Source organism: Salmo salar, chromosome 29 (assembly GCF_965601325.2).
Source record: "Salmo salar chromosome 29, fSalSal1, whole genome shotgun sequence".
Classification (NCBI taxonomy): Eukaryota; Metazoa; Chordata; class Actinopteri; order Salmoniformes; family Salmonidae; genus Salmo; species Salmo salar.
The window spans coordinates 6805093-6949271 of NC_138319.1; the positions used below are offsets into that span (position 1 = coordinate 6805093).

The window sequence follows — 144179 nt, forward strand, 5'->3', positions numbered from 1 at the left end:
ATTCCTTATGTGTTATTTCATCGTTTGATGTCTCCACTATTATTCTACAATGTAGAAAATAATAAAAAATAAAGAAAAACCCTGGAATGAGTAGGTGTTCTAAAACTTTTGACCAGTAGTGTAGCTAGCTAGCTAAACATTGATCCTAGCTAGGTAAACAATGTTTAAAATCACACACGTCACGGAAAGTTAGCTAACGAGCCAGCCAGCTAACATTAGTTAGTTGAACAACAATGAACAACGTTCCAACAATGCCACAGTGCTTTGAGCTAACCGATCAGGTCCAATGTTAGCTAGCTAACATTTGGCTCTAACTAGAAAATCTAATGGCTCAGGGAAACTGTAACGGGTACTTAGGGCAGGAGGAAGGAGCAGAGTCAAATGGAGGAGATATTGTCCAGTAGCTCGAAGTTTATTCACACCCAAACACTAGGTGATCAAAAAGGCACTGGGAGTGCACAATACCCAAAAGGGGAAACAGGTAATCCACAAAGGGAAAATCACGCACGTGGCGCAGCCCGGCGAGAAAATAAATCCTCCAATAAAAAAAACGATAGAGAAGACACGGCCACAGCGTAAACACGCTGACAAACCAACAATCCAGCACAACACATAACCCCAAAGGAACAGACTAAATACCCCCCCCCCACTAATGACAGAAACGAAAACAGGTGCGGACCTAGACAGACAAAACACAATGAACACAGAAACACAGATCGGCGGCAGCTAGTAGACCGGCGACGACGACCGCCGAGCGCCGCCCGGCCGAGGAGGGGCACAATTTTCTGTGGATACTGTGACAGAAACAAATAATAATGTCAGCTAGGGAGCCAGCCAGCTAACGTTAAATAGCTAGCTTTCTGTCAAAATAATAAATGTGTAATATCTGAAAATGTAGCTAGCTATCTTACCTGTGTACATCTTATGCATGATGGACACGTCTCCCTGTCAGGAATGCCATACCACGGTTGCCCTTAGTTTGAAGATGTAATGCAGAGACAGGTATTTTATCCATCTCTTTAGCTATCATACTCTAATTCCACTGATTTCAAAACTTGATCCTCCAGAAAGTGGAGAGCAACAATTACGCAGCTCCACTATACAATACATTAAAAACAGCAGCGTTTAACAGGATTACCAACACAGACTGACGAGCTCAAATAGACAGAAGCCTTGAATATGGCAGACCAATCCGAACTCCTCTCTCGGCATGTCCAGCCCACTCATTATCTCATCCAATCATGGCTAGTGAGAAGTTTGCCAACTTTTTCTGTGGCTTAACCAACAAGGCTCATAATTTAACAATTTTATTCGTATTTACAGATGGCATACACGTTTGTTACTAAGGCACATGAAAGATAACATGTTTGAGAAGGCTGTTCTGACAAAAAACGCATTATGATAAAAAAATATATATACGTTCAAACGGCTCTCCTGTGAAGTTGTGATTTGCGACATACGCCTAGTTTCCTGAATGTGGTCACAAATGTGGAAAAAGTGAAGGCGTCTGAATACATTCCAAATGCACTGTACATTTACATTTTGGTCATTTAGCAGACACTTTTATCCAGAGTGACGTACAACCGGTGCATTCAAGACAACATATCACAGTCATAGCAAGTGAAACATTTCTGAAACCTTTATTGAGAGTGTTGTTGCTGTTTATGCCGGCTACTTGCAAATGAATTTCTATATTTTAAAATACATGTATTTTAATACATTTCAAAATCATGTATTCTGTAGTTTATTTTTATACATTGATCTTCATGGTATTTTGAAATTGTATTTTGTCCATTTTTGCCTATCCCTGGGTACAGTAGTGGTTGATGCGTGATAAATTGTCCCCTGTATGTATGTATGTATGTATGTATGTATACTGTTTATGATTTAGACATTTTTGTTTTTACCTGTTACAAAGCACCATACAGTTGAACATACTGTAAATGCATGCAATTATTTACCCTCGAGAGCTAGGCCTTCAGTCTCGATAATAATTTTACTATTAATAATAATAATAACTGTATTTGTATAGTACTTTTCAGTAAACAAAGTGCTTCAAATCCTAAAATAATGTATGTATTCTTAATCCAGTTGTACAGTATATGGTTGTGATCCTATCTCAGTTTTTTTGGGGGGGGATTAAGGAAACAAAGCGCTATTAGAGTTTAACCTACTTACATTTGCAAGAACCTTCTTACAGTTATAACTAGGCCTATGGTGCTCCAAAGAGTTAGATTAGAGTTCAAGTTGATGATGCTCAGTATGTTCTCCATGGTGTATCCTGTCTTGGCACAGATTCAGTCTTCAACTTTTTCACACCATAAAATCCAGAAGGTGTCGCGTGGATTGCCGGGGCTGTTTTTCATCAAGACGCTTTGAGTATCTTCATCCTGACTGTGCAAGCCTGGGTCTTAGAAAATTGGCTTAGCTGTGTCATGGGCTTGCTTTTATGAAGTGAAAAAGACTGAAGGCACTGTCAAGTTTAGAGGGGGAGCTGTAGGCCTAACCAATATATATCTGCTTTAGTAGTCTGCTATATCCTAGTCTTAGCAGTGTTGCCAGGGATGTAGCTAATTCAACCTACAGTAGATTCCTTTTCCGCTGAAAAAACAGATGTGGGAACTCCACTCAGGTGTTTTCTTTTACTCCTGCTATGTTAGGTTAGCCATATCCCTAAAATGTGACAGTTTACAAATGGAAAGAATTGAGGACCAACCTCCAAGCTGCAAATAGACAAGTCAAGTTGTTTATTCACAGAAAATTGAAAACCATAGGCAATGTAAAATGCTATGAGGCGAGAATGGACTATCCACCAATCTGATAGCTGATGCCTGTGCCCCATGCTTGCAACAATGTCCCCTTCCTTGTAAACCAAACACTTACTCTTGCAGTGATGGGTCCTTCTAAAAATCAACCATCATCAGAAAAACCCATTACTTAACATTTCCAATGACTAAAACCCCGGCCCCTTTAGGAAATGTATTTTCTTTATTAAAAGATGAGTATTGCGTCTTCTGGGGCCACTGGCTTCCATGATGACTCACTTGATTAATCGTTACCGTCCTGCGCCCAGACGCTTCGCCGGACGCACCGCTTAGCTCCACTCAAGTGTGAGTTCAACCTCTAAACAGGGGACACAGAACTGCGTCCCAAATGACACCATATTCCCTATACAGTGCACTACTTTCTACCAGGGCCCTGGTCAAATGTAGTGCACTAAATACGGAATAGGTGTCATTTGGGATGCATCCACTGTGACAGGAGAGCCATTCCCACTCCTCCAGGACCCCACCATGTCTCAGGTGGTCTGGATTCCCTGCCCCAGCCTGTCACATCCCATCCACATGCCAATACTTCACCTGAATTATTGATCACTATGGCCTAGCAGTCCATGCCTGACTCAGAAAAATTATTCCCTTTTGCCATTTTCAAACCTGATGCATCATAAAAAATATAATGTATTATACAACTTGACATGCAACCCGCTTCTCGCTTCTTCCCGTCTGCTTCACAGGGGGTACAATAACATCCCAAATAAAGAAAGTTTTGGATGTAGTTGCCTTAACGTGCTTGCGGGCAATTATTTACGCTGCATAGAGTAGTGTATGTTCAAACTATGAGAATAAAACAGGGGAGGATCCCATGTGAGGAAGACAGTACTAAGTTATCTTCTATCATATCTGAGAGACCTTTCTCAGAGTTGCTGATGTGACTATTTCAAGACATGAGAGATTTTAAAGTCATAGAGAGTCAATCGATGGGGTGTTACAAAACCGATGTTGTGAAACTATACTCCCAAAACACACACACACACACACACACACTAGTGGATCTAGTGGCACAAAATAATGCTAACATTAGAGACACAATTCTGAACCATTCTGAAGATGGTGACTTGACAAGACATCAGAAGCCACAATGGCCTCGGGCTAGAAAGCAATTTGTTACATCCAAATGCTTGTCACATCTGAGGAAGTTAAAGTGTGGGGAAAAAAAGATCAGCGATTGTCATCTGCCGCTTTGCACTTAAAGTGCACTGTGAGCAGTAGAGCATTTGCTTACCCTGGGAATCCTCTCACCATAATAAGGTATCTGCCATGTATTATTCCATATGACATGCAAACAGGATATACATAACATAAGCACTCACAAGCTGCCACATGTGAGGGAGGGAGGTGGAAGATGTGAGTTCTTTCCCTCTGTGGTGTTTTAATGTGCGTCTGAAACAGCACCCTATCCCCTATGCAGTGGTCAAATCCCCTATGGGCCCTGTTAAAAAGTAGTGCATTATATGAAGAGTATATATCAATACGCTATATCCACAGATTTTTCACATTTGTGTTTTTCATCTGAAATTATTGCTTATGGGTACCTTCATGTGTGGTGTAAAATATTACTGTTCTCAGATTTTTAATTCCTAGGTTTTAGCTGTATGATCTTTTTTGTTTAGCAAAACGCTATTATATCCATTGTTTAGCTGGAATAAAATTGTTATTTCACCTAGCTACTGTATAGTAAGATGAATGTATGAGTCGCTCTGGATAAGAGCATCTGCTAAATGACTAAAATGTAAAATGTAAATGTTTTACATGCAGATCTCATACTACTGTATTGAATAATATTGATGTCACAAATGTATCATTTGTACAGATCTAAATAAAACATGTAGTTGTTTTTTTACATTTGAAGTTGTAAAACCTAGCAGTATTACTTATTTTTCTAAAAGTGGGGCGGATGTATCGCATTTAGACAAAAACATGATTTTTTGTCTCTCTGAAATGAAACCATCAAGTTGTACATTTTAATCTAATACATGTCTGTCATTGAACAACCCCCATACCATGATTGGGGGGTGGCAGATAGCCTAGTGGTTAGAGTGTTGGGCCAGTAACCAAAAGGTTGCTGGATCAAATCCCTGAGCTGACAAGGTAAAACTCTGTCTTTCTGCCCATGAACAAGTCAGTTAACCCACTGTTCCACAGTAGGCCATTGTAAATAAGAATTTGTTATTAACTAGTAAAATAAAGTTTACATTTAAAAAATTTGATAGTGAAAAATACACCAATGTCTTTAATAATTTCTTTAAACAATAAAGGCTAATTTACCAATAATTCTGAAAATGGATATATAGCGTTTTGGAATTAAACTCTTCATATAGGGAATAGGGATCCGTTTGGGACACAGACTTAGCAACTCTAACGTTTCCCACAGTTCAGTGCATCACATGGGTTATTGCTCTCGGATGAGCAAGCCATGTGAACCCAATGCTTGATGCACCATTTATACTCGGATTAAGACTGCATCACAAATGGCATCCAATTCCCTATTTAGTGTACTGTTTTGACCAGCACCCATTTGGGATGCAGATTCAATTATTACCACCTCTCCTTGAGGACATGCTTCTCTTTTTTACTGTGAAAGGTACATTTTAATAATAAGCTATGGTAATTCAAGGTGACAGCCTGTTGTGTCTTTAGTCACTTATCATCCCTATTATCTAGCATAGACATGTCATCAAATAGTGTTGTATTCTTCGCTGTACCCCAGTAGCAAAAATGAACATGGACAAATGCAAGCATTACCAACTCTAAGGCTGGAAATCCATCAAAGACACTTTATAGACAAGGACATTGCACTTAACTTTTGAAGGTAGCTTAATATATGTGCATTTGATTGAATCCCTATTATATATTTTAAAAAAATGTATGTTCATGCTGTTTAGGAAACATATTTATGAAACCTTATGGCTTATTACAGTACATACAGTACCTTTAGAAAGTTCTTGAATTGTGGTGGCATTTGGGTATGGCAAGAAATAAAGAAAAAATGTTTAGCACATTTTTCCTAGATTTTGCCAAATTTAAATGCATCTTCCCATTCTAACTTACCTAATATGGTAGCTGAATGACCTTTTTACCATTATGATAACATTGTGCCACCAGTAGGAGTAGTAACACCAATGATGGTCACATCAATGATACATTTCAGGTAAATTTAGGTTTTTGGAAATAGAGGCCACATATTCTCAAAGCTAAGGTCATTAACCCATTAAACATATATAATTAATCATTTTTCTCACAATGTCATTTCCCTTTATTAACATTGAGTAACACCAAGTGACACTTGGATTTAGAAACCCCAAATGATAAATGGAATCCTAAAATGTATGGCAAACTAAAAGGGTGCAATTAGGCAATAATTGTATTTAATATAGACCCCTCCCCCAGTAACAGTTTGCCACTGGAGGGAATGCTCAAGCTCCTTGTGTATCTTTGTAATGGATGATTTTCAAGGTCGTAACACCAATGACATAAAACTGAGAGACACCTTTTATATTTGTAAAGAAAAAGTAGGTATTTTAAAAGCCTTCTTTGTTTTTTATTGATCTACACTATATATGAAATACTCTTTTACTTTCTAGTGTTCAAAATAATAGATAGATATCTCTAAATCCCCAAAACATGTCACTGCAACTCTACTCAGTCACTACTGGGACAAGACAATTTTAAACAATGCATAATGTTTTGCACTTTAAATTACTGGATTATGTTGTATCAATGATAAACAGTTGAATGTATGATGTATAACTATTTTTCATTTTAAAGTGTTTTTCATGGTTCCTAAGGTGAAGGACTGAAAATGCCTCCGCAATTCAAGAACAACCCATAGGCCTCTATTACGTCAGCATCCAAACGTCATAGACTGGTAAAGTGTAACTTCACTGTGCTGACTAGGCTAGCTGCTACACATAATACTTATAATCAGACTACCTCACTAAATATAATGGAAAATACATTGACCTTAGATATAGGTCTTTCCCACTTCACAGCATTGATATCACACCATAACTAATGTTGCATAGTACTGACGTGGTGCTTGGAATATTAATGCAACATTTTTGGCTACAAACGACATGGACGATTCATAGTGCGCCATATTACCTCCCTTGTGTCCAAAATGGCACCTTATTCCTTTTATAGTACACTACTTTTGACCAGATATAGTACATTATATAGGGAATAGGGTGCCATTTGGGATGCAATCCAAGTCTAAAGGTAATGGCCAGTGACAGTGGCACGTCTTTGCAGTCACCTTGGCTTGTCTCTCTGCCCAAATGCATTATTCAGAAAGGCATACTGTAGTATTGGTCGGGTCTCTCAGTAGAGTCAGGAAGTCCCCCTCTTTGTTCTGAAACTACAGCTCTGATTGTGCTTTTAATCAAATGTCTTGGGTGGCTCCAATAATGACATAATGTTTTTCTACAGATGTAGTATATTCCTGGATAAGGCATCAATTCAATTAAAAAGGAAAGGTAGAATGTTACTTGATTTTTATTCACTGTGGAAAGGGGTGTGATATTTACAGTCAGTCAGTTTGGATAAAATCTGGTAAATGACTGTGTACTATTACTGCCATAGATTCCGACATTGTCCATAGTAGTCAGTGTGTCTATCATAAATAAGACACCATCTTGCTGGAGGAATAGTAATACTATTACTGCTAATACTATTAGTATTAGCATGAGAATGATGAGATGTTAGCTAACCATGGAGACTTCATGAGTAACCATGTTGTATTGCCATAAGGAACGGCACTTCAGAGATAAAACATTATTATATTGTAAAACTAATCATGACCAACCCCACAGCTATACTTCAAAGTTTGGACTGCTGCTTGGATTGCGGCTTGGACTGCGGCTTGGACTGCGGCTTGGACTGCGGCTTGGACTGCGGTTTGTGCGGTAAGTAGATTATATATTTAGTTAAACTCCTGATTTATGTTTGTAAATCTGAGTACTCTGCATTGTCTGTGTCCTCTTAGAAAAAAGGGTGCTATCTAGAACCTAAAAGGGTTATTTGGCTGTCCCCATAGGAGAACAGTTTGAAGAACCCTTTTTGGTTCCATGTAAAACCCTTTCCACAGAGGGTTCTACATGGAACCCGAAAGGGTTCTACCTGGAATCAAAAAGGGTTCTACCATGAACCAAAAAGGGTTCTCCTATGGGGACAGCCAAATAACCCCTTTGGAACCCTTTTTTCAAAGAGTTTACCCACCATGAGGGAATAGGGTGCCATTTTGGGACACAGCCATTTGCTATATTGGATTTGATTCCACTCGTTTCAAAATATGCATACAGCAACATTATCCATAATTGTGCTTGGACTAAACAAGTAGGAAGTTAATGTTGTGTGTAACCTCAGAGGGAAGAGAGAGAAAGATAACTGGAATGTAATAAATTGGATGGGGGGAAAAGAGAACTAATTCAACAAGAGAAAATATGTCCACAAATGGAGAGTCAAGAGCTGTTGATCATCTTATAAAATGCCTCCCTAGCAGAGCCCCACCTGGTTTGAGCCCCACATTGTTAGCAACAACAAAAAATAGCTCTTATAAATTATATATAAAAAAAATGCGTGTCACAATATAAAAATATATATATAATTGAGTTAATAAAGCAGGATGCAAACATGGTCTCTTTTTTTGTTTTCTTGAGTAAGGCAGCTCCAAAATGCAGGTGTTTCAGCCTAGCTCAGTGCTTTCTGTGGTGGTGGGGCAAGCCAACAGAAAATAGGAGCATTGCCCCGTGATTGGCTCAGTGTTCGTCACTCATGGGGACACTACGTCACAAGTCTAAGTCCTTAGTAAGAGTAGACATCAAACATTTAAGCCCTTTGGGTCCTGCCATAGAGTTACATTAGAAGAGTCCTTCCAAGAAGGCTCAAGATCATTGGCAACAGATAAAATGGCGTCAAATCCGTTGAATGTACAGTAGCTTTGATTGGAGATGTAAACATCTTACTTTCAAAATCTTAGCTAGCAGTCATCATCATGAATCAAATCGACAATCTACTGGCAAATCCTTTTTAATCCTTCTCATGGGAAGAGAAATAATAAAGAGAAATTATAGATAAAACGTATCGGTGCTCATCGGCCATTGGACATAAACATTACCCAACAAGTTGGAAATTGCAAATTCAACAATGACTGGTTTGGAAGGAATCAGTTGTCACTGATCCCCCCGGTACTGCTGCTCATTTTGTTCACCATTTCCGGAGGTCGACTTCACCGGCCTTCTAGGCTGCACTGAACTGTCATTACGTACACCTGGTTCCAATTCCTCACTGGTTGTGTTTGTATAAATGTGCCCTTTGTTTCCCCAATTGGGTTGTCAATTATTGTTCCCATGTCCGTTGGTCGTGTGAGTACCTATGCGTTGTCTCAGCCTGTGCTACGTGTTTTGTGCATTGTGTATTACGGGTCTCGTCCCGTGTCATTCTACGAGGTTTACCCTCACTCTTTTGTTTGGGTACATCCCAGTCAATCATGGTTAACTGCAAGGAAACATGTGCCATCATCATTGCTTTGCACAGAAAGGGCTTTACAGGCAAGGATATTACTGCCAGTAAGATTGCACCTAAATCAACCATTTATCGGATCATCAAGAACTTCAAGAAGAGTGGTTCAATTGTTGTGAAGAAGGCTTCAGGGCACCCAAGAAAGTCCAGCAAGCGCCAGGACCGTCTCCTAAAGTTGATTCAGCTGCGGGATTGGGGCACCACCAGTACAGAGCTTGCTCAGGAATGGCAGCAGACAGGTGTGAGTGTATCTGCACGCACAGTGAGGCAAGGACTTTTCGAGGATAGCCTGGTGTCAAGAAGGGCAGCAAAGAAGCCACTTCTCTCCAGGAAAAACATCAGGGACAGACTGATATTCTGCAAAAGGTACAGGGATTGGACTGCTGAGGACTGGGGTAAAGTCATTGTCTCTGATGAATCCCCTTTCCGATTGTTTGGGGCATCTGGAAAAAAGCTTGTCTGGAGAAGACAAGGTGAGCGCTACCATCAGTCCTGTGTCATGCCAAACGTAAAGCATCCTGAGACCATTCATGTGTGGGGTTGCTTCTCAGCCAAGGGAGTGGGCTCACTCACAATTTTGCCTAAGAACACAGCAATGAATAAAGAATGGTACCAACACATCCTCAGAGAGCAACTTCTCCCAACCATCCAGGAACAGTTTGGTGACGAACAATGCCTTTTCCAGCATGATGGAGCACCTTGCCATAAGGCAAAAGTGATAACTAAGTGGCTCGGGGAACAAAACATCGATATTTTGGGTCCATGGCCAGGAAACTCCCCAGACCTTAATCCCATTGAGAACTTGTGGTCAATCCTCACGAGGCGGGTGGACAAACAAAAACCCACAAATTCCGACAAACTCCAAGCATTGATTATGCAAGAATGGGCTGCCATCAGTCAGGATGTGGCCCAGAAGTTAATTGACAGCATGCCATGGCGGATTGCAGAGGTCTTGAAAAAGAAGGGCCAACACTGCAAATGTTGACTCTTTGCATCAACTTCATGTAATTGTCAACAAAAGCATTTGACACTTATGAAATGCTTGTAATTATACTTCAGTATTCCAGAGTAACATCTGACAAAAATATCTAAAGACACTGAAGCAGCAAACTTTGTGGAAATTAATATTTGGGTCATTCTCAAAACTTTTGGCCACGACTGTACAGGTAGTTCACTGTAAGAACGGCCCATGTTCTGAATGCTGTCGCTGTACATTTCAAAAGTGCTGAACAAATAGTTATATTGACCTTGTCCGTCGTCGCACGCTCATTAATGTCTTAATCGAAATTGTCTCTTATCCGCTTGTCGTCCCTTTATGCCATAGTTTGTACATCTCAATTGTCAGTAGAAACCACATTTGTTTAAGCAAGTCAGCCATATCAGCTATGTTTTTTAAAAGGCAGTAAATGAGGATGAATGAACTGTTTCGCTGCCAGACAAGTCTCCGCTTATAGCCAGGTGTAGCAGTTGTAAGGTGTTGGGAGTGCTGTTGGGACTCTGCTGTTGGGACAGCTTTATGTAGGCCCTAACAGTTTGTGGGCACCATTTGTCACCGTTATAGTGCAATTAATGTATTGTTTAGTGCTGTGCTGTGTAGTGGCTTTGCTGGCATGCATCCCACATTATATATTTTTTGCCACACCAAGAGTTACATGCTAAAATCACCACTGGTTGTAGCTCACGTACAGTTTCCTGTAGTTCAGATGTGGCCGTGTAAGATTTACAATATTCATCATCTGCTGAACAGCGATGCTACCAAATTCCACTGATATGATGTATCATTGTATATTTTATATTTTATAGAGGCCAAGGCATGAACTATGCACTTATCTATGGAAAAATAGGGAAAAAGTGAAGTGTTTTTTTATTTATTTTTATTAATAAAATAAGTATAAAAATATAAATATAAAACAATATGACTTGGCATTCAAACAACATGAATTCAGTGTGTAACAGTTACCCTACAACGTATACGTCCTTATTACATTGTACACCTATGATGAAATGGATCCACAGTTTGATGAATAAACCTTATCAACCGTTCACATGAACATTGTTTGTCAAACAAAGATAGTGAATAGGATATAGTATGTCCATCATGGAAAAACAGTTCATACATGTATCTATTTCAAATGTAATTTGCAGGAAAAGCTATTTTTTTTAAACTTTTTTTCATTAATATGTTTTCCCATTAAACATTGATAGTATACAAGACTACTATCTCCTTCCTCATTTACAAAACACATTGTCCACACCATTGTTCACAAAATTTCCTAAAATTCAAAGGCATCTTTTCTGATTATACCAAAAACAGTAAAACTGTGAGAAATGTCACCACCAGTATTGAGTGTAATGTTCAAGTCTTGAAATCTACTTGACCATTCATATGAATCAATGGATGAGTGGCAGGAAAGTGTGTGAGAGAGATTATTGAGACATGACGTTGATGATGAGCTGCTTTCGTATAGGCCTAATTGTGATCTAGGTTTCTCTCACCATGTCCTTCCCTATATACATATCTGCTAGTTTTTTGAACGGGGGTCCCCAGTTGCTGAGGTAATCGTACTCCTGGTCCCCCTCCACACATCCAGACTCCAGGGAGCTGAGGGACTCGGCTAGCGAGCCGCTCCCCTCATAGGCGTAGGTGGCCAGGGAGTCGTAGGGCGGCGCGGTGGGGTCCGAGTCGTTCTCATGGAGCCTCCCATGAATGAATTCTCTGACGTCGGTGTTATCCTTTATAGGTGATGTCCTCTGGAAGGGAAATAGCATCTCTGGGATGATATCCCTGCGCAGCTTGTTAGCGTCCATCACCTCTGGGTTGCGCAGCGTGCCAATATCAAAGGCCTGGGTGTCCTCCTCTCCGCCTCCTTCATCGTTGTAGCTGACGACGTTGTCTCTCACATCCTCTTTGGAGATGATCAGAGGCTCCTTCTTCCTCTGTTGCCTCCTCAGGGCAGCGAACAGCACCACGATCACTATAGACAACAAAGAGTGAGAAGAACTTGAGTATGAGATGGGAGAGGAGTGGGCTTCGATACATGTGTCATGCATTAAGGAGACTCAGAAATGCACAGAAGAGAGAAAGACGTATTTGCTATCAGTGATAAATCCGCTGCACTGCCCGCGGGCACTCACCTCCTTTTATTAAAGATTCAGCAGAAAAGATTTTCTTTCTCTTTTCCACTTAACTTCACATTCACTGTAGAAAAGCTGTAGCACTTGAAAGAGTGCCTCCTTTTTTTCTCTCTCAAGTCAGACTACACTTACACACATGATTAAATGCATCTTACCATATTTTCATTTCTGAGCAGGACTTTTAATCAAAACTTGCCAGCATGAGCAGAAATTTGCATCCAGAGAGTGGCGCTATGAGAGTGTGGGATTTCTGTGGGGTACAGCTCATTATTTTCATGAAAAAGGAGCAAAAATAGCTAAAATAATTCCAGCCAGCCAGTGTTACTCCCTCCTCCTCCTCTTCCTCCTCCTCCTCTTTCCACCTCTCAGCAGGTGCTGTAGTGCTCTACCTGCCTCCCACCTAGGTGTTAATTATAAAGCTCTCTCTGCAGGAGGGGCTCTTTAGGGGCCCTGTGACCAGACCTTTCTGACTGACCCATGCTGTGGTTTTGGGCGGTTTGGGGTGGCGAAGAGGAGGAGAAGCAGGAGGGCAAACCGTTCCAGCTCAGTGCCTACTGCCTGCCTGCCTGTCTGTCGGAGGCATAGTAGAGGTGAATTAGACAGCCTGTTATAGGGGTTCAAGCGAGAACCATTGGATAATGAGCAGATGTCATGATATTTCGCTCAAAAGGCAAGCATGGGGTTCAACCTTCATCACTTCCAATCTGAGTGAGCCAGAAGCCAGAGCTACAGTTGAGCTCTCTTCAGTGTGAGACAGACAAGTGAAGGGAGACTGTGAGGAGGAACAGGCATGCAGTGGAAGAAATGTCAATACTTAATTTGCTAGCGAGGAATCAGTTGCTAGGCGAGGATGCAAACATGATTCTAGTTAAGTGGAGATCATGAAACAGGTGTTTGTGAAAGAAAGATAGCATACACATGAAGAGGTGAACACATCAATAGATGAGCTGGGTCTCTGCAGTATCGCGAGGAGGAAGATTAGCAAACACACTCAGGCACATTAGAACCTGTGTAATATTGTGTATAACACAGGGCTAAGGGCTGTTCTTAGGCACGATGTGAAGTGAAGTACACAAAGAAAACTCAGTGGATATGTATGTTGCCGTTAGGTCACTGTCATGACTTTTAATGGGATAATTGAATTGATCAACATCTTAAATAGGCTCCTCCTATATGATGCTGTTTTGGTGGCACTGGGGTTATGCATGGCCAAGTGCAGTACCAGGTTCAAAGTCAGTTTTTTGGCCATTACTTATTGATATACCCTTGAACATAAGCACTACATATTTTAGCTTTTTGCCTTGGAAAATGACATGCATACTTGCAGTTTTGCACTGTGTGCATTTACAATACCGCATTAGCTCACAAAGGGGGCTGAAGTGGTGCTTTAGGAAGTCAGGAAATAGCATGTGACCTACTTTAGCACGGAAAAACACAAACCTTTTTGTCAAGTGGATATATCCACTAATGAAAGCTTTCATCCCCCTGCACCATTTTCATGAGGAAACACACTGTATTTACACAAGCAGCCAGCAAAGTATGCCTCAGCGAGTGGTCCTACATTCAACTATCTTTAGATGAAGAATGATGATGAAAGGAACACACACAAAGAAGAAGGTGTAGAGTCACAGAAGTAGCACAGTGGATTTAAGTGCTGTCAAAGGACTTTGTGGCTACAGACCTGTTCAGCACAGTGCAGTATAGTTATTTGTGGTAGAGTCCAACACAGCCCATAATAATTGCTTCCACTTTGTAATACGTGAATTGGATAGGTGGGTTATACTTTACCGTGTGTTTAGACTTAAGAAGACTAGTTGAGTGCTCTGACTCTGATTTGGGCATCTCCCAAATGGCACCATATTCCCTATAGTTCACTACATTTGAACAGAGCCTTATGGGCTCTACACAAAGCCGTTGACTGTCTGTACCAGTGTAATTGATAGTAATACTTACTCAAGAGGATAATGACACAGAGCAGGATAGCCACCAGAGCTCCAGTGCTCAGCCCGGCAGACAGCAGAGCCTCAGTGTTGCAGGACTGCATGTTCCCCCGGCTGTCGCAGGCACACACATTCACAGTCAAAGTGCTGGTGCTGCTCTGGATAGGGTAGTCATTGTCCGAGATCACCACGGGCAGTAGGTAGGTATTCATCTCACGCCGGCTGAATCCTGCCCTCCGAGTCAGGATCCTGGCTGTGTTATCTAAGGGGTGGATTGCAGAGGAAAGAAATGGGGGATATGAGAAATGAAAGGTAGTTTGTAATGTTTTGAACAAATGGTCCCCCTAAATCTTGTATCGTTGCAGGTTTCAAAAAAGTATATAATACATCTCACACCATCACTGTAACAAATTGCTGTAAATTTACAGCAACAAATGTACAGTTAGCTACTGTAATTATATATTACGATACAGTACTGTAAAGAGCAATGCATTTTGGGGGCTCAATGGCACTCCGCTACACTGCTGTAAAATGACATGCTGCCAAAACAGGCCTTTCACAATATTTCAAATACAGATTGGAAAGCAAATGGTTCATGCGGAAAAGAGAACACTAATCAGCCTGTAGGCTCAGCAAATAAACTCAACAAAAAAAGAAATGTCCCTTTTTCAGGACCCTGTCTTTCAAAGATAATTCGTAAAAATCCAAATAACTTCAGAGATCTTCATTGTAAAGGGTTTAAACACTGTTTCCCATGCTTGTTCAATGAACCACAAACAATGAATGAACATGCACCTGTGGAACGGTCGTTAAGACATTAACAGCTACAGACGGTAGGCAATTAAGGTCACAGTTATGAAAACAGGACACTAAAGTGGCCTTTCTACTGACTCTGAAAAACACCAAATGAAAGATGCCCAGGGTCCCTGCTCATCTGTGTGAACTTGCCTTAGGCATGCTGCAAGGAGGCATGAGCAATGCAGATGTGGCCAGGGAAATAAATGTCAATGTCTGTACTGTGAGATGCCTAAGACAGCGCTACAGGGAGACAGGACAGACAGCTGATTGTCCTCGCAGTGGCAACCACGTGTAACAACACCTGCACAGGATCGGTACATCCGTACATCACACCTGCGGGACAGGTACAGGATGGCAACAACTGCCTGAGTTACACCAGGAACGCACAATCCCTCCATCAGTGCTCAGACTGTCCGCAGTAGGCTGAAAGAGGCTGAACTGAAGGCTTGTTGTAAGGCATGTCCTCACCAGACATCACCGGCAACAACATCGCCTATGGCCACAAACCCCCCGTCGCTGGACCAGACAGGATTGGCAAAAAGTGCTCTTCACTGACGAGTCGCGGTTTTGTCTCACCTTGGGTGATGGTCAGATTTGCGGTTATCATCGAAGAAATGAGCGTTACACCGAGGCCTGTACTCTGGAGCGGGATCGATTTGGAGGTGGAGGGTATGTCATGGTCTGGGGCAGTGTGTCACAGCATCATCGGACTGAGCTTGTTGTCATTGCAGGCAATCTCAACACTGTGCATTACAGGGAAGACATCCTCCTCCCTCATGTGGTACTCTTCATGCAGGCTCATGCTGATATGACCCTGCAGCATGACAATGCCACCAGCCATACTGCTCATTCTGTGCGTGATTTCCTGCAAGACAGGAATGTCAGTGTTCTGCCATGGTCAGCGAAGAGCCCGGATTTCATTCCCATTGAGCACATCTGGGACCTGTTGGATCGGAGGGTGAGGGCTAGGGCCATTCTCCCCAGAAATGTCCGGGAACTTGCAGGTTCCTTGGTGGAAGAGTGGGGTAACATCTCACAGCAAGAACTGGCAAATCTGGTGCAGTCCACGAGGAGATGCACTGCAGTACTTAATGCAGCTGGTGGCCACACCAGATACTGACTGTTACTTTTGATTTTGATCCCCCTTTGTTCAGGGACACATTATTCCATTTATGTTAGTCACATGTCTGTGGAACTTGTTCAGTTTATGTCTCAGTTGTTGAATCTTATTATGTTCATACAAATTTTTACACATGTTAAGTTTGCTGAAAATAAACGCAGTTGACAGTACGCAAAAGCGATAATAATCCTATTATAAAGGTGATTTTTTCATGCGTTCTGGTACCTCAGGTCACCCTGATATGTGTAGAGGACAGATCGGAGAGGCAGTAAATCTCAAACCTGTAATGGTTGCGTGTTTAACTATGTCCTCTTGATCTGTTTTGCTCTGTAGTCATTGCCAGTTTAGAAGCCTTTGTTAAGGTCTCTACAAGTGCAAGTAATATAAAACACCAAATATGAATTGGTGTGCTGTAATATATACAGTAATTACATATTCAATGTTCGCGATTGTTGTGAATGTATTACAATACAATTTAACAATAAAGTACTGTATTGCTGTTTGTTCTATATTTACTGAAGCATTATGTAAATTATGGTGCATTGTGGAAAGAAATGTGTGGGAGGGGAAAGAATCGCTGGCTTATTATCATATTTTGAGGCGTGCCTTGTAAGTGGCTATATTCACCCGTTAGTGAGAATGCTGTACCAACTGAACTGACATGTGGTAGTTGTGTCTGAGCATTTTAATGTGCATAGAAAACAGATCACAATGGTAACTAGTCTTAAAATGTTACTGATTTGCCAAGATATAGTGGCTTGCAAAAGTATTCACCAACCTGACATTTTTCCTATTTTGTTTCTGTACAACCTGGAATTAAAATAGATTTTTTTGGGGGGGGTTGTATAATTTGACTTACACCACATGTCTACGACTTTTTTTTTTTTCTACGACGATATTTTTCTTGTGAAACAAACAAGAAATAAGACTGAAAACTTGAGAGTGCATAACTATTCCCCCCCAAAGTCATTACTTTGTAGAGACAACTTTTGCAGCAGTTACAGCTGCAGGTCTCTTGGGGTATGTCTCTATAAGCTTGGCACATGTAGCATCTGGGATTTTTGCCCATTCTTCAAGGTAAAACTGCTCCAGCTCCTTCAAGTTGGATGGGTTCCGCTGGTGTACAGCAATCTTTAAGTCATACCACAGATTCTCAATTGGAATGAGGTCTGGGCTTTGACTCGGCCATTCCAAGACATTTAAAAGTTTCCCCTTAAACCACTCGAGTGTTGCTTTAGCAGTATGCTTAGGGTCATTGTCCTGCTGGAAGGTGAACCTCCGTCCCAGTCTCAAATCTCAGGAAGACTGGAACAGGTTTCCCTCAAGAATTTCCCTATATTTACCGTCAACCATCCTTCCTTCAATTCTGACCAGTTTCCCAGTCGCTGCCGATGAAAAACATCCCCACATGATGCTGCAACCACCATGCTTCACTGTGGGGATGGTAATTTCTCAGGGTGATGAGAGGTATTGGGTTTGCGCCAGACATAGTGTTTTCCTTGAAGGCCAAAAAGCTCAATTTTTGTCTCATCTGACCAGAGTACTTTCTTCCATATGTTTGGGAGTCTCCCACATACCTTTTGGTGAACACCAAATGTGTTTGGTTATTTTTTCTGGCCACTCTTCTGTAAAGCCCAGCTCTGTGGAGTGTACGGCTTAAAGTGGTCCTATGGACAGATACTCCAATCTCCGTTGTGGAGCTTTGTTGCTCCTTCAGGGTTATCTTTGGTCTCTTTGTTGCCTCTCTGATTAATGCCCTCCTTGCCTGGTCTGTAAGATTTGGTGGGCAGCCCTCTTGGCAGGTTTGTTGTGGTGCCATTGTCACGCTCTGACCTAGGAGAGCTGTGTTTTGTTGTCTCTAATTGGAGATCATATTTAAGTTGGGGTTTGTCTATGGGGTTTTGTGGGTAGTGGTTTTCCGTTTTATCAAGTGTACCTGACGGAACTGTTGGCTGTCGTTTTGTTGTTTTGGTTAAGTGTTTCATTAAAGAAAAGTATGAGCACTCTACACGCCGCGCCATGGTCCCCTTTATACGACCCTTGTTACAGAACTACCCACCATGATTGGATCAAGCGCCGTGCCCAGGCAAAAATGGACACCTGGTCACACAAGGAGTGGACAGAAAGGAGAAACTGGACTTGGGGCCAAGTAATAGAGAGGTATTGGAGCCTACCGGGGAAGAACGAGAGGCAGCCCCCCAAATTTTATTTTGGGGGGGCACACGGGTAGTTTGGCTGGGCTAGGACTGAGACCTGAGCCAACTCCCCGTGCTTATTGTGGTGAGCATGTGCCTGCCTCTCGCGCTCTCCCTCCAGTGCGACTCTGAAGCCCAGTACGTCCTGTGCCTGCTCCTCGCGCTCTCCCTCCAGTGCGCCTCCATAATCCAGTACGTCCTGTGCCTGCTCCTCGCACTCTCCCTCCAGTTCGCCTCCATAGCCCAGAACGGCCGGTGCCTGCTTTCAGCACTCGGTCCTCAGTGCGTCTTCCTAGTCCGGTGAGACCTGTTTCAGCTCCACGATCTAAGCCTCCAGTGATAAGCGATGGTCCGAAGCCTATAGATATGATCCATGGCACGAAGCCTCTAGTTATGATCCATGGCCCGGAGACTGTAGGGATGTTCCATGGCACGAAGCCTCGAGAGATAATCCATGGCCCGTAGCCTGTAGAAATAATCCTTGGCAAAAAGCCTGAAGGGGTTATAAATGGTCCGGAGCCTGTAGGGATAAACCCTGGCAATGAAGCCTGTAGGAATAATCCATGCCCGGCACCTGCAGAGATCATCCATGGTAAGAAGCCTCCTGTGATGATTCATTGTGCGGAACCTGTAGAGATGATCCATGGCATGGCAGCGGTTACTAGTCCGAAACCTCCAGCGACGCTCCCCAGTCCGGAGCCTCCAGCGACACTCCCCAGTCCGGAGCCTCCAGCGACGCTCCCCAGTCCGGAGCCTCCAGCGACGCTCCCCAGTCCGGAGCCTCCAGCGACGCTCCTCAGTCCGGAGCCTCCAGCGACGCTCTCCAGTCCGGACCCTCCAGCGACGCTCCCCAGTCCGGAGCCTCCAGCGGCGCTCCCCAGTCCGGAGCCTCCAGCGGCGCTCCCCAATCCGGAGCCTCCAGCGGCGCTCCCCAGTCCGGAGCCTCCAGCGGCACTCCCCAGTCCGGAGTCTTCAATGGCGGTCTGCAACCCGGAGTCTTCAACGGCGGTCTGCAGCCCAGAGTCTTCAGTGGCGGCCTTTAGCCCAGAGTCTTCAGCGGCGGTTGGCGGTCCAAAGCCTCCGGCGATGATCCACGGTCTGGTTCCTCCAGACACACAGTACCGGGGAGATCAGTGGGCGGTGGGGGCTCTACGCCCGGAACCAGAGCCGCCGCCAAGTATGGATGCCCACCCGGACCCTCCCCAATAGGTTCAGGTTTGCGGCCGGGATTCCGCACCTTTGGAGGGGGATACTGTCACGCTCTGACCTAGGAGAGCTGTGTTTTTCTGTTTATTTAGGTCAGGAAGTGATATGGGTGGGCAGTCTGTGTTTTTTGTTTCTATGTTTTGTTCTTGTTTTTGTAGTTCTAGGTTGAGTTTTGATGATCTCCAATTAGAGGCAGCTGGTTCGTGTTGTCTCTAATTGGAGATCATATTTAAGTTGGGGTTTGTCTATGGGGTTTTGTGGGTAGTTGTTTTCCGTTTTGTCAAGTGTACCTGACGGAACTGTTGGCTGTCGTTTTGTTTGTATGAGCACTCTACACGCCGCGCCTTGGTCCCCTTTATACGACCCTTGTTACAGCCATATTCTTTCAATTTTTTTATAATGGATTTAATGGTGCTCTGTGGGATGTTCAAAGTTTCAGATATTTTTTTGTAACCCAACCCTGATCTGTACTTCTCCACAACTTTGTCCCTGACCTGTTTGGAGAGCTCCTTGGTCTTCATGGGGCCCCTTGCTTAGTTGTGTTGCAGACTCTGGGGCCTTTCAGAACAGGTGTATACATATTCAGATCATGTGATACTTAGATTGCACACAATTGGATTTTATTTAACAAATTATGTGACTTCTGAAGGTAATTGGTTGCACCATATCATATTTATTGGCAAAGGTGCAAAGGTGGTGAATACATGCACACACCACTTTCCCGTTTCTTATTTTGTATACTTTTTTGAAACATGTCATTTTTTCATTTCACTTCACCAATTTGGACTATTTTGTGTATGTCCATTACATGAAATGCAAATAAAAATCAATTTAAATTACAGGTTGTAACGCCAAGGGTGATGAATACGTTTGCAAGGCACTGTATTTTTGTCTGTTTTGCATTGTACTCATGGCAAGTTTGGAAGCATTTGTTTAGGCCTCTAAAAGCACACGTGATATAAAACAACGAATAATCATACATATACTGTAATATGCAAATATCTAGCAGACAACTTGCTTACACCAATCCCATGTAATTACTGTAAAACACCAATATTATGATTACAGTAGCACTTACTTTCATATAGTAGGCACATTTTACAGTATGTTACTGTAGCATGGCTCTGATATTACATTAACCTCTACGGGATCGGTGTCCCCCCGCGGGACGGTTGAGCTAATGTAGGATAATGTGATTAGCATGAAGTTGTAAGTAACAAAAACAATTCCCAGGACACAGACTTATCTGATATAGGCAGAAAGCTTACATTCATGTTAATCTAACTGCACTGTCCAATTTACAGTAGCTATTATAGTGAAAGAATACTATGCTATTGTTTGAGGAGAGTGCACAAAATGTATTAATAAAACAATTAGGCACATTTTTGCAGTCTTGATACAACATTTTGAACAGATATGCAATGGTTCATTGGATCAGTCTAAAACTTTCCACATACACTGCTACCATCTAGTGGCCAAAATCTAAATTACACCTGGGCTGGAATAATACATTATGGCCTTTTTCTTGCATTTCAAAGATAACGGTACAACAAAAAAAGGTATTTTTTTTGTTTTTCTATTATCTTTTACCAGATCTAATGTGTTATATTCTCCTACATTCCTTACACATTTCCACAAACTTCAAAGTGTTTCCTTTCAATGGAATCAAGGATATGCATATCCTTGCTTCAGGTCCTGAACTACAGGCAGTTAAATTTGGGTATGTAATTTTAGGCGGAAATTGAGAAATGGTGTCAGATCCGTATTAACTTAAAGAACACTGGTGGCAAATTACTGTGAATATTAGAATAACATACTTGTCACTACCTAGAGGTGGGCAAAGATACATCAAAAAGTATCTTGCAAGAAATGCATAGAATCTTGAAGACCAATCTATTATTAACTACTACAGCATTCTCAGTAATGGCTACAGAAATGTTTTACTTGCTATGACTGTGATATGTGTTTATTTATCAACCTTAGTTTAATGCACTGACTGTAAGTCAGTCTGGACAAGAGTGTCTACTGAATGACCAAAATGTAAATGTGAAAATGAAAATTTGCAAAGCACACTGCTGGGTATTATTCTAATGAGTTCCACTCTCAAACTATTTGTATTTTGATAAAATGTGGCCTTATTTGGGGTCAGAGCTCATTAGAATAATACCCAGCAGTGTGCTTTGCAAGTGTTTACATTTTGGTCATTTAGCAGACACTCTTATCCAGAGCAACTTACAATCAGTGCATTAAACTAAGGTAGCTAAAAAGAGCATATGAATGTAATACTGTAGCAAGTAAAAAATTATGTTAACGTTAATGTGTATGTTGTAATTAAACACACTACCTGCAAGTCTATGTTTAAGAGATAGATGGAATAGGCTGAGGAAAACTGAGGGTTGGAATGTGTAATTGGAATTAGAGACAAGTGGGAGTGGAGTTGCTGTGTGGGAGATAGAATGAGGGTCAAAGATAAAAGTAATAAAAAAAGTCAAAATAAAACATAATAAAAAGTACATTTCAATGACACTGAGGGGCAGTGTTCTTACAACTAATGCCGGTTTGCCTGAGGCTGATGCCGTGCAGGTGTGTGTACACATCCATATACACACACTCTCATTCAAATTAACACATACAAGAACACACACATATAATAGTGCCAGACATGCACACAAACATATACAGTTGGCATTGCTGTTATGATTTTAGTAGTCCTTGATGTTCTTTGTTTTAAATGTATTATTTTGTTTTATAATTTTTTTTTTCATTGTTGTTTGCTGTTTTCTTCTGTCTTTTCCCTTTTCTCTTTAGTTCATTCTCTTGGTTGTTGGTGCATTGGGGGGTTGGGGAATGGAATTAATTGTATTTTTTATTTTTCTTCCTGGGGGGGACTGTGGGAGGAGTCTTGAATGGTTGAGGGACAGCTATTGGGGAACTGTGGGGGGATCTTGGAGGGTTCAGGTTCACGTTTTTTAGCCTGGTGGTAGATCTGTCAACGTGCCCTTGAGCAGGGCATTGACCCTGGATGCTTCTGTGTGTCGCTCTGAATGGGAATCTGTTGGATGACTGGTATGATGTAGTTGTTGAGCGGCTTCACTGCAAGTATATTGTATGTTTCGGATATTCAATAAAACATATTTTTTTAAGGTCTATGTTTAAATGTGAAAATACAAGATACATGAGTGAATTCAACTATTTCAAAATAAATTATAGGTACTTTAGGCCATTGATATGCAAATGACAAATACGTCTTGACATATCTATATCAAATAACAGAAATGTGCTGCCAATATTGCACTATAAAAATGACAACACATTTTTTTGCAGTGAACAGTATGAACAGATAATGGCCAGATACAAAGCATCATTCACTACTTGTAAATGCTACTAGTCAATAAAGAATTACAGAATGCTAACGTTTACCTTCATTGTCAACGATAGTGAAGTTTGGATTGGAGGAGCTTATGCTGAAGACAAACTTATGTCCAACAAGGGGCTCATCTGTGTCAACTGCACTTATCGTCTGAATCAGCTGTGGATAGTGAAACAAAAAGGCATTCGAAAACATATGTACTTTTATTCAGGCTTTTCCTCAACATTCTTAGTATTCTTAGTATTCTTAGTCTACTTTACCTGTCCTGATTGGACATTTTCACAGACAAATGTCTCGTAATACATGGCAAATTCAGGTGCATTGTCGTTAACGTCCAGGACCCTGATGAACACTGGGACTCGAGTGGTTTGGCGAGGGTTACCTAAACAAGATGTTTGATGTGTGTTAGCAGGCCCATACAGTAGACCCCTCAAATTTAAATCTGGACCTTGAAGTCAGTTCCGCTGCTTTTAAAAATGTCTTCCCCTCTAATAAGGGACTGATTTTAGACCTGGGACACCAGGTGGGTGGAACATAAGCAGATTTGTTAATTTTTTATTTAACTAGGTATATGTGAACATGTGCAGCTTTTGCATCCCATTTATGTGTCTTTGTCTATTTTCAAACGTGCATAAATGCCTCTAGCATCAACAATTTGTGTAATAACAAAGGCCACAAAATTTAGCGAACATGCACAAGAGTTTTTGCCAAAAAAGTAATAAAAAGAGGATGTTTATCTTACTTATTTCAGTTGCAACAACAGAGATGTTATGCCATTTTGACATCTCCCTGTCGAGGCCTTTCAGTGTTGTAATGGTGCCGTTAACAGAATCAATGTTGAACAGTCTCTCCAGATCGGTATGGCGGTCAATGGAGTATCTGCATAGAGTAATACAAATACATCATGTTTGATTGTGTACAAATGTCCCTAATTTTAATTTACCCATACTAATCGACACATGATTCAAATCAAATTAATCATATGGACATGATGTTTTGCCCCAGACATAAAGCTGCAGTTCTTGTCTCCTGTGATGAATTCCATCAATATCATTCATTATGTTAGAGCATAATAACACAGGAGTCTATTAAAAAATACACTACAAATCACCTAATGTTTGCCCACACAGTATGCATCATTCTTCTCCTTCTATTTCCTTTGTCAGGAAATAATGAATACTTCTATACTGCTGTCTCATTTATCATCGTCAACTTATATATTCTACTGATATTCCTCATTGTGCTGCACTAGCAGAGACTGGCTTGTCTCCATGTTGGAGAGAGAGACAGATGGACGGGCAGGCAGACAGATGGGCAGGTAGATACACAGAGACAACAGACAGACAAATACACAGACAGACAGGCGCCATATGTGTGGAACAGCGCAGTGTGAATCGATAGAGCAAATTAGGCTCTTTCACTTTGACTTTGTGCCGCTACCACACTGGGTTAGCTTACATAATTCTGTGGAAATAAACAGTGTCTATTCTCTTCACAGTGCCATCAACAAGGAGGGACCCATCAATAATTAGCTTTTCTTCCAACCACCCTCTCTCCACACTGGCACTCGGATACACTGATGGATTCGATTTAGCAAAGCGAACCACATTTCCACCCCCAAAAATGTAATGGTTGTTATAGACTTATTACCACACCAGGAATTGTTTATTTCTATTGCTGCCTTTTATTCTTGGTTTCTTACACCATAATAGTCCATTAGGTTATGAAACAATCAAATTACCTAAATTAAAACAGCTTTATTCAGCGAGGGGAATATCTATAAACAATCAGTAAGTCAAATAATTAACCAACTACATGTAGTCAATCAATCAATCAATGAAATCCTGTGGATTATCAGATTTTATAACAAAGATGCTGAGCCAGGTCAGTTCAATGTATGGTCTGAGTCTCATCTGGCACCATATTACCTATATGGTGCACTCTTTTGACCAGTGCCCTGATGGGCCTGGCCAAAAGAAGTGCACTGCATAGGGAATAGGGTGCAATTTGACATGCAGACACAATTACTTACTTGACTGGGTTGTTGTCAGCATCGGGGTCCCTGGCAGACACCACACCAACAAAGCTGCCAGCGGCTGTGTCCTCGTGCACCTCAATGATATAAGGGTTCCTGCTAAACACTGGCGGCTCATCCACATCCTCTATCGTCACCCGCACCATGGCGTCATCTTTGAAAGGAGGGTTTGGACTGTACATGAACCTGGGGTCCAGATAGGTGTTAGTCACCTCCACTTTGAATGAGTACGTCCTTTGCTTTTCATAATCCAGTTGCTATGAAGAAAATGAAAAAGATAAATTATCAATAATTATTCAATAGAATTAATTTACTATCATAACTGAAAGTAAACTGAAAGTTGATGCTTAAGTTGATAAACTTGGTCGATTATTGGTTGAAATAAAAACTAGTGAATGAGTAAAGTAAAGCGGAGCTCCCCTACTTATCTCCTTACAGCTTTATACCTACTGTATCTGAGTTTCTTTATACCTACTGTATTTATTTTTTGCGCACCTTTAGATATAAAGGACTGCTATCAGGGTGTCATTTCTAATCTGAGCCTATGTATACAGTATGTACGCACCGTCCTCTTTTCACTTAGGCTCATCCAATTTGCATAATTGTCCGAGGCTCTGAAAAGTATGGCCCTAGCTAAGAAAAGAAAAGCTAAACCTGGATTTCAAAAGTCTCAAAGACTCTTTATACAAATTCCCAGGAGGAATAAGGGTCTCTTGACAGTGAACAGAATTAAGTACTTTCATGAAGATGATAATAATAGAAGATGGGTTTAGTTTAGAGAGAGGATAACTCTCTATATACACAAAGTGGTATCTTGTGATTTGAAGCAGTTGGGTCATAAGCGTTTAAAACATGAGAGCATTGTACTGGAAGTTTAGGGCCTACCTTTTTTACCCTGATAACGCCCTCCTGTGTGTTTTGGTCGGAGATGATAGTGAACATATCCTGTCCGTTTCGGTCGACGATGCTATAATGCATCTCAGCATTCCGCCCCACGTCCGCATCGTTAGCCTTGATCCGACCTATGGCTGCTCCTACTTCAGCCGACTCCAGAGTGCTCAGACGAAACGTATCTGGGGAGAAGAAGAAAATACGATTTAAAAAAATAGAAACAGAATAAGCACTGGAGTTTTATCCCCATATTCTTTGCACTCTGGGACGATGTGTATTTTTAAATGTTTGTTTATCTACATCTCCTGGGGGAGAAGTATATATAAAAGATACTCCACGTTCAGCTTCAATTAAGTAGCGCATATTTTTTATAGAGTTTGTCTTGTGTGGAAATGTTCCGGTTTGTTATGTCATTAGTTGTGGGACTCCATCAGAAAGGATTATTATGTACAGATTGTTCCCTTTTCGACTCTGATGCCAGTCCTACCCGTAGGCTACGTACATAGCACAATATCTGCCTTTTAACTGACAACGTTTCGGTATAATTGTAGTAAATGGGTTATTAGTTATGTCATAACACATTACTCAAAACCAACTTTTGACAGAGGTCAAACCAACACTGACTTAAGAAAGAACTCACAAGATATCGTCTATGCAAGCCAGATTAACCATTGTCGTCTCAGTTCAAAAAAATTGCACAGTAATATCAAAAAGAAAGCACATGTACACCACTTTTTGTCTCCATGAAAAACAGAATATCAACAAAGATGAGAAGAGAGAAGGTCTCTTACGGTTAGCAAAGCGGGGTGGGCTGTCATTCTCATCAGAGAGGGTAATGCTGACTGTGGTGGTCCCTGATAACCCACCCATCTGGCCAGCCATATCTTTAGCCTGGATCACAACCTGGTAGTTCTCCTTGGTCTCCCTGTCCATGTTAGGCAGGGCTGTTCTAATCGTGCCTGAATGAGAAAATAGACTATTATCAGGATGACTGGTCAGGTTTAACTTGAGATTAAAATAATTTACAAGGACAATATCTACTTAATTTAGAGTAAATACATTTGAATTGCCAGTCCTCAATAGTATATGTGCAATATATCACAAGAATGCTGTAGTTATCAAAAGAAGGTATCAAAAGCCGAACACTACTGTAAAGTGCAATCTATAACCTAAAAGGATTCTTCGGCTCTCCGCATAGGGGAACCTTTTTTGGTTACAAGTAGAACCCACTTGGGTTCTATGCATAACCCTTTCCACAGAGGGTTGTACATGGAACCCAAAAGGGTTCTACCTGACACTGAAAAGGGTTATCCTATGGGGACAGCCGATGAACCCTAAGAGTGTATTTTAACACACCAAGCCATTGAGTTCACAGCAGCCATTGTATTCACCCACTATTAAAATATCCTTTCTTGATGCCATCTGACTAACATAGAGATAGAGAGGAAAACTATGAATAAGCTCAACTCACGTCTCATTCCCTAAACAAACACCCCATACTGAGTGCTGTTGGGTCTCTGTTTGCAGAGTAGAGGAGGAGAGATAATATGCACACATGATCGCTTCTTTCAAGTGTTTGCATGCCCATTGTGGGTGTTGTGATTAGATTACCATTGTCTGAATCCACTGAGAAATATGGTTGACCCTGTAGAATACTGTAAACAAGCTTGGCACTGTTCCCGTATGTTTGATCATCAGCATCTGTTGCGGTGACTTGAATAACTGATGTGCCTGTGGAGGAGAAGATAGAGACCTTACAATACATGGCAAAGTATAGATAATGCACAAATTATATAATTTGGTGGGTGCTTCTATTTGTCCTATTTCACACATGTACAAGTGTGTATTAGTATGCAATTGGAAGTGTGTTTCTTGCATATCCCAACTCTCCCTGAGATACCCTCGGAGAGCAATTAGGGTTAAGTGCCTTGCTCAAGGGTACATCAACATAGTTTTCCCAGCTCGGGGATTCGAAACAGCTACCTTTCAGTTATTCACCCAAAACTCTACCTGCTAGGCTGCCTGCTGCCTATCTCTGCATCCAACATAATGCACATCCACGAAAATGTACATAGCTATACATCCAAGATAATGCACATAGCCATATATCGAATGTAAGTTCCCACAGAGCAATTACTAGGAATGATCTAGCATGCATATAATAAAGTAATTATAAGCACAATAATATTTTACAAAATAACTTGAAATGCGATCCAGCTCAAAGGGAGGTAGAAGTTGTGTGAGGCCTTGCAATTTATGTTGCACAGTACCTAGTTAACCTTGCCTAGGGAAATATGAGCAACACACTGTTCTTGTCATTATAAATATAGCTAAAAATAATAAATCCCCCAAAAACATTTCCACAGAATGCATAATAGTAATCTATGAAAAGGAAGTAAACTGAGCTGAAATGATTCAAGCTCTTCTAAGGGTGAACAATAGAGTACCGTTTTTAATGTTTGTGGCAAAAATGTCATTCTTGTTCTAATACTAAGCCTCTAGGAGCTGGTTTCCCAGATACAGTCCTAGACAAAAACTCATGTTCAACTGATATTCTCCATTGAAAGTGCCACTTAGTCCAAGACTAGTCTTAATCTATGTCTGGGAAATTGGCCCCTAGTGTGTGGGTTCATAGCCCTTTGATGTACTTACATTGTCTAGCCACTGCTCAGATTATGGGAGCATCCCAAGTGGCATCCTACTCCCTATGTAGTGCACTATAGGGAATAGGGTGCCATTTGGAACGCATTTGTCCTTGGCATTCTGGAGACCTCTGTAACGTCCTGGCTAAGTCTGACTGTCTTCAAGCATACTAATGACTGCAGGAACAGCTGTCTGCAATGAGAACATGAAAGGGAGCTAGCTGCTGACTCTTCACAGATGCCTGCTCTGACAAACCAGTTTGCACCCTCTGGGATGCGTCCCTATGGGCTCTGGTCAAAAGAAGAGCACTAGGGAAAGAGTGCCATTTGGGATATAACCATGGGCAGTTTGTTCATCTGTTTAGTGAAGCATTGGTGACCGTGACCAGTCATTTGGTAATGGCTATGCACTTAACACACAAGAAATCCCATGATAAATGCATCACTCTAACATTACCAAGGGTATGTATGAATGAATGAATGAACGTAATAACAAATTTATGAAATAATGAATGAAAGAAATGGATGGATTAAGGAATGAATTAACAAACAAATAGAAACTGGAAGCATCGACCTTTGAGGGAAGTCTGCCTGTTAGTACAAGTGGTTTACAGTGCTTTTACTGTACAACTTTTACTTATACAGTACACCTTTTCACAGTGCACAAACCAGAGCTTGTTGAGACTGATCTTCAATAAATAGTGGTTGGTTACCTCATAGAAAGACATGTGTTCAATGCATATTATCAATCCTGCATTTTTTAACCGCAACATCCACTCTCTGGAGTCAGTCAGCAATTCAATCATTATGTGAACACAATAGAGGACCATTATTTTTCATATTGGCAAGTAAGTTTTAATTCAATGGTGATTACACTTTCTATTAATTTGTAGGCTCATGATTGGAAATTGATGCCAGTTCTCCTGTTTGCATTTTTAAAGCTTTGTTGGTATTCATGCCTACTTGTTAATCTATGTTTTCTGAATTAATTTGAGTGCGATGAAGCAAAACCTTCACTTTAATGATAGCTTCAATTTCAACCTTCCATTATTATTATATTATGGTATGAATGACATGATTTGATTGATATGCAGGTCATTGATTATCTCTGCCTCTATGAACTATATAGGTTTAAGAAAGAATTGTCATTCACATTTCTCCACAGAAATAAAGCATCACAAGAGGACCAACTTACTCACCTACATCAGACATCTCTGGGACACTGGCGAAATAAAGGTCTTTAGAGAACTTTGGCTCATTGTCGTTGATGTCGTGGATCTTGATGTTAAATTCAGTATCAGCCTCCAGTGTCTCATTGGTTCTCTTGTCCACCACCTTAGCATGGAGTGTGTATATGGCCCTCTCCTCCCTGTCCAACCTCTTAGTGGCGTGAATGTCACCTGAGTTCTCGTCTATTAAAAACAAGCTTCCCACCCCGTCTCCAGTGAGAATGTACTTCACGTTACCATCGCCTCTGTCCATATTGGAGTGCAGCTGTGGATAGAGAGAAAAGCTGTGTAAGAGTTGTTATTTGAGATGGAGAGAGCATTCAGTGTTAGTCAGGAAATGTGAAATGTACATGAAACTAAAATAACAAATACAGTTGGCAGGTTTACGTAAAGAACAGATTCAACTTCAAATGTACCATTAAAACTTTACATCTGCCTTGGATTTGTCTCTCTGGACAGATAGCCATACTGAATATAACCAAGCTAGCAATCTTGCAATCATGAGTTTGAGATCTTGAGCTCACAATATTGTCCTTGGATACATTCAATCCACAGATATTTGATTTCAGCTATTTATTTACTGTTGGCTGCCAATCACCATCCCTCAGAATTTCTTTAATTGATCTGTATATTTGAGAAATGGAAAAACAAGAATACTAGCTCAGACTGCTCTAACGAAAATGGTTATTGTTTGTATCTTGTATGGTTCTTGTATGGATCTCATATTCCACCTGTTAAATGACACAAAAATAAAAACATAAACGGTTTCTCAGAGACTGCTCTAAACAAAAATGGTTCATGTTTGGCACAGAACTCTCATCTAGAATCTTGTATTCCAGCTGTTTCTTAGGAACATGAGTGTCTGCTTAAAGTGTGTCCTTCAAAGTGATTGCAATAATTCTTATCCTGATTGTGACTGTCCCCTGAAGTGGCCATTTCTAAAGCAGGATGTCCCTGTCTGATCAAAATAGTTATATTCTGTGGGTAATTTCAAACGGACAACCCTTGAGGTGTCATGTATTTCATGTTACAACACAGACACCAATACTGTAACAAGTACTACCCCTTACTGTAACGGTTATCGTCTGGAATGGAGGACCAAAGCACAGCAGGAATGTGGATGCTCATCTTTTATTTTATTTTCAACCAAGAGAACACCAAAATAACAAATGAAGACCGAACAACAAAACAGTCTTGTCATGCTCACACACGCAAAACAAGAAACAATCTCCCACAAACACTAAACCAAACACATACCCATATATAGGACTCCCAATCAGAAGCAACGAGAAAACACCTGCCTCCAGTTGAGAGTCCAACCCCAATAAACCAGACATAGAAATACAAAAGACCAGAGACCACATAGAAATACAAACATAGAACATTACCCAAAAACCCGGAAATAATAAATCAAACGCCCTACTAAATAAACCAACACCCCGAACCACATAAAACAAATACCCTCTGCCACGTCCTGACCAAACTACAATAACAAATAACCCTTATACTGGTCAGGACGTGACACTTACAAACAAGTCCTACAGGAACCATGCAGGAAAAAAACTACAGGAATCATGCAGGAAGATTTCTTCCTTTCCTGTGGCCAGGTAAAAAAACAAAACAAACATAGGGAATAAATATCCTACAGTATTCTTACAGCAAAATCTTGATTGGAATGATTTTTGCATCAACTTTTCCTTGAAGCATCAACAGTCACAAAGCACAGACCATTCTTATTTTCATAATTCCATAATTGAAGACTTTGGTTGAAGACCAAAAATAGACAGAAGCTCAATCTGATACCATATGCCAAGTAGCATAAAATCATGTCACTTTGACTCTAAATCCATTTAGCTCCCTAATGTCTTCCGTCTGCGACGTTGCCTTCAGGGCAGACCCTAAAAATAAAGATTTCTAAGGAGATTGGATGACAGAATGAGAAGATTTATTTCATATTTGATGGGCTATTTGTTTAGCTGAATGGTTACTTCATTCTTAAAGATACTGGCCTTTGCACTTGCATGTTACCATACTGTGTAGGCCTACAGCATGGATGACCCCCTCCTCCCCCTCTGAGTGAGTTTTCATGAGGTTTCCTCCTTCTAGGAAGTGTTTCCTTGCCACTGTGCTTTCTGCTTGCTTTTTGTGGGTATAGGATGGGCACTGTTAAGCACTTTCTGACAAATGTTGAAGTGAAATGTCAGTGATTGATTGATAGATCTCAAGTGAGAGGAATGGGTTAAATAAATTGAACATTGTAAGCCGGCCCTGTGAGCACCACACCACTACATATATACAATGAAACTTCATAGATAGCCATCAATACTGAACAGTTGATGGTGTGAACTCTACACAACCTCAGCCCATTGTTCTTCAATGGATGCTTGATACCTCCCCAATAACCCTCCACATGATCCAAAACATAATTGGAGCACCTTTCCACAGTGCCAGACATGTTTTAAAAAATGATGATTCTCTCCCACAAAATCCTCCCACGTCTTACACTGTCACCAACACAGCCGCAAAATCTTCATATCGATGGCAATTACAACATGGCATCGTAGGAGGAACATAAGCCTTAACCATGAAGCTAAGTTACCCTCGGACGGATCCTCTGTGGCAGGCAGGGTATCTTTTCCAAATGTCAGCAACATACTCATGCTACCTGCTATGATGATAATGGTGCCGGAGTGGATGGCTGCAGTTTTACGGGCTCCTAACCAACTGTGCTACTTTGTCTGTTTTTTCGCATTGTTTGTAATTCATGTTGTACATAATGTTGCTACTACCGTCTCTTATGACCGAAAACAGCTTCTGGACATCAGAACAGTGATTACTCACCTTGAACTGGAGTCCAACGCAAAGGATATACTGCTTTGTTGAGACAAGGCCCAAATCCCCGTCATCCATTTGAAGAAAATATAGAGAAGAGGGGAAGAGGGTGGGGAGCCTTGTAAGAATTTGCCGACAAGTAGGTAGACCACCACTACCCTCCGTATTATTGGAAAGCGTGCAATCATTGGAAAACAAACTGGATGATATATGATTAAGACTATCCTACCCACGGGACATTAAAAACTGCAATATCTTATGATTCACCGAGACATGGCTAAACGACGACATGGATAATATAGAACTGGTCGGCTTCTCCGTGCATTGGTAGGACAGAGCATCTAAGTCTGGTAAGACGAGGGGCGGGGATGTGTGTCTATTTGTCAATAACTGCTGGTGCACAATGTCAAATAATAAAGAAGTCTTGAGGTATTGCTCGTCTGAGGTAGAAAGCCTCATGATAAGCTGTAGACCCCACTATCTACCAAGAGAGTTCACATCTATATTATTCGTAGCCGTCTATTTACCACCACAAACCGATGCTGGCACTAAGACCACAGTCAACAAGCTGTATAAGGCCATAAGCAAACAAGAAAATGCTCATACAGAAGTGGTGCTCCTAGTGGCCAGGGACTTTAATACAGGCAAACATAAATCCGCTTTACCTAGTTTCTACCAGCATGTCACATGTGCAACCAGAAGAAAATAAACTCTAGACCACTTTTACTCCACACACAGAGCATAGAAAGCATACAGCATACAAAGCTCTCCCTCGCCTTCCATTTGGCAAATTTGACCATAATTCTATCCTCCTGATTCCTGTTACAAGCAAAAACTAAAGCAGGAAGTACCAGTGACTCGCTCAATATGGAAGAGGTCAGATGAAGCAGATTCTACGCTACAGGATTGTTTTTTTGCTTACACAGACTGGCATATGTTCCGGGATTCATCCTCAGTTACCGGCTTCATCAATTAGTGCATTGATGACGTCATCCCCACAGTGACTGTAAGTACATATCCCAACCAGAAGCCATGGATTACAGGCAACATCCACACTGAGCTGAAGGCTAGAGCTGCCGCTTTCAAGGAAAGGGACACTAAACTGTACTCTTATAAGAAATCCCACTATGCCCTCAGACGAACCATCAAACAGGCAAAGCGTAAATACAGGACTAAGATTGAATCCTACAACACCGGCTCTGATGCTCTTCGGATGTGGCAGGGTGTGGAAACTAATACAGACTACAAGGGGAAAGCTGCACGGTGACGGAAGCCTACCAGACGAGCTAAATGCCTTTTATGCTCGCTTCGAGGCAAGCAACACTGAAGCATGCTTGAGAGCACCAGCTGTTCTGGACAACTGTGTGCTCACGCTCTCCATAGCCGACGTGAACAAGACCTTTAAATAGGTCAACATTCACAAAGCCGCGAGGCCAGACGGATTACCAGGATGCATGCGTGGACCAACAGGCAAGTGTCTTCACTGAAATTTTCAACCTCTACCTGACTGAGGCTATAATACCTACATGTTTCAAACAGACCACCATAGTCCCTGTGCCCAAGATAGCGAAGGTAACCTGCCTAAATGATTACAGCCCCGTAGCACCCACGTCGGTAGCCATGAAGTGCTTTGAAAGGCTGCTCATGGCTCACATCAACACCATCGTGCCAGAAACTAAAATTCGCATACCACCCCAACAGATGACACAATCTCTATCGCACTCCACACTGCCCTTTCCCACCTGGACAAAAGGAACACCTATGTGAGAATGCTGTTCATTTACTACAGGTCAGCATTCAACACAATAGTACCCACAAAGCTCATCACTAACATTTTACATTTTTTTACATTTTAGTCATTTAGCAGACACTCTTATCCAGAGCGACTTACAGAAGTGAATACATACATTTCATTTCATGCATTTTCTTTGTACTGGCCACCCGTGGGAATTGAACCCACAACCCTGGTGTTGCACACACCATGCTGGTGTTACAAACAACATGCTCTACCAACTGAGCCACAGAGGGACTAAACACCTCCCTCTGCAACTGTATCCTGGACTTCCTGACAGGCCGCCCCCAAGTGGTAATGGTGGGCAACAAAACATCTGCCACTCTGATCCTCAACACTAGGGCCACTCAGGGGTGCCTGCTTTGTCCCCTCCTGTACTCCATGTTCACCCACGACTGTGTGGCCAAACACGACTCCAACACCATCATTAAGTTTGCTGACGACACAACAGTGGTAGGCCTGATCACCGACAACGATGAGACACCCTATAGGGAGGTCAGAGACCTGGCAGTGTGGTGCCAGGACAACAACCTCTCCCTCAATGTCAGTAAGACAAAGTAGCTGACAGTGGACTATGGGAAAAGGAGGGCCAAACAGGCCCCCATTAACATAGACGGGGCTGAAGTGGAGCGGGTCGAGAGTTTCATGTTCCTTGGTGTCTACATCACCAACAAACTATCATGGTCCAAACACACCAAGACAGTTGTGAAGAGGGCACAACATAATCTTTCCCCCCCCAGATCCTCAAAAGGTTCTACAGCTGCACCATCGAGAACATCCTGACCGTTTGGATCAATGCCTGGTATGGCAACTGCTCGGCATCTGACAATAAGGCGCTACAGAGGGTAGTGCGTACGGCACAGTACATCACTGGGGCCAAGCTTTCTGACATCCAGGACCTATATACTAGGCAGTGTCAGAGGAAGGCCCAACAAATTGTCAGACTCCTGGCACCCAAGTCATAGACTGTTCTCTCTGCTATCGCACGGCAAGCAGTAGAGTGCCAAGTCTAGGACCAAAAGGCTCCTTAACAGCTTCTACCCCCAAGCCATAAGACTGCTGAACAATGAATCAAATGGTCACCTGGACTATTTACATTGACCCCCCATTTGTTTTTACACGGCTGCTGCTCGCTGTTTATTATCTATGCATAGTCACTTTACAAATTACCTAGACTAACCTGTATCCCCGCAACTTGACTCGGTACCGGTATCCCATGTATATAGCCTAGTTATTGTTATGTAATTTTATTGTGTTACTTTAGTTTATTTAGTAAATCTTTTCTTAACTCTATTTCTTGAACTGCATTGTTGGTTAAGGGCTTGTAATTAAGAATTTCACGGTAAGGTCTACACCTGTTGTATTCGGCGCACGTGACAAATAAAATGTGATTTGATTTGATCACTTTTTTCCTCCATGAGGAAAACTCTGAAATATATAGGCATAAATGACCTGAAGCTCCTTTGATAATATCCAACACCTCCGTAACCGATAATGTCAAGGGACAGAATACACAGCACCTATAGGCAGTGGTGTAAAGTACTTAAGTGAAAACACTTTATAGTACTACTTAAGTAGTTTTTTGGGGTATGTGTACTTTACATTACTATTACTATTTTTGAGAAATTTTACTTTCACTTCACTACATTCCGATAGAAAATATTGTACCTTTTACTCCATACATTCCCTGACAACCAAAAGTACTCGTTACATTTTGAATGCTTAGCAGGACAGGAAAATGGTTAAATGCACGCACTTATCAAGAGAACACATGGTCATCCCTAGTGCCTCTGTCCTGGCGGACTCACTAAACACAAATGCATATTTTGTAAATAATGTCTGATTGTTGGAGTGTGGCCCTAGCAATCCATACATTTTAAAAACAAGAAAATTGTTCCGTCTGCTCAATATAAGGAATTTTTAATTATTTATTATTTTACTTTTACTTTTGATACTTAAGTATATTTTAAACCAAATACTTTTAGACTTTTACTCAAGTAGTATTTTACTGGTTGACTTTCACTTTTACTTGAGTAACTTTCTATTAAGGTATCTATCTATGCTTTTACACAAGTATGACAATTGGGTACTTTTTCCACCACTGCCAATACGGAGGATAAAGCCTCTCTGGGAAAGACACCAAGGTTGCATCCCTATAATCTCTCCTTCCTTCTGAATTGTGCACGCTTTCACTACGACTCCCCACACATTTAAAAACATTGGATTGGTGTAGGCATGGGCTAGAAGGTGTTTCCATGTACCAGTCATTACCTTTCAAATCTATGAAGGGAAATGATCAAGTACACACTTCAGGGGGAAAGGAGAGATAATTGGAAAGCAACCAAAGCTGTAAAGAGCCATACTACTAGCATGTACCTCTTCCATGTGCCACAGAGGAAGACCTGTATGGTGTCCATATTAAGAAAGAGGCACATGTACATGGATGTGTGACTCTGTCCTATTTTTGACAACGTGCACCTGCATGTGTCCCTATACCCTACTACCTCAGCAGGGCGTCCACTTAAATCTCATCTGACAATAGACACAAAAATAGCCACCGGATATTGATTTTGATGTTCAATGTAAACCACAATCAATCAATGCAAGCAGCCTACAAGACCCGGAGACATGAAAATGCAATCATTTCATGGAAAGAAATAGGGGCAACAAAGTGCCTCTTTCTGTACTATTCATCGTCTTGAAAGAAAGTAGCATTACCTCAAGCAAGTATGGTGAGTGACTGGCTTGAAGCTCATTACTGCACTGTTGATAATAGTGTAAGAGGCTTATATTTAGCTCTATATCTCTTGGGCCCTCGTATCCTAAATGACAAGCAGTGATGGACACAGCATCAACATCATACTATTCATGAATATTAATATCAACCTACTCAGGGAGAAACTAATTACAGTGCCTTGCAAAAGTATTCATCCCCTTGGTGTTTTTACTATTTTGTTGCATTACAACCTGTAATTTAAATATATTTTTTATTTGGATTTCATGTAATGGACATACACAAAATAGTCCAAATTGGTGAAGTGAAATGAAAAAAAGAACATGTTTAAAAATATTATACAAAAAAGATAACTGGAAAAATGGTGTGTGCATATGTATTCACCCGCTTTGCTACGAAGCCACTAAATAAGAGCTGGTGCAACCAATTACCTTCAGAAGTCACATAATTAGTTAAATAAAGTCCACCTGTGTGCAATCTAAGTGTCACATGATCTCAAAATATATACACCTGCTCTGAAAGTCCCCAGAGTCTGCAACACCACTATGCAAGGGGCATGACCAAGCAAGCGGCACCATGAAGACCAAGGACCTCTCCAAACAGGTCAGGGACAAAGTTGTGGAGAAGTACAGATCAGATTTGAGTTATAAAAAAATATCAGAAACATTGAACATCCCACAGAGCACCATTAGATCCATTATAAAAAATTGAAAGAATATGGCACAACAACAAACCTGCCAAGAGAGGGCCGCCCACCAACACTCATGTCACAGGCAAGGAGGGCATTAATCAGAGAGGCAACAAAGAGACCAAAGATAACCCTGAAGGAGCTGCAAAGCTCCACAGCGGAGATTGGCATATCTGTCCATAGGACCACTTAAAGCCGTCCACTCCACAGAGCTGGGCTTTATGGAAGAGTGGCAGAAAAAAATCCATTGCTTAACACATTTGGTGTTCGACAAAAGGCATTTGGGAGACTCCCCAAACATATGGAAGAAGGTACTCTGGTCAAATGAGACTAAAATTTAGCTTTTTGGCCATTAAAGAAAATGCTATGTCTGACGCAAACCCAACACCTCATATGACCCCAAGAACACCATCCCCACAGTGAAGCATGGTGGTGGCAGCATCATGCTGTGGGGATGTTTTTCATCGGCAGGGACTGGGAAACTGGTCAGAATTGAAGAAATGATGGCACTAAATACTGGGAAATTCTTGAGGGAAACCTGTTTCAGTATCCAGAGATTTGAGACTGGGACGGAGGTTCACCTTCCAGCAGGACAATGACCCTAAGCATACTGCTAAAGCAACACTCAAGTGGTTTAAGAGGAACCATTTAAATGTCTTGGAATGGCCTAGTCATAGCCCAGACCTCAATCCAATTGAGAATCTGTGGTATGACTTAAAGTTTGCTGTACCCCAGCGGAACCCATCGAAGTTGAAGGAGCTGGAGCAGTTTTGCCTTGAAGAATGGGAAAAAATCCCAGTGGCTACATGTTCCAAGCTTATAGAGACATACCCCAAGAGACTTGCAGCTGTAATTGCTGCAAAAAGGGGGGGGGGGGGGTGAATAGTTATGCACGCTCAAATTCTTCTGTTTTTTTGTTATTTCTATTTCTTGTTTTATAGTAAAAAAACACATTTTGCATCTTCAAAGTAGTAGGCATGTTGTGTAAATCAAATTCAAACCCCCCAAAAAACATTTTAATTCCAGGTTGTATGGCAACAAAATAGGAAAAAAGCCAAGGGGGGTGAATACTTTCGCAAGCCACTGTATCTTCTGTAATCTGAAAACTGGGATCAACAACAATGCAACTTGGGGAAGAAATGGATGCACACTGTGACCCAACTATGGTTATGTCTCGAATGGCACCCTATTCCATATTTGGTGCTTGGCCCTGGTCAATATTAATGCACTATATAGGGAATAAGGTGCCATTTGGGATGCTGACTATGAATACAGCTGGGTCGTTCCCTAAAGATATTGTAAGTAGAAATTGTGCACCAATATTGAATTTTAATAGCCTGAAATATTAAAGTAAGTGCCCTTTAATAGAGACCACGTGAAGAATTCAACACCTCTTATTTGTAATATGAATAAAGACTTGCTTCAGTGCCAAAATTCATCATTTTCCCTCAGTGCACATCTGTAACTTCTAGGAAGATTTTAACCCACTTAAAACATTTTACTGCAGTGGGATAAATCAGAGTCACACAGAGTGTTTCTTGGTAGTCTTAAACAAATCTACTTTAAAAAAAAGGTATACACCTCACACACATGGTTATGGATTTACATAAAGAGGACACCTGTACCATGTCAGATATAGAGTTGAAATGTATTCCCTTCTGAGTTTTCATCCCAATATGACACTTGATGTACATCACAGAAGACTGATATATAACAAAACAATTTCACATAGAGACATGGGATAAAGAAAATACAAAATAAAAATAATAATAATTAGGAAATAAAGAACAATGTTAATAACATTCCACCCATGAGGCCTCAAGAGCGTGATTTGGTCATTTGATGGCGGAATGGGCTTCCCCAAAAATGTTCTATGTTTTCACCATCATGTAATTATTTTGTTGTTTTGACAAAGTCATTTCTGAAGATTCTTTTTTTCATGCAGTCACTCATTTACATCTGTCCCTCATTTTAAGGTCAACCCTGTTACTTGAATAAACTCTCGTTTTATGTTGAAACTATTCCAAAATTAGAATTTTTTTAAATATACTGCTCAAAAAAATTAAGGGAACACTTAAACAACACATCCTAGATCTGAATGAAAGAAATAATCTTATTAAATACTTTTTTCTTTACATAGTTGAATGTGCTGACAACAAAATCACACAAAAATAATCCATGGAAATCCAATTTATCAACCCATGGAGGTCTGGATTTGGAGTCACACTCAAAATTAAAGTGGAAAACCACACTACAGGCTGATCCAACTTTGATGTAATGTCCTTAAAACAAGTCAAAATGAGGCTCAGTAGTGTGTGTGGCCTCCACGTGCCTGTATGACCTCCCTACAACGCCTGGGCATGCTCCTGATGAGGTGGCGGATGGTCTCCTGAGGGATCTCCTCCCAGACCTGGACTAAACTCCTGGACAGTCTGTGGTGCAACGTGGCGTTGGTGGATGGAGCGAGACATGATGTCCCAGATGTGCTCAATTGGATTCAGGTCTGGGGAACAGGCGGGCCGGTCCATAGCATCAATGCCTTCCTCTTGCAGGAACTGCTGACACAGTCCAGCCACATGAGGTCTAGCATTGTCTTGCATTAGGAGGAACCCAGGGCCAACCGCACCAGCATATGGTCTCACAAGGGGTCTGAGGATCTCATCTTGGTACCTAATGGCAGTCAGGCTACCTCTGGCGAGCACATGGAGGGCTGTGCGGCCCCCAAAGAAATGCCACCCCACACCATGACTGACCCACCTCCAAACCGGTCATGCTGGAGGATGTTGCAGGCAGCAGAACGTTCTTCACGGCGTCTCCAGACTCTGTCACGTCTGTCACGTGCTCAGTGTGAACCTGCTTTCATTTGTGAAGAGCACAGGGCGCCAGTGGCGAATTTGCCAATCTTGGTGTTCTTTGGCAAATGCCAAACGTCCTGCACGGTGTTGGGCTGTAAGCACAACCCCCACCTGTGGACGTCGGGCCCTCATACCACCCTCATGGAGTCTGTTTCTGACCGTTTGAGCAGACACATGCACATTTGTGGCCTGCTGGAGGTCATTTTGCAGGGCTCTGGCAGTGCTTCTCCTGCTCCTCCTTGCACAAAGGCGGAGGTAGCGGTCCTGCTGCTGGGTTGTTGCCCTCCTACGACCTCCTCCACGTCTCCTGATGTACTGGCCTGTCTCCTGGTAGCGCCTCCATGCTCTGGACACTACGCTGACAGACACAACAAACCTTCTTGCCACAGCTCGCATTGATGTGCCATCCTGGATGAGCTGCACTACCTGAGCCACTTGTGTGGGTTGTAGACTCCGTCTCATGCTACCACTAGATTTTAATGCACCGCCAGCATTCAAAAGTGACCAAAACATCAGCCAGGAAGCATAGGAACTGAGAAGTGGTCTGTGGTCACCCCCTGCAGAACCACTCCTTTATTGGGGGTGTCTTGCTAATTGCCTATAATTTCCACCTGTTGTCTATTCCATTTGCACAACAGCATGTGAATTTTATTGTCAATCAGTGTTGCTTCCTAAGTGGACAGTTTGATTTCACAGAAGTGTGATTGACTTGGAGTTACATTGTGTTGTTTAAGTGTTCCCTTTATTTTTTTGAGCAGTGTACATATATTGAACATCTAATAATCAAATCATAGTGTAAAAGCAGGTGAGTTGGTTCTTCTCTTTTTGGCAATTATCTGGTGTTTTGTGGTGTAAAACTGAGCGGGTAGAGCATAACGTCAACCCTGTTACCAATAGATAGACAATTAAATTAAATTGTAAAGCTTGCATTCAACTGCCACTCCCTATTACACACAGCAACCTTCCATTCATCCTGTCATAAAGGGATTTATGGCTATTTTAAGATGAAAATGTCAACACTGTTACTTTAATTGGCACTTCATAGGCACTTATTATAGTCAATTTCTTTAACCTCTAAATATGGAAAAAAACTGTTGAACATTAGCTCTTTATGACAGAATGTGAGTTGAAATCAATGTTTTTCTTGACAAAGTTACATTTTTCAAAAGGTACAGAATTGTTGGAATGACCCAGCTACAGTCTGTAAATAGTATTACTCATGATGTTCATTGCTGAACATTTAAGAATATGATGAAGTCAATATAATAATTTCAACATAAAATGTACAGCACAGATGTAGGATCTTAATTTGATCACTTTTTGTTGCTGGGAATTTTTTTGTTATTTAGACTTTAAAATGTGAGACTTGATTTGCCTTAACGAAAAATGTATGAACCCCAACAGCAAAAACAATCATAAATTATAATATACTTAATACAGTATATTTCCTGTTACTGCAGGATTGTTTTCTAAATGTATCATTCTGGCTCAAATTAACATCCTACATCTGTAGCTGCTCCTAAAATGCATTCATATTACTAATTTTACCCTGTGTCTTTTCCGTTCACACTGCACATTCCTCTGATGATTCCTGCAGTATGGCTGTGTCCCAAATGGCACCCTGTTTCCTATAGGCCCTGGTCAAAAGTACTGTACTATAGAGGGAATAGGGTACCATTTGGGACATAGTCTATGCTTCTCAGACTCAGTCGTTAATCCCATAAAGAGAGAACTGACAGGAAGAAAACAAAGAGGAGACCATCAAAGGGAGGTGAAGAGGGAACTCCATACTGTGGAGCCATACTGTCAGGTCTGCCAGCTAATTGGAGTTTGACAATCCTCAGACAACACAGGCCTAAGGGATGTACTGTACACAGTCTTGCAATTATTGAATTAAAAAAGTCAGAAAGTACACAACACGCTCCAATGGTAAACACTAAAAGGTAATTATTGGAGGTCCGCTTATGGACAACTTCACAAACCATATGGATATTTGGCATGCTGGCACACTAGTATGGGGTAAACAATATAATCAAATCAAATTTTATTTGTCACATGCGCCGAATACAACAGGTGTAGACCTTACCGTGAAATGCTTACTTACAAGGCCTTCACCAACAATGCAGTTTTAAGAAAATAAAGTAACACAATAAAATAACAATAATGAAGCAATATACAGGGGGTACCGGTACCAAGTCAATGGGTACAGATTAGGGTACAGGTTAGTTGAGGGTACAGGTTAGTTGAGACCCCTTTGGGTACAGGTTAGTTGAGACCCCTGTTCTTCATGGATTCATGCAGTATTATTGAGTCAATTCATGCATCAGTATGGAGTCGATTCATGCAGTGTTTTTAGAGTTGATTCATTAGGTATTATAGAGGTGATTCATGCAGTATTACACAATCCATTCATGAAACAGTATGGTGTCGATTCATGCAGTGATTCATGCAGTATTATGAATTCATGTAGTGGGATAGATTCAATCCATGGATCCATGAGTAAATTAAGTAACATAAACGTATATAACTTGTTATGCTATGCATTACTTATGACCTAATGCCCCGCATAGGCTACTGTATATAGAAAGACTGTAGTTTCTATGATCTTGTTCTTCAGAAATGCAGTATTGTTTAATGAATTTGGTACCAACATAGAATAGTTTTAATTCAATAGCGATGCATTCTTGAGGATTCAAGGTGAGCACAAGTAACTAGGAAACATACGGTATTATAAGTAAGGCTTGGTGGTTCTCTTTTCTAAAGTTCTTGTTGCACAAAATGAGCCTTTGACAGAGGAGCATTTGATGACTTAAATCCCCTTGCACAAGCACAGAGGAATAGCCAGTAAAGTAGAAAAATCATTGGCAATTCTTGTCAGGTCTGTAGTGAGCATTGCTTAGTGCTGCAGAGGGGAGATAGGAAAATAGAGCCCTGAACGGATACAGAATAATTATGCCCCTCCCTCTCTCTCTCTCTCTCTCTCTCTGTCTCTTTCTCTTTCCACTGATGTTGGTTTGAACATCTGTGATAATAAATACTGTAAGTAATGATAACAAGCAGGTTCATAATATGCAACAGTCACTTGCTTATATTAGAAAGGATGACATTCCAATACACATACATCTATTTTTCCATGGATTGTTTACTCATCCAAACATCATCCACCTCAACATACAGTTGAGACAAACGTTTGGGTTTTTCTTTATTTTTACTATGTTCTACATTGTAGAATAATAGTGAAGACATGAAAACTATGAAATAACACATGGAATCATGTAGTAACCAAAGTATTAAACAAATCAAAATACATTTTATATTTGAGATTCTTAATTCAAAAGGCACTCGCACATCTGAGCAATCTTATTGCAGGTGCATGGCAACAGTTTGAGATTCTTCAAAGTAGCCACCCTTTGCCTTGATGACAGCTTCGCACACGCTTTGCATTCTCTCAACCAGCTTCATGAGTTAGTCACCTGGAATGCATTTCAATTAATAGGTGGCCCTTCTTAAAAGTTAAGGAGGCATGTATAAGTAAAAAAGGAACATTTTAGCATGTTTTTCATTACAAAAAAGGTTTGTGATACAAATATATAAACATATTAAACATCCTTCCTCCCAATGAAGTTACTATGTGAGAATTGCCAGAACAATCTGAGATACCCAAAATATTTTCCTCTCACACTGGAGTGCTGGAAAGCCCTTAGTCCTTAACCTATACTGAACAAAAATATAAATGCAACATGTAAAGTGTTAGTCACATTTTTTTATGAGCTGAAATAAAAGATCCCAGAAATGTCCCATACACACAAAGTTAAATTCTTTCAAATGTTATGCTCAAATTTGCTTATATACTGTACCTGTTAGTGAGCATTTCTCATTTGCCAAGATAATCCATCCACATGACAGGTGTGGCATATCAAGAAGCTGATTAAACCTCATGATCTTTACAAAGGTACAACTTGTGCTGGGGACAATAAAATGTCACTCTAAAATGTGCAGTTTTGTCACACAACACAATGCCACAGATGTCTCAAGTTTTAAGGGAGTGTACAATTGGCATGCTGACTGCAGGAATGTCCACAAGAGAATTGAATCTTGATTTTTCTACCGTAAGCCACCTCTAACATTGTTTTAGAGAATTTAGCAGTATGTCCAACCGGCCTCACAACCGCAGACCACGTGTAACCACGCCAGCCCAGGACCTCCACATCCAGCTTCTTCCCTTGCAGGATGATCTGAGACAAGCCACCCAGACAGCTGATGAAACTGTGGGTTTGCACAACCGTAGAATTCTTACACAAACTGTCAGAAATCGTCTCAGGGAAGCTCATCTGTGTGCTCGTTGTACTCACCAGGGTCTTCACCTGATTGCAGTTTGGCATTGTAACCAACTTCAGTGAGTAAATTATAATCTTTGATGGCCACTGACACACTGGAGAAGTGTGCTCTTCAGGAATGAATCCCGGTTTCAACTGTACCGTCGTGTGAGCGGTTTGCTGATGTCAGCGTTGTAAACAAGTGCCCATGGTGGCAGTGGGGTTATGGTATGGGCAGGCATAAGCTACAGGCAACAAACACAAATGCATTTTATCAAAGGCAATTTGAATGCACAGAGATACCGAGACGAGATCCTGAGGCCCATTGTCGTGTCATTCATCCGCCACTTTCACCTCATGTTTTAGCATGTACAGCCCCATGTCGTAAGGATATGTACTCAATTCCTGGACACTGAAAATGTCTCAGTTCTTCAATAGGCTGCATACTCACTAGACATGTCACCCATTGAGCATGTTTGGAATGCTCTGGATCGACCTGTACGACAGCTTGTTCCAGTTCCCGGCAAAATCCAGCAACTTCGCACATCCATTGAAGAGGAGTTGGACAACATTCCACAGTCCACAATCAACAGCCAGATCAACTCTATGCGAAGGAGATGTCACGTTGCATGAGGCAAATGGTGGTCACACCAGATACTGACTGGTTTTCTGATCCACACCCCTATTGTTTATTTTAAGGTATGTGACCAACAGATGCATATCTGTATTGCCAGTCATGTGAAATCCATAGATTATGGCCTAATGAATGTATTTCAGTTGACTGATTTACTTATATGAACTGTAACTCAGTAAAATCTTAGAAATTGTTCCATGTTGCATTTATACTTTTCTTTAGTGTATTATCTTGGACATAAATTCACGTTGATGTACTCGGGGATTATACACATTCAGTAATGTTATTTCAGATTGTTCCTTTTTTTTAATGAACAGCAGAAACTGAATTCGGGAAGACACTGTAGTGGGAACTGAAGACCGGCAGCATTTGATTACATACACAAAGCATCACACACTACCACGAGGTTAAAGGGGTTTTGTTCACATGCATAGCTTGGATGGAACTGAATGTGATGTGGGTCACTGCACCCCTACAGAAAGAAACTCCAGACACAAAAGACGTCTGATTACATTGCAAGTGTTCACACTTCAGAGCCATACTGAAGAAGTAGGCCTCCCTCCACGAGGGCTTGGCTCGTTAAATACTCTCACTCATGCTAGTGGCAGTCTGAAATGGCTTGCTGAAGATCAGGTGATAGTGAATAAACAACTCCAAGAGGCACATGCAGTGGAGTTTTCTGACAAGTACACACCTGGGCCAATGTTCATAAAGTTTTGCAGAGTAGGAGTGCTGATTTAGGATCAGGGCATCCCTTTTCATGTAATCATTAATAACTGATCTTAGATTAGCACTACCCTGAGACACTTTGTGAATTTGGGCCATTCGCACTGTAAAGTTCACCGAGAAGAGAAGCCATTTCAGCATCATGAACAGTTCCACTCACTCCTGCACCATGCACCAGCATAATCTTTTATATGATGTACATCTATGATGAGCCCTAAACGTCTGAGTTGTGTATTGAGACTGCCTACACCATGATAAGATACCAGATTGATCCAGTGTTTAGGTAAACCTGCTCCTAAAATGTACCAATATTGTTCTGGTAAATCACAATAGTACCATGAAAGCTGAAGAAACGAGTTCTCAACAAACCGAAACAATAACATAATTATTTATCTTCCCACATTTAAAGATTTTACACCGGCTGATAGACAAAACTCAACTGAGAGAACACTGGTGTCTCTTCATTATGCCGACAATGCAGTCTAACCTACTAGCCTATCTATAGCTATATACAGTATTTAGCTGGTAGCCTATTTATATTACACATTGGAACTCAGACTCCACACTGTCAGGTTTTTCCGTCTAATTACTTATAGGCTTACCAGTGTTCACAGAAGTGGGGTCGCTCTCATGAGTGCCGCTGGGTCTTGGTTTTCTGGGAGAGAAGGAGCAGGAGAAAGAGGGCCGGCACTCTCACTAGAGGAACTGTCACTATTCTCGAGGGGAGTAAGAAGAGGAGGAGCAAGGCCACTGTCATTGCCAGTCCCGGGCAGTGAGGTCTGTCAGGAATGGGAGGTTGCTAGTGGTAGCTGCTACATAAGTAGGCCTACTAGCTTCTACCTGCGATGGTGTTTCGTCAGTCGAGGACGAGGTGGTAGATTTGCTGATGTGGATATCTTCTGTAATTGGCACAAGCTTGATCAGATAAAGCATTTTTGCTGCATTTTCATGCACCACTTGGTCTTGCCTTTTGTTTGTCCATCTTTAACAATGAACTCACTCTCCGACCTTATTCACCTAACTTTTTTAAAACTTGATAGCCAAATTATATGATGAGGCTGAGGCAGTCTGCTGTTGGCGCAGCTGAGAAATAGGCTAATTGGATGCATTAAACTACACTGCTCAAAAAAATAAAGGGAACACTTAAACAACACAATGTAACTCCAAGTCAATCACACTTCTGTGAAATCAAACTGTCCACTTAGGAAGCAACACTGATTGACAAAAAATTTCACATGCTGTTGTGCAAATGGAATAGACAACAGGTGGAAATTATAGGCAATTAGCAAGACATCCCCAATAAAGGAGTGGTTCTGTAGGTGGGGACCACAGACCACTTCTCAGTTCCTATGCTTCCTGGCTGATGTTTTGGTCACTTTTGAATGCTGGCGGTGCTTTCACTCTAGTGGTAGCATGAGACGGAGTCTACAACCCACACAAGTGGCTCAGGTAGTGCAGCTCATCCAGGATGGCACATCAATGCGAGCTGTGGCAAGAAGGTTTGCTGTGTCTGTCAGCGTAGTGTCTAGAGCATGGAGGCGCTACCAGGAGACAGGCCAGTACATCAGGAGACGTGGAGGAGGTCGTAGGAGGGCAACAACCCAGCAGCAGGACCGCTACCTCCGCCTTTGTGCAAGGAGGAGCACTGCCAGAGCCCTGCAAAATGACCTCCAGCAGGCCACAAATGTGCATGTGTCTGCTCAAACGGTCAGAAACAGACTCCATGAGGGTGGTATGAGGGCCCGACATTCACAGGTGGGGGTTGTGCTTACAGCCCAACACCGTGCAGGACGTTTGGCATTTGCCAGAGAACACCAAGATTGGCAAATTCGCCACTGGCGCCCTGTGCTCTTCACAGATGAAAGCAGGTTTACACTGAGCACGTGAAAGACGTGACAGAGTATGGAGACGCCGTGGAGAACGTTCTGCTGCCTGCAACATCCTCCAGCATGACCGGTTTGGCGGTGGGTCAGTCATGGTGTGGGGTGGCATTTCTTTGGGGGCCGCACAGCCCTCCATGTGCTCGCCAGAGGTAGCCTGACTGCCATTAGGTACCAAGATGAGATCCTCAGACCCCTTGTGAGACCATATGCTGGTGCGGTTGGCCCTGGGTTCCTCCTAATGCAAGACAATGCTAGACCTCATGTGGCTGGACTGTGTCAGCAGTTCCTGCAAGAGGAAGGCATTGATGCTATGGACTGGCCCGCCCGTTCCCCAGACCTGAATCCAATTGAGCACATCTGGGACATCATGTCTCGCTCCATCCACCAACGCCACGTTGCACCACAGACTGTCCAGGAGTTGGCAGATGCTTTAGTCCAGGTCTGGGAGGAGATCCCTCAGGAGATCATCTGCCACCTCATCAGGAGCATGCCCAGGCATTGTAGAGGGTCATACAGGCACGTGGAGGCCACACACACTACTGAGCCTCATTTTGACTTGTTCTAAGGACATTACATCAAAGTTGGATCAGCCTGTAGTGTGGTTTTCCACTTTAATTTTGAGTGTGACTCCAAATCCAGACCTCCATGGGTTGATAAATTGGATTTCCATTGATTATTTTTGTGTGATTTTGTTGTCAGCACCTTCAACTATGTAAAGAATAAAGTATTTAATAAGATTATTTCTTTCATTCAGATCTAGGATGTGTTGTTTAAGTGTTCCCTTTTATTTTTTTTAGCAGTATATATTGTACCCATCTATATTGGACAAAACAAACAGTTTCCTTGCTACATATGGACATTTAAAAGGAGGGTTACTGTCAAAGTTATTTATACAAAATTATATTACAATTTAGACAGAGTCGGTGGGTCCCCCCACCTTGTGGGGGCTGAGGGGGTTTCCGCTACGCCAGTGGAGAGGAGGAAGATACTGTAGCTGTATGTGGGTTTAGGGAGAGGGGTGGTGGATAGGGGACTTGATTGGATGTGAAATAAATAAACCCTCACACAGTTCACTGTAAATGTAATGAAATTATCTTCATGAGAAAGACCTGATGGCTTGGTCCTGGGACTTTAAGTGCCTGTCCATCGGCCCAGGCTTTTCACCACATTTTCATCACAGACACCAACTCCAGTGAGTGAAGCTGATGGAATTAGAGGTAGCGATCACTATTAGCTTCCCCAGTAAAGCCAGCATGTGGGCTTTGTTTTTTCACCAACTTTATTTATTGAGACCTCATGTCATTCTGACAGTTTAATTGTGAATGATATTGGACACCGGGTGAGTCAAGAGCCAGCACATGTGATTGCTGTCATGCAAAGAAACTTGCCAGTGTACCAGCCAGAGATCATCAGAGTCAGGAAGAAAGGCAAAATTCTGTGAAGTGAAATTTCATTGGCCTGACTTGATTGATTCATTATTTTCTCTCCATCTTTGTCTTCTTGTTGTTCCCCTGTCTCCAACGCGTCAGGACGATGCTATCTGCCAAACTGGTAGTCATATCCTCCTACTCCACCCTGTACCGTGACACTTGTTTACTCCTGAGGATGAGGCAGGTGATGAAAGCCAGCTTCCTCTGAGAAAATTGGCTGTCGACAGTCACCTCGTTCCCCTCCCTTAGGATGATAACTGTAACGTCGTCTCTAACACTGCGACTAGCTGCCTCTGTGTTAACACTAACACTGGTGGCTTGACACGTCACTCCTTTGATCTAAAGTGGGGGGTTATAGCTCTGAGAAATATTTCCACTTTTATGCGTTCTTATCTGGTCCCTGACTGACTAACACAAGCCTCTGTCAGTTGAAGAGCTGTGTCATCATGACAGAGGAGGCTCTCAAGCCCTTGGCGATGTGAGGGACTGGGTCAGTTATTTTGTCTAGCCGTTATGTCTGCCTCATGACTTGATTTGGTTAAGTTGTCTGTCGTATATGGAACATCTATTCCCCCTCTATGTGTCATGTTAAATGGCTAATTTGAGTGACGATTCTTAATTTTTTCCCTCATTTATAACCAACTTTGTTGTTTTTGAATTGTTGTGTGAATGAGGAAAGGATGGCTGGAATTAGTTGCCTGTTGCTAGGATATAGAAGCCCATTCCCTTCACCTATGATCATTGGCCTAACAAGCTACTACCTACATTAAGGGAGTTCTCATTTGGTGCACTGCTCTCTATTTATGGATACATTTTCTGAAACTAGTGAAAGTTATGTCACGTACAACAGGAACAATCGTTTTGACTAAGTGTACTTTGACATAATCGATCACCTCAAGGCAGCATACAAAGAATGTCCCATAAAAATGGTGCACAAAAGCCTTACCTTGCCAACATACTGGTTGTCATTCCCTGTGTACTCCTCCAGAAGAAAGAATTGATTCCACATCCATCCTCGTTTGGAGCGCTGGAGTATCTTTCCATCATCCTTCTCCTGCAATGTTCCCAAGAGATTCACAGTATTTCCAGGTGCCACAGGCAGGGCATTGATTGGCTGCAGGATGGAGAGCATCAGTAGACCCAGGAAGTGATTGGTTATCATGGTATCCAATCACACGGGGAAATAATTCTGTATGACTAATGAGTTATGGTAATAGCCTTCTGGTAGGATGCACGCTGGAATGAAATGTAACCAAATCAGGCATTGTAGTCTTCTTCCCTTTGATCCCTTATTGATCCCTGTGAAGAAGAAGAACATGGATAAATTAGAGAGATAACACAAGCAGGATATTGACTTGAGGCAGTCATATTGGTTTTCAATATCCCCCCCAATGGTCATATTGTCTGATTGTGTCTAATACAGATGTAGGATCTTAATTTGATCACCCGTTGCAGGAGAACTTTCCTGCAATGCATTAAATAAAACATGTGTAGTGCATTTGAGGTTTAAAAAGGCTTCTGAAGTTTGTAATTTCCAATTTGAAATGACAGACTTCCAAACATGTACATTAATTATAATCCACATAATAATTCACATTCGTTGTTGCAGGATAATTTTCCTGCTCTAGCAAACTGGCTCATATTAAGACATTTTATCTGTATCAAGAGATAATTGGTTTCAAAGCTCTTTAGTGTCGCCAGTGTTGTACATTGCTACTGTTTAATCTTCCAAGAGAAAAAAACAGGCAACATAAACATGTCGCCTCCCCACCCCTTGGGTCAATTGAGATTGCGTGTGACTAACACATTTTTGTTAATTACTATAGCTCCCGCCTTGGCCCAATCAGTGTAATTTTGTAAATGCCAGCTCTCATCATTCACCCAAACTTCGTCAAAATCGGGCCAGTGCCATCTGAAATATCGCGTGTGACTAATGTACGAACGGACGGACAGATGGAGACAGATCCACAGTTCCCTGCCCAATTTCATCATGGGGGACAATTATGAATTATATGGAATTAGAAACTTCCTTAAATGCGTTCATTAATTTTCTTGGGCTATATTCAATCCATTTTGCATATGTCCAGCGTTACGACATTTAAGTTCAGCTAAAGGCAATGCTCCCGCATTGGCGGAGACTGCATTCAAGGTAAACGGTGCATATGTTGACCCAATCAGAATTTACCTTTAAAATGTCTATAGTGCAGTCTGTAATGCTTCAGTGATACAGATTGAATAGAGCTTTTAGTAAAGGAATTATAGTTCCAATCGGCATCTGAAAGAGTCATACATTTTACCTAGGATTAGCTCTCTTAAACTAGCTTAAACTTGCTGGTAGCCAAACTTGTAGCAGATTTGATCAATTTGATTTGTAGATTTGATTGGTAATAGAGTAATACAGTCTGGTAAATAATGCAGTCCAGAATAATATTTACCCTCAAGGCGTGCAAGTCAAATGATTTGCCATAAACTGTCACACCCTGATCTGTTCCACCTGTCCTTGTGCTTGTCTCCACCCCCTCCAGGTGTCGCCCATCTTCCCCACTTATCCTCTGGGTATTTATACATGTGTTTTCTGTCTGTCTGGGCCAGTTTGTCTTGTTTGTTCAAGTCAACCAGCATTTGTCTCTGTTCCTGTTTTTTTTGTCTCTCTTTTTCAGAAAGTCTGCACTTGGGTCTTACCTTGATTCCTGATATAAACATAAGTACCAATGCTTGATAAATAGTGCATAAGGATGAATTTCATAAATACATATTTGTGAAAATATATCTATGAAAGATATAAAAACAAGAGTCATTTGTTTTTGGTTACAGTCAAGGATATGTTTTGTATTATTCTACAAAGGCCTACTGCAACACGTTGCCTAGCCTATTTTAATTTCCCTTACAATAAAACATTAAAATGTAATACATTGATCAATTGTTTTTGTAGATTTGATTACTAATAGAGTAGTAGTAAGTAATACAGTTTAGTAACAGCTATTTTCTGTTTTCATCATTAGTTTTATTTTGCTAGCCAGTTGTGAAATGAAACAATAGGTATTGACAAAGTGAATTAAAATACCGCCAGGCTAGAATCAAATTGAAGGAAGTTAGCTAGCTTGCTAGCTACTTAGCTAGATAGCTAACTCAACCACAGTTTTCCTAGCCTGGTTCAAGTTCAACTTAAGCTAGCCATCTTCCTGTGTATTGATACATGGTGACTGACCACTGACAAAGCTATATCTACTGGGCTTGCTGGCAGCCAAACCTTGGCTTCTAAAGGTAGCCATTGTATTATTGACTCCATGACACGTGCTATGTAGACAGTGGGTTGTTTAGCAACAAAACCGATGAGTGCGCAACCGTGTAGCAAAGAGGCTGGGTTGGCTTAGAATCAAAGGATTATTGACAACATGTACACTTTATTTGCTCTCCAAATCTTTATTGAAATAATAAATACATTCGCACAATGAGCACTTGTTGTCTTTCAAACATATTGTTAATTTTAGCCATACTGTATAAGCATAGACGTGACAAGAGTTGAAACACATCAAAACTAGAAAGACATGGTATCATAACAAGAAACAACGAGCCACCTACGAATCCCGACATGGCAGCTTCTTGTCATTGTTGTTAGGTGTCTGGCCACCCAGAATCATAAATAACACAGACCTCTGCTCCCTCGAAGCGCACACATCGTCTTTGTGACATTGTCAGCTAACTAGTCTATAGTACCTAGATGAAGCAGAATCCCCACCAGGGCCAGCCTTGATAGGTAATTTGCGGATGCATGCATAATTTATGGACTTTGGAAAGTTAATCCTAATAAATCTTGTCCTCCTTTTATAAAAGAGGCCATTTAGTGTGAAGCTGGTGGAAAGGCCATAGTACCAGCGCCATCACAAGCATTCATTGTGTAACTCACGAGGGGCCTTGAACAAGCAAGGACCATATTTGATCATTTCTCTGCTTTTGTTCAACAATCAATAAAAAAAATTGAACGAACAAAGGACCTTGTTTGTAGCCAAATTAGTAAGGTTCCATTGATGAAACTGAAGCACCGCCACATGTAAATTAATATTATCCCATGAATGCATATCAAATAATTCAGCTAATGAGATCTCAAAATAAACATTATTCATTCCATCAGTCTTAAAGAGCACTGTGGAATGTAATTCATGCCATTAAGGCTAATGCCTATACTGAATCAAACCGTGACTCTCAAACAGGCAGGTTATGGCTTATATCCAAATGTTAAAAGGTTAGGACAGTAACAGAGAGAGACAGTTGTGATTGGGAAAACTGGTATGGTCTCAGCTGTCATCCAAGGTCAAGCCTTCAAAATATAAAATGGAACTAAACCATTAAAGTTCATTTTCAGTCAGCAAGACCCCGGTCTAGCAGTTTCCCAGATGTTTAACCTTGTTAAAGTACAGGAACATAAAACGATCACTAATTTAATAAAAATGTGCACTACATGAGGACAAAGTAATCATTTTCACAAAACATACAGTACACTTAACAACATGTACTGTATGAGCCAAGAAAATGTGATATCAACTGTAGGTGTCACTCTCCCTACCACCAGATAGAAGATACAGAATGAAGCCACGATGATTGGGGGAAGTCGTGGGGTGCCAGTAAGCCATAAGCTGATGATGATGTGCTGTTATCACTTCACTACGTGCCCAGGCTTTGCCATGAGTATGACAGGCAGCATGGCAGGCGCAGAACCCCGGAAATCGGGAAACATTGGCTGGCAATTAATTTGGTCTGATTCCTGTGATTGCATTTTCTAATTATCATTCAAGGCTGTCCTTGAGTTTTAATAGCATTCTGGATATTAATCTTTGATGCACCATGTCTATTAAGCATTAGGCCAGTGTGTCTTTTTAAAATTCCTCCACACCCTGAGCAGAGCGTACTGACTGGATTTCTTGACCAGATGCTATAACTCCTCTCACTGAATCATCTTGATTTGATTAGTCAATTAAATGCCTACAGTATATTAAATATGTTGTTTATGATTATATTAGGTGATAGGAAGCTTGGGAGGCTTGGCATGCAAACAGACAGATGCATGAAAGAACAAATCATTAAATATGCTCTTAAAAGTTAAGTCTTTGAGTAGAGCGTTTGGCAATTTATGGTTGTCCATTCTGGCAAAAGCTAGTGGAATAAACACTATTTCTATGAAGGCTTATATGGTTATCAACCATTTGTCTGTCCTTTGAATATGACCTTTATGAACACACACAGTGTTGAATAGGTTGGGAGTGTTTAGACTCCTAACAGACACGGTCAGTGGAATTGCTCTCGCCCTTTATACTGTATGAGTATTCTGGGTGCATTTCTCCTGAGATTCAAAACCTATCTGCAACAGTAGCCTTAATATGGAATAAATAACCACCCTGAGACCAGCTAAGACCATTCCATTTAGCAATACACTGCCGATTGCTCGCTAAGCATCTCTTATAATGGAGTGTTTTATATATATATATATATATATATATATATATATATATATATATATATATATATATATATATATATATATATATATATATATAGGCCACTGATGCCCACATACTCTTCTACAATAATCAAACTTCAGTCGCACACACAAATCTTGCTCTGCAATCAGCAAACTCTTACAGACCACCAGTGGTCTACGTCCCACAGTTTGAGAATGTCTTATTTATGTTACATTCTACCAAAATATGACCAAATACATCATGGACTATATTTGGTTCATGTGATGTCCCTGTGGATAGACCTATCTTAGCAAGACGGAGCGATGGCTTGAATACGTATTTGCCCAAAACAATTTGTGGTTCTTCTTTTAACAAAACTGTGCACTTGAGATTAAGGCAGTTGTGGTGCAATGAGGTCAAGGACTATAAATGCCTGTTTTGTGATTGACGGATTGAGTGGCTTTAGCTACTGATTGCACACTGACAGACTACACAATTGACAGACCACCACAGAGCCTAAGTGCTACTACAGTAGGGGCGGTGATGCAGCTGTGAAAAAGCAGCAGACCTGAAAAAAAGTGTCCACTTGGTGGAGCCCTAGACCTTTCCAACATCGCTAGCATCCTGGCTGCAGTCTCTGGCAAGGCTTGACAACTCTTTACAGAACCTGCTGCAATTTTGAAATGCAATTTTGAAATGCTGTCTTCACTTTGTACCTTGAAAACTGGTCCAAAAGGAGGTCGACCTATACAATGTGTGAGGCCATGAACCGACAAAATCCTTCCTATTGCATAAATTGTCACTTAGAGTTAGTGGTGTAATTTTGATGCACTAAAACTGAACAGAAAGCTTACAATTTCATTCACAATTTATTTTGCAGTCCATGTCAGTTCATTGATTATATTTTGTATTATGTGTTTTAGATGAGCCCCACTACACAAAATTTACTTTGTTGCCTGATCCAAGCATTTTATAACAATGACAACCCTTCTGATCCGCATGTGATTTTTTTCCAGATTTTCCTATATATATCCAACATGTTCATTTAGAGTTCGGTCTGTCATGTTTCAATTTGAGCCTGTTGAAAGCTTTGGTTGAGTGTTTGGGAGAGAGATAGAGAACCATGCAGTGTCTGTGTGGGAGGGATACAGGGTTTTGCTATTATTCATTCGAACGCTGAAAGGCCATTACATATCTGACAATAATAATTCATGAAAATGTTAGTGGTTAATTTGTGTTAAACAATAATGGCATTACCCAAATGACCCAGTACAAACTGTACCCTTATAAATCACATGTGTGTCTGTAAGGCTGTCTCTATCAAGCCCCATAGCACACAACAGCGGATAGGGAGAGGAAGAAAGACAAGGAGAGAGAGAAAGAGACAGAGGGATGCAGAGATGTAGAGAAAGATAGAGACAGAGACATGGGGATGGAGTGAGAGAGAGGGACAGAGAGATTAGTTCTGTGCTGTAGGGTACATAGAACATAAACATCCTAACATACTCATTGCCCCTCTTATTGCAGTGCTCAAAACCCCACAATGAACTCTTTCACCCTTCCATGCATCTGAGCTGAGATAGGAGCAGTAGTGCAGTGCCTCACCATCAAGCCTGCTCACACTTAATTACATGTAAGGTTTTGCCATTGCTAGCACACACACACACAAATCACTCTTGTAGCTGACATAAAAGTCTGAATATGAGTTAGCTTATTGGAAGCGTGTGAGGCCGGTCATGAAACATTTAATCCGAGTGATACACTGGAGGAATCTGTAAATCTGTCATATGAGCTAGCACAATGCTAGTCCTATTTTGTCTAGGAAGTCTCTAAATTTACAGGTTACTGCCGAAAATAATAAAACTTGAGTAAATGAGGGATACATATATAAGTATATTGAAGTAGGTGCTTTCACACATGTGTGGTTCCAGAGTCAATTAAGTAATTAACATCCCATCATGCTTAGGGTCATGTATAAAAATTCCCAGTTGACCATTGTTTTGGCTACCATGGTTAGAAGAAGAGATCTGTTCTGGTGGCTTGTGGTGGCCCAACGCCCTATTAAGACACGTTGTGTTGGTGTTTCTTTTATTTTGGCAGTTACCTGTATGTAGGTACTGCCATTCAACATCTGTAATTCCACTGTACGAGCACTGTGCCAGTCCTAGTTTGTTTTTATGAAAAGTCTCTGCATTCATGTAGTTACTGCCCTTCACATCTGTAAATCTGTAGCATGAGCACTGTGTCCATCCTATTTTGTTTAAGAAAGTATCTGAATGCATTTACAGATGTAGAATCTTAATTTGGTAGGAAATGTAAAACCTGTAGTGTATTTAAGGTTTAAAAAGGCTTCTAAAGTAATGTCCACTTTGTAATTTACACTTTGACATTTCAGGCTTGATTTTCTGTTACAAAAAATGTATCAACCCATGTATGAACCCCTACAAAAATGTTAATGAATTATAATCCAAATAATAATTCACATTTCCTGTTGCTGCAGGATTATTTGCCTGCTGTAGCAAACTGGCTCAAATTAATATCCTACGTGTAGCTACTGCCCTTCATCTAGCACTTTTTATTTTGAAGTTTACTAAGACTGCAGAGATGGAGATGAGAGATTTGATATAACACCAGAGATTAGATATAAAAAATCCTGCAAAACAGAGAATAGAAAACAAAAAAACAGAACCTTACCTTTGTTATTCACAGTTTAGTAGTATTGTCCATCTGTGTTTCTGAGTGTCATGGTACTGTCTCCCCACTCCTCACGTAGCAGTGCTTAGCGGTGGCACTTATTCTATCTCCTCTCAGCTGCACTTACATCCAAGACTGAACAGTGCTGCGAGCGCTAGTGTGTGTGTTAGTGTTTGTGTGAGCCTACTGCCTGCTTCCTCTTTCTCTCTCTATGCTCTTCTCCCTCTACCTCCCTCTCTTGCTCCACCTCCTGCCTCACATTTGATCTTCTTCCCCCACCCTCTTTCTTTCTAACCTCTCTCTTCCTGCCTCTCTCTCTTTTTTCTCTTTCCTTCTCTCCTTCTCTCTGTCCATCTATCGCTCTCTCTCACTCTGACTCTCTCCCTCCCTCACTCTCTTTCTCTCTCGCTGCACCACTTCTCGCTGTGGATGTCAGGGAGGCTGTAGCAAAGGGGACTGCTTCTGATTGGCTGCCATTCTCAAGTTTGCGATAAAGAAAGAGAGGGCAAGGGAGAGAAAAAAAAGAGAAAGAAATGAAAAGGAAGCAGAGGGGAAAAGGATAAGGAAGAAAAGAGAGTGCCCTTACTCACAGTGAGAAGCAGCAGTTGACTAAAGCAGCAGTGAAATTGAGGACGGGGGAGGTAAAGTTTATGCCTTTCGAGGGGGTCCACTATTGAATCACATATTCATACATGGCAACACAGACAAAACATTTATCAAAAGGAAGTTTTTTTTGAACGGTCTGTCCTATATCTTAGTGATATAAGAAAGAAACTAGACTAGCTTCAGATGAGGCTTGTGGGCATCCTAGAGCAAAACAACCGACACATACTTGGTCAAGTCTCACTTTTCAATGGAGGGGTCATATTAGTGTATAGCCCAAACGATTCAGACGCTACAGAGGTTTTCGTGAGAAGACAGATTTTTTGCAACATTCCACCGCAGATGCGGAAGGCCGTCATTGGTGGATGCGGTAGATTGAGATGCAGCCCATGCAAAAAAAAAACATATCTCTAGCTTTAACAAACAGCTTTTGATGGGGATTTTTCATTATACTAATTAGATATCTGCTCACGTGCGGACATCGAGCTTCACTCTGTTGATCTACATGCGTGAGTGGGATTTTTTGAGTAGCGGACACTTTTTGGTAACATGACATCCTCGCCGGTCACATTCACATTCACAAGGGGACAATAGCAAAGATTTAAAAAAATGTATTTAAAAAAGAGTCGCCTTCCCTTGCTACTAGTAACGAGCAGCTTGGCTAAAAACATAGCAAGTTAGCTAGCCTTTTTAGCTTCCCACATCTCCATGTGAAATAATCAGATTTATAATGAAAGAAATATGCTGTGGCAAATATTCTTATACTTTATCGGTGTAACCTAAAATATTATCAGTTCCCTGTGGCTCAGTTGGTAGAGCATGGTGTTTGCAACGCCAGCATGGTGTGTGCAACGCCAGGGTTGTGGGTTTGATTCCCACGGGGGGCCAGTACAAAAAGAAAAAAAGAAAAAGAATGCATGAAATGTATGTATTCACTACTGTAAGTTGCTCTGGATAAGAGTGTCTGCTAAATGACTCAAATGTAAACTTATCCCAGTTTGATATGCTGCTTGTATATTTATTCCCATATTAAAATAAAAATAGAACATCATCATGTTTTGGTCATGGAGTAAAAAAGCACATGGCTAGCTATCTGGCTATAATAGGTTCTACCATTTCACAATAGCCTGTAATCATTAGTTATTACTTCTAAATAAAATACATTGATAATTCTTTTAAATGGTCTACATTTTCAGGTAGTAAAAAACTATGTTGAATGTCGGAGCGTATTACAAGGAGCCGCCCCTTTTGTGACGAAAAACGACTTTGCAACACTCCAAATGTTGCTTATGCGTAGAGCTTGTAGTAAGCTTTAGGAGGCTGTAGAGGGTAGGACTCCTGGAAGGCACAGAATGAACTCCATGTGACTGCAGGGAGAAAAGCAGCTCTGTAGAGAGGAGGCACGCGAGTCTAAGCTAGGTTGTCCTGAACAGTCCAGCTCCTCTATGATGTTTGATGTCTCAAGCCCCTATCTAATGTCCTTTCAATGACAGTGGAATGAAGGAGAGAAAAGCCATAACTTGTAAATCACCCACTTGGGGGGGGTTCTCCAACTCCATCTTCATTGCTCTCTCGTCTACCTGGGTGACTTGGCCAACCGGACTGCAGTGAAATTGAGCGCGTGTGCTCAGGCAGTTCGTCCAGGCAGGCAGCACTCTGTCATATATTTTCATTATGTGCTTCATCTTGGATGCATATCAATATAGCTCTTCCACAATTCCCTGCCTTTTGAAAGTGATATAGCATTTTAATTCAGTTGAGGGAAATGGAGAGAGTTAATATATCACAGGGGTGTTTGATTCTGAGTACAGAGAAAGAGAGAGTGAGAGAGATTGAGAGAGAATGAGAGTGAGAGAGGGCGTGATAAAGCATCAAATGCCAATACACATACGTGTACCCTGAGCTGATAAACAATGTGATGGAGTACCTTTGAAATGCATGGTATGCCACTCAGGGTCTGCAATCTCAATGAATAATTTAAGGTAAGCAGCAGCTGTACCACTAGCCACCCTCATCCCACCGCAAGTTTTATCTCCCACTATCAGTGGGAATAGATGATTAACTCAAAGTCCCAAATTGCACCCTATTCCCTACATAGTGCACTACTTTTTACCAAGGCCCATAGGGGGAATTTAAGACGCAGGCAAATTCTTACTACAACAAATAAATAAATAAAAAAGCAAACAAGCTAAACTAATTAACACAGGCACAGGCACTGAGGTACCCTTTCTCTGATGTGAAGCCAAGTCCACATCCTTCATAATTTACAATATAGTTGTGTTGTTTATGTTGCCATGAGAGAGAGATAGGGTGTACATGACTGTGTGTGCATGCATGTGTCTGTGTATGTGTGGGTGTATGGGTGGGTGCCACCATGCCCCTGTGTCCTACACTAACAAGCCAGAGTAAAAACCAGGCTATTTTGTACATCTATGCATATCATTGGTTTTAATCTACTTGTTATTTACACCCCTGGGAGGTTACTTATGTTGTTATTATTGAGCCCAAACAACACAGTGCAATCAGAGAAAAACAGCCAAATTGTGTGCCTGACTCAGGTTTACACCTTATACGAGCATGACTATGTATGCCAAAACTCTCTCACACACACCTTCACCGAATCATGCCCCTGATCTCCCCGAGGTGCAAGACTTATACGTAACTCTTCAGTACATTGGTAGTTAGCTTAGTAAAAGTACACCGCTGAATATTTGTTGCGTTAAAAAAAAGCATATTCCAGGGGCAAGGAAACAATTTTCTCCCAGTAAGAGCGTTTCAGGGATGCTATCCCAATTGTCTGACTACATACCAAATGGCACCCTATTCCCTATATAGTGCACTACTTTTGCCCACACAAGTTGAGCTTTCAGTGAAATCCTATATGGTAGTCCGGTCCGTGTATGAGCTTTAGCCAACTGTTCTATAATTTTCATGACATTCATGTTTGTCATGGCATGACAATGAACAAACATTAACAGGTTGTTGGCTTAAGCACAAATAGACTGGACCACTAAGCTAATCCTATGGGGCATTATGTATGACATATTCAAATATTGTAGAGAGTTGTCTGTTTTCCTATTTTCATTACGCTTATTCCAACTTGCTTTGGTATGGACTTTTATACTGACCTATAACAATGTATTTATACCAAAAATTTAAACAACTCATTGCCATGTCACCATGTTATGTCACCAGGACACAGATATTTTCACCCAATTGATAGGAAGGAAAATTTGATTATAATTATTAGTACACTGTAAACCCCAAAATCCATCCAGTTAGTTGAACTCAAAGTCAGTAAAAAGTCATTATTACTTAAAATGCTTATGTGGTACTGACTCAAAGCAAAATGAGAAGTCACATCAACTCCATTTTCAACATCTATTTTTGTTTGAAGTCAGGATAACAAATTATAACTTTTTCCAAGCATGCTCTACTGCAGGTAGATTTTGGGGATTAAATATATATATATATCTGTGTTTTTACATGTACATTGACTGATTAATCTTATGCTATACAAAGATAAATAACATACATTTTTCACAACTAATCCAATCATGTAGTTAGATTTGTTGCCTTTGATGAACTGGTTGTTCCAGTTTAAATGAGTCTCCTCACACTGTTACTAACCCTGGCAGTCATTATGAATGCAGGTTGTGGATGAATAAAAATGTAAACTGTTATCCTAACTCTGGCTGGATTCTAATAGGAGTTACACATCTCTTTGCAAGCCAGCATAATATGACTTCAAGGTAGGGCTGCAAAATGATCGTACATTTTCCAGGTTTTCCAGAAATCCCAGTTGGAATATTCCTGGACATTCTTCAAACAGGAGTTCTAATAAATCATGTAATTTTTGGAAAGTTAATATAATTTTGCAACCCTACTTGCAGGTCTGATATTATGGCTTGTAGAGTATCAGGACACTGTAATAAGTTAAAGCTAAAAATAAATCCTTATCAGATATGTAACAGATTACCATCAAGCATTTCATTATTAAGATATCATCCAGCTTGGAACTCTCAGTGAAGGCCACAGAAATGCCAATGACTAGAGCGAATACAGTCATGGGTTGTAACTCTACAATTCACTCGAAAAGGCAAGGCACACTGGGAAATGATATTGGAGGCGTGGCTTAGTACAAAAATGTCAAGCTAATGCAACTCAAATCTGGATCCCCCAGTGACACTTGGTATGAGTAATGACTACAAAATCACAAGTAACCATACTCAGATATATTAAGAGCAACGGGTTTCCTCAAACAGTTTTAAGTAATGACAGCATATTGGAGTTTGCAGTGTAGGTACAGAGATGAGCGGTCTCCAGAATGAGCAGTGGGCTGCTTCAGAATTAACACAACCACATAATGAAACAATCATTTCATGACATGTTTGACTCGAGCAACTGTGGCAGAAACTCTTCTCTCTCATTAGAATTGTGATCTGCCGAGAACTCATTAAATTTGTTACCGTCGACATCATCAAACAGAGGAAGGGTTAGGTGATACTTGTAGCTGTCTGATCCTGAGACCAAACATGTCTCTTAGTGCACACACACACACACACACACACACACACACACACACACACACACACACACACACACACCACACACACACACACACACACACACACACACACACACACACACACACACACTTCACACTGAAAATGTAAGATGAGTACTTAAATGGACCCTGATATACTGTAGCAAACTGTTAATGAAAGGTTATCTGAAGTCATCTCTTCCTAAGATATGTGGGGTAGTGATTTATATTTAATTATACAACAGGTGGGTCTAATCCTGAATGCTGATTGGTTAAAACTGCATTCCATCCTGTGTCTATTCCACAAGTTACCACCGGCTGAAGCTATGATGTTGAAATGCCTATTTACTCTGTTCCATCTGATTGCACAATCCACTGTCTTATCAGCCCAGCCAGGCAATTTATGAACTTGATCTCCAACATAAAAAGCATTTAGACATGATCTACCATTTCTTTTAGACTAGCATTTGATTTTCAACAGCAGGGATTTGTATTAACCTTGCTGTCTGTTTCACAACATTTGCAACATTGTTTCAATATTAAAATTCAATCTACTGCTGTCCCGTAGTAATGAACGTCTCGGGAGACGGGACGAGACAAAGGCAGGCAGCATTTCTCAGCCAGTTGAAATCATGAATGCGCTGGCATAATTTTTATGGATATATACAAAGAAATGTCAATAGAAACAGGTAAAATGAAACGAAATACCGCTAGTTTACTGTCTTTCCAGCTTCAGTGTGCAGTGATTGTGTAAGCTTTGTTGTTGGCTAGCTCCTATAAACAACAGTGCACCGGCGAGAGAGCACATTTTCTATGCCAGGAAAAATTGTGCCTCATTAGTTCATTAATATAGATTACAAATAAATGGCACTAGAAAACAGCGTAAACAAATACGGTGTCACGACTTCTGCCGAAGTCGATGCCTCTCCTTGTTCGGGCAGTGTTCGGCGGTCGACGTCGCCGGTCTTCTAGCCATTGCTGATCCATTTTTCATTTTCCATTTGTTTAGTCTTATTTTGTATTTACGCTGTAGGTTTTACTATTAAACTGCTCCAGCTATTTACCAAGTTCTGCTCTCCTGCGTCTGACTTCCCTGCCACCAGTTACGCGCCCCTTACAGAATACCACACCCCGTTATGGAGTCAGCAACCCCTGGAATGCGGATAGAGGAGCGCATCCAGGAGCAAGCAACGATGATCCACCATCTAGGCGTCGCTATGGACCGCATTGTTCAGACCATGGACCACTGGGAGAAACAGAGTTCCTTCAGCGCCTCCATCAGCACAACCGGGGTTACCACTACTCATCCCTCCTGTATCCGGTCCCAGTGGGATGCGTCTCAACCTTCCCAGGGAGTATGATGGGATGGCGGCAAGGTGCCAGGGTTTCCTGTTACAGCTGGACTTATACCTGAGCACCGTTTACCCAGCTCCCTCGAGAAGGGAGAGTGTATCTGCCCTCGTTTCGTGCCTCTATGGGAGAGCTCTGGAGTGGGCTAACAACATATGGGGAGAAGGAGATACGGCGTTGGATGACTTCGAGGAGTTCACCCGCCGCTTCCGGGCAGTCTTCAACCACCCGCCCGAGGGTGAATGTCTCTTCCACCTGCGGCAGGGAACGAGGAGTGCACAGGAGTTCGCTTTGGACTTTCAGACCCTGGCCGCCGGCGCGGAATGGAACGACAGGGCCCTGATCGACCACTATCACTGCAGTTTGCGCGAGGACGTCCATCGAGTGTTGTCCTGCAGGGACACCACCCTTACTTTCGACCAGCTGGTGGACCTGTCCATTGGGCTGGATAACCTGCTGGCTACCCGCGGACGTCCAGATCGGGGTCTGTCGGTTCCATCCCCCAGCACCACTGCTCCGATGCCAATGGAGCTGGGAGGTGTTGCGCTCAGGGAGACTGGAGGAGGTTCCGTCTCGTGCACCATCTGTGGCCGCAGAGGTCACACTGCCGGTCGGTGCCGGGTTGGTTCCTCTGGGGGTCGATGCAGCAGGCAGGGCACTCTGGTGTCACCCCAGGTGAGAAGGCACCATTCTCACCCAGAGCCCTCTGTTGCACATATGTTTTTGTTCGTTACGTTTCCTGAATTTACCCCGCATTCCCAGCACAAGGCGCTTGTCGATTCAGATGCGGCTCGGAATTTTATAGACAGAACATTAGCCTATAGTTTATGGATCCCCATCATTCCTGTGGCAATGCCCTTCCCAGTTCACGCCTTAGATATTTGACCATTAGGGTCAGGGTTGATTAGGGAGGCCACCGCTCCTCTGGGCATGGTGACGCAGGGGGGTCACACGGAGAAAATCAGCCTCTTTCTCATTGACTCTCCTGCGTTTCCCGTGGTGCTAGGTCTACCCTGATTTGCTTGTCATAACTCCACTATTTCTTGGCAATGGAGGGCTCTCACGGGGTGGTCGCGAGAGTGCTCGGGGAGGTGCTTAGGGGTTTCCATAGGTGCTACTACGGTGGAGAGTCCAGACAAGGTCTCCACTGTGCGCATTCCTCCCGAGTATGCCGATTTGGCTCTCGCCTTCTCCAAAAAGCAGGTGACTCAATTTCCACCCCATCGAAGGGGGGATTGTGCGATAGATCTCCTGGTAGACGCCGTACTTCCCAGGAGTCACGTGTATCCCCTGTCACAGGCAGAGATGGTGGCTATGGAAACATATGTCTCTGAATCCCTGCATCAGGGGTACATTTGGTCCTACATTTGGTCCTTGCGCCCGTGTATTGACTATCGAGGCCTTAATCAGATAACTTTGAGGTACAGTTGCCCGCTACCTCTAATCGGGATTGAGTCAATGCACAGGGCGCGCTTCTTCACCAAACTTGATCTCAGGAGTGCTTACAACCTGGTGCGTATCCGGGAGGGGGATGAGTGGAAGACGGCGTTCAATATGACCTCAGGGCATTATGAGTACCTCGTCATGCCGTACGAGTTAATGAATGCTCCATCAGTCTTCCAAGCATTTGTAGACGAGATTTTCAGGGACCTGCACGGGCAGGGTGTAGTGGTGTATATTGATGACATTCTGATATACTCCGAAACACGCGCCGAGCATGTGTCCCTGGTGCACAAGGTGCTTGGTCAACTGTTGGAGCACGACCTGTACGTCAAGGCTGAGAAATGCCTGTTCTTCCAACAGTCCGTCTTTTTCCTAGGGTACCGCATTTCCACCCTGGGGGGTGGAGATGGAGAGTGACCGCATTTCAGCCGTGCGTAATTGGCCGACTCCCACCATGGTAAAGTAGGTGCAGCGGTTTTTAGGGTTTGCCAATTACTACCGGAGATTTATCCGGGGTTTTGGTCAGGTAGCAGCTCCCATTACCTCACTGCTGAAGGGGGGACCGGTGCGTTGGCAGTGATCGGCTGAGGCGGACAGGGCTTTTGGTCACCTGAGGGCTCTGTTTACCTCGGCTCCCGTGCTGGCCCATCCGGATCCCTCTTTGGCATTCATAGTGGAGGTGGACGCATCCGAAGCCGGGATAGGAGCCATGCTCTCTCACCGCTCAGGCACGCCACCGAAGCTCCACCCCTGTGGCTTCTTCTCGAGGAAGCTCAGCACGGCGGAGCGAAACTATGACGTGGGTGACTGGGAGCTGTTGGCTGTCGTCAAGGCTCTGAAGGCGTGGAGACATTGGCTTGAGGGGGCTAAACACTTTTTTCTCATCTGGTCTGACCACCGCAATCTGGAGAACATCCGGGCGGCGAGGAGACTGAACCCTCGCCAGGCAAGGTGGGCCATGTTGTTCTCCCATTTTGTGTTCACCCTTTCTTACAGACCAGGTTCCCAGAACGTGAAGGCAGACGCACTGTCCCGGCTGTATGACACAGAGGAGCGGCCCATGGATCCCACCCCCATACTCCCGGCCTCCTGCATGGTGGCGCCGGTAGTGTGGGAGCTGGACGCGGACATTGAGCAGGCGTTGCGGCCAGAGCCCGCTCCACTCCAGTGTCCCGTTGGGCGTCTGTCTGTTCCGTCTGCTGTCCGTGACCGGTTGATCTATTGGGCCCACACGTCACCCTCCTCTGGTCATCCAGGCATTGGTCGGACGGTGCGCTGTCTGACTGGGAAGTACTGGTGGCCCACTTTGGCTAAGGACGTGAGGGTTTATGTTTCCTCCTGCTCGGTGTGCACCCAGTGTAAGGCTCCTAGGCACCTGCCCAGAGGTAAGCTACACCCCTTACCCGTTCCACAATGGCCATGGTCGCACCTGTCAATCGATTTCCTGACTGATCTTCCCCCATCACAGGGAAATACTACGATCCTGATTGTTGTGGATCGTTTCCCTAAGTCCTGCCATCTCCTTCCTCTGCCCGGTCTCCCTACGGCCCTACAGACTGCGGAGGCTTGTTTACGCACGTCTTCTGGCGCTACGGGGTGCCTGAGGATATAGTGTCTGATCGGGGTCCCCAGTTCACTTCGAGGGTCTGGAGAGCGCTCATGGAACGTCTGTGGGTCTTGATCAGTCTTACCTCAGGTTTTCACCCCGAGACTAACGGGTAGGTGGAGAGAGTTAACCAGGATGTGGGTAGGTTTCTGAGGTCCTATTGCCAGGACCGGCTGGGGGAGTGGGCAGAATTCGTGCCCTAGGCAGAGATGGCCCAGAACTCCCTCCGCCACTACTCCACTAACCTCTCCCTCTTCCAGTGTGTATTGGGGCATCAGAGTCAGACCGAGGCTCCTGCGGTGGATGACTGGTTCCGGGGCGCAGAGGAAACATGGGAGGCCGCCCATGTTCACCTTCAGTGTGCCATGCTGCGGCAGAAAGTTGGCGCAGACCGTCACCGCAGTGAAGCCCTGGTGTTAGTACCAGAGGACTGGGTCTGGCTCTCAACCCGAAACCTGCCCCTCCGCCTGCCCTGCCGGAAGCTGGGTCCGCGGTTTGTGGGGCCATTTAAAGTCCTGAGGAGCATTAACGAGGTTTGTTACAGGTTACAGCTTCCCCCCGATTACCGCATTAACCCCTCGTTCCATGTGTCTCTCCTCAGGCCGGTGGTGGCTGGCCCGCTCCAGGAGTCTGAGGTGCGGGAGGTTCCTCCACCCCCTCTGGACATCGAGGGGGCCCGGCGTATTCCATTCGTTCCATACTGGATTCAGGACATCGGGCGAGGGGCCTTCAGTACCTCGTGGACTGGGAAGGGTATGGTCCGGAGGAAAGATGCTGGGTTCCAGTGGAGGACGTGTTGGACCCTTCAATGCTGCGGGAGTTCCACCGTCTCTATCCGGATCGCCCTGCGCCTTTCCCTCCGGGTCATCCCCGAGGCCGGTGTCGGCACACCGCTGGAGCCGCGAGTCAAGGGGGGGATACTGTCGCGACTTCTGCCGAAGTCGATGCCTCTCCTTGTTCGGGCGGTGTTCGCCGGTCGTCGTCGCCGGTCTTCTAGCCATCGCTGATCCATTTCTCATTTTCCATTTGTTTTGTCTTGTGTTCCAACACACCTGGTTCTCATTTCCCTTATTATGTGTTGTGTATTTAACCCTCTGTTCCCCCCATGTCTTTGTGTGGTATTGTTTATTGTAAGTGCATGTGCACATATGTTTGACTGGTGCGCGTCGGGTTATTGTACCCATATTTTGTATTTTCTTATGCCGTTGGTTTTACTATTAAACTGCTCCAGCTATTTACCAAGTTCTGCTCTCCTGCGTCTGACTTCCCTGCCACCAGTTACACACCTCTTACATACGGCTACTTTGCTATTATTCTGGCTGCACTTTTTGACGTGACTATAAGTTAGTCATAGTTGGCTAGCTAGCAAGCAAGGGATAAGAATGTTGCCAGCCAGTATGGCAATGGAACATTTAGAACAAACGACTATCCATAGATACAAAACAAAAAGACTGAATAACTAAAAGACTGGTCAAAAAGACTGCTCACATCCCTGGCAACCGAACCGATAGATTGAACCACCAGCCAGCTTGGGTAGCAACCCTAGATTTGTTTCGGGACTATGTCTTGTGGAAGGATGAATTAGTATGAATAAACTCATCAAAATAATGTTTTTAATGAAAATATGTCAATAGTTGTTTGAATCTGTTGGTAACCCGTTGTATAAAAGTGATAATTGGAGAATATACAGTGCATTCGGAAAGTATTCAGACCCCTTGACTTTTTCCACATTTTGTTACGTTACAGCCTTATTCTAAAATTGATTAAATTATTTTTCCCCCCTCATCAATCTACACACAATACCCCATAATGACAAATTCTATCATTCTTAAATTAAAGAAGTTTGGAACCACCAAGATTCTTCCTAGAGCTGGCCGCCCGGCCAAACTGAGCAATCGGGGTAGAAGGGCCCGATGGTCACACTGACAGAGCTCCAGAGTTCCTCTGTGGAGATGGGAGAACCTTCCAGAAGGACAACCATCTCTGCAGCGCTCCATCAATCAGGCCTTGGTAGAGTGGCCAGACGGAAGCCACTCCTAAGTAAAAGCCACATGACAGCCCGCTCGGAGTTTGCCAAAAGGCACATAAAGGACTCGCTGCTCTGATGAAACCAAGATTGAACTCTTTTACCTGATTGCCAAGCATCACATCCGGAGGAAACCTGTCAACATCCCTACGGTAAAGCATGGTGGTGGCAGCATCATGCTGTTGGGATGTATTTCAGCGGCAGGACCTGGGAGACCAGTCAGGATCAAGGGAAAGATGAACAGACTAAAGCACAGAGAGATCCTTGATGAAAACCTGCTCCAGAGTGCTAAAGACCTCAGACTGGGGCGAAGGTTCACCTTCCAACAGGACAATGACCCCAAGCACACAGCCAAGACAACGCAGGAGTGGCTTCAGGACAAGTCTCTGAATGTTGTTGAGTGGCCCAGCCAGAGCCCGGACTTGAACCCGATCGAACATCTCTGGAGAGATCTGAAATTAGCTGTACAGCGACACTCCCCATTCAACCTGACAGAGCTTGGGAGGATCTGCAGAAAAGAATGGGAGAAACTCTCCAAATACAGGTGTGTCAAGCTTGTAGCGTCACACCCAAGAAGACTCAAGGCTGTAATCGCTGCCAAAGGTGCTTCAACAAAGTACTGAGTAAAGGGTCTGAATACTTATGTAAATGTTATATTTCTGTTTTTATTTATTTATACATAAGCAAAGATTTCTAAAACCCATTTTTGCTTTGTCATTATGAGGTGTTGTGTGTAGATTGATGATAACATGAATTTTTTTTAATCCATTTTAGAACAAGGCTGTAATGTAACAAAATATGGATAAAAGTCAATGGGTCTGAATACTTTCCGAATGCACTGTATTGGCACGGTTTGCCGGCCTCTCAGGCTTTATCACTTAATTAATGCTGTGGATCTTACATTTAAAATTTGCTAAATTGAGTTGCGTTCAATGCAACTGCCTCCTTCCATCATTAGTCTATCCTGGCCCTGGCCTTATGAGGACATACAGTATGTTAGCTTTCAAGTTGTTTCAATCCTCAAATAAAATGTAGTTCATTCAACAACAAAAATAGGAACTTTGAATCCTTTACTCAGTCATAGTGTGTTAAAAAAACAACCTTTTAAAATCATTCAACCATGTCTTCTAGATATACTCCCCACTGAAAGCAAATTGTGCTGTTTTCATGTTATCAGTGTTAGGCTCTTGGATCAAAAATGTTTTGGAGAATGACATCATTTCTTCACTTATGCACAAATTCCCACTAATGTATGGTGACATTTGAGGGGAGTGATGTTGTGAGCGGGAAGCAGGAAGAAGTGTTGCATGGTTTAACGAGAAAAGGCCAGAAGATGCCTCCGACTTCATCCCAGCCAAAGTGCTGACACTTCATTCAGCCTTACTGTGAACACTCACTTATGAAAATGTTCAGTTGGTGATACATCCGCTTTATTGGATAAATTACCTCTCTACCATAAAACTTTACTGTCCCCTCACCTTGTGTCATTTACAATTTTCTAGCACTACTCTGAGTAAAATCTCTACTCAAACCATAGTAAAAAAAGTACTGAAATGCTACTGTAGCCTACTGAATGTAAAACGGCAAAGTACTGAATGTACGGAAATTACTGAATGCATATATTGCAAACTCTAATTCAATAACTCCTACATTAAATGTAATTAAACTCATCTCACATTTCTTACAACAACATAGTTGAGAGCTCACTCGGGTCCAAACCAAGCCATAAAATCTATAGTTTTTCCCCTTTAATTTTATATTTGTATAATATTAGTTTTATCCCTCCTACCAGACTTCTTTATTCCTCTCATATCCAGTTAACATTTTAATCTGAGGGGGATGGATGATGGATCCTGTATGATCTGAGTGAAAGGCAGACTGGCTGGGCCCTGTCCCAGAGGATGGCCTGCAGATACCCTGCAGGGTTTATTCACCAATCAGATGGGGAGGAGGAGGTGACTAACATTTCAATGTGTTATCTAAGTGTCTGTGTGTCGCGTTTAAGTCTCAGTTCCAGCCGACACCTTTCTGGTTCCCCTAGAGGCTTTCCAAGGATCACTTCTCTCTCCCACACATAGAGGAGAAGGAATGAAAATTTATAGAGTATCTCTGTAATGTATATGGTGTACTGTAGATAAGACCTTATCAACATAGCTTAATAATGTCAGGGTTCTGAATTCTGATATGTAGCCGCACCAAGGCAGGCACAGTAGGTTGGTAACGTAGTTGAATGACTATGCCATCTTGTTTTGTGTAGAATTCTGAATTCAGACAGCTAGTGTCCAATGCACATTTAAATATTACTATCAAATAAATGTCAATAAGTCTGCATTGTTTTCCTCACCAATGATCTCTCTACTGCCTTTTTTCTGCATGGATCAACAAGAGTACCTGAGAATAAAAAATTGCTACCTTGTCATTTCCCCCCATTTTTACCCTTGGAAATGTATTATACTGTCCTGTACTGTCTGTCTTTCTCTTTGTGCTTAGCCACACATTCATACAATAAAAACACAGACATGGACTCTGACATGTACATGTGCCAAACATTTTTTTTCCTGTTAATTAATTTTCAAATTAATTTCTAATTCCCTAACCGAGGAGCTGATTAACCATCAATCAAGACCGAGGCCTTGGGATTTAAGGGTGTGCACAGCCTCTCTGTGGATCCCAAATAGCACCCTATTCCCTATGTAGTTTGTAGTGCACTACTTTTGACCAGGCCCCATAGGGCTACCCTGTGTCCTAGCCCCATATGATACATGTATTAAAGCACCTACACTCAATTTAATCTCATTTACCCTTATCCATAAACATAATTATTACTAACCGTAGTAGGATGGCTGCATACCTGAGGCATAGGACATAACACAAGTAACATTGTATGCCTTTCTAATTGTGCATGACTTTTTGCACGTGTTTTATTTTCCTTTAATTGATATTATTTAATTGATTTCATAGATTTGCTAATATTTACACATACAGCATCTATCAAGACATATCTATCCACCGGGCCACCATTAGGAAAATATATGCAGCTGCTTTTGTAAGTCGCTCTGGATAAGAGTGTCTGCTAAATGACTAAAATGTAAATGCAAAAATCTACTGGTACTCCTCTGGACAGCTGATATGCCCATCATGTCCCAAATGGCACCATATTCTCTGCATAGTCAGTACTTTTGACCAGAGTCCTATGGGTCCTGGTCAAAAGGGGTACACAAGGGAGTGGTGTACTATTCAGACTACATAAATACATACCATGCAGATGGAGTTATGTCTTATGCCTCATGCATGCAGCCATCCTACTATGATTAGTAATTATGTGTTCCTGCACTGAAGGCCTTCTGCCTATCACACTGGTCTAAACCTGGGAAGGATTATCAGTCTTTCTTTAGATAAATGACAGTTTCTGTCTGAGATACAGTGAACCACAAGTGTGACAAGGGCTATCTATGGGAATGTCAGCTCTGACCAATGGCCCTGCTCCAGCAGGGATGTTATCCACTCAGTCCCCTTCTACCAGGCCCATGATGCATCCCAAATGACATCATATTCCCTACATACTGTAGTGCACTACTTTTGACCAGGTCCCATCAGACCTAGAGCTGTGTCCAAAATGGCACCATATTCTCTATATAGGGCACTACTTTTGACCTGGGCTCCAATCAAAAGTAGTTCACTATATAGGGAATAGGAAGCCATTTAGGATGCATACAAATGTGTCAAAGGCTATTTCACGAGAAGGAAGTGAGTTGGAAACAGTAGCCATGGAACAAAATGGAAGCAGATTGGACATAACATTTTATGTTAATGAATTCTGAAGACCTTTTCTCATACCGATCAGCTTAGTTTTGAGGAAAACAAAACAGGTGTTTGAAAGTGGGGGCATCAACTGAAAATTATGTGATATCATACTGACTGCTTGGCTTCCAATGACATAAATACACTCATCCCATCATTGGACGATGCGTGAAATTCAGCCAAAGACATAGAAAGACATACATTTGATATTGTTTCCCAAATAATGTTGTGCCACATTAGGGGTAAAACTGGATGTACAATTGAATGGGCACATTGAGTCAGATGGGTATGCGCTCTAACAGTGATGTCCCATATTACTGTTTCACATTAGTAATCTGTTTGCTCAGTTGTAGTATCAATGTCACCCAATCAAAATAACGCAACATTGTCAATCCTCAAAAACACTTTTTTTTTGTAATCGGAATAGGAAATGATCGGAAGAAATACAAGTAGCTCGATTCTAACAAGAGGAATCCTCAATGACACCATACCTATGTCTAACAATTGATCATGAAGTCTATAAAATGTGCCCTTGGCATCCCATATTTTGCAGATGGTTAGCATGGAGACGAGACATGATGAAGTAAATTTGCTGAAGGGCGCAGGGCTATTGGGCTATGCAAAATCCTCCTCGTTGACCCAGTGTTCGACAGTCCACAACCCCAATTCCTCATCCCCTATGATCACATTCACCTCCAGGACAAGCAAGATAAGAAAACTAATAAAACTGTAGTCACGCCATCTTATCGTCGCTACAATAACTGATTTATAGCTTCAATATTACCTTGATGATTAAATCTCTTCAATGGCATCTATTCTCTGCTTTTTCTGTCACCTGCAATATGTACAGTGCATTCGGAAAGTATTTAGACCACTTCCCTTTTTCCACATTCTGTTAAAATAACATCAAATTGTTCAGAAATAAAGATTACAGTGGCTTGCGAAAGTATTCACTCCCCTTGGCATTATTCCTATTTTGCTGCCTTACAACCTGGAGTTAAAATTGATTTTTGGGGGGTTTGTATCATGTGATTTACACAAGACAAAAAAACTGAAAACTTGAGCGTGCATAACTATTCACCCCCCCAAAGTCAATACCTTGTAGAGGCACCTTTTGCAGCAATTACAGCTAGCTGCAAGTCTCTTGAGGTATGTCTCTATAAGCCTGGCACATCTAGCCACTGGGATTTTTGCCCATTCTTCAAGGCAAAACTGCTCCAGCTCATTCAAGTTGGATGGGTTCCGTTGGTGTACTGCAATCTTTAAGTCATACCACAGGTTCTCATTTGGATTTAAATGTTTCCCCTTCAACCACTTGAGTGTTGCTTTAGCAGTATGCTTAAGGTCATTGTCCTGCTGGAATGTGAACCTCCATCCCAGTCTCAAATCTCTAGAAGACTGAAACAGGTTTCCCTCAAGAATTTCACTGTATTAAGCACCATCCAACATTCCTTCAATTCTGACCAGTTTCCCAGTCCCTGCCGATGAAAAACATCTCCACAGCATGATGCCTCCACCACCATGCATTGCTTTGGGGATGGTGTTCTCGGGGTGATGAGAGGTGTTGGGTTTGCGCCAGACATAGCGTTTTCCTTGATGACCAAAAAGCTAAATGTTTGCCTCATCTGACCAGAGTACCTTCTTCCATATGTTTCGGGAGTCTCCCACATGGCTCCCATGTGGTTCTCCACACAACTGATCAAGAGGACAAGTACATTAGAGTGTCGAGTTTGAGAAACAGACTCACAAATCCTTAACTGGCAGCTTCATTAAATAGTACCCTCAAAACACCAGTCTCAACTGTCCAGCATCTGTGTTATTTTTCCCATCTTAATCTTTTCTTTTTAGTGGCCAGTCTGAGATATGGCTTTTTCTTTGCAACTCTGCCTAGAAGGCCAGCATCTCGGAGTCGCCTCTTCAATGTTGACGTTGAGACTGGTGTTTTGTGGGTACTATTTAATGAAGCTCTTGTGAGGCATCTGTTTCTCAAACTAGACACTCTAATGTACTTGTCCTCTTGCTCAGTTGTGCACCTGGGCCTCCCACTCCTCTTTCGATTCTGGTTAGAGCCAGTTTGCACTGTTCTGTGAAGGGAGTAGTACACAACGTTGTACCAGATCTTCAGTTTCTTGGCAATTTCTAGCATTGAATAGCCTTAATTTCTCAGAACAGGAATAGACTGACGAGATTCAGAATAAAGGTCTTTGTTTCTGGCCATTTTGAGCCTGTAATCGAACCCATAAATGCTGATGCTCCAGATACTCAACTAGTCTAAAGATTGCCAGTTTTATTGCTTCTTTATCAGGACAACAGTTTTCAGCTGTGTTAACATAATTGCAAGCAGGTTTTCTGATGATCAATTAGCCTTTTAAGATGATAAACTTGGATTAGCTAACACAATGTGCCATTGAAACAGAAGTGATGGTTGTTGAAAATGGGCCTCTGTACGCCTATGTAGATATTCCATAACAAATCAGCCTTTTCCAGCAACAATAGTCATTTACAATATTAAAATGTCTACACGGTATTTCTGATCAATTTGATGTTATTTTAATGGACAATTTTTTTTGATTTTCTTTCAAAACAAGGACATTTGTAAGTGACCCCAAACTTTTGAACGGTAGTGTAAGGTCCCACAGAGCAAAAACCAAGCCATGAGTTCGAAGGAAGAGCTCTGAGACAGGATTGTGTCGAGGCACAGATCTGGGAAAGGGTACCCAAAACGTTCTGAATCATTGAAGGTCCCCAACAACACGGTGGCCTCCATCATTCTTAAATGGAAGAAGTTTGGAACCATATAGATTCTTCCTAGACCTGGCCGCCCTGCTTAAATGAGCAACCGGGGGAGAAGGGCCTTGGTCAGGGAGATGACAAAGAACCTGATGGTCACTCTGCAAGAGCTCCAGAGTTCTTCTGTGCAGTTGGGAGAACCTTCAAGAAGGACAACGATCTCTGCAGCACTCCACCAAACAGGCCTTTATGGTAGAATAGCCAGATAGAAGCCACTCCTCAGTAAAAGGCACATGACAGCCTGGTTGGAGTTTGCCAAAAGGCACCTAAAGGACTCTCAGACCATGAGAATCAAGATCATCTGGTCTGATGAAACCAAGATAGAACTCTTTGGCCTGAATGCCAAGGGTCATGTCTGAAGGAAACCTGGCACCATCCCTACTGTGAAGCATGGTGTGGTAGCATCATGCAGTGGGCATGCATTCCAGAGGAAGGGACTGGGAGACTAGTCAGGATTGAGGGAAATATGAACGGCGCAAAGTACAGAGAGATCCTTAATGAAAACCTGCTACAGAGTGCTCAGGACCTGACTGGGGCAAGGTTCACCTTCCAACAGGACAACAACCCTAAACACACAGCCAAGACAATGCAGGAGTGGCTTCTGGACAAGTCTCTGAATGTCTTTGAGTGACCCAGCCAGAGCCTAGACTTGGACCCGATCGAACATCTCTGGAGAGACCTGAAAATAGCTGTGCTGCGACGCTCCCCATCCAACCTGACAGAGCTTGAGAAGATCTGCAGAGAAGAATGGGAGAAACACCCCAAATACAGGTGTGTCAAGCTTGTAGTGTCATACCGAAGAAGACTTGAGGCTATAATTGCTGCCAAAGTTGCTTCAACAAAGTTCTGAGTAAAGGGTCTGAACACTTATGTAAAAGTGATATTTAATTTTTAAAATGTTAATACATTTGCAAAAATGTCTAAAAACCTGTTTTTGCTTTGTCGTTATGGAGTAATGTGTGTAGATTGATGAGAAAAAACTGCAACAATTTAGTTAATTTTAGAATAAGGTTGTAACGTATCAAAATTTGGAAAAAGTAAAGTGGTCTGAATACTTTCAGAATGCACCTGTACATAATATATATATTTAGCACACGCATATCCATAGCGACTGTATGCCACCAAATCTGCCCCTTCTTTCTAAGTGTTTTCAGCAGACAGCTACAGAATAGCATGTAAAACTCAACATCCACAATGTACCTCTCCACTTTCCTGTCTCATGAGCAGTGACAATAGACTGCCAATCCTGACTCACCCATTAAGGAGAGGCTTGCACATTTCCTCACTGTGGGCTGCCAGCATTCTGCTCTTGTCTTAGTATTTTCTTTGAGACTTGTCATGTACAGATAAATCAAATCAGGAAGTATCGAACTACACTGTTCTTTCACACTGGCTGCTCTGACAATGCAGGAGACAAGTTAGGCAGGAGTGTGAACAGCATGTCTACTTGTGGAACAGAAGGTAGCTATGAAAGAGACTGCCCTGGCAGTGCATGGAGAGAGAGCATAAAGTAAAAAGCTGTGGAGCGACTAAACAAATAGATGACTGGATTCGTGGTAACTACGTACATCAAAACAATAAAATAGTAATTTTTCACTATTGGTGGGTGAAATGCCATCCTGAACAGAATTAAAAAAATAGACAAATATTTTGTTCCATTGATGTTTGGAGGAGATGTGGTAGACATTAGACCCATGTTTAGTTTGTCACCCCGACATGCGTAACCTAATACAGTGTAAGACATATACATGTAAAACATAACACAGACCATTTCTGTCAATAAGTATGCCTTGCCCAAGCTGGAATGGCCAACAGGGCAGGAGCTGTTGTTGTAGCATAAGGCAGCTTGATGTAAGCACACCTCCTGGACAGGATGCTATTTTTGTCAATAACGTTGCAATAATTATTGCCTATTTTTCCATAGTTTTCTGTAAAATGTTCTTCCCTGATGAGGGGTGAGGGAACCCAGGTGCTGTCAGATCCTGGACGTCTAACACCGACCTGAGGGTACCCAGGTGCTGTCAGATCCTGGATGTCTAACACTGACCTGGAGACAGACCCCAGAGGGACCTCCCAGACTCGTGGAATATCCCTCATCCAGAGAAATGCATAACACACACACACACACACACACACACACACACACACACCCACCCACACACACACACACACACACACACACACACACACACGCACACACACACACACACACACACACACACACACACACACACACACACACACACACACACACACGTGTGTGTGTGTGTGATTATGCCTTTCTCTGGATGAGGGATATTCCACGAGTACTACTGTAATAACTCAGGTTTTTAGATTTTGTTATGTTGCACATTATAATTCAAAGCCTTGATTCTCAGAGCCTTCAGAGCGTTAGAGCTTTATCCCAAATGGAACCCTATTCCCCATGTAGTACACTACTTTTGACCATCGGCCCATAGGGCTCTAGTCGAAAGGTAGAGCACTATATAGTGAATAGGGTGCCATTTGGGGTAAATCCTAGATGTATTGTTAGATCCCACATGACGTGTATCATAGCCTATCGGATAAATACAATGGCTCGGGACTGGTGTGACTATAACCAGAGTATAGGCAATTAAACAGAATGAGTCATAAGATTACAGTTAAATCTCAGTTCATTTGCACAAAAATACCATCTATTTTCTACACCACTAGATCTATTTCTTGAACAGAGATTGTTACTGACGTTGATTGTAGGCTATGGCATAATATCTAGCATCACTAACATTGATTGAAGTACATTATGGAGTATATATCTTTGCTCCAGGCTACTGTTTGTTATAATCTGTTTACAACCATTGTTAACTTGATGATGTTTTGACAGATACCTTTACGGAACCCTTAGAGATAGCCAGACACCATGAAGAGAGACAGGGAAAACTTGCCTCTAATGTCAGATAGCTAGTAAACTGATGGTATAGATTTTTCTGGAAAGGAAACAACATTATTGAGTAAGACAGCTCCAGAGCAGTTTGTCCTCGGCTATAAAAAAAATTACTTTGCTTGCAGACAGAGTATGACCTCTGTTCTCTATATAAAGCCAATGCAACAGTCCAAGCAGCATGATACTTTATACACAGGCTCTGTTCCAAATGGCACCCTCTTCCCTATATAGTCCTATGGGCTCTGGTCAAAAGAAGTGCGCTATATAGTGAATAGGGTGTCATTTGGAAGGAATCCACAGTCACCACAGTTCCCATCCCCCTGGGAACAGTTGCAGTCTATACCAATGTGGTAAGCCTATACAGAAAAACAGCTACTGTCTCTCCAATTACATAAGGAAAGGAAACATCTAAATATTTATCAACAGAGTAGACTTGTTTTTGGGAGATTTTTAATTGTTTGGAACGCCCGCTAGTCATAGAGAGACAGCTCTTTGGGAGATAGTGCCAAGTAATGGCTGCCTTTCTCATTTTTAAATAGAGGAAGAGACTGAACATTAAAGAATGAAGACAGCTATGTCACCAAAAAGCAACCCAGAATTGGTCTCCCATCTATTTCACTCTCTGCATCCAAAATGGTACCCCGTTTTCTTACATAGTGTGCTACTTTTGACCAGGTTCCATAGAGCTCTGGTCAAAAGTAGTGTGCTATGTAAGGAATTTGGGATGTATCCACTGTCAGAAATGTCTGGTCTCACAATGTTTCAATATGTTTTGTTTCCTAGGCATAAATACAGAAGTATGAATGAGTCTGCATTATCTTGTGCAACATACATAGATCCAAATGAATAAAACTTTAAACAAATCTGCAGGCGTGTCATTGATCTCTCCCCTGACTTCATACAGAGAAGAGAGCACTTGTGGCAGCCAGACAGATAAGTGCAGTGTACTTTACAACTACAAGAGTAGTACTCACACCATGATAAGTGTGTTGGAGATATACTCTCATGGATCACTGCCTGTGCTATAGTTCCATTCCCTGAACAACAATGGGCTATTTCTATTTTCATCGCTCTACTCCTTGCGTCACATTTGCTTTATTTTTGTATACGCATCTTTATTGTCCCAGCCGGATGACTGGATTGTGGAGATCACGGTTGGATAATTCATCACAATGCAAGATGGCAACATAAGTGTCCGAGATGGAGGCTCGTACATCATTGCCATGTTTGCCTGTGGATGATTCAATTTGAGGTTTGTCATCAGGTTCCCACAGATGGGGCACAGAGGGCCAGTAGAGTTAACTGTGCGGGGGGGGGGGGGGGGGGGGGGGGGGTGTGTGCTGTGTGTGTGTGTGTGTGTGTGTGTGTGTGTGTGTGTGTGTGTGTGTGTGTGTGTGTGTGTGTCTGTGCGCGTGCTTGCGTGCGTCTGTGTGCGTGTTTGTGTCCATGTGTCATATCTGATGTGCAGGAGATGTTGCTTCCTGTCTTATTGCAGGAGATCCAGCAGGGGACACCATGGAGAGAGCTTGTACAAGTTGGAAGTATTGGTTCCGACCACATTGTTACAGTAATGTTTTATCTATTTAGACACATACAGTAGTCAGAATACTGATGGGATTATTCACCAATAAACTTTCAGCTTTTCATTAGATTGTGAATAAATGGATAAACCTGTAATAGGCCATGCAGATATTTATTACGGTTGGGTTTATTACAAACAATACATTTTATTGACATTGCAAATTTTAAGTATTCATAATGGAAATGCCTCCCATAAAATGTTATTCCCCAAAATGAAGCAGTGCAAAAAAATGGGTTGTTCCAAATGTGTAGAAAGAGGACTCCGAAGACCACCATCGACTGGTCTACGCTGTATTTCTATCATTCATTCAGCAATCACAAAGACACTGACGGGACTCATAACACTAATCCTGTATGGTGCATCACTATGAGGACTGAGCTAGCTGGCTCAAGTGTGACAGACTAATTGTGTTTCTCTTGGCGCTCCTCCGGTGGAGACATCTCTCTGCTTGCCTACCTGTCTTTCTATGGGTTATTGTTTGCTGATCTCTCTCGCAAACTCATTGAATATTCACAAATAATTGGTTTCCTTCTCAAAAAACCCACAAATGTGACTTTTTTCAAGGGATTCTTTATGTGTGCCTACAGACTCACCCCTTTGTTCATTTGCAGGGAGCTAAGAAGACCCTATGTCAGTGTGAGGGCACACTAAATGTCTAAATGTAGGACTTTATTTTCTCCTCGTCACTACTATTCTTGGAAGAGAGTGAAAAGTCCCCAGAATTGAAAGAGTATCATGCAAATTATATCTTCTCTCCGGCACTCGCCAACGTTCCCTTCAAACATCGGACATAAAGAACTCCTGTCATTTCGATCATTCAGGAAATGCAAATTCACAAAAGGCGTCATAGTTGGCAGATACTTTTCAAATAGTAAAAAATAAAAAATATATATTGTTTCTGAAGTTAAGCTTCCGTACTTCTTTATCCCTCAATTATAGTGGCAGTTCTCAACAATGCTCTAACAAGTTCAATGTATGGAATATTAAAAGTAGCTGAGCTGTCATATAGCTGCCACTGTAATCCCCTCAGCACAGCCCTGTAGCACAGAGATTTTTCATTAGCCTGTTGATGACAGGCATTTAGGAGAACTCACTAGGTGCTAATCCTGCAACCAAACCCACCAAGGCCTCATGTCAAATATGCCCTATGTAGACCCATAGTACTGTAACCCTCAGTTGGTTTAACATGAAGCACCGTTTTGAAATGTTTCAGTGCTGTCTTGTCCATTTAAAATATTAGCTATGTTTATTTTGGAAAACTTGGTGTTTTCCAAGGGCAGTTTTGATGACAAAAAATATGTTTACACATGGCACACAGTACACTGGCTTAGGTTAAGTGTAGGAGATTGAGCTCACCTGAGGACTGATAATGGTATAGTGACACACATCAATCAATATTCAATCAGGAAGTACAGGACAGAGGTGCATGTCTATCCTCATTGAGATTGTTCATGCAAATTATTCTGACAAAGACATGTGAACAGATGGAGAGATCATATTTTAGTCAGACCATCAGCTATCCAAAGCATTAGTCTTTAGACACAAAAGCTCTGACTATACACTGTTTACGACTGCCTGATGATCTTAAACATGAAAATATGAAACATGAAAAACTATGTACTACTAAAGTGGTTTCCCTATATTAAACATAAAATATGATTACTGGCTGGATCAGACATGCATACATAAACAGCATAAATCATATATATTGCCTTCATGTTGTTAGTAACATTGCATAATGCATGGCATACTTTAGAGCTTGGTGATCAACTAACAGTTTCTTATCTTTTGTTGAGTGCTTCAGCTGTCTGTATTCAGCTCATGTAGAAGAATGAAGGTTGTTTCTTAATGCAGATAAATGTTACATAAGATAAAGAAATGACCCAAGATTAGACATTTTTTGAAAGGTCAAATTTACATTTCTCCATTTGTGGACTTTCATATGACTTTTCCTAAGAACAGCAATCCAATGCATAATTGTACATTGTTCTCTCTCTCTCTTTCAAGCGTGGGCCTTGAGGACAATGACATTATACAAGTAAACACAGTTTACGCACCTTCTTTAATTTGCTCAAGCATTTATCTCGGAAAAATGCATTAAAGTTAGATGGACCATTACCTTATTCACTGTCAACTGTGATTTGCATTTAACCAATCCTTTTTGGACCACTACATCACTGACTATATCCTCTAAACTGGTGTATTTTACATTTTCACAGTTGGATCCTCCATTCATCAAATTCAGGAAGGAAGGAGTTACTGTTTGCTTGCTGCCATTTTAAGCGCTCAGGCCAGAGATTCAGAGAGGGGGATCTATAAATTAAATATTTTATCTAGGTGTATGCATAATTAACGATAGGGTCATTTTACATTTGAAGCGGAGAGTTATCTTTATCATTGCCCTTGCCAATCACAGTAATGCCACTTCGGCTTCACTAAATTTACGCTTGGCCAATCATCTGGGTCTGACTGACAACGTGTTCGATGACATAAACATCCTGGCACCCTGATAATCTTTTGCCTCTGCCAGCAGGCTGAAACTGGGCCACAAGTGGATCTTCCAGTAAGACAATAATGACAGTTACACATCAAAATCCACAAAAAAATTGTTTATTTTGCAATGGTCATCTCAGTCTCCGTACTTGAACCCCATTGAAAATCTGTGGTTTGAATTGAACAGGGCAGACGAAAGATATCAAGGATCTGGAAAGATTCTGTATGGAATGGACTAACATCCCTCCCAATGTGTTCTCCAATCCCAATCCTTCAAAATTGTAGGACCTGATCTGATACATCTTATCCAAGTAGTCTGCTACCTTCTGTCATAGGCGTCGAAAGGGACAGACCAAGGCGCAGCGGGTATAGTCCTCATCTTCTTTCTTTATTTTGATTAAAGTGAACACTTAAACAAAAATACTAACAAATGACAAAACGACAGTTCCATAAGGTACAAGAGTATAACGGAAAACAACCACCCACAAACCCAAAGGAAAAAACAGGTTGGCTAAGTATGGCTTCCAATCAGAGACAACGAAAAACACCTGCCTCTGATTGGAAACCATACTCGGCCAAACATGGAAAAAGAAACATAGAAATAGAAAACTAGAACCAAAATCCCCTAGAAAAAAAACAAAAAAAACAACCAAAACAAACACCCCCTGCCCCGCCCTGACCATACTACAATTACAAATGACCCCTTTACTGGTCAGGACGTGACAGTACCCCCCCCCCCCCCCCCCCCCCCCGAAGGTGCAGACCCCGACTGCACCTCAAACAAAAAACCCACAAAACCAACCCCAAACCTGAAGGGAGGGTGGCCACCGTCAACGACGGTTCCTGTGCTACACCCCCCCTTCGCCAATCCTCCCACTATGGAGGTGGCTCTGGTTCTGGGTGTAGCTCCCGTTCAGAAGATTCTGGGAAAAAAAAAACAGGCTGCCTAAGTATGGCTTCCAATCAGAGACAACGAAAAACACCTGCCTCTGATTGGAAACCATACTCGGCCAAACATGGAAAAAGAAACATAGAAATAGAAAACTAGAACCAAAACACCCCAAAACAACCAAAACAAACACCCCCTGCCACGCCCTGACCATACTACAATTACAAATGACCCCTTTACTGGTCAGGACGTGACACCTTCAGTGTATTCAGCCATAACTTTATATCCAGCAGTCTCCCTTACAATAAGTGCTTACCTTGAAGTTCAACATAAAAACAGAAATATTATGGAATAGTACAATACATTGCTATAGGCACTAAATAAACTAAAGCAACTAAAGCAATGTCCCTGTGGAAACTATTATCCATGTTTCTATTGTCTGAGCATCCATCTCTTCTCTTTATTTATTTTACAAAAAGTTGTCATGATTCCGTATAGCTTCAAATATGAATTACTGAAAATGAGGTGGTGATTGCTGGCCATCCCATTAAGAATCTGTCATGGGAAGTTTCTAGGAGTGACAGAACCAACTGGGAGCTGTCTACTTCTATTTGTGAGCAGCACATGTCGAGAGAGAGAGAGAGAGAGGAGAGAGAGAGAGAGAGAGAGAGAGAGAGAGAGAGAGAGAGAGAGAGAGAGAGAGAGAGAGAAGGAAGCTAACAGAGTTCTGGTTTACTTCCTAAAATCTAGAATTTCTGAATCTACAGAACTAGAATGATCCACTGTTTTTCTACGTCTGAATCTGAGAATCTTTGTAAATAGCTTGACAAAAAAAATTCATGTTGAGACTTCTATGATAAACACACATCCTCAGTGCATGAGGATCCCCACATCCATTGTGGATCAACTGAACTGTTTTCTAAGCAGTAATACTGGCACCTTGTGCAATCGATACATCAAATGTTCCGTTTCAGACAGTTTAAATAAAAAGCCAGAGTTGAAAATGATTTATACCATCTAATAATAAGACCCTGGAGACTCATCAAACACAAGGAGATATTTGTGCATTTCAAAGCTAAACAGAAATATTTCTTAAAGGGTTGTGTTTGTATACATTCTGTGTGTAGAATTATTATTGGGTTCACATCAGTACCCCTAGCTCGTGTGAAATCACCAATACCATTGTGACACCATTATTTCATTGAATGAAAAAAAGCACCATGGGCTAAGCTTATTCTAAAAAGCCCCTCCGATTTTATTAGAGAGAGAAAGCCTGAGGAAAATGAGAGCAGTTTGTGGCTTACCCTCCAAGCATCCCTCGCTCTTGTAGGCCCTATTTCAGGGCGCCACTGCCAACCTACTCAAACAACAGCACCACCAACACTCCCTCTCTTCTCACATTGTTGTCCAATATTACACATTGGTTATGTAGTGTACGCCGAATGGGAATGATAGATTCACTAGCTGATTGGTGGTGATGATGGTCATCTTCAAGATACATCTGCCCCACTTTCAGAGAGATGAATTATGATGGCGATGATGATGGTGAAAAAATTATAATGAAAGGGGTGATGATAAAGGATGATGATGACAATGGTGGACTGTCAACATTGTTCTGTTGCTTCTGATTGGTTGGACAACAATGAAAGCTAACATAAGTGAGCAATGTTCACCCAGCATCTCCTTGTAGATGAGGCCCTGTACATTCTAATTGTCATATGATGATATTACCTATGTTTTTTAAAATAGGTAATGGTCAATTTAACATGTACATCCTACCATCTTAGCGTTCCCCTTCTATACCCCATCATAGACTAATTAAACTTGCCGGCCCTTTTGCAAAATGACTCTAATTGGACTCATTAGAAAATAAATTAGGTCAATTAATGGTCTGGAGAGAACAATGGGAAAACTGTTTTTGCTGTTCGAGATGTCCCATTCTGTACTGGGGGAAAAGATATGACTTAGGCCTCTATAAAAGCCAAACAACCTGTTTTGGTAGCAGAAGAAGCAGCCAATACCTTTTAAAACAAGAAGCAAAACATGAAAATGGTTCATAAAGGGAAAGTTACTTGTGACAAAAAGTATTACGATACCAGCCCAAACACATAAGGATTACATGCAATAGATTTTTGCAAAAAACGTTGTAGTTGAATGTTTTTTGGCATTTTACCAAAAACATCTAATGAGGTCCTTTACGTAAAAGTGTTGCAGGGTACATGGTGATCCATAAAACGAAGACGGAGTATATTCTACTGATTTAGTTCCAGCCTTTAGGCTAATGGATTCCAATAGAGTTATTGAAAAAGTCCTTGCATCATCGACATCGTCATCATTATCTTTATAATTTCACATAACATATTCCAAAAAACGGATAGCAATGTCAATGATTCCTAAATGAGGTAATATCCGAAAATCAAATACTGTCCATCCCTCATCCCCAGCAGATGTATTTATCTGGTTGTGGAGAGACATGGAAGTCATACTGACATGAAATATGCTGACCATTAATTGTTAATTACTTTCAGAGAAATTGGGATAATCAGCACTTAAAAAATTGGACTGTCAATCATAAATAAGATGAATGCACTTCTATATTCATCATAATTGACTATGCATTAGAAAACTTAGATCCATGATATACAATACAGGCAGGCCATCCAAAAGTATCAACTAATGAGTATTGTAGACCTCAGTGGCAAAATACAATGTAGTTTAGACACTTAATGAAAAATTACATGATTTGAAACGTGGAAATCCACATGATTTCACATATGACATTTCCCCAATTTTGTTTTGTTGTTCATGTGAACCATGTGTTTTTGGAACACTTCAAATGTGATATTTCAATAAAATTGCACATGTAAAGTGGTCCAAAAACACATTTTCACATGTGAAATGTCAAATGTGAAGTCCTCCAAAAACACGGTTTACATGTGAAATGTCACCTGTCAAGTTTTTGGAACAAACGTTTTCACATATTGTGTGAAATCATGTGATTTTCCACATGTGAAATCATGGCCTCTAAACCTTCAAGCTGCATACTGGACCCTATTCCAACTAAACTACTGAAAGAGCTGCTTTCTGTGCTTGGCCCTCCTATGTTGAACATAATAAACGGCTCTCTATCCACCGGATGTGTACCAAACTCACTAAAAGTGGCAGTAATAAAGCCTCTCTTGAAAAAGCCAAATCTTGACCCAGAAATTATAAAAAACTATCGGCCTATATCGAATCTTCCATTCCTCTCAAAAAAAATTGAAAAAGCTGTTGCGCAGCAACTCACTGCCTTCCTGAAGACAAACAATGTACACGAAACGCTTCAGTCTGGTTTTAGACCCCATCATAGCACTGAGACTGCACTTGTGAAGGTGGTAAATGACCTTTTAATGACGTCAGACCGAGGTTCTGTGTCTGTCCTCATGCTCCTAGATCTTAGTGCTGCTTTTGATACCATCGATCACCACATTCTTTTGGAGAGATTGGAAACCCAAATTGGTCTACATGGACCAATTCTGGCCTGGTATAGGTCTTATCTGTCGGAAAGATATCAGTTTGTCTCTGTGAATGGTTTGTCCTCTGACAAATCAACTGTAAATTTCGGTGTTCCTCAAGGTTCCATTTTAGGACCACTATTGTTTTCACTATATATTTTACCTCTTGGGGATGTCATTCGAAAACATAATGTTAAATTTCACTGCTATGCAGATGACACACAGCTGTACATGTCAATGAAACATGGTGATCTGATCTCTCTTTTGAAGAACATATCAAGACTGTTTCAAGGACAGCTTTTTTCCATCTACGTAACATTGCAAAAATCTGAAACTTTCTGTCCAAAAATGACGCAGAAAAATTCATCCATGCCTTTGTTACTTCTAGGTTGGACTACTGCAATGCTCTACTTTCCGGCTACCCGGATAAAGCACTAAATAAACTTCAGTTAGTGCTAAATACGGCTGCTAGAATCCTGACTAGAACCAAAAAAATGTATCATATTTCTCCAGTGCTAGCCTCCCTACACTGGCTTCCTGTTAAGGCAAGGGCTGATTTCAAGGTTTTACTGCTAACCTACAAAGCATTACATGGGATTGCTCCTACCTATCTTTCCGATTTGGTCCTGCCGTACATACCTACACGTACGCTACGGTCACAAGACGCGGGCCTCCTAATTGTTCCTAGAATTTCTAAGCAAACAGCTGAAGGTAGGGCTTTCTCCTAAAGAGCTCAATTTTTATGGAATATTCTGCCTACCCATGTGAGAGACGCAGACTCAGTCTCAACCTTTAAGTCTCTACTGAAGACATGTCTCTTCAGTAGGTTCTATGATTAAGTGTAGTCTGGCCCAGGGGTGTGAAGGTGAACGGAAAGGCTGGAGCAACGAACCGCCCTTGCAGTCTCTGCCTGGCCGGTTTCCCCTCTTTCCACTGGGATTCTCTGCCTCTACCCCTATTACGGGGGCTGAATCACTGGCTTACTGGTGTTCTTCCATGCCGTCCCTGGGAGGGGTGCGTCACTTGAGTGGGTTGAGTCACTGACGTGGTCTTCCTGTCTGGGTTGGCGCCCCCCCTTGGGCTGTGCCGTGGCGGAGATCTTTGTGGGCTATACTCGGCCTTGTCCAGGGATGGTATGTTGGTGGTTGGAGATATCTTCCACTGGTGTGGAGGCTGTGCTTTGGCAAAGTGGGTGGGGTTATATCCTACCTGTTTGGCCCTGTCCGGGGGTTTCATCAGATGGGGCCACAGTGTCTCCTGACCCCTCCTGTCTCAGCCTCCAGTATTTATGCTGCAGTAGTTTATGTGTCGGGGGGCTAGGGTCAGTCTGTCACATCTGGAGTATTTCTCTTGTCTTTTCCGGTGTCCTGTGTGAATTTAAATATGCTCTCTCTAATTCTCTCTTTCTCTTTCTTTCTTTCTCTCTCTCGGAGGACCTGAGCCCTAGGACCATGCCTCAGGACTACCTGGCTTGATGACTCCTTGCTGTCCCCAGTTCCCCTGGCCTAGATTTTCAAATGTTCATAAATGACCAGCATTGTCAAATAATAATAATCATAGTAGTTGTCGAGGGTGCAACAAGTCAGTAACACAAGAGTAAGTGTCAGTTGGCTTTTTCATAGCCGATCTTTGAGAGTATCTCTACCGCTCCTGCTGTCTCTAGAGAGTTGAAAACAGCAGGTCTGGGACAGGTAGCACGTCCGGTGAATAGGTCAGGGTTCCAGCAGGTCTGGGGAAACAGGTCTGGGACAGGTAGCACGTCCGGTGAACAGGTCAGGGTTCCATAGCTGCGGGCAGAACAGTTGGAACTGGAGCAGCAGCAAATCTAGGCCCCTGCTGCTGCTCCAGTTCCAACTGTTCTGCCCGCAGCTATGGAACCCTGACCTGTTCACCGGACGTGCTACCTGTCCCAGACCTGTTGCCCCAGACCTGCTGGAACCCTGACCTATTCACCGGACGTGCTACCTGTCCCAGACCTGCTGTTTTCAACTCTCTAGAGACAGCAGGAGCGGTAGAGATACTCTCAAAGATCGGCTATGAAAAAGCCAACTGACACTTACTCTTGTGTTACTGACTTGTTGCACCCTCGACAACTACTATGATTATTATTATTTGACAATGCTGGTCATTTATGAACATTTGAAAATCTAGGCCATGTGCTGTTATAATCTCCACCTGGCACAGCCAGATGAGGACTGGCCACCCCTCATAGGCTGGTTCCTCTCTATGTTTCTTCCTAGGTTTTGGCCTTTCTAGGGAGTTTTTCCTAGCCACCGTGCTTCTACACCTGCATTGCTTGCTGTTTGGGGTTTTAGGCTGGGTTTCTGTACAGCAATTTGTGATATCAGCTGATGTAAGAAGGGCTATATAAATAAATTTGATTTGATTTGATGTGGTTCAACATGTGATAACATTAAACAACTCTGTTAGCCATTGATGTTTATTTTTTACATAAAATCTCTACAGTAATATTAAGCTGCATCAACCACAAACTAAAAGTACAGCTATCATTCTTATTAACACATTATAGAGTTAAAACAATATATTAATAAATTGCTTTTCATAAATACTGTTTTGTTGTTACATTTAACTGCTGGAAATGCTGTGATCGGGGTCATTTCCTTAGTGGGTGATATCAGAGGTCAGCATGTGTGAGAAGTCAGAGCTATGGGATGATAGACACATTTCCCATTACCAATTACCAGTTGAAGAGCAATTAAAGTGGATTTTTCCCAGTCTTAAGTGGTAAATTCCCACTTCCCACTTGGTTACGAATGCACAATCAGGTAAAATCATTACTGCACTTTGAAATGTAGGTCGGGGCAATGTGTTGGTGGGTCTATTAGCATATTTGGGGGCAATGTTCCAAAATGTGTTGTATTTGTGCCAATAGCCAGTGGAAATGTTATACCAGTTTAAGTTGTTTTATCGTTATGTTGCTGATAGTTGAGCACCTCAGTTCTGTAATCTTACCAAGCGCTGCACTGGTAAGAGGTTGTTGTGCTTCTTTTAAAAGTGAAATGGCAGCTGCTTCACAGGAAGTTAATGTTTAATTTTCAGGAACTTGTTGCTAACTGGATATAAGTGAGTCAATGTACAATTCACATAATTAACCTCAACCAGATCAGTGTCCCAAAATCAGGACAGTTGTTGCTCAATATGCGATAATGTGACAAGAATGACACTGTAAACAACATCCAACTTTCTGGGACATAGAAATGTCTTATATGGGCAGAAAGGTTACATTTTTGTTAATTTTCAGTTGAAGTCGGAAGTTTACATACACCTTAGCCAAATACAATTAAACTCAGTTTTTCACAATTCCTGACATTTAATCCTAATAAAAATTCCCTGTCTTAGGTCAGTTAGGATCAGCAATTTATTTTAAGAATCAGAATAATAGTTGAGAGAATTATTCATTTCATCACATTCCCAGTGGGTCAGAAGTTCACATACACTCAATTAGTATTTGGTAGCATTGCCTTTAAATTGTTTAACTTGGGTCAAATGTTTTCGGTAGCCTTCCACAAGCTTCCCGCAATAAGTTGGGTGAATTTTGTCCCATTCCTCCTGACAGAGCTGGTGTAACTGAATCAGGTTTGTATGCTTCCTTGCTCACACATGCTTTTTCAGTTCTGCCCACACATTTTCTAGGATTAAGGTCAGGGCTTTGTGATGGACACTCCGATACCTTGACTTTGTTGTCCTTAAGCCATTTTGCCACAACTTTGGAAGTATGCTTGGGGTCATTGTCCACTTGGAAGACCCATTTGCGACCAAGCTTTAACTTCCTGACTGATGTCTTGAGATGTTGCTTCAATATATCCACATAATTTTTGTTCCTCATCATGCCATCTATTTTGTGAAGTGCAGCAGTCCCTCCTGCAGCAAGGCACCCCCACAACATGAAGCTGCCTCCCCTGTGCTTCACGGTTGGGATGGTGTTCTTTGGCTTGCAAGCCTCCCCTTTTTCCTCCAAACATAACAAAGGTGATTATGGCCAAACAGTTATATTTTTGTTTCATCAGACCAGAGGACATTTCTCCAAAAAGTACAACTGTTGCTCCCATGTGCAGTTGCAAACCGTAGTCTGGCTTTTTTATGGCGGTTTTAGAGCGGTGGCATATTCCTTCCTGAGCGGCCTTTCAGGTTATGCCGATATAGGACTCGTTTTACTGTGGATATAGATGCTTTTGTACCTGTTTCCTCCAGCATCTTCACAAGCTCCTTTGCTGTAGTTATGGGATTGATTTGCACCTTTTGCACCACAGTACGTTCATCTCTAGGAGACAGAACGTGTCTCCTTCCTGAGGGGTATGACGGCTGCGTGGTACTATGGTGTTTATACTTGAGTACTATTGTTTGTACAGATGAACGTGGTACCTTCAGACATTTGGAAATTGCTCCCAAGGATGAACCAGACTTGTGGAGGTCTACAATTGTTGTTTCTGAGGTCTTGGTTGATTTCTTTTGATTTTCCCATGATGTCAAGCAAAGAGGCACTGAGTTTGAAGGTAGGCCTTGAAATACGTCCAGAGATACACCTCCAATTAACTCAAATTATGTCAATTAGCCTATCAGAAGCTTCTAAAGCCATGACATAATTTTCTGGAATTTTCCAAGCTGTTTAAAGGCACAGTCAACTTACTGTATGTTAACTTCTGACCCACTGGAATTGTAATACAGTGAATTATAATGCATTAAAATGCAAATCAATTTATAACATTTTTGACGTGTTTTTCGGGATTTTTTGTTGTTATTCTGTCTCTCACTGTTCAAATAAACCTACCATTAAAATTATAAACTGATCATATCTTTGTCAGTGGGCAAACGTACAAAATCAGCAGGGGATCAAATATTTTTTCCCTCACTGTACATTGGTCGGGATAATTGTTCAATTATTATTGTTCTTGATTCTGTGCAGTTTTTAGCAAAGTGCAGAAATGCATTCTTGCCAATATGTCACACATATGTCTGGTTCACCTGTCCTTGTGACTGTCTCCACCCCCTCCAGGTGTCGCTTATTTTCCCTGGTGTATCTATCCCTGTGTTTCCTGTCTCTCTGTGCCAGTTTGTCTTGTTTGCCAAATCAACCAGCGGTTTTCCTTGCTCCTACTTTTCCCAGTCTCTGTTTGTTTCTAGTCTTCCTGGTTTCGACGCTTGCCTGTCCTGACTCCGAACCCGCCTGCCTGACCACTCTGCCTGTTCTGACTACCAGCCTGCTTATCCCCTTGTACTGTTTTGGACTCGGATCTGGTTTCTGACCCCTGCCTGGCCTGACCACGAGACTGCCTATCGTCTGGTACTGTTTGGACTCTGACCTGGTTTATGAACTCTCGCCTGTCCCCGACCTGCCTTTGCCTACTCCCTTTGTTATAATAAATATCGGAGCTCTACCATCTGCCTCCTGTGTCTGCATTTGGGTCTCGCCTTGTGCCCTTATACAATAAGTCTGTGGCCAGATCTCTTTTACCTTCACAGATCTGGTGGTGTAACTGCACTGTAGCAGGACAGTACAGGTTGGTAGCGAGCAACAGGTTAATTAGTTCAAATCCCATTTAAGGCTAAGTCCCAATTTTATTCAAAGTACAAAATTATACAAGATTTTACATTCATTTAAATCAGAACACAGCAGCATACTGCCATTTTACAGAAATAACACCTTCAAGTTGTATATATATTTACTTTATTTTTACTGCAACTTTAGGCAAAGTGCAGATATGTATTATTGGTAATAAATATATAGCCAGTCTCCATTATGTTCATAGATCTAGTGATTCAGCAGGAGCTTCAGGTAGCTAGCTCACAATCCCAAGAGAGGTTGGTCCCAAGTAATCACAGCATACTGTTCATTAACACCTTAATTGAGCTGTAAAAATACAGTAATTAGTTGTAGATGTACCATATTTCACCGCAACTTGACAAAAACATCCAGGGTACCATTACACAACATTCTGAAAACTATATAAACATGTTGCTTCACATGTTGTCATATGTGATCAGATAAACTTCACATTAAATCACATGAGATCACACGTGAAATTCATGTGGGGTTTTTTGTAAGAGGAGTGATGCACCCATTGTCTTGTACCAACAATTTAGGGATGCTTGTTGCCCTTACACTGGTCTCCTGTCCAGTGGTGAATAATCAATCCTATTGATTTCCCTGTTCCGGTAAAAGAGCACAGGGGTGTGTGTGTGCGCGCACCTGCGTGTGTCTCCCCACAGGAGGCTGCTGAGGGGAGGATGGTTCATAATAACGGTTGGAACAGAGCAAATGGAATGGCATCAACAACATGGAAACCATGTCTTTGATGCATTTGAGACCATTACACTCATTCCTCTCCAGCCAATACCACAAGCCCATTACCACAGGTTCCCCAATTAAGGTGCCGCCAGCCTCCTGTGGCACACACATATCCGCATGTGGGTGAGTGTGCGTGTGTGTGCGTGCATGTTGTGGAATAGGAAGTAAGCAAAAGAGCCTGGGCTCACCAACAACGCGATTGATGCCTCTTTAATATACAGTACATTTACCCCACCAGCAGAGAGACAGGGATTTCCAAAGTAAATTAAATAACCATTATAAAGAGCTCATCTGAGGTCTATTCCTTTTCAATGTTGTCACATCTGTGTTTCATAGTAACTGAAGGATAATAATTTGTTCTCAACTGACTTGACCAGTTAAATAAATAAAATAAAGGAGATACATAGTCATACAACTATAACACCTGTGGTGTGAACAAAGCAATGTACAGCCTCGGTCTGTGGTACCAGACGCTGAAAACCAATTGGATTCCCATTGATTTTAGATGCTATCTACCCTCTGTTGCTTACGCATACTTAAAATCATGAAAAAAGACAGAAGTTCTGGAACTGTTGACCACAACTCCACACTTTTTCACAGGTTGACATTTATTGTCTTGAGTCTTGCCCTAGAGGCAGAAATGACCGGTTTCCGCAGATGGGCCAGCTGCAAAGTCAAAATTGGTTATATCGTAAAAATTCCTGAAAACAAACATTAGATTTTTGGTCTTAATTTAAGGTTAGGGTTAGCCATTACAGTTAGCAGTGTGGTTAAAGTAAGGGTTAAGCTTAGGATAAGGTTTACAATCTGTTTTTATTACCTTGTGGCTGTGCCAGCTAGTAAACACTGCAAAACTGCCTCCAGTACACACCAACCTAGGTTTATAAAATATGATAATCTTTATCATCCTTACAACCATTCTAAAACTCATAATGATCAAGGAAAAGAGCCAATACACTACAAGTCAGGTGACTTTTCATGTCTACTTGGCATCCAAAATATTTCAGATGTTGGCTTGAATAGCTTTTCAAGCATTAACCATCAGTCTCAGTGCACAATAAATGAACTAATTATCATTACGAGCAAACATTTATTGTCTGCTTTACATAATTATTGATTGGGCTTATTCTGATGCTGAGACAGGCGCGTCATATGTGTGTCTCTCTGTTATAAGCAGCCGACAAAGTACTACGGCAGCAGACAGCCAATTCATCAGCCAGTAATTATGGGGCCTTAACACACTACAAAAAAGTAGAGAGAAAGCCTTGAAATAAATGATAATTCATTACACGCTTTGTTTGTGGCATTAGGTTGAACTAATTTCATGGCTGTTATTCTCGGAGGGACAAACACCAGATACACCAGCCTCATATTAAGAGCACTGATATGGTCTGGATTATACTGTATCATTCTAGCAATGCCAAATCTGAAAATACAATTAAAATGTAAATGTATTTTAATTGTTAAAAACCTAGCCAGAGGTCCCACACATCTGTGTAGCCCACATGCCTCATTCTTTCTATATCCCCCTCTCTTTCTCTCTCTCCTCCTATCGCTCACTTCTCCTTCCTCCCTTGCTTTTCCATTGCTGGGTGAATCTGATTGAAAGTCATAGATCACCAGGGACTTTACAATAATTTATATGCAAATCTGATGCCATCTATTAGCCTTTCATCAAATCAGTTTAGATTATTGGAGAAATTGAGTAATGCCTGAGCCTGACCTTCAGTACATTGGATTCCCCCAAAGAGGGAAGTGTATTGGCATAAAACCCCATTTCAAACAGCACCTGGTCAGCACCTACTCATGGTCCTGATGCAACATTACATCATAGTCCCCATCTCCAGGGCAACTTTGATTGATGTGCCATGGAAATATTGTTAAGAAAACCCTGAATGCCATTGAAATATCTTTATGTGGGGGAGTAATAGAAACGAACCCCTTGTAGTTAGTAGACAATCTATGAACTGTAATCTATATCTGTATAGATGGATATTCTATGGATGAAGGATTCACAGTCAAATCATAAATGATCAAGTCTTGTCTAATGTCTTGTTTTATGGAATGTGGAATTGGAGACATGTGGGAGTGGAGTTGCTGTGTTAGAGAGAGAATGATGGTCAAAATATAAAGGGGAAAAAAAGTCTAAATAAAACATAATAAAAGTACATTTGAATGACACTAAGTGGCAGTGTTTTTACAACTAATGCCGGTTTGCCTGAGGCTGATGCCGTGCAGGTGTTTGTACACATGCATATACACACACTCTCATTCAAATAAACACATACAAGAACACACACATACATGTAATAGTGCCAGACGTGCACACAAACATAGAAAGTAGGCATTGCTGTTATGATTTCAGTTGTCCTTGATGTCCTTTGTTTTAAATATATATATATATATATATATATATATATATATATATATTGCATTGTTGTTTGCTGTTTTCTTCTGTCTTCTCCTTTTTTCTCGTTAGTTCATTCTCTTGGTTGTTGGTGCATTGGGGGTTCTTGGGGGTGGGGAATGGAATTAATTGTATTTTTATTTTATTCCGGGGGGTACGTGGGAGGGGTCTTGAATGGTTGAGGGACAGCTATTGGGGCACTTTCGGGGGGATCTTGGAGGGTTCAGGTTTCACAAGATTGTGATCATGAAAAAGGAAACTATGACATATATTTTATATCACTATCATGCACACGCACCCTCACACATAAGAATGGCTCTGTTGCGGAAAGACTGATACATGTTTGATAGTGTCTTGTTGCTGTATTGTTTGTCCTTCATGTTCTAATACTTTAATGTTACCCCTTCCTTGTCTTTTTTGTAATAAATATTATTATTATTTTTAAGTCCTTTGTAAGATATCTCACAGCTAATATGATTTTAACTAACATGTGCACACATGTTCATGGATGCATGATGTACCATGGTCCAATGGTTCTTTGCTGTTCATGAAAGGGTTCTCTCCTCGTTTAATGATAATTTAAACACAAGGGCAGCAGCTCATTAAAATATTTTGGGGCGTGGTTTGTTCACAGCTCTTTTTGTGCAACAGTGAGTGTGTCATTCCAGTTCATCTAATGTCTTGTTTTATGGAATTACATGTCATGTCTGACTATGCCCAGTGACAGTGTCTTGTAAAAGACTCATGTAAGGAATTGTGTCACTTGGAAACCATTGACAAAGTCAGTAGTTTTCAATTGTCTCTTCAGAAACCCCCTGTTCCTGAGCTAATACACCTGATTGAACTTGTTAATAAATGCAGTACTAAAACCTATAGAATTCCAGCAAAATAATATGGCTGTTAAAATAGAATAACAAAAAATGTATGGTTCTACAAATAACCTTTGAGATTGAGAAAGGTTCTTTATAGAACCATTCTCCATAGAGGTTCTATAAAGAATCATAAAAAAGGGTTGTATCCATAGCACAACCCTTTTTTGGTGCTATATAGAACCTTAGGAAAGGGTTCTTAGTAGTGCAATACAGGTTCCATTTAGAAACTTATGAGCATGGTTCTTTATATAACCATCAAAAAGAGGTTCCGCTAAGGTTACAAGTCAAAGAACCCTGATTTGGCACCATTATAGAGCCATTTGTTTTTAGTGTGTAATCTTTAACTCCAGTTTCTGAGCACCGGCAGAGAGATATAGCATTTGGCTCATCTGCATAGCATGGTAATGATTTCAGTTATAAATTATGTCAATTTTGGAGGCAAGGGAGAGTAATGGCTATGTGTATAGCTTCTCTCATAATTAAATGATGGGGACTAGGCAGATGAGAGAAATGGTTTAATTTTTCAAAGATGACAAGTAACCAAGAATCATTATGAGCCAGATATCAACGCATGTATAACAGGTACAATCAAATTAATTATCATACTTAGCCGACAGGGCCTCTAATGAAAGGTTTATGGTAAAATACATCTTCTCTCTCTGTTGTCAAATTATCTACTCAAATATGAAGAACATTTCAGATCATGTTTGCTTGTTGTAATTGTTTGCACTGTGGTAACCCACAAGCAGTCCTTCCAGGATTTCACAATCCTGGACTATTGTTTCGGTCACGGTAATCTGCTGCTGCTGTGGTGGCTGTTGTGACATTCTTTTAACTTGCTTGCTTTGATGATTCAAAGTGACTTTCTCAACATTGCACAGAGTGCCAAAAAATGTGCACTATCAGCTTCACACACTGAAAGGGGGAAATACGTTTGTTGACGTGTGGTTTGATTGGACTGTTTACCGCAGTAACAGTGGTTGAAATTGTGAACTCTTTTGATTGGACACTTTTATAATGTAAAAGTGCAGTGATTGTTCAAAATTGCCAGCTCAAGCTAATATGCATGGTTTGGTGGATTTTGCATTGAATTATGCAATAGTAGAATCACGGTATCCTGAGGGGTATACTATGAAGCAATCTAAATTAGATTTGGATCCATCAATGCATGTTAAATTGACTTTTTCCTCTCCTCTTTTCTCTGTCAAACCTCCTTATTCCCTAATGAAAATCCAAATACACTACATGACCATAAAGTATGTGGACACCTGCTCATTGAACATCTCATTCTCATTGCTGCTATAACAGCCTCCACTCTTCTGGGAAGGCTTTCCACTAGATATTGGAAGATTGCTGTGGGGACTTGCTTCCATTCAGCCACAATTGCATTAGTGAGGTCGGGCACTGATGTTGGGCGATTAGGTCTGGCTTGCAGTTGGCATTCCAAATCATCCCAAAGGTTTTCAATCGGGTTGAGGTCTGGATTCTGTGCATGCCAGTCAAGTTCTTCCACACCGATCTCAACAAACCATTTCTGTATGGACCTCGCTATGTGCACGGGGGCATGCTGAAACATGAAAGGGCCTTCCCCAAACTCTTGCCAGAAATTTGGAAGCACAGCATCGTCTAGAATGTCATTGTATGCTGTAGCGTTAAGATTTCCCTTCACTGGAACAAAGGGGCCTAGCCCGAACCATGAAAAATAGCCCCAGAACATTATTCCTCCTGCCCCAAATGTTACAGTTGGCACTATGCATTGGGGTTCTCCTGCCATCCGCCATACCCAGATTTGTCCATTGGACTGCCAGATGGTGAAGTGTGACTCATCACTCCAGAGAACGTGTTTCCACTGCTCTAGAGTCCAATGGCGGCGAGTCCAACCACTCCAGCCAACGCTTGGTATTGCGCTTGGTGATCTTAGGCTTGTATGTGGCTGCTCGGCCATGGAAACCATTTCATGAAGCTCCCGATGAAGAGTTCTTGTCGTGAAGTTACTTCCATTGCTTCCAGAGGTAGTTGTAACTCAGTAGTGTGTGTTGCAACCGAGGACAGGCAATTTGTACGCACTACACGTTTAAGCACTCGGCGGTCATATTCTGTGAGCTTGTGTGGCCTACCACTTCGTGGCAGAGCTGTTGTTGCTTCCACTTCACAAAAACAGCAATTACAGTCAACCGTGCAGTTCTGGCAGGGCGGAAATTTGACTAACTGACTTGTTGGAAAGATGCCAGGCATCCTATGATTGTGCCACATTGAAAGTCACTGAGCTCTTAAGGCCATTCTACTGCCAATGTTTGTCTATTGAGATGTCATGGCTGTGTGCTCGATTTTATACACCTGTCAGCAACGGGTGTGGCTGAAATAGGTGAATCCACTAATTTGAAGGGGTGTCTACATAGACTACATATACAAAATTACGTAAATGTCTCCTGAGATCTCGCTTTTTTTATAATGCACATTTTCTATCCATCCTTCCAACAAGAAAACTAGAAAACTAAACTATGCTGCTATGAAGTATCTGCTGACAATTCACTGTTGATAGACTATATATACAAAACTATCAACAGTGAACTCCATTATCTAAATTGTTAGCAGATGGTGCATTTAAGTTTTCTAGTGTTCTTGTAGGAAGGATGTATAGAAAATGTGCATTATACCAAAAGCGAGATCTGAGGAGACATTTAAGAAATTCCACTAATTTGTCAACACTGACACTCGAATGACAGAGACAGATTAATTATGGCCTTCAATTTCCGTTGTCATATTTGAAAAAGTTATTGTTAATTTAATTAAAACCAATCTTTTCTCTGCTATCTTTTGCATAAAAATATGAAGGCAAGCAAACTAATTGAATGGGGGCTAACAGGTTAATAATACATTTTTGGTGAAAGAGAAACAGTAACGAGTAACTAGCTACTTGCAGTAGCTAGCTAGCTACACATGTTTTTATCGACACAAGCAAGATAACATTATATCCTGACAACATTGAAGCTAAACACAGTATACTTTTTTGTTCTCAGACATTTTCAAAATTGAATTCAAGCCAGATAGCCTGCATTTCTATTTGTATTTATTAGATATCCCCATTAGCTGCTTCCAAACACATTAAGGCACTTACATTACATATAAAACAAAAGATAAAACAGTACATCACATAACATTATTACACCATTACATATCTACAATAAAAAATGTTTAATACCACCATACAACAATATTACAATGCACGTGTGTGTAGAGTGTGTGTGCTAGCACTTGTGTGCGTATGCATGTGTCTGTACCTTCGTGTGTGTCTCTTCACAGTCCCTGCTGTTCCATTTTTACCTGTTTTTTAAAAATCTGGTTGTACTGTTTGCATCAGTTACCTGATGTGGAATAGAGTTCCATTGTGTCATGGCTCTATGTAGTACTGTGTGCCTCCCATAGTCTGTTCTGGACTTGGGGATTGTGAAGAGACCTCTGTTGGCATGGGTGTGCATGGGTGTCCGAGCTGTGTGCTAGTAGTTTAAACAGACAGCTCGGTACATTCAGCTTGTCAACACTTCTTTCAAAAACAAGTAGTGATGAAGTCAATCTCTCTTCCACTTTGAGCCATGAGAGATGCATATCATTAATGTTAGCTCGCTGTGTACTTATAAGGGCCAGGCATGCTGCCCTGTTCTGAGCAAATTGTAATTTCCCCTCTTTGTGGCACCTAACCACAGTACTGAACAGTAGTACAGGTGCGACAAAACTAGGTCATGTAGGACATGCCTTGTTGATAGTGTTGTTAAGAAGGCAGAGTGATGCTTTATTACGGACAGACTTCTCCCCATCTTAGCTACTGTTGTGTCAATATGTTTTGACCATGACAGTTTACAATCCAGGGTTAGTCCAAGCAGTTTATTCACCTCAACTTGCACAATTTCCACATTATTTATCACAATATGTAGTTGAGGTTCAGGGTTTAGTGAATGATTTGTCCAAATACAACGCTTTTAGTTTTGGAAAATTTAGGACTACCTTATTCCTTGCCACCCATTCTGAAATTAACGGCAGCTCTTTGTTAACCTTTTCACACGTACCAACAAACGGGTGTGATCATTCTATAGTGGTCCCTGTTGCGTACGATCAAACCGGTGTGATTAGAACGCTTGATTAGAATGCTTATATAGAACGTCCATTTTCGATTGACGCAACAATCAGCATTTGAGCTGGCCACAATTTTCTTTCACAGAAACATTTTGCACAAACACAGTCCTTACAAAGTTATGTCCAGAATGTGACCAGTTTTTTTATGTAATGTTCAGCATAACACAATCATCCAAAACAGAAAATGTAGGCTTTTTTATGTCCTGAAAGATTGACGTAACACAAGCGGTCCTATTTTTATAACTCTCAGCTGACAGAAACTACAATATGAATTAGCTAATAGCAATTACTAGTTATAATTCATCACATCATGGGTGAGCTCACCATTGATCAAAATAATTGAGTAAAACACTTTCTAGAAATCGAAAGTAATCCAACGATGGGTAGTTTGTGCACGTAGGAATGTTTATTTTTTCGAATCAACCAAAGATAATAAGAGGAGACAAGATTAGTTTGGTTTGTTGATAGTATGCATGTTGAAGTAGGTGTGTCGTCTACTATCATCCACTTCCCTTCATTCACTTCCGGAAGTTTACCCGAAAGATGAGTGAACCATTCCTTCACTTCATTATAACATCTTTTGGTCTGACAGATGACATGACACCCAGAATGCGTTGTATAATGTCAACAAACATGGCACCACACATAGCTGGCAAATAGCTTAGCTCATTATAATCAGTACAACCTTTTAAAAAAGTATTTTACACACATCATATGTGTCCGTTATAATATATGCAATAATCGGAAAGCATTATGTCACCACTGCTTGAAAACATGTGAATAAACTGTAAATACATTATGCTCCATACATACATACATACTGTATGTGCCTACAGTAGAAACGACAACACAATATACAGAAAATAAGGAACTTATTAACAACCCACACATGTTATTATTTGTAAGGAAAACAACAAGGAAGGCAAAGCGAGCGCCAGCAAGAAAATGTTCCAACTCTTGCAAGACTGCGCAAATATATGCATACTTGATCTGCGCAAACATGAGTGAAGTGCGGTGGGCTCTCCTCGAAGAGAGAAGTTTATCCGGCTCAGTAAAGCCTCAAACATAAATTGTCCACAATGCTGAAATGCTCTACTTCTATGTGAATTAAAGAGGAGGCGGAACACACCTCAATTCAAACTGTTGTTAGAAAATACAACTTGTTAGAACATAATTTGAAATTGACAAGTTGAAACAGCCTATAAATATTAGCAGGCAGCGCATGTTAACTGTCCTGTTGTGTAATAATCACATTTTCGAACAGTGAGTGCATTCTGACATCACATGCATAAAACAACTCACGCTGGGGCGACCATTAGAGATATTTGGAACTCACACGTGGAAAGGTTAAGTGTTGCAGTCATTTCAGTCGCTGTAGTAGCTGTCGTGTATAGTGTTGAGTCATCCGCATAGATAGACAAACTGGCTTTACTCAAAGCCAGTGGCATGTCGTAAGTAAAGTTTGAAAAAAGTAAGGGGCCTAGACAGCTGCCCTGGGGAATTTCTGATTTAACCTGGATTATGTTGGAGAGGCTTCCATTAAAGAACACCCTCCGTGTCTGTTCGACAAGTAACTATTTATCCACAATACACCAGGGGGTGTAAAGCCCAAACACATACGTTTTTCCAGCAGCAGACTATGTCAAAAGCCGCAATGAAGTCTAACAAATAATCCCCCACAATCTTTGTATCATCAATTTAATTTGTGTAAGTGCTGTGCTTAGATGTCCTTCCCTATAAGCGTGCTGAAAATCTGTTGTCAATTTGTTTACTGTAAAATAGCATTGTATCTGGTCAAAAACCATTTTTTCCAGATGTTTACTAAGGGTTGGTAACAGGCTGATTGGTCAGCTATTTGAGCCAGTAAGGGGGGCTTTACTATTCTTGGGTAGCGGAATGACCTCCAGGCCTAAGGGCACACACTTTCTAATAGGCTTAAATTTAAGATATGGCAAATAGAAGTGGCAATATCGTCCACTATTATCCTCAGTAATTTTCAATCCAAGTTGTCAGACCCCAGTGTCTTGTCATTGTTGATAGACAGCAATACTTTTTTCAACTTTTCTACATTCACTTCACGAAATTCAAAAGTACAATGCTTGTCTTTCATTATTTCATAAGATATACTTGGATGTGTTGTGTCAGCATTTGTTGCTAGCAGGTCATTCATAAGTTTGCAAATCTTGCCAATGAAAAGATCATTAAAGTAGTTGGCAATGGGTTTGTGGGTTTTGTGATGAATAAGGATTTGTTCTTAACTGACTTGCCTAGTTAAATAAAGGTTAAATAAATAAAAAAAATGTATGTATGAGACATCTGATTCAAAGAATGTGTCATTGACTAAGTCGTACTCATCCTTAAAAATGTCGTACTGGAGAGAAGAGGACCAAAACGCAGCAGGTATGTGTATGCTCATCGTGTGTATTTATTTACAGACTAAATGAACATCAAAACAACAAAACGAACTCACGAGAATGAACGAACAACCAACAGTCTGGCAAAGCATAGGCTCAACACAGAACAATTCCCCACAACCCCAAAGACAAACACACACACCTATATAGGACTTCCAATCAAAGGCAACTATACACACCTGCCTTCAATTGGAAGTCCCAATCATCAACCCAACATTTAACAAACACAAACCCCCTGCCACATCCTGACCTAGACTAAGCAATACGCCCTCTGCTGGTCAGGACGTGACAGTACCCCCCCCCCCCCCCCCCCCCTCAAGGTGCAGACTCCAGGATGCACCTAAAAAAGAAAAACAAGAAAATCCCCAATACCCCAACAAAAACCCAACAAACAATAACCCCTAAACCATAAGGGAGGGAAGGGAGGGTGGCTGCCGTCAACGACGGCACTGTGCTACACCCTCCCTCCCCAACCCACCTATCCTGGAGGTGGCTCAGGTGCAGGCCGTTCCAGGCAGTCGAGCCACTCTGGCAGCACGGGACAGTCTGGGCAGTCTGGCAGCTCGGGACAGTCTGGGCAGTCTGGCAACTGGGGACAGTCTGGGCAGTCTGGCAACTGGGGACAGTCTGGGCAGTCTGGCAACTGGGGACAGTCTGGGCAGTCTGGCCACTCCGGCAGTTCATCGCAGTCTGGCCACTCCGGCAGTTCAGCGCAGTCTGGCCACTCCGGCAGTTCAGCGCAGTCTGGCCACTCCGGCAGGTCAGGGCAGTCTGGCCACTCCGGCAGGTCAGGGCAGTCTGGCCACTCCGGCAGGTCAGGGCAGTCTGGCCACTCCGGCAGGTCAGGGCAGTCTGGCCACTCCGGCAGTTCAGCGCAGTCTGGCCACTCCGGCAGTTCAGCGCAGTCTGGCCACTCCGGCAGTTCAGCGCAGTCTGGCCACTCCGGCAGTTCAGCGCAGTCTGGCCACTCCGGCAGTTCAGCGCAGTCTGGCCACTCCGGCAGTTCAGCGCAGTCTGGCCACTCCGGCAGGTCAGGGCAGTCTGGCCACTCCGGCAGGTCAGGGCAGTCTGGCCACTCCGGCAGTTCAGCGCAGTCTGGCCACTCCGGCAGTTCAGCGCAGTCTGGCCACTCCGGCAGTTCAGCGCAGTCTGACCTCTCTGACGACTATTGACTGGCGGGCAGCTCTGACGACTGTTGACTGGCGGGCAGCTCTGACGACTGTTGACTGGCGGGCAGCTCTGACGACTGTTGACTGGCGGGCAGCTCCGACGACGACTGTTGACTGGCGGGCAGCTCTGATGACGACTGTTGACTGGCGGGCAGCTCTGATGACGACTGTTGACTGGCGGGCAGCTCTGATGACGACTGTTGACTGGCGGGCAGCTCTGATGACGACTGTTGACTGGCGGGCAGCTCTGATGACGACTGTTGACTGGCGGGCAGCTCTGATGACGACTGTTGACTGGCGGGCAGCTCTGATGACGACTGTTGACTGGCGGGCAGTTCTGACGACTGTTGACTGGCGGGCAGCTCTTGCCCCGTCAAACAGCCCTTGTGCCCCCCCCTAAAAAATTATTGGGGGTGCCTCTCGGTCTCCCTTACCCGTTGTGTCTCCCAGTCCTCGCCAGCCTTCTTCCGCTGCTTGGTCCTTTGTTGGTGGGGAATTCTGTCAGGGATTTCTTCGTCTTCTGACGATATAACGAAATCATCGTCGGAAAAGGTAGACCAATACGCAGCAGGTATGTGTATGCTCATCGTGTGTATTTATTTACAGACTAAATGAACATCAAAACAACAAACGAACTCATGAGAATGAACGAACAACCAACAGTCTGGCAAAGCATAGGCTCAACACAGAACAATTCCCCACAACCCCAAAGACAAACACACACACCTATATAGGACTTCCAATCAAAGGCAACTATACACACCTGCCTTCAATTGGAAGTCCCAATCATCAACCCAACATTTAACAAACACAAACCCCCTGCCACATCCTGACCTAGACTAAGCAATACGCCCTCTGCTGGTCAGGACGTGACAGAATGATGGAGCCGAGTTTGCTTATTTCCCCCAAAAATGCAATTTAAGTTGCTCCTAAGCTTTTTACTATAATTCTTTATATCATTTTTTTTTGTTTCATAGTATAGTTTATTTTTATTTAGTTTAGTCACATGATTTCTCGATTTGCAGTATGTTTGTCAAATCGGTTGGGCTGCCAGACTTACTGTATTGGCCACACCTTTAGCCTCATCCCTCTCAACCATACAATTTTTCAATTCCTCATCAATCCAAAGGGATTTAACAGTTTTTAACAGTCCTTTTCTTAATTGGTGCATGATTATTAGTAGCTGGAAAAAACAACTTCATAAATGTGTCAAGTGCAGCGTCTGGTTGCTCGTCATTACACACCACAGACCAGCAAATATTTTGCTGGTCTTGCACCAAGTGCTAGACCAGCAAACCCTGTCTTTGAATTGACAAAACATTACACACAACTCTTGTAAATGTACTGTCCTAACATACTCTAAATTTATGCTTTCGCCGTAAAACCTTTTTGAAATCGTAAAACGTGGTTAGATTAACCTCTATGGGCTAGGTGGGACGCTAGCGTGCCACCCGTGGTGCACTCCATCAACAGCAGGTGCATTTCAAGAGCGGCAAATTTGAATCCAAATAAATGTCAAAATTCGAATTTTTCAAACATACAACTATTTTACACCCTTTGAAAGATAAACATCTCCTTAATCTAACCACGTTTTACGATTTCAAAAAGGTTTTACGGCGAAAGCATAAATTTAGAGTATGTTAGGACAGTACATTTACAAGAGTTGTGTGTAATGTTTTGTCAAGTCAAAGACAGGGTCACCAAAACCATAAAACCAGCTAAAATGATGCACTAACCTTTTACAATCTCCATCAGATGACACTCCTAGGACATTATGTTAGACAATGCATGCATTTTTAGTTCTATCAAGTTCATATTTATATCCAAAAACAGCGTTTTACTATGGCATTGATGTTGAGGAAATCGTTTCCCTCCAATAACCGGCAGTCAAGTCAGCGTCACAAATTAAATAATTAAAATTAGAAAACATTGGTAAAATATTATATTGTCATTTAAAGAATTATAGATTTACATCTCTTGAACGCAATCAACTTGCCAGATTTAAAAATAACCTTACTGGGAAATCACACTTTGCAATAATCTGAGCACTGCGCCCAGAAAAATACGCGTTGCGATACAGACTAGACGTCATGTTGGGGAGATCTAAAATCGAAAATACTATGTAAATAATCCATTACCTTTGATTCTCTTCATCAGATGTCACTTCCAGGTATCACAGGTCCATAACGAATGTAGTTTTGTTCAAAAAAGCTCATCATTTATGTCCAAAAATCTCCGTCTTGTTAGCACATGATCTAAGCCAGCCGGACTTCTCGTCATGAACGAGGGGAAAAAATATATTTACGTTCGTTCAAACATGTCAAACGTTGTATAGCATAAATCATTAGGGCCTTTTTTAACCAGAACATGAATAATATTCAAGGTGGACGAATGCATACTCTTTTATAACGTATTGGAACGAGGGTACCCAACATGAACTCGCGCGCCAGGTGTCTAATGGGACATCATCGTTCCATGGCTCTTGTTCGGTCAGATCTCCCTCCAGAAGACTCAAAACACTTTGTAAAGGCTGGTGACATCTAGTGGAAGCAATAGGAAGTGCCAAAATATTCCTCAGCCCCTGTGTTTTTCAATGGGATAGGTTTAAAGGCAATACAACACATCAGGTATCCACTTCCTGTCAGAAAATGTCTCAGGGTTTTGCCTGCCAAATGAGTTCTGTTATACTCACAGACACCATTCAAACAGTTTTAGAAAATTGAGGGTGTTTTCTATCCATATGTAATACGTATATGCATATTCTAGTTACTGGGTAGGATTAGTAACCAGATTAAATCGGGTACATTTTTTTTATCCAGACGTGCAAATGCTGCCCCCTAGCCCTAACAGGTTAAGGAGATGTTTATCTTTCAAAGGGTGTAAAATAGTTGTATGTTTGAAAAATTTGAATTTTGACATTTATTTGGATTCAAATTTGCCGCTCTTGAAATGCACCTGCTGTTGATGGAGTGCACCACGGGTCCCACCTAGCCCATAGAGGTTAAAGACAGATTATTTCACTTATAATTCACTGTATCACAATTCCAGTGGGTTAGAAGTTTACATACACTAAGTTGACTGTGCCTTTAAACAGCTTGGAAAGTTCCAGAAAAAAATGTCATGGCGTTAGAAGTTTCTGATAGGCTAATTGACATCATTTGAGTCAATTGGAGGTATACCTGTTGATGTATTCCAAGGCCTACCTTCAAACTCAGTGCCTCTTTGCTTGACATCATGGGAAAAACAAAGGAAATCAGCCAAGACCGCAGAAAAAAAGTCTGTTTCATCCTTGGGAGAAATTTCCAAACACCTGAAGGTTACATGTTCATCTGTACAAACAATAGTTCGCAATTATAAGCACCATGGGACCGCACAGCCGTCATACCGCTCAGGAGGAGACGCATTCTGTCTCCTAGAGATGAACATACTTTGGTGCGAAAAGTACAAATCAATCCCAAAACAACAGCAAGGGACCTTGTGAAGATGCTGGAGGAAACAGGCACAAAAGTATCTATATCCACAGTAAAATGAGTCCTATATCGAAATAACCTGAAAGGCTGCTCAGCAAGTAAGAAGCCACTGCTCCAAAACCACCATAAAAAAGCCAGACTACGGTTTGCAACTGCACACAGGGACAAAGATCGTACTTTTTGGAGAAATGTCTTCTGGTCTGATGAAACAAAAATAGAACTGTTTGGCCATAATGACCATCGTTATGTTTATAGGAAAAAGGGGGAGGCTTGCAAGCCGAAGAACACCATCCCAACCGTGAAGCACGGAGGTGGCTGCATCATGTTGTGGTGGAGCCTTGCTGCAGGAGGGACTGGTGCACTCCACAAAATAGATGGCTTCATGAGAATGAAAATTACGTGGATATATTAAAGCAACATCTCAAGACATCAGTCAGGAAGTTAAAGCTTGGTCTCAAATGGGTCTTCCAAATCGACAATGACCCCAAGCATACTTCCAAAGTTGTGGCAAAATGGCTTAAGGACAACAAAGTCAAGGTATTGGAGTGGTCATGACAAAGCCCTGACCTTAATCCTATAGAAAATTTGTGGACAGAACTGAAAAAGCGTGTGCGAGCAAGGAGGCCTACAAACCCGACTCAGTTACACCAGCTCTTTCAGGAGGAATGGGACAAAATTCACCCAACTTATTGTGGGAAGCTTGTGGAAGGCTACCCAAAACGTTTGACCCAAGTTAAACAATTTAAAGGCAATGCTACCAAATACTAATTGAGTGTATGTCAACTTCTGACCCACTGAGAATGTGATGAAAGAAATTAAAACTGAAATAAATAATTCTCTCTACTATTATTCTGACATTTCAGATTCTTAAAATAAAGTGGTGATCCTAAGTCACCTGAAACACGGAATTTTTACTAGGATTAAATGTCAGGAATTGTGAAAAACTGAGTTTAAATGTATTTGGCTAAGGTGTATGTAAACTTCCGACTTTAACTGTAGAATAGCTGTAGGATCAACAGAGGTATTCAGGGCAGTTAGAGGGACATACATTACGTTACTAACATTGTGACTGCCAACGCTCCTAGGATAATGCAAATTTGATGCAGCATTATGACAACTCAGCGTCACAATTTATTTATTTTTATTTTACCTTAATTGAACTAGGCAGGTCAGTTAACAACAAATTCTTATTTTAAATGATGGTCTAGGAACAGTGGGCTAACTGCCTTGTTCAGGGGCAGAATGACAGATTCGTACCTTGTCAGTTCGGGGATTTGCACTTGCAACCTTTCGGTTACTAGTCCAATGCTTGTTCAATGCTCTAACCAGTAGGCTACCCTGCCGCCCCCTACAATGGTAGGGATTAACTGAGCTGGTCGTGGGTCATTTATAAATCACTGTCTCAACGCAGCCTTGAAATGCGCGGACAGTAGCCAAGATGATTTGATTGGACTTCGTCATTCCTGTAGAGTCATTCCTGTCATCTATAAAAGTGATTCCAACGGAGCTACAGTAATATTTTAGCCAGGTGTGGATTTCCATTAGCCTGCTGAATATTTCACACCCGCGGCTCAATGATGGTACCGGACCTGAAATTATTGGCCACTTGGTGGAATCTTTCAGTACTTGAATCAGTTCTTTAAAATACATTTTCAGAAGTTCCGAGCTAGCCCATTTCACCCAAATGGTTTGCATAGTCAACTTACACACAGCTCTGACACACACACTTACCCCACCAGACATGCCAACAGGGGTCTTTTCATAGTCCCCAAATCCAGAACATATTCATGAAAGCGTACAGTATTGTATAGAGCCATTATTGCATGGAACTTCGTTCCTTCTGAAATTGCTCAAATAAACAGCAAACCTGGTTTAAAAAAAACAGATAAAGTAACACTTCGCGGCACAACGCCTCTCCCCAATTTGATCTAGATAGTTTGTGTATTGGTATTGATATGGAGGCTACGTGTGCCTTTTTAAATGTTTATTTTTATTGATGTAGTTCTGTCCTTGAACTATTTTTGTATATTATTAATGTTCTGTATTATGTCATGTTTTGTGTTGACCCCCAGGAAGAGTAGCTGCTGCTTTTGCAACAGCTAATTGGGATCCAAATAAAATACCAAATATGTGACTCACAGACTCGATTCAGTCTTTTGTAGCGAAATTTGAAATTGTGTTTTTTACATTGAATAGAATATGAGACTCAGAGATAGAAAATGGTATATCTTAAACTGCAGTTGAGGAACAATGGGAATGTAATTCTGCTTTGAAAGTTCGGTATATGGAGATATGTTAATGATTACTATGACAATAGGACGATTTAATATTATTGTCTTGCAGACAAGTGAAAGATTTTAGAAAAAAAAATTCTTGGGAGTTTCCTCCTAATACAGGATGTGGGTGATGTTTCCATGATTAACACAGAGATGCATCAGCAGGATGAGGGATACTTGGGAGTCAATACGTTTCTAGCTCTCTCACTACACTATGCCACAGTAGTCAATCAAAGTTGTTGTTGGGTTTGTATGTATGCTCCATTCACATCAATGGCAGATATTCCATTAAGGGTTATTCCTTTTAACCAGAACTAAATGTTGGGTATATGGAGAGATTAGACAAAATTAGAAATGTATAATGTCTGAAAATGTAGCTAGACTCTTACCCGTGTACAAGGATGACCGCTACACAGCAGACTGCAACCCCTTTCATTGAATAAGACGTCCTGTGTTGTTTACGATTTGTTTGTACAGCTTGCTTGGCCCTTTGTGTCAAGTCACTGTGGTTCACACTTGGTCAACTTCTTCCGTGACACAAGCAGTGTTGATCGCCATTTATTCCCCATCGCTGTCATCAGGTGACTACAATGTCTGTTTTTACCTAAATCACAAATTTCCTCATCGTCTGATTCAATTTCAGTCAGAGCAGCTCATGTTATAGACAGAAGGTGATACATGGAAGACAAATCCGAACTCATCTCTCGGCATATCCAGCCCAATCATGGCTAGCTGGAAGGTTCCTACCTTTTTCTGTGGCTAAATCAACTAGGCTCGTAATTTGACAATTGTATTCATATTTACAGATGGCATTCAAGTTGGTTATTAAGGCACATGAAAGTTCACATGTTCCAGAATTAATTTCTGAAATATTTTTTATTTTTTTTTCAATTGCCTCTCCTGTGAAGTATAGAAGTGTGACATGCCTAGTTTCCTGAAACGAGCCACATAGAGTAATGATTATATTCACAACATTAAGTTGTTATCATAAACATCACAATTGTCCAAACCACAAGCTAGAACTCGAACTCTGTCATTTCACTGGTAGAATCTGAAAGTTTTGACTCTGTGTGTATTCGTCTTCTCATAGCAAACCACAAAGTCCGGCATTCATAGCGGATGCTGATACCGCCCGCTAGGTAGAGGGGGCGTGTCCAGAAACTTGAATAATTAGTTTTTTACTAATGTTTGTCATCATGCCCATGTGCTGTTCTGTGCCTGGCTTTTTTAACCTGTTAGGGCTAGGGGGCAGTATTGACACGGCTGGATAAAAAACGTACCCAATTTAATCTGGTTACTACTCCTGCCCAGTAACTAGAATATGCATATAATTATTGGCTTTGGATAGAAAACTCCAAAGTTTCTAAAACTGTTTGAATGGTGTCTGGGTATAACAGAACTCAAATGGCAGGTCAAAACCTGAGAAGATTCTGTACAGGAAGTACCCTGTCTGACCATTTCTTGGCCTTCTTTGCCATCTCTATCCATTACAAAGGATCTCTGCTGTTACGTGACACTTCCTACGGCTGCCATAGGCTCTCAGAAGGTGGCAAAAAGCTGAATCGTGGTTTTGCAGGCTCTGGTTGAAAAAAAGTAGCGCGTTTGGGTAGTGGCTGGTTACAGTACTGTGAGACTCAGGCTCGTGCCCGCGTCGACCGAAAGCTTTGTTTTCTTTTCTCTGTTTACCTAAACGGAGATTCCCGGTCGGAATATTATCGCTTTTTTACGAGAAAAATGGCATAAAAATGGATTTTAAACAGCGGTTGACATGCTTCGAAGTACGGTAATGGAATATTTAGATTTTTTTTGTCACGAATTGCGCCATGCTCGTAACCCTGATTTACCATTTCGGATAGTGTCTGGAACGCACGAACAAAACGCCGCTATTCGGATATAACGATGGATTATTTTGGACCAAACCAACATTTGTTATTGAAGTAGCAGTCCTGGGAGTGCATTCTGACGAAGACAACAAAGGTAATCAAACTTTTGTAATAGTAAATCGGAGTTTGGTGAGTACCACACTTGGTGGGTGTCAAAATAGCTAGCCTGTGATGGCCGGGCTATCTACTCAGAATATTGCAAAATATGCTTTCACCGAAAAGCTATTTTAACTTCTCTAGGGCCAGTGGGACGAAATCGTCCCACCTACGTAACAGCCAGTGGAATCCTGTGGCGCGTTATTCAAATACCTTAGAAATGCTATTACTTCAATTTCTCAAACATATGACTATTTTACACAATTTTAAAGACAAGACTCTCGTTAATCTAACCACACTGTCTGATTTCAAAAAGGCTTTACAACGAAAGCAAAACATTAGATTATGTCAGCAGAGTACTCAGCCAGAAATAATCAGACACCCATTTTTCAAGCTAGCATATAATGTCACAAAAACCCAGAAGACAGCTAAATGCAGCACTAACCTTTGATGATCTTCATCAGATGACACACCTAGGACATTATGTTATACAATACATGCATGTTTTGTTCAATCAAGTTCATATTTATATAAAAAAAACAGCTTTTTACATTAGCATGTGACGTTCAGAACTAGCATACCCCCCGCAAACCTCCGGTGAATTTACTAAATTACTCACGATAAACGTTCACAAAAAGCATAACAATTATTTTAAGAATAATAGATACAGAACTCCTCTATGCACTTGATATGTCCGATTTTAAAATAGCTTTTCAGTGAAAGCACATTTTGCAATATTCTAAGTAGATAGCCCAGCATCACAGGGCTAGCTATTTAGACACCCAGCAAGTTTAGCACTCACCAAAGTCAGATTTACTATAAGAAAAGTGTGGTTAGATAAAGGAGAGTCTTGTCTTTAAAATGGTGTAAAATAGTCATATGTTTGAAAAATGGAATTTTGGGGATTTTCGAGGAGTTTGTATTTCGCAACACGCCCTATCATTGGATATTGGAGCGGTGTTCCGCTAGCGGAACGTCTAGATGTAAAAGGTTAACAGGTGTAAAACTTTGTATGAACTTAACAAAATTCAACAACTGAGACATAAACTGAACAAAGTACTGCATTAAGTACTGCAGCGCAAGTCCTCCTCATGGACTGCAACAGATTTGCCAGTTCTTGCTGCGAGATGTTACCCCACTCTTCCACCAAGGCACCTGCAATTTCCTGGACATTTCAGGGGGAATGGCCCTAGCCCTCACCCTCCGATCCAACAGGTCCCAGACGTGCTCAATGGGATTGAGATCCGGGGTCTTCGCTGGCCATGGCAGAACACTGACATTCCTGTCTTGCAGGAAATCATGCACAGAATGAGCAGTATAGCTGGTGGCATTGTCATGCTGGAGGGTCATGTCAGTATGAGCCTGCAGGAAGGGTACCACATGAGGGAGAAGGACGTCTTCCCTGTAATGCACAGCATTGAGATTGCCTTCAATGACAACAAGCTCAGTCCGATGATGCTGGGACACACCGCCCCAGACCATGACTGACCCTCCACCTCCAAATCGATCCCGCTCCAGAGTACAGGTCTCGGTGTAACGCTCATTCCTTTGACGATAAACGCGAATCTGACCGTCACCCGTGGTGAGACAAACAGCGACTCATCAGTGAAGAGCACTTTTTGCCAGTCCTGTCTGGTCCAGAGATGGTGGGTTTGTGCCCATAGGTGACGTTGTTGCCGATGATGTCTGGTGAGGACCTGCCTTACAACAGGCCTACAAGCCCTCAGTCCAGCCTCTCTCAGCCTATTGCGGATAGTCTGAGCACTGATGGAGGGATTGTGCATTCCTGGTGTAACTCGGATAGTTTTTGTTGCCATCCTGTACTTGTCCCGCAGGTGTGATTGTTTGGATGTACCGATCCTATGCAGGTGTTGTTACACATGGTCTGCCACTGCGAGGACGATCAGCTGTCCATCCTGTCTCCCTGTAGTGCTCTCTTAGGCGTCTCACAGTACGGACATTGCAATTTATTGCCCTGGTCACATCTGCAGTCCTCATGCCTCCTTGCAGCATGCATAAGGCACGATCACGCAGATGAGCAGGGACCCTGGGCATCTTTCTTTTGGTGTTTTTCAGAGTCATTAGAAAGGCCTCTTTAGTGTCCTAAGTTTTCATCACTGTGACCTTAATTGCTTACCGTCTAGGTGCATGTTCATTAATTGTTTATGGTTCATCGAACAAGCATGGGAAAGAGTGTATAAACCCTTTACACTGAAGATCTGTGAAGTTATTTTGATTTTAACAAATTATCTTTGAAAGACAGGGTCCTGAAATAGGGATGTTTCTTTTTATGGTGAGTTTACATTATAAATAATAGTATAAAGCCAACTGGATGGAATATGGGGAAAAATCTGGTTAACCACTCCTATAAAAATGGTAGATTATCAGATACTCAACAAGAAGGTCTGATTTCATAATGACTGAAACAGAATCCAAGTGGTAAATAATTTGAGGCCCCACACTTCAGAGTTGTGATGCAAAAATTCTAGCAAAATGCATAGCGCATAGAGTTATAAAGGTATTGTCGGATATTATTCATCCTAATCAGACAGGTTTTTTACATGAACGATACATTGAAAATAATATAACACAAGTACTGCAAACAATAGAAGACTGAAAAATCTGGAAAACCAGGCCTGGTATTCATAGATGACTTTGAAAAGGCTTTTGATAAAGTACGACTGGAATTGATATACACATGCCTGGAATATTTCAATTTAGGAGAATATCTTATAAAATGTGTTAAAGTTATGTATAGTAACCCTAGGTGTAAAATAGTACACAATGGCTACTTCTCAGAAAGTATTAAACTGTCAAGAGGAGTAAAACATAGTTGTCCACTGTCAGCATATCTATTTAATATGGCCATCAAAATGTTAGCTTTAAAAATCAGAGGCAACAATAATAATCAAGAGGTTAGAATTCCAGGTCTTAAAAGCAAAGGTGTCATTGTATGCTGATTATTCATGTTTTCTTTTAAATCCACAATTTGTATCCCTCCACAGCCTTATAGAGGATTGAGATACTTTTTCTGACCTCTCTGGATTACAGCCAAATTATGATAAGTGTACTATATTATGTATTGGATTAGATGGATTACATGTAATGGATTAAATTGTTGTAAAATGGCGTAGCAGTCGGACGTCTGTTTTTGTCTTGTCTTGTCCCGTGTATCGTTTTCTTTGTCCTTATTTCGTAAATATTTTTAATCTCAATTTCCATCTACGGACTGAACATACTCTCCTGCAACCCACCTCACACAATGAGGTACGTACCTGCTATTTTTTTTACTTTAGAACCGGAACCCCCATCAGAAGCTAGCCAGCTAACTAGCTACTAGCTAGTAGTCAATTAGCCACTGCTAGCGGTTATCACCGTTAACTCGGACATCAGCCAGCCTCAGCCTGGTCAATTCCTGCCAGTCTGCACAGCACGATATCAACCCAGAGCATATCGGACTGCTTTTTCTCTACCACATCACCGGATTCCTACCGCTAGCTCTGAACCTTTACACCGGATCATCGCAGCTAGCTAGCTGCTATCCGAGTGGCTGCTCCTGGCTAACGTCTCTGTCCCGAAGCAAGCACCAGTTAGCCTGGAGCTAGCTTGGAGCTAGGCCCATCTCCCGGCTAGCTGAAGAGATCCATCAGCCAATTCCTGGGCTACAATACCTCTTTTGCCAATTGCCCTGGACCCCTTTACTGCCGACACGGAGACCTGCCGATCCATCACGACTGGTCTGCCGACGTAACTGTCTGAGGGGGTTTCTACAGGCTCTTCCGTTGCGACGTCCCCCGGAGGCCCATCTGCTAGCCTGCTACCCACGGCCTGCTAAGTGACTAAATCACTGTGTCTCCAGCTCGCCTAGCTCCTCACTGGACCCTATGATCACTCGGCTACACATGCCTCTCCCTAATGTCAATATGCCTTATCTACTGCTGTTTTGGATAGTGAGTATTGCCTTATTTCACTGTAGAGCCTCCAGCCCTGCTCAATATGCTTTTGCTAGCCCTTTTGTTCCACCCCCCACACATGCGGTGACTTCACCTGGCTTAAATGGTGCCTCTAGAGACAAAACCTCTGTCATCGTCACTCAATGCCTAGGTTTACCTCCACTGTACATATCCTACCATACCCTTGTATGCACATTATGCCTTGAATCTATTCTTCTGCGCCGAGAAATCAGCAAATTTTACTCTCTGTTCCGAATGCACTAGACAACCAGTTCTTATGGCCTTTAGCCGTACCGTTATCGTACTCCTCCTGTGTTCCTCTGATGATGTAGAGGTTAACCCAGGCCCTGCAGCCCACAGCATCACTCCCATTCCCCAGGCATTCTCATTTGTTGACTTCTGTAACCGCAAATGCCTTGGTTTCATGCATGTTAACATCAGAAGCTTCATCCCTAAGTTTGTTTTATTCACTGCTTTAGCACACTCCGCCAACCCGGATGTCCTAGCCGTGTCTGAATCCTGGCTTAGGAAGGCCAGCAAAAATCCAGAAATGTCCATCCCTAACTATAACATTTTCAGACAAGATAGAACTGCCAAAGGGGGCGGAGTTGCAATCTACTGCAGAGACAGCCTGCAGAGTTCTGTCATACTATCCAGGTCTGTGCCCAAACAATTCGAGCTTCTACTTTTAAAAATCCACCTTCCCAGAAAAAAGTCTCTCACCATTGCTGCTTGTTAGACCCTCTTCAGCCAGCTGTGCCCTGGACACCATATGTGAATCAATCGCCCCATCTATCTTCAGAGTTCGCACTGTTAGGCAACCTAAACTGGGACATGCTTAACCTGTTAGGGCTAGGGGGCAGCATTTGCACGTCTGGATAAAAAAATGTACCCGATTTAATCTGGTTACTAATCCTACCCAGTAACTAGAATATGCATATACTTATTATATATGGATAGAAAACACTCTAAAGTTTCTAAAACTGTTTGAATGGTGTCTGTGAGTATAACAGAACTCATTTGGCAGGCAAAACCCTGAGACATTTTCTGACAGGAAGTGGATACCTGATGTGTTGTATTACCTTTAAACCTATCCCATTGAAAAACACAGGGGCTGAGGAATATTTTGGCACTTCCTATTGATTCCACTAGATGTCACCAGCCTTTACAAAGTGTTTTGAGTCTTCTGGAGGGAGATCTGACCGAACAAGAGCCATGGAACGATGATGGCCCATTAGACACCTGGCGCGCGAGTTCATGTTGGGTACCCTCGTTCCAATACGTTATAAAAGAGTATGCATTCGTCCACCTTGAATATTATTCATGTTCTGGTTAAAAAAGGCCCTAATGATTTATGCTATACAACGTTTGACATGTTTGAACGAACGTAAATATATTTTTTCCCCTCGTTCATGACGAGAAGTCCGGCTGGCTTAGATCATGTGCTAACAAGACGGAGATTTTTGGACATAAATGATGAGCTTTTTTGAACAAAACTACATTCGTTATGGACCTGTGATACCTGGAAGTGACATCTGATGAAGAGAATCAAAGGTAATGGATTATTTACATAGTATTTTCGATTTTAGATCTCCCCAACATGACGTCTAGTCTGTATCGCAACGCGTATTTTTCTGGGCGCAGTGCTCAGATTATTGCAAAGTGTGATTTCCCAGTAAGGTTATTTTTAAATCTGGCAAGTTGATTGCGTTCAAGAGATGTAAATCTATAATTCTTTAAATGAAAATATAATATTTTACCAATGTTTTCTAATTTTAATTATTTAATTTGTGACGCTGACTTGACTGCCGGTTATTGGAGGGAAATGATTTCCTCAACATCAATGCCATAGTAAAACGCTGTTTTTGGATATAAATATGAACTTGATAGAACTAAAAATGCATGCATTGTCTAACATAATGTCCTAGGAGTGTCATCTGATGGAGATTGTAAAAGGTTAGTGCATCATTTTAGCTGGTTTTATGGTTTTGGTGACCCTGTCTTTGACATGACAAAACATTACACACAACTCTTGTAAATGTACTGTCCTAACATACTTTAAATTTATGCTTTCGCCGTAAAACCTTTTTGAAATCGTAAAACGTGGTTAGATTAAGGAGATGTTTATCTTTCAAAGGGTGTAAAATAGTTGTATGTTTGAAAAATTAGAATTTTGACATTTATTTGGATTCAAATTTGCTGCTCTTGAAATGCACCTGCTGTTGATGGAGTGCACCACGGGTGGCACGCTAGCGTCCCACCTAGCCCATAGAGGTTAACACCCCGGCCGTCCTACAATTAAAGTTAGATGCCCTCAATCTCACATAAATTATCAAGGAACCTACCAGGTACAAACCTAAATCTGTAACCATGGGAACCCTCATAGATATCATCCTGACCAACTTGCCCTCTAAATACACCTCTGCTGTCTTCAACCAGGATCTCAGCGATCACTGCCTCATTGCCTGCATGTGTAATGGGTCCGCGGTCAAACAACCACCCCTCATCACTGTCAAACGCTCCCTAAAACACTTCAGCAAGCAGGCCTTTCTAATCGACCTGGCACGGGTATCCTGGAAGAATATTGACCTCATCCTGTCAGTCGAGGAAGCCTAGTTGCTCTTCAAAAGTGCTTTCCTCAACATCTTAAATAAGCATGCTTCATTCAAAAAATGTAGAACTAAGAACAGATATAGCCCTATTTCACCCCAGACCTGACTGCCCTTGACCAGCACAAAAACATCCTGTGGCGTTCTGCATTACCATCGAATAGCCCCTGCGATATGCAACTTTTCAGGGAAGTCAGGAAATAATATTCTCAGTCAGTCAGTTCAAACAGAAACGTTCATCCTGTAGCACTAATTCCAAAAAGTTTTGGGACACTGTAAAGTCAATGGAGAATAAGAGCACCTCCTCCCAGCTGCCCAGGACAGGAAACACTGTCACCACCGATAAATCTACGATAATTGATAGTTTCAATAAGCATTTTTCTACGGCTGGCCATGCTTTCCACCTGGCTACCCCTATCCAGGCCAACATCTCAGCACCCCCTGCAGCAACTTGTCCAAGCCCCCCCACTTCTCCTTTGCCCAAAACATGACAGTTGATGTTCTAAAAGAGCTGCAAAATCTGGATCCCTACAAATCAGCTGGGCTAGACAATCTGGACCCTCGCGTCCTAAATTTATCCACTAAAATTGTTGCAAACTCTATTACTAGTCTATTCAACCTGTCTTTCATATTGTCTGAGATCCCCAAAGACTGGAAAGCTGCCGCGGTCATCCCCCTCTTCAAAGGGGGAGACACTCTAGACCCAAACTGTTATAGACCTATCCATCTTGCCCTGCCTTTCTAAAAGCTTCGAAAGCCAGAAGCTCTGGACTGAGAACTGTCACCAGAAGCTCTGGACTGGGAACTGTCGCCGGAAACTCTGGACTGGGAAGGCGCACTGGAAGCCTGATGCGTGGGGCTGGCACAGGTGGTGCCAGACTGGTAACACACACCTCAGGGCGAGTGCGGAGAGCAGGAACAGGACAGACCGGACTGGGCAGGCGCACTGGAGGCCTGATGCGTGGGGCTGGCACAGGTGGCGCCAGACTGTAAAACGCACCTCAGGGCAAGTGCGAGGAGCAGGCAAAGGGCGTACCAGGCTGGATAGACTCACTGGAGGCCAGGTGTGTGGGGCAGGTACAGGATATCCTGGGCCGTGGAGGCGCACCAGTGGTCTCCTGGCTGGATGCTTACTTTCGCCTGGTAAATGCGGGGCGCTGGCACAGGACGCACTGGGCTGTGAATGCGCACTGGCGACACAGTGCGCGGAGCCGGCACAGGATATCCTTAAATCCAAACTGGTTCTTAAGCAGATAAGTAAGAATGGCTCACCCTGTGTTCAAAAATAGCCTCTTCCCTTTTTTCAGATTACAACCTCTCACTTTTGGTTATTTGAAAATGAAATGATCTTCAAAATATAGCTCTTTTTTTTAAACAAGCCATAGAAAGCTGGTTGCAATTTCAGTTTAATCCACCAAATGCTATGGTTACATTCAAATTTACTAATTGATATAAGAATATTATTTGTGTATATACATTTTTAAAATAGTATAACCTTTGTTAATCATATTGTAACTGGTGGGGGAGAGAGGGAACGATAAATAGAGAAAGAGGGGTAGGCAGTGGGGAAAGATAAAAAGGAGTGTCAATACAGGTATTCCAGCTGGAAATGTGGGGCTTGTCGAGGCAAATAATACATGACTAAATATTTAAAAAATAGACTGAGGAGTTGATATGCACGTGTTCATGGAGAGGCTGAAATCATGGGTGGACTCCTCGTTGAACTTCTTATTGGCATTCAAAATATGACTGACAGAGAGACATGGGATTGATGATTAGTATTTGAAGTTTTGTTAGTCGTATGTAAAGGATATGCATGGTATACATCGTCCAACTACATGCTTACTTGCAGGTTCCTTCTCGTCAATGCAACAATAAGAAATAATAAAAGATGAGAATATGAACTTAAGTAAATGTCAGAAGAATAGAATAATACATTTTAGTATAATACAGGAAGACACAATTTATAGTGTAATATTTACACATGTATTGGGGAAGGGGGGATGGGGGAAATTTATAAATTGAGCAGTATAATAAGAGTCTAGTAGCAGCAGCTGTGATGTGTGTGTAGCATGAATGTATATGTATGTACATGTACAGTTGAAGTCGGAAGTTTACATACACCTTAGCCAAATACATTTAAACTCCGTTTTTCACAATTCCTGACTAGTAAAAATTCCTGTCTTAGGTCTGTCAGGATCACCACTACATTTTAAGAATGTGAAATGTGAGAATAATAGTAGAGAAAATAGTTTCTTTCAGCTTTTATTTCTTTCATCACATTCCCAGTGGGTCAGAAGTTTACATACACTCAATTAGTATTTGGTAGCATTGCCTTTCAATTGTTTAACTTGGGTCAAACGCTTTGGATAGCGTTCCGCAAGCTTCCCACAATAAGTTGGGTGAATTTTGGCCCATTCCTCCTAACAGAACTGATGTAACTGAGTCGGGTTTGTAGGCCTCCTTGCTCACACACGCTTTTTCAATTCTAGCCACAAATGTTCTATAGGATTGAGGTCAGGGCTTTGGCATGGCCTCTCCAATACCTTGACTTTGTTGTCCTTAAGCCATTTTGCCACAACTTTGGAAGTATGCTTGGGGTCATTGTCCATTTGGAAGACCCATTTGCGACCAGACTGATGTCTTGAGATGTTGCTTCAATATATTCACATAATTTTAGTTCCTCATGATGTCATCTATTTTGTGAAGTGCACTAGTCCCTCCTGCACCCAAGAATCCCCACAACGTGATGCTGCCACCCCCGTCATTCCCGGTTGGGATGGTGTTGTTTTGCTTGCAAGCCTCCCCCTTTCTTCTCCAAACATAACAATGGTTATTATGGCCAAACAGTTCTATTTTTGTTTCATCAGACCAGAGGACATTTGTCCAAAAAGTATGATCTTTGAACCCGTGTGCAGTTGCAAACCGTAGTCTGGCTGTTTTATGGCGGTTTTGGAGCAGTGGCTTCTTCCTTGCTGAGCAGCCTTTCAGGTTATTCCGATATAGGACTCGCTTCACTGTGAATATAGATACTTTTGTACCCGTTTCCTCCAGCATCTTCACAAGGTCCTTTGCTGTTGTTCTGAGATTGAGTTGCACTTTTCACAACAAAGTACGTTAATCTCTAGGAGACAGAAACGCATCTCTTTCCTGAGCGGTATGACAGCAGCGTGGTCCCATGGTGTTTTTACTTGCCTACTATTGATTGTACAGATGAATGTGGTACCTTCAGGTGTTTGCTCCCAAGGATGATCCAGACTTGTGGAGGTCTACAATTTTTTTTCTTAGATCTTGGCTGATTTCTTTTGATTTTCCCATTATGTCAAGCAAAGAGGCACTGAGTTTGAAGGTAGGCCTTGGAAAACATCAACAGGTATACCTCCAATTGACTCAAATTATGTCAATTAGCCTTTCAGAAGCTTCTAAAGCCATGCCATCATTTTCTGGAATTTTCCAAGCTGTTTAATGGCACAGTCAACTTAGTGTATGTAAACTTCTGACCCACTGGAATTGTGATACATTGAATTATAAGTGAAATAATCTGGCTGTAAACAATTGTTGTAAAAATGACTTGTGTCATGCACAAAGTAGATGTCCTAACCGACTTGCCAAACCTATAGTTTGTTAACAAGAAATTTGTGGAGTGGTTGAAAAACGAGTTTTAATGACTCCAACCTATGTGTATGTATACTTCCAACTTCAACTATATGTCTGTGTCGGTGTGTGTGTGTATTAGTGAGTGCATGTCTGTTAAGGTGCGGAGAATCAGGGCTGGTGGTCAGTCCAGTTCAAGTGTTCAGCAGTCTGATGGCTTGCAGATAGTAACTGTCTCTGAACCTGTTGGTATCAGACCTCATGCTCCGATACCATTTATCTGACGGTAAGGGAGAGATCTCCTTTAAGCAGATGGGGACAACAGACTGGGATAGAGGAAAGTTAAAGATGCCTGCCAGCACACACTGAGGACATGGCCAGGGATGCCATCTGGGCTTGCGGCTTAGTGAGTATTCACTATTTTCAGAGTTTTCCTCACGTCAGCCTCGGAGAGTGAAAGCACCTGGTTGTCCAAAGCAGCGAGAGTCTTCCTGGATGGCTCAGTGTTGTCTGCCTCGAAGCGAGCATAGAATGTGTTAAGCTCGTCTGGGAGGGAGGCTTTGGTGGGCACCACAGAGCTGGATTTGCCTTTGTACTCTGTGATAGTCTGTAGACCTTGAGCATGTGATGTAATTCAAGTTTGAGTCTGTATTGTATTTTTGTGTCCCTAATGGAATAGCGGAGCTCTTACCTGCTTGCCTTGTACACGTTGTGCGCTTCCATGTCATCGGTTTCGTTCTTCTGACATTGAATGCAGCAGTACGGGCTTTCAGCATTGTACGGATATCTCCGTTCATCCAGGATTTTTTGGTTTGGGTATTGCAGGATTGTTATTGTGGGTACAACATCATCAACACATTTGATGTTGAAGCCTGTGACTGAAGATGTATATTCCTCAATGTTGATGGATTGAGGAATGGATGAATCTTTGAACATATTCCAATCAGTATTCTCAAAACAATCCTGCAGCTTTGAGTCTGCATCCTCTGTCCAGCGCCTCACTATTCTCTGTGTTTGTGGCTCCCTCTTGAGTTGATGCTTGTAGGTGGGGAGTAGGAACAGAGAGAAGTGAACTGATTGCCCAAATTGGGGCGGGGATGGCTTTGTACATGTCACGAATGTTTGCATGTACATGGTCAAGCACATTGGATCCTCTTGTGGGTCAAAATTCATGTTGAGGATATTTTGGGAAAATTTGTTTCAGACGGGATTGGTTAACCTCTATGGGCTAGGTGGGACGCAGGCGTCCCCCCCGTGGTGCACTCCATCAACAGCAGGTGCATTTCAAGAGCGGCAAATTTGAATCCAAATAAATGTCAAAATTCAAATTTTTCAAACATACAACTATTTTACACCCTTTGAAAGATAAACATCTCCTTAATCTAACCACGTTTTACGATTTCAAAAAGGTTTTACGGCGAAAGCATAAATTTAGAGTATGTTAGGACAGTACATTTACAAGAGTTGTGTGTAATGTTTTGTCAATTCAAAGACAGGGTCACCAAAACCATAAAACCAGCTAAAATGATGCACTAACCTTTTACAATCTCCATCAGATGACACTCCTAGGACATTATGTTAGACAATGCATGCATTTTTAGTTCTATCAAGTTCATATTTATATCCAAAAACAGCGTTTTACTATGGCATTGATGTTGAGGAAATCGTTTCCCTCCAATAACCGGCAGTCAAGTCAGCACCACAAATTAAATAATTAAAATGAGAAAACATTGGTAAAATATTATATTGTCATTGAAAGAATTATAGATTTACATCTCTTGAACGCAATCAATTTGCCAGATTTAAAAATAACCTTACTGGGAAATCACACTTTGCAATAATCTGAGCACTGCGCCCAGAAAAATACGCGTTGCGATACAGACTAGTCGTCATGTTGGGGAGATCTAAAATCGAAAATACTATGTAAATAATCCATTACCTTTGATTCTCTTCATCAGATGTCACTTCCAGGTATCACAGGTCCATAACGAATGTAGTTTTCTTCAAAAAAGCTCATCATTTATGTCCAAAATCTCCGTCTTGTTAGCACATGATCTAAGCCCGCCGGACTTCACTTCATGAACGAGGGGAAAAAATATATTTACGTTCGTTCAAACATGTCAAACGTTGTATAGCATAAATCATTAGGGCCTTTTTTAACCAGAACATGAATAATATTCAAGGTGGACGAATGCATACTCTTTTATAACGTATTGGAACGAGGGTACCCAACATGAACTCGCGCGCCAGGTGTCTAATGGGCCATCATCGTTCCATGGCTCTTGTTCGGTCAGATCTCCCTCCAGAAGACTCAAAACACTTTGTAAAGGCTGGTGACATCTAGTGGAATCAATAGGAAGTGCCAAAATATTCCTCAGCCCCTGTGTTTTTCAATGGCATAGGTTTAAAGGTAATACAACACATCAGGTATCCACTTCCTGTCAGAAAATGTCTCAGGGTTTTGCCTGCCAAATGAGTTGTGTTATACTCACAGACACCATTCAAACAGTTTTAGAAACTTTAGAGTGTTTTCTATCCATATATAATAAGTATATGCATATTCTAGTTACTGGGTAGGATTAGTAACCAGATTAAATCGGGTACATTTTTTTTATCCAGCCGTGGAAATACTGCCCCCTAGCCCTAACAGGTTAAAGTCATCCGCAACAATAAAGACCGCTTCCGGCTGAGAGGATTCTTGCTGGCTAATGATCTTGTACAGTTCGCTGAGTGCCGCCTTGGTGTTTGCTTGTGGCGGTATAATACACTGCTGTGATATGAACACACGTGAATTCCCTCTGCATATATTGGGATTTGCATTTTAGCATCAGAAACTCCAGGTCGGGTAAACAGGAGCTGGTGATGTTATCAACTTCGGTACACCAGGAATTGTTTATGAGGAAACATACCCATCTCCCCAAATTCTTACCAGAAGTCAGCGTTTGATCCATTCGGAATATGGAGAAGGTGTCTCTTTGAATAGCAGAGTTGAGTGTATTGTCTGTAAATCACGTCTCAGTAAAAACAAAGACACAGCATTCCCTGATGTCCATCTGTGATTGAATCCTTGCTCTGAGTTCACAAAGTTTTTTTTCCAGTGATTGGACATTAGCCATCAGAATACTAGAAAGAGGAGGCTGTGTAGCCCATTTTTCAGCCTAGCTTGGAGTCCCCCTTTCCTCTTCTTCGTTTCCTTAGGTCATCTCAGCCAAGAGCAACAGATAAACCCTCTGTGCGGGGAACAAAGGTGTGTGTGCTTCTCTGGGTGTGTAATCACCAGTGCACTCTGTGGCAAACAGTTGCAATTAGGCACAAAAAGCTTTGCAACTGAATTCTTTTGGACAGATAAAGAGAGGTACCTCCCCATTTGTTCTGTTTACTTCCGTTTGGTTCTAAGTTGCGAGAATTCTTAACTCCATGATACTCAATGGAGTTGAGTGCTGGTACATCAAGTCAGTATCAGTGGATCAGTCAAAAAATGTCCATTCTTTAACAAGGTACAGTGCCTTCAGAAAGTATTCAGACCCCTTTACTTTTTCCACATTTTGTTAAGTTATAGCCTTATTCTAAAAAGCATTAAATACCTGTTTTTCCTCAGCAATCTACACACAATACCCTATAATGATAAAGCAAAAATAGGCTTTTAGACATTTTTGCAAACATATTACAAAAAAACAGAAATACCTTATTTACATAAGTATTCAGACCCTTTAGTATGAGACTCGAAATTGAGCTCAGGTGCATACAGTTTCCATTGATCATCCTTGAGATGTTTCTACAACTTGATTGGAGTCCACCTGTGGTAAATTCTATTGATTGGACATGATTTGGAAAGGCACACACCGGTCTATATAAGGTTCCAAAGTTGACAGTGCATGTCAGAGCAAACACCAAGCCATGAGGTTGAAGGAGTTATCCGTAGAGCTCAAAGACAGGATTGTGAGGAGGTACAGCTCTGGGGAAGGTTACCAAAACAAATCTGCAGCATTGAAGGTCCCCAAGAACAGAGTGGCCTCCATAATTCTTAAATGGAAGAAGTTTGGAACCACCAAGACTCTTCCAAGAGCTGGCTCCCTGGCCAAACTGATCAATCGGGGGAGAAGGACCTTGGTTAGGGAGGTGACCAAGAACCCGATGGTGACTCTGACAGAGCTCTAGAGTTCCTCTGTGGAGACGGGAGAACCTTCCAGAAGGACAACCATCTCTGCAGCACTCCACCAATTAGGCCATATGGTATAAAGGCCAGACGGAAGCCACTCCTAAGTAAAAAGCACATGACATTGCGCTTGGAGTTTGCCAAAAGGCACCTAAGAAACAATGTTCTCTGGTCTGATGAAACCAAGATTGAACTCTGGAGGAAACTTTTCACCATTGCTATGGTGAATCATGGTGGTGGCAGCATCATGCTGTGGGAATGTTTTTCAGTGGCATGGACTGGGAGACTCGTCAGGATCAAGGCAAAGATGAACAGAGCAAAGTACAGAAAGATCCTTGATGAGAACCTGCTCCGGAGCGCTCAGGACCTCAGTCCGGGGGCAAAGGTTCATCTTCCAACAGGACAACGACCCCAAGCACATAGCAAAGACAACACAGGAGTGGCTTCAGGACACGTCTCTGAGTGTCCTAGCCAGAGTCCAGACTTGAACCTGATCTAACATCTCTGGAGAGACCTGAAAATAGCTTTGCAGCAATATTACCCATACAACCTGACAGAAGATCTGCAGAGAGGAATGGGAAAAACCTCAAATACTGCTGTACCAAAGTTGTAGGTTCATACCCAAGAAGATTTAAGGATGTGATCGCTGCGAAAGGTAATTCAACAAAATGCTGAGTAAAGCGTCTGCAATTTTCTAAACCTGTTTTTGCTTCGTCATTATGGGGTATTGTTTATAGATTGATGGAAAGCAACAAATGTATTGAATCAATTTCAGAATAAGGCTGTAACTTAAATGTGAAAAAAGTCAAGGGATCTGAATACTTTCAGATTGCACTGTACCTATGATTGTCCCGTTTAAAGGCATTATTTTCTTTGGGTGCTGCAATCCCATTAATGGGGTAAACCTAGTCTAGGAGTATGTATTAGATTGTTTGGGAGAAGGTTAGAATCCTATTCAACCCATCCAATGTGAGTATATCTCTTGTTGAAGTACAGTAGATCAATAAAGCTTCAGTACTCCAGAAGGTGTCAGCTACGTATGCCGAAAAGCCTTGTTTGTGCATAGGTCAAATTAGCTTTTTAATTTCCTGTATGTTTGGGCTACAGATAGAAGCTAATATTTCACTTAAAACATAATTTTTCGTATTAATCTATTCAGGGTTTTCTAAAGTTAGCCAGCTTCAGGTAGCTTTCCATTCAAGCTCAGGCTTTATCCGTACTACGATGGTGGATAGTGCTTGTCCGCCTGCCGCTAACTCTAGCAGGCTTGTAACTGCGAGTGCATGTCACACGTTTCTAGTTGAACATCAAACTCTTCCTTGAGACAATGCTGAAATATCAATCCATGGGTAATTCAGTGCCACATTTTAATTTGTGCTGAAATCAAAATGAAAAAAATTTACAGTTGAAGTTGGAAGTTCAAATACACTTAGGTTGGAGTCATTAAAACTAGTTTTTCAACCACTTTACAAATGTCTTGTTAACAAACTATAGTTTTGGCAAGTCAGTTAGGAAATCTACTTTGTGCATGACACAAGTAACTTTTTCCAACAATTGTTTAAAGACAGATTATTTCACATATAATTCACTGTATCACAATTCCAGTGTGTCAAAAGTTTACAATTGACATCATCTGAGTCAATTGGAGGTGTAGCTGTGGATGTATTCCAAGGCCTACCTTCAGACCTCCACAAGTCTGGTTCATCCTTGGGAGCAATTTCCAAATGCCTGAAGGTACCATGTTCATCTATACAAACAATAGTACGCAAGTAAAAACACCATGGGACAATGCGGCCTTCATACCACTCAGGAAGGAGACGTGTTCTGTCTCCTAGAGATGAACATACTTTGGTGTGAAAAGTGCAAATCAATCCCAGAACAACAGCATAGAACCTTGAAGATGCTGGAGGAAACAGGTAGAAAAGTATCTATATCCACAGTAAAATGAGTCCTATATTGACATAACCTGAAAGGCCGCTCAGCAAGGAAGAAGCCACTGCTCCAAAACCGCCATAAAAAATCCAGACTAGAAACCATTGCACATGGGGTCAAACATCGTACTTTTTGGAGAAATGTCCTCTGGTCTGATGAAACAAAAATAGAACTGTTTGGCCATAATGACCATTGCTATGTTTGGAGGAAAAAGGGGGTGGCTTGCAACCTGAAGAACACCATCCCAGCCGTGAAGCACAGGGGTGGCAGCATCATGTTGTGGGGGTTCTTGGCTGCAGGAAGGACTGGTGCACTTCACAAAATAGGCGGCATCATGAGGAACGAAAATAATGTGGATATATTGAAGCAACATCTCAAGACATCAGTCAGGAAGTTAAAGCTGGGTGGCAAATGGGTCTGGCAAAATGGCTTAAGGACAACAAAGTCAAGGTATTGGAGTGGCCATCATAAAGCCCTGACCTCAAGCCTATAGAAAATGTGTGGGCAGAACTGAAAAAGCGTGTGCGAGCAAGGAGGCCTACAAACCTGACTCAGCTTCAGCAGCTCCTTCAGGAGGAATAGACCAAAATTCACCCAACTTATTGTGGGAAGCTTGTGGGAGACTACCTGAAATGTTTGACCCAAGTTAAACAATTTAAAGGCAATGCTACCAAATACTAATTGAGTGTATGTAAACTTCTGACCCACTGGGAATGTGATGAAAGGAATAAAAGCTAAAATAAATCGTTCTCTCTACTATTATTCTGACATTTCACATTCTTAAAAAAGTGGTGATCCTGACTGACCTAAAACAGGGACTTTTTCTAGGATTAAATGTCAGGAATTGAGTTGAAATGTCAGAAAAACTGTGTTGAAATGTATTTGGCTAAGGTGTATGTAAACATCCGACTTCACCTGTATCTTGGAAATTGGTGGCTATTGGAGGCAATGTGAAATAGACTTTTAGTGCCGTCTTAATTGTATTACTTTGGTGTGCTCCGATCAATAAAATAATTGTATCAGGTCATACAAAAGTTTTACTGTGAATGAAGTTTCAAATGCATTATTCACTATTACATGTTTAATATGATAAGTATTTTATAATTGAAAAAAATGTAACACACAAAAATGAAGTTTGCGAGACACATTCAGGTTAAATGTAGTTAGCCCTGAGTGAGCCTGACTCTGAATAATTTGTTAGCGTATAAATTTACCTGGCTAAAAGGTGAGCCATTTTCGTGGTACCAGTTAACTCAGAGTTGACCAAAGTTACCTTGCTAACTCCTCAAACTGCATTCATAATATAGTTGGGTCTGGCGTGGTGCGACTTGAAGCAGTGAGGATGGAGGATGGAGAACAATCAATACTTTTTTTGTGTGAAGTTCAGATGCTTCGAAGATTGAAATCCCTCCCAAAAAACGAATAAATGAAATATTCACACATAAAAAAGGTATTGATTGTTCTCCAACCTCCCCTGATTCAGAATCTACAATTTTTATTGTCATGGCATGTTTGGTTCAATAGCCAATGATGCGAGAAACCAAACAAAACACATTTTTCCTTGGTGCTGCACAAAACCATATACTGCACCTACCGGCTCTCTACAAATTCGGTTAAACAGTACTTTCCTGTGGATATTTTGTCAAAAATGTAGAGCAGCTGAAGGACAAACTGCACAGACAACCGTGAGAGTACGTTTAACCTGTTGGGGCTAGGGGGCAGTATTGAGAATTTTGAAAAAAATATGTGCCCATTTTTAACTGCCTCCTACACCAACTCAGAAGCTAGGATATGCATATTATTACCAGATTTGGATAGAAAACACTCTGAATTTTCTAAAACTGTTTGAATGGTGTCTGTAAGTATAACAAAACTCATATGGCAGGCAAAAACCTGAGATTTTTTTTTTTTTTGTGGCTGTACTATTTTTTGTTGTTGTCATTGTTATTAGATACCACAGTGAGAAAGGATTCATTTCGCACTTCCTATGGCTTCCACTAGATGTCAACGATCTTTATAAAGTTGTTTGAAGCGTCTATGATGAACAGAGACCGGATGACAAGGAAGAGAAGTTGACCTCCCTGGGATGTCGTCACTTCATTATTTGCTGCACCTGCGTAATCATGTGATGCGATACATTTTTCAAATACGTTTTTCAAGACACAGGAGAGGTCGGGTTGAAACATTACTGATGTTTCACGTTAAAAATGGCTCTAAAGATTGATGCTAAACAACGTTTGACATGTTTGAACGAACGTAAATAGATTTTTTTTTTTACTTTTCGCCGTGACTCCCCCCCCCCCCCCCCGCGCTACTTTTTAGTAGCCTACCGAAGCGCTAACAACTTGGAGTTGTAATTTTATTCAACATTTTGGCTTGTAAGGAACATTTACACGATTTTGCAGGCATTAGTTTCAGGCTGTATATAACATTTAATTGTATATTACAGCCTGATTAACCTGTTAGGGCTAGGGGGCAGTATTGACACGGCTGGATAAAAAACGTACCCGATTTAATCTGGTTACTACTCCTGCCCAGTAACTAGAATATGCATATAATTATTGATAAACATTCACAAAAAACATAACAATTATTTTAAGAATTATAGATACAGAACTCCTCTATGCACTCGATATGTCCGATTTTAAAATAGCTTTTCGGTGAAAGCACATTTTGCAATATTCTCAGTAGATAGCCCGGCGTCACAGGGCTAGCTATTTAGACACCCAGCAAGTTTAGCCTTCACCAAACTCCGATTTACTATTAGAAAAGTTTGATTACCTTTGGTGTTCTTCGTCAGAATGCACTCCCAGGACTGCTACTTCAATAACAAATGTTCGTTTGGTCCCAAATAATCCATTGTTATATCCAAACAGCGGCGTTTTGTTCGTGCGTTCAAGACACTATCTGAAAGGGTAAATAAGGGTGGCGAGCATGGCGCATTTCGTGACCAAAAAAATTCTAAATATTCCATTACCGTACTTCGAAGCATGTCAACCGCTGTTTAAAAATCAATTTTTATGCCATTTTTTCGTAAAAAAGCGATACTATTCCGACCGGGAAAGCCTGTATACGTACAAAGAGAGAGAAAATAAATACATCTCGTGCCCTCGTGCACGAGCGTGAGTTTCAGAGTACTCTGACCAGCCACCATCCAAATGCGATAATGTGTTTCAGCCAGAGGCTGCCTCGATATCATTCAGCTTTTTCCCGGGTTCTGAGAGCCTATGGGAGCCGTAGGAAATGTCACGTTACGGCAAAGATCCTCAGTCTTCAATAAAAAGAGCCAAGATGAACAACAACTTGTCAGATAGGGCGCTTCCTATTTGGAATCTTCTCAGGTTTTTGCCTGGCATATGAGTTCTGTTATACTCACAGACACCATTCAAACAGTTTTAGAAACTTTAGGGTGTTTTCTATCCAAAGCCAATAATTATATGCATATTCTAGTTAATGGGCAGGAGTAGTAACCAGATTAAATCGGGTAGGTTTTTTATCAGGCCGTGTCAATACTGCCCCCTAGCCCTAACAGGTTAATGCAACCGCTGTGTCAGATTTAAAAAAAGCTTTTCGGCGAAAGCAAACTTTGCAATAATCTGAGTACAACGCTCAGATATCAAAACAAGCCATACAGATACCCGCCATTTTGGAGTCAACAGAAGTCACAGATAACGTTATAAATATTCACTTACCTTTGATGATCTTCATCAGAATGCACTCCCAGGAATCCCAGTTCCACTATAAATGTCAGTTTTGTTCGATAAAGTTCATATTTATGTCCAAATACCTCAATTTTGTTTGCGCGTTTAGTCCAGCACTCCAAATTCACTAAGCGCGTGAGTTTAGTCCAGACTGTCACAGTCCGGCTCATAGCCTGTGGCAAAAATGAGAGGACATCTACAACCGGTATAGGCCAATTCAAAAAGTTCTTTATTTTGAAACAAAACTATTAATTCTAAACAAAGAAAAAGGAATGAGGTGTGGACATGTCATAGTGTAAGGTGTATGTAGCGTGCATGGATGCATGAATATGTGTGTGTGAACATGACTGAGTGGAAACTAAACAAACCAACAAAGGAACAAACAAAACCGGATTATACCTGAAGGAACAGGGAGAGAGAGAGCAAGTGAAGCGAGCCAGAAGAGAGACAAGAGAGAGGTTAGTGGAGCAGTTGGTTAAATACCCTGAGCCCAGATGGCTCCAATCACACCAGCTGCAATCACTAACAACCCTCCTCTGCCTGCAGGGGGAACCGCCCCTGCACTGCAGAGGAGGAGCCGTGACAAGACGAAAAGTCAAAATAGTTCCATTAGAGTTCGTAGAAACATGTCAAACGATGTATAGAATCAATCTTTAAGATGTTTTTATCATAAATCTGCAATAATATTCCAACCGGACAATTCCATTGTCTTTAGAATTGAAAGGAAAGGCAGCTCGCTCTCACGGCCGTGCGCATGTTTGAGCTCATGCCAATTTTCCAGACACACGACTGAATCAGCTCTTATTCTCTTCCCATTCACAGTAGAAGCCTGAAACAAGGTTCTAAAGACTGTTGACATCTAGTGGAAGCCTTAGGAAGTGCAAAATGACCCCACAGACACTGTGTATTAGATAGGGAATCACTTGAAAAACTACAAACCTCAGATTTCCCACTTCCTGGTTGGATTTTTCTCAGGTTTTGCCTGCCATATGAGTTCTGTTATACTCACAGACATCATTCAAACAGTTTTAGAAACTTCAGAGTGTTTTCTATTCAAATCTACTAATTATATGCATATTCTAGCTTTTGTGTCTGAGTAGCAGGCATTTTACTTTGGAAATGTTTTTCATCCAAGCTACTCAATACTGCCCCCCTTTCCTCAAAAAGTTAAGACAAGGGAGATGATTGTGGACAACAGGAAAAGGAGGACCGAGCAGGTTGAGAGTTTCGAGTTCCTTTGGCGTCCACATCACCAACAAACTAACATGGTCCAAGCACACCAAGACAGTTGTGAAAAGGGCACGACAAAACCTTTTCCCCCTCAGTATACTGAAATGATTAGGCATGGGTCCTCAGACCCTCAAAAGGTTTTACAGCTGCACCATCGAGAGCATCCTGACGGGTTGCATCACTGCCTGGTATGGCAACTGCTTGGCCTCCGACTGCAAGGAACTACAGAGGATAGTGTGCATGGCCCAGTACATCACCGGGGCCAAGCGTCCTGCCATCCAAGACGTCTGTACCAGGCGGTTTCAATGGAAGGCCCTAACAATTGTCAAAGACTCCCGCCACCCTAGTCATAGACTGTTCTCTCTGCTACCACACGGCAAGCAGTACAGGAGTGCCAAGTCTAGGTCCAAGAGACTCCTGAGTAGCTTCTACCCCCAAGCCATAAGACTACTTTACAGCTAATCAAATGGCTATCCAGACTATTTGCATTGCCCCCCCCCCCCCCCCGGAACGCTGCTGCTACTCTGTTATTATCTATGCATAGTCACTTTAATAACTCTACCTACATGTACATGTTACCTCAATTACTTCGACACCGGTGCCCCCGCACATTGACATTGACTCTGTACCGGTACCCCCTGTGTATAGCCCTGCTATTGTTATTTACTGCTACTCTTTAATTTTTTTTCTTTTCTTTTTTTTAGTTTTTTTTCTTAAAACTGCATTGTTGGTTAAGGGCTTGTAAGTAAGCATTTCACACCTGTTGTATTGGGCACATGTGACAAATACAATTTGATTTGATTTGAAGCTGGTTCAATGACGATAGATGATGGCAGGCACACTCATATATAAATGGGGAAAAACTAGACATGTTCTGAATTGTTCCAAGACTCGTAAACAGTAAAATATAATGAAACACTGTGAGAGTAATACAAAGTTTTAAAAAAGTAATGTAATGTTATGTTGTATTATCTTATCATTTGTTTTTGGAGCACCTGCCTGAATTAAAAGGTACAGATAAATAGAGCTTTCAGTCTGTGACAATAAACAACACAACCGCTTTAACAACACAACCGCTTTCCTCTGTGCCTGATGATTGCTGGTGCAGTGGTTTTAATTACTGTTATGGATAGTTTTAATTCAGCTGTGCTTAATACTCCTGTCCCCATTTTGCAAGGATAATATTTAAGCTTGGAAAATATAATTTAAAAAAATGAATTGCACCATGCATCAACAGCACAGATAATTCAGGTTGAAAAATAATACAGCTCGTTCATATTGCTCAGCCAGAGGAGTTGGCAGATATGGGGGAGGCAGATAGTGAGGAGGCATAAGCAGTTTTACAGGGAACAGTTTGCTCATCTTGTTGGAAGCCATGACAATTGATCATTGACTACTTCAATGGTAGCTTATCGAAGAATACACTGATAAATGCAGTAATGCAGTCATATTGTTGAGCTAAGGATTCTCCAAATCTAATGTACTGTACATGTTTGCACCAGTAAAGTATAGCCAGCAGGAAAATGTATACACCATCACTATCCTCATAAAACAGCAATAATAATGCAACTAAAAATAATGATAAAGATACAAATCGCAAGTTTAATTTAAAACTACAGTACATGGTGTCCATTTTGTGAATATGGTAGACTCTATACTATTATTATCATTTATGAGGTTACTCATAACTATATTTTGATTAATAGCTGAGGCAGCTGAGCAAGATGCATTAATGTCAATGATTAATGTGTAAACAATCTAAACAGATATCACAACGAAAGTTACATAAATGACAAAAAATGTACCATATAGGACTATCTGTTTTTTTGTTAACCGCTCAACACAGAATAGCCACATGGGCACACTCCCTCAAATCGTTTGGAGAAAATATCCTTTCTATTTTATTCAGCTATGATCAATTTTATTCTTCATACTATAAAATGATGCCACTGAATTCTAAGTAAATCTTGTCTGCTAAATTAACTAGTGTAGCCCACAGCCATATGGCATATTCAGATCAGGGCAGACAATGCAGAGTATGCTATTTTGTTCTTCTGAAATAGACTACATTTTCTTCATATCATGTTTCTTTAGACCTGCCTAAAATAAATAATGGATTTATTGTGATGGTGTAGTCTATATTGCATGGATTTATTATACTTTTTAAACTGTAGATGTTCCGAAGGTCTGCATCAGTGGCTTGTAGGCTATGTGTGGAAGCTAGAAAATCCTACATTTGCTTATAGTAGTTAATGGTCAATTACCAAGAGACCGGCAGTTATATTCTTGACAATCACCGGCTGACAAAATGTCATGATCGCCACAGCCCTAGTTCGGAGGATGTTAGCATACCAGGTAGGCATCAGTGTCCAAAATATTCTGTGCCCATAAAATGATTATCGTCCTAGGCTAAGCCTACTGCATGGTGCTTGTTTAATTCATTGTGGATAATGGAAAATGTTTTGTTTGTTTTCAATGAAACATTATATTCTAACAAGTTGATATTTGCAGGCTACTAGCCTAAAATGCATAGCTAATTGTTTTCAAACATATAATTTAAACTAAATATATGCTCCCTCTATCAGGTTCTCCGGTTCATCGACCTCCTGTCCTGGATCCTCAGACAGATATGGATTCTGTAGAAGAAAAGAGTAAATGGTGAACACAGGTCCAATCACGATTTCGCATTGGGCACAATGCGCCAAAGCATTGATAACCTTAACACTCCACTGCTGATAATCAGTAACATGTTAAGTAAAAAAGAACGCACCATGATTTATTTAGCAATTTTTGGTTTTCAAATGCTTGCTGTAGCATAATTAATGGATAACTTAGAGATGTCTGGCATGTACTATTGCATTGTGTCGTTTCTTAATCCTTTGACGCGTACAATCACGTATTTGTGATCATTGTTAAGTGGTCCTTGCCGCGTACAATCTCAAATACGTGATTGGAACAGTAGCAACAGAATGTATGACGCAAACACCAGTGTTGTCTGAACAGCATCTAAATATTTTTTGGTACTGATGGAAAATAAAGGTCTTAAACTTTATTCCTCAGTTTGACCTTTTATTGTTAAAGAAATATGCAAACTTCATCATCCAAGCATCACACGGAACACATCCACAGCCAAACTTATTCCATAAACCAGTCTAAATAACAGGTTGCGCTGACAAAAAAAATAAACATAAGTTAGCGACCTAACAGCTAGATTAGTATACAATGTTCCATATCTCTGGTGAGCACAAGAGACTAATGTAATGCTGTTTAGAAAATAAATGTGTGTCAGCTAAACTAACAGCAGCTAAATTCTTTATGATGGCAGCCATGTTTGTTTACGTTTGACAAGCGAAAACTCCCTAATCCCAGAATGTAATTCACTATAAAACGCAAATAAACAAAGTCAAAGATGGCTGCACTCATTGCCTGAAAAATATGAACTGGGTTTAGTCACTTTTCAGCATATTACAAATTGTTTATGTACTTGTTACAGTGTATACAAGAACTGGAGCACATGACTTGACAAGTCGTTCACTGTTTTTTGACAGATCAAATACAAGCCTACTGCCTAGCCTAACCGTAGTGCAAAAGCTAAACAGGGATGAAACCATTTTAGGGGGTTTGTGGGGGGGTTCATTTAATTTGTGGGGGGTTTCAAGTCTGTGGGGGGTAGAAAAGGGGGAAGGTATCGTGGGGAGATATGATGCAGGAAATACTACTATGATGGGGGATTTATCAATAAATGGGGGGCAAACACAAGAGGTTATACGCTAAGTAAAAATAAATCCCCGGAAAGGAGGGTCTGAGCTGGCAACCCTGAGGTACCAAAGTTACAATCTGATGCCACGTTCAAGACAACTGGGAACTCGGGGGGGAAAAAAACAACTTTTTGGACAGTCATCCAATTTGGAATTCCAACTCGGGAACTTGGACCTATTCTAGAGCTCCAACTTACAACCTGAAGATCATTGAAGTCATGATTTGACCTACTATTTTTCAGAGTTCACAGTTGTCTTGAAAGCACCATAAGTCACTCGAGTGAACTATCCCTTGTAATAACATCTTTGACAGACGCTAACGTGCCAAACAGAATGCATTGTATGATGTCAACAAACATGTCATCACACATAGCCGGCAAATAGCTTAGCATTAGCTCATCATAATCAGTACAATATTCAAGTATTTTACACACTTCATATGTGTCCATTACAATCAATGCATGATTTGTCACCAGTACTTGAAAACATGTCAATAAAACAGTAAAAACATTATGATCCATACATACATATGGTGTGCTACAGCAGAAACGACAACATGATATAGAGAAAATAAGCCACTTATTTTAATAGGAACGCACACATGTCCAAAGTCCAATTTGTAAGACAAACAACCATGAAGGCAATGTGGGCGCCAGCCAGAAAATGTGCTGGGGGAAAACATTTGTGCAAGGCCTGTTCTGACTAAAGACGTGCAATGTCTTCATCCTTGATCTGGGGAAACACTCGGGATGTGCTTGGGCTCACTTGAAGAGAGAAGTTTGGCTGCTCAGTAAAGCCTCACATATAAATTGTCCACAAGAGTGAAATAGGCTACTTCTTATACAAATTAACGAGGAGACGGAACACACCGCAATTCAAACTGTTGTTAGAAAATAAAACTTGATGGAAAATAATTAGAAATTGACAAGTTAAACATAGCCTATTGATAGGCAGTGTGCCTTGGTTTGAAGGCAAGCAGGGGCGAAGGTTAGAGATATTTGGAACGGTTAGAGATATTTGGAACTCACATGTGAAAAGGTTAATAGATGGGTTCAAATGGAAGAGTGGTTCGCACACAAGTAGCCTAGCCCTTGACAGAACTTTGAGTTGTCTGAATTTTCAGCAGCTAGAGAGACCATTAATCTGTCTGAGTAAATGCAAGAAAAAACTAAAGAAAATACATTAATAACAAACGAAAATAATTTTCTGGACTTTTGTCTATTTTTTGGTCTGTGAACCATCCTTCATTCGGTTGAGCACAATTGAGCTTTCTTAAACTTCTTTGGGATCGGTGTCCCTTCCACAGGACGGTTGAGCTAACGTAGGCTAATGTGATTTGCATGAGGTTGTAAGTAAGAATAACATTTCCCTGGACATAGACATATCTGATATTGGCAGAAAGCTTAACTTCTTGATAATCTAACTGCACTGTTCAATTTACAGTAGCTATTACAGTGAAAGAATACCATGCTATTGTTTGAGGACAGTGCACAATTTTGAAAATGAAAAGTTATTAATAAACAAATGAGGCACATTTGGGCAGTCTTGATACAATCTTTTTAACAGATGTTCAATGGTTCATTGGATCAGTCTAAAACTTTGCACATACATTGCTGCCATCTAGTGGCCAAAATATAAATTGCAACTGGGCTGGAATAATACATTATGGCCTTTCTCTTGCATTTCAAAGATGATGGTACAAAAAAATACAAAATAATGTTTTTTTATTCTTTGTATTACCTTTTACCAGATCTATTGTGTTTATATGCTCCAGCATTCCTTTCACATTTCCACAAACTGCAAAGTGTTTCCTTTCAAATGGTACCAAGAATATGTATATCCTTGCTTCAGGGCCTGAGCTACAGGCAGTTAGATTTGGGTATGTCATTTTAGGCAAAAATTGAAAAAAAGGGGTGTATCCTTTTAACAATGGTTGACTTGCACGGAAAGGCTACTGTCGAATACGTTAGCCTAGGCTATTCAACATGCAAGTATGTACCACCACCCTTAACCTTGAGAACGTAAGACAAACAGTATTTGGTGGCAGTATAATGGGGTTATAAAACAAATAACCAGCGTACAATCCAAAAACAGGACATTTTGCACACAATATAGACACAACACTAGCCCATTCCTTTTTACAGTTGTAATGGTTTTTTTCTCCCTCCTGCAAGAATAAATTATACCTCGAAAATGGAATTGGCTACTTTGTCTAGACTATATTGTGTGTGATCCCTGTTTTTGGACTAGCGTATAGCCAGGCGATTGGTTTTACAATCCTAAAATACTGTTTGGCCTATGTTTTGTAGGGTTAAGAGTGGTGGTACCTGCTTGTATGTTGATTAGACTAGGGTAGGCGTATACATCAAATACTTTCCATTAAGTTATGCATTTCGTGCAAGATGCTCAGCCATCTGGTCAATTTGCGCCCTTGCAGTAGGGAGGACTGGCATCGCTGCCATTGGTGGCCGGAGGTCATTCTGGCGTTGTCTGAGGTCCTGAAGTACGGCCCCGTGTAGCAGCATCTCACGCTGGTGCGTTAGTGCAGTATTGTGCACCACACTACATGCCACAACGATGGCAGCTACCTAGCTACCAAGAAGCCATCTCAGGCAATCAATCAAGTAAGAGTAGCTAGCTTGTCTAACTATCGCAGCTGCTGCCTTAGTTTTAAGATGTAGGGGAAAGGGGGAAACCTAGTCAGTTGTTAAACTGAATGCCTTCAACTGAAATGTGTCTTCCGCATTTAACCCAACCCCTCTGAATAAGAGAGGTGCGGGGGGGCTGCCATAATCGACATCGACGTCTTCGGCGCCCGGGGAACAGGCAGGGTGGGACAGGGTGGGAGAAATGTCTATACATGTACATACATACATGTACATGTACATATATACATATATACATATATATATACATATATGTACATATATACATGTACATACAGCTAGCTCCATTTTCAGATGTTATACATTTCTAATTTTTTAGATGTTGCTTCAATATATCCACAGAATTTCCCTTCCTCATGACGCCATCTAGTTTGGAGTCTACAACCCACACAAGTGGCTCAGGTAGTGCAGCTCATCCAGGATGGCACATCAATGCGAGCTGTGGCAAGAAGGTTTGCTGTGTCTGTCAGCGTAGTGTCCAGAGCATGGAGGCGCTACCAGGAGACAGGCCAGTACGTCAGGAGACATGGAGGAGGCCGTAGGAGGGAAACAAGCCAGCAGCAGGACCGCTACCTCCGCCTTTGTGCAAGGAGGAGCAGGAGGAGCACTGCCAGAGCCCTGCAAAATGACCTCCAGCAGGCCACAAATGTGCATGTGTCTGCTCAAACGGTCATGCCACTCCATGAGGGTGGTATGAGGGCCCGACGTCCACAGGTGGGGGTTGTGCTTACAGCCCAACACCGTGCAGGACGTTTGGCATTTGCCAGAGAACACCAAGATTGGCAAATTCGCCACTGGCGCCTTGTGCTCTTCACAGATGAAAGCAGGTTCACACTGAACACATGACAGACATGACAGAGTCTGGAGACGCCGTGGAGAACGTTCTGCTGCCTGCAACATCCTCCAGCATGACCGGTTTGGCGGTGGGTCAGTCATGGTGTGGAGTGGCATTTCTTTGGGGGGCCGCACAGCCCTCCATGTGCTCGCCAGAGGTAGCCTGACTGCCATTAGGTACCGAGATGAGATCCTCAGACCCCTTGTGAGACCATATGCTGGTGCGGTTGGCCCTGGGTTCCTCCTAATGCAAGACAATGCTAGACCTCATGTGGCTGGAGTGTGTCAGCAGTTCCTGCAAGAGGAAGGCAATGATGCAATGGACTGGCCCGCCCGTTCCCTAGACCTGAATCGAATTGAGCACATCTGGGACATCATGTCTCGCTCCATCCACCAACACCACGTTGCACCACAGTTGGCGGATGCTTTAGTCCAGGTCTGGAAGGAGATCCCTCAGGAGACCATCCGCCACCTCATCAGGAGCATGCCCAGGCGTTGTAGCTGAGGTCATACAGGCACATGGAGGCCACACACACTACTGAGCCTCATTTTGACTTGTTTTAACCTGTTGGGGCTAGGGGGCAGTATTTTCACGGCTGGATAAAAAAACGTACCCGATTTAATCTGGTTACTAATCCTACCCAGTAACTAGAATATGCATATACTTATTATATATGGCTAGAAAACACCCTAAAGTTTCTAAAACTGTTTGAATGGTGTCTGTGAGTATAACAGAACTCATTTGGCAGGCAAAACCCTGAGACAGATTCTGACAGGAAGTGGATATCTGATGTGTTGTATTACCTTTAAACCTATGCCATTGAAAAACACAGGGGCTGAGGAATATTTTGGCACTTCCTATTGCTTCCACTAGATGTCACCAGCCTTTACAAAGTGTTTTGAGTCTTTTACTGTGAGATCTGACCGAACAAGAGCCATGGAACGGTGATGGCCGATTAGACTCTGGCGTGCGAGTTCATGTTGGGTACCCTCGTTCCAACACGTTATAAAAGAGAATGCATTCGTCCACCTTGAATATTATTCATGTTCTGGTTAAAAAAGGCCCTAATGATTTATGCTATACAACGTTTGACATGTTTGAACGAACGTAAATATATTTTTTCCCCTCGTTCATGAAGTGAAGTCCGGCGGGCTTAGATCATGTGCTAACAAGACGGAGATTTTTGGACATAAATGATGAGTTTTTTTGAACAAAACTACATTCGTTATGGACCTGTGATACCTGGAAGTGACATCTGATGAAGAGAATCAAAGGTAATGGATTATTTACATAGTATTTTCGATTTTAGATCTCCCCAACATGGCGGCTAGTCTGTATCGCAACGCGTATTTTTCTGGGCGCAGTGCTCAGATTATTGCAAAGTGTGATTTCCCAGTAAGGTTATTTTTAAATCTGGCAAGTTGATTGCGTTCAAGAGACGGAAATCTATAATTCTTTAAATGACAATATAATATTTTACCAATGTTTTCTAATTTTAATTATTTAATTTGTGGTGCTGACTTGACTGCCGGTTATTGGAGGGAAACGATTTCCTCAACATCAATGCCATAGTAAAACGCTGTTTTTGGATATAAATATGAACTTGATAGAACTAAAAATGCATGCATTGTCTAACATAATGTCCTAGGAGTGTCATCTGATGGAGATTGTAAAAGGTTAGTGCATCATTTTAGCTGGTTTTATGGTTTTGGTGACCCGGTCTTTGAATTGACAAAACATTACACACAGCTATTGTCAATGTACTCTCCTAACATAATCTAACTTTATGCTTTCGCCGTAAAACCTTTTTGAAATCGGACAACGTGGTTAGATTAAGGAGATGTTTATCTTTCAAAGGGTGTAAGATAGTTGTATGTTTGAAAAATTTGAATTTTGACATTTATTTGGTTTCAAATTTGCCGCTCTTGAAATGCACCTGCTGTTGATGGAGTGCACCACGGGGGGGACGCTAGCGTCCCACCTAGCCCATAGAGGTTAAGGACATTACATCAAAGTTGGATCAGCCTGTAGTGTGGTTTTCCACTTTAATTTTGAATGTGACTCCAAATCCAGACCTCCATGGGTTGATAAATTGGATTTCCATTGATTATTTTTGTGTGAATTTGTTATCAGCACATTCAACTATGTAATAAAAAAAGTATTTAATAAGATTATTTCATTCATTCAGATCTAGGATGTGTTATTTTAGTGTTCCCTTTATTTTTTTGAGCAGTGTATATACATTTTACATACACATTTTACATACATGGTATATGGATAGCCGGGGGCATATTCCAACACTCAGACATCATTTACAAACAAAGTGAGTCCGCCAGATCAGAAATGACCAGGAATGTTCTCCTGTTAAGAGTGTGAAATTGACTTATTTCCTGTCCTGCTAAGCATTCAGAATGTAACAAGTACTTTTGAGTAAAAAGTACATTATATTATTTTGGAATGTAGGGAAGTAAAAGTAAAAGTAATCAAAAATATAAATAGCAAAGTACAGTACAGATACCTAAAAATCGACGAAAGTACACCACTGCTAATTGCAAGATTGGCAGACTTGAGAAAATCAAGCAATAACTAAATGTACTGAATAAGACACATTCCTTTCACTCTTTTTCCTAGATTTTAGCAGAGATACAGCAGCATATTTAGTTTCTTTAAAAAAAGAACCACCAATCAGGTTACAGACAGTTGTCCCTTCGGAAAGTATTCAGACCCCTTGACTTCTTCCAAATTTTGTTAAGTTACAGCCTTATTCTAAAATTCATTAAATCGTTTTTTTGTTGAAGCACCTTCGGTAGCGATTACAGCATCAAGTCTTCTTGGGTATGACGCTACAAGCTTGGCAGACCTGTATTTGGGGCAGTTTCTCCCATTGTTCTCTGCAGATCCTCTCAAGCTCTGTCAGGTTGGATGGGGAGCGTCGCTGCATAGCTATTTTCAGGTCTCTCTAGAGATGTTAGATCGGGTTCAAGAGTGGGCTCTGGCTGGGCCACTCAAGGACATTCAGAGACTTGTCCTGAACCCACACCTGTGTTGTCTTGGCTGTGTGCTTAGGGTCATTGTCCTGTTGGAAGGTGAACCTTCACCCCAGTCTGAGGTCCTGATTGCTCCAGAGAAGGTTTTTATCAAGGATCTCTCTATATTTTGCTCCATTTATCTTTCCTTCAATCCTGACTAGTGTCCCAGTCCCTAACTCTGAACAACA

At 41.7% G+C, this 144179-nt stretch overlaps 1 protein-coding gene across 3 annotated transcripts; it reads right to left on the minus strand.

Moving 5' to 3' along the window:
* Window positions 1-11232: 11232 nt before the first annotated feature.
* LOC106590054 (cadherin-10) lies at window positions 11233-58344 on the minus strand. 3 transcript variants are annotated; one of them, XM_014180562.3, is made up of 12 exons: window positions 57958-58344; window positions 50754-51106; window positions 29888-30182; window positions 27658-27777; window positions 26838-27005; window positions 26041-26228; window positions 25153-25412; window positions 23863-23999; window positions 23381-23502; window positions 23171-23279; window positions 14445-14693; window positions 11233-12331 (listed from the first exon to the last, which is right to left on the minus strand). In XM_014180562.3, the coding sequence occupies exons 2-12, from the start codon at window positions 50967-50969 to the stop codon at window positions 11838-11840; spliced, it is 2358 nt and encodes a 785-aa protein (XP_014036037.1). In that variant the 5' UTR covers window positions 50970-51106; window positions 57958-58344; the 3' UTR covers window positions 11233-11837. The 3 variants fall into 3 exon arrangements, with proteins under 3 accessions (XP_014036037.1, XP_014036039.1, XP_014036040.1); XM_014180564.3 differs by lacking the exons at window positions 50754-51106; window positions 57958-58344 and adding an exon at window positions 47097-47269; XM_014180565.3 differs by lacking the exons at window positions 11233-12331; window positions 14445-14693 and adding an exon at window positions 20404-22843.
* Between the last annotated feature and the right edge of the window lie 85835 nt (window positions 58345-144179).

Coding starts and splice junctions, on each gene's coding strand:
- LOC106590054 (XM_014180562.3), bottom strand. CDS start 50,969: ATGATAACCAATCACTTCCTGGGTCTACTGATGCTCTCCATCCTGCAG. Junction 27,778..29,887: donor CCCAGAGATGTCTGATGTAG/GTGAGTAAGTTG, acceptor TCTCCTCCACAG/GCACATCAGTTATTCAAGTC. Junction 23,280..23,380: donor AAAATGTCCAATCAGGACAG/GTAAAGTAGACT, acceptor CACTATCCACAG/CTGATTCAGACGATAAGTGC.